This window comes from Prunus dulcis, chromosome 2 (assembly GCF_902201215.1).
Source record: "Prunus dulcis chromosome 2, ALMONDv2, whole genome shotgun sequence".
Taxonomy (NCBI): domain Eukaryota; kingdom Viridiplantae; phylum Streptophyta; class Magnoliopsida; order Rosales; family Rosaceae; genus Prunus; species Prunus dulcis.
In genome coordinates, this window is record NC_047651.1 from 5,190,872 (window position 1) to 5,333,751 (window position 142,880).

Consider the following 142,880-nt stretch of genomic DNA (forward strand, 5'->3'; position numbering starts at 1 on the left):
TCGTAGTGTTTGTCAGCTCGCTATATAATCAACTTAAATGAGTTAAATCCCGCATGCAATGTATTTACTTCAAATTTTTTTATTTATGATAACATAATAGATGATTAACTAAATAAACATCCTCCAAAGTTTCAAGAAATTTGTTCAAGTTTGTCTTACAAATTCCGTGATTTTTATTTAAATTTTATCAATATCGATAATATCATGATATTTCCATCAAAATTTCAATGTTTTTAGACTTTCGATATTTCCAAAACCATAGATATTTTAGATCTTGAGTCCAATTACAATTTTGGGTCCGCAAAATCGTCTCGTTTGGAAATCCCCCAAAAGGTATCATTCAACATTAAACTACCAGTTGGGCTCAACATTTAAATGTTGGTTGACAATTAATTCTTTTCGGTCAACTTGTTCGATTATTCTGAAATAAAGTAATTGAATGGGCCGAGTAGAATAGGAAACAAAGGAGTCCTTTTTGGGTATGAATGTGCGCAGCGTGCCAATATCATGGTCAGAAATGGTCGTTAAAAGACACCCAAATGTCACAACCTAATATCTTTTCCTCTGCTTTTGGGTTTAAAAATATTCATTTTGTAGAATTAAAAAAAAATCTATAACATATATGTATACATTTAAAATTCATTAAAATATCCTTCAGTTAATAAATTTTTTGAAAGACATCATTTGAAAAACAAAAACAAAAACAAAAATAGTTGACAAGATGATTTAAGACATAGAATTTGAATTTAAGTACTAAAACTAACATGTTGAAGAGTTTTTGAAGTCCATTTTTATTCCCTTCTTCCTAGTTTGGCTTAAAACCAAATGGAAAACAGAAATCCTGCCATTTATTACAAGGAATATTACGTTAGATATTATAAGGACTTTGAATTGGTATGCAGATCTATAATATCAACCAAATATCAAACACCTGCATATATGATTTTTACTGCACAGAGATTAATGCATACACAGTAAAATTCCATGATTTTTACTGTATCAAAAACAGATATTATTTCCTAAATTGTATTAAAATATTCATTATTGTAAACCTGGAATTAATATCTATGTACATCAGCTTAAATTTGCCATCCAAACTCTGAAGTATAAGTGTATGACGGAAGCATTCTTTGAGGATAAACTTTCTTATTTAGGGTTAGAATTTTTTAAAATTAAGTCTATTAAATCCTTTTTTTTTTAATTTTAAAAAATAAATCTTTTTTTTATTTTTTATTTTTATAGAATAAGCGACAATTTTATTAAAAATCCATGTTTTCTTGAAGAAAGTAGTCGATTATCGGTTGTTAGAAAATGGAAGAATACGTTATAGAACATATATATATAAAGTTTTTTTTCTTCTAAACTCTAGCATGGGACGTAAACCGTATTACCATAATACCATGGGTGTAAAAAGAGTTGAGTTTTTATTTGTGGTGGCAATCAATGCATCGAGTTTTAAAGGAGCTTATGCTAGATTTTTAAGGGATTGAGACAAAACAAGAGGGGCTAACGTGGGTGTGAGAGTGCTTGATGATCATGTCGAGTGTAGGGTTGACGTAGACGATGGGGGGGTGGCAGGGATAGGGCTCCATGAGCCAGATGATGACGAAAATGTTGTAGGTGACGCCATGAAACAAATGGGGATGGTATCGTCAGCCTGGAAGAGGTTGACGAAACAACCATCATTGTGGGTAAACATCGCCGTTTTGGGGTCGAGGGAGGGGTAGGTGGTGGTGAGAGAGATGAGGTGATTGTGGATGTGCCATTTGGTATCCTAGGCGTAAGGGAGGGAAGAGGGGCAGCACTGCGAAAGGACTGAGCTCAGGAATTGCTGAATAAGTTGTGGGTTCGCTGGGGTTTGACCAGCCGGTGAAACCATCGCTATTCGGGTCGGGAAAATGGAGATTTCAGAGAGAGAGAGAGAGAGAGAGAGAGAGAGAGAGAGAGAGAGAGAGAGAGAGAGAGAGAGAGAATATTGATTGTTGAATTGAAATTAGGGGATTGGTTTGTTCGTTATGTTTGCTTCGAGGAGAAGGGCGTGTGAGCGTGCCGTGTTGAGTTGAGACTGGCGTGTGAGTTGACCAAGCGATTCTGACCTTTTTTTAAATAAAAAAATTTAAATACTATCGGGGCGGGGGGTTCGAACTTTGATGCAAAGTGACCTAATTTTTACTTTTTGAGAAGCAATTTTTTGAGTGTCCATGGTTAACAAGGTTGAAGCAGACTCTCAAAGTGACAGTATTTATACTAAATTCTCAAGGATCAATGGGATAGATTTATACTTGTTTCAATAAGTTGATGTCTAAAGAATATACATACACATACAAGTCAGCAAGTTGCAAAACAAAGCATGCCTTACAGGTTACCAGGTTGGTCTTAATTTTTCATTTTCAATTTAGCTCGGAAGCTTAGCAAAATCCTGCAAGTTTTGGTGGCGGCATTCTTTGGCATCTGTTTCCATAGTAGCACATTAGCAAAAAAAAAAAAAAAAAGAAGCAAAAAAGCAAAAAAGCGAAAACCAGTTTTGTAATTCAAGTCCAGCACTGTCAAAGCATTTTCCAAACTCCAACACCTATTACAAATGGTTTAGCCTCTTTTCATCCTGCATGACAACAGAAGCAGTCAGATCATTTCGAAGTATATATGCTGACCCCTGTGTTGGAATTTTAAAAGGTTTTAAAAATTTAACCGTTTTATTTATTTAATTATTTTGACTGTTTTATTTTATTTATTGTGGGGGTTATAAATATTTAATATTTAGGTTTTATTTCTGGTTGGTGAATGCCTTAATTTTTTGGTTAGTGAACTTTTATGGTTGGTGAAGGTTACATGTTTTTGGATGCCTATAAAAGGCCACTCCTCCTTCAAATTTGATATACACACAATAACACACAATACATTATCAGAATATCACATAATACACATTCTAATTCTCTCCTTGTCTACTTTTACATATATTCTCTACTTTATATTATTATTATTTTGGGCAATGGTTATGTGACTTGGATACCTATATCTGTATGTGAACGTGTTCATAGTGGATCTTGAGTTTGTGTACAAGGGGTCGTATCTTGAAGTCTTGTAGACCGTCAGTACCTGTACGTAGGGAGGCTACAAAGGCTTTAGATTGTTATAAAAAATAATAGTTTTCCTTTTTCCGTAAAGCCAAATACAAAATATTTATATTATAAATAACATATAAACAAATTGGAAAGTTTTGAAGGTATACTGAAATTGAAGAAAACAAAATAATAGGTAAGTAAAAGAAAATAAATAATAAGTAAGAAGGTGAGTTTGGTACGGTGAAGCACGTCAAAGACGTTGTCCTAAAGCCTTTGTAGCCTCCCTACGTGCAGGTACTGACGGTCTACAAGACTCCAAGATACGACCCCTTATACACAAACTCAAGATCCGCTATGAGCACGTTCACAGACAGATATAGGTATCCAAGTCACATAACCATTGCCCAAAATAATAATAATATAAAGTAGAGAATATATGTAAAAGTAGACAAGGAGAGAATTAGAATGTGTATGTGATATTCTGATAATGTATTGTGTGTTATTGTGTGTTTTGTGTGTATATCAAATGTGAAGGAGGAATGGCCTTTTATAGGCATCCAAAAACATGTAACCTTCACCAACCATAAAAGTTCACCAACCAAAAAATTAAGGCATTCACCAAGCAGAAATAAAACCTAAATATTAAATATTTATAACCCCCACAATAAATAAAATAAAACAGCCAAAATAATTAAATAAATAAAACGGTTAAATTTTTAAAACCTTTTAAAGTTCCAACACCCTGCACATTTTTGAGTTATTAAAAGCAATATTAGATACATATCCTAATAACTTAACATGGAGAGACACCATAATTGATAATAAATGGAAATAGTAGAAATTACATGCGACGAAGATAAGAAAAGTAGAGAGATTCAAGGATAGAAAAGAAGTAAAGAGGGAGGATCAGCGAAATTGGAGTAGCCTCTCACCAGTTTTATGTATATGAAAATGCTATGCCAAAAGGAATGGGGCCTTTACAAAGATAAGTTGGGAGCCCCACATAGTCCGGGGTTTGATTACTCAAGATACCTAGTAACTATCTTGCTATTTGCTAGACTTTCCTGCCTCCCAATGATTGTAGGGTTTGTCTCGCGGCCCCAGACAAACTAGCAATCATAACCAAACATAACCCAATAAAAGGTAGAATGGAGAGAAGAACATGGTAGATGTGCTCTAATGCCAACTTAAAATGTGCTTGGTTGCTCTCATGCCAATCCAGAAGTCAGATTAGATGAAGATAAGTAAATTTGAAAGAATGGAGGAGAGAAAAAGAAGAAAAGAGAGTGAGGCTCGGTCAAATTAGGGTTGCCTCTCTTCAAAAATAAAATAGCATACTCCTATATATATATATATTCTACAAGGCTAAAACAGAAAAAGAGAGGCAAAACAAAGACTGTTCCTAGTAATAATAACAAAATGAGAGAGAAAAACTAACAATGAAATTCATGATAAGAAGTTTTAGTAAAGAAAAAGTGGCCAAAATTTTCTTAATGCTTACCTTCAACATAGCAGGACTCATAAGAAACTTGGCTCCTGCTATCATTTCCCTTTTGGCATCCTCAACATTTAGTACAGTTCCTACCTGCAGGGCACATAGCACATTCAGAATAACTAATTTTTAACGGATTCAATTTATGAGGACTTGTACTTCACCCTTCTTGTAATATGGAATTAGAATGTTGAATGCCAATCAAAAACACCTGTATATAAAATTTATTTCAGGTTGGTCACTTAGAGAAATTTGAAAGAGAAGCTATTACGGGTTTTCTAGTAATCCAAGATTTCCTAGCTTGGACATTTATTCTACAAGGTATTTCATATAGCATCCAAGGAATTGACAGTGTATGGCTCTTCTTTCACATTGAACCAATATTTATGTTAAAAATTGCAGACACAGCATATCTGGAAATATTACTTATAAGCTTTAATGCATTCTGTGTCAAACACCATGACTTAGAGCCCACAAGAAAATGAAAAAAAATGTCAAGATATTGAGGAGGAAAAAGATGATTACTCCTAGGACTCTTGTAGGATGGTCATGTACTAGCTGCTGTAGAACATGTGCAGGAAGGGGAAAAAAAGAGCATAAGATCTCAATCTAAGTGATCATTTTTAATAGGAAACAGGAAAGTTCGAAAGTTTCAACAACCTCAAACACACAATCTCCAGCTACACATGAAGAAATATAAAAATATTAGAAACACATCACTGGTGATCCAAAATGAAAGTAAACTACTGCACTGTAGATCTCCTAAAAAATGCAAACATGCACCAAAAATTTCTTGTACAAGGATTGCGCTTCCTTGGCAGTTAGTCACTTTTTTTGGGGTAAAATGTGGTACTTATTGTCAGCTTAGCAAGAGAAATAGAGGAAAAGGAAAAGCAATTGAAAATAAATGGGGGTTATCTCCTTAGACTGAGAAAGACAACCATTATATATCAACCAATATATTGATGCTTGCAAAAATAGGAAAATGCAGCAGATATTTCTTGCCACCATATGAAGTTGTAACCCAACTTCCAAAATGCAAGGCACCTTAGGCTTGGCAAGAATTTAAATACCACGAGGGACACCTGATTCAAATACTTGGGGATATGCCACGGTGGGCTAGTAATATCTTTCAGAAATTCCAAACCGATGCAACTGATTCAATTATTACACAAATATGATCAAATTATAAAAATCTAACTGAGAGTAAAACATCAAGTCAGTTTACTATGAATATTAATTGTTGTTTAAAAGCTTTAGGTTTTTCTTTTCATATTTAACAACAGAGATTGTAAGGAAAGAAGTTTCTACTTCCTGTACGAAATTTAAGGGAAAAAAAGAGTTATGAATGGAGAGCTCACAACTAAAATGCCACCATGAAGTGCAGCACATGCAGCTTCAATTGCCATCTCTGCACTACACAAAAGGGAAACAGACGGTAAGCCCAAAAACCTGGGGCAAATCATCTGCTTAAATTTACAACCCAAAAAAAAAAAAAAAAAAAACTTTCTAACATTGTTATAAAATTCAATCTTAACTCTATCACCCTGTTTAACTTTTGACAAATGAAGATAAGCACTACTATCCTTATAGATCAATAAGAAATATTATTCAAACGAAATGCAGTACAACCAGCCAGGGTCACAATACATCAAGAAGCAGATTTCCCTGCACAAAAAGCATGACAGAAACTCAAAAACAAGTCAATTTCAAGCTAAAAAGGAGCTGAGCACCCCTAAGCCTAATGAAGATTCCTATTCTCAGTACTATACGATATAAATTACAAAGAAACTCTCCTATTTGTTTTCTTGGCCATTTCCATACAAAATTCTCTTTTCAAGTATTTTGATGACATTTAGGAAGAATAGAAAATATTTGACCTACAGACCTGCATCCCAAATTGAATAGACATGATCCAGCATGCACGAGACAGATGCTTTGTTTTTCCAAGAAGTAAATCTCAGACAGAAGAGCGAAATCTTTATAGGGCAATCTTCAAAAAATTAAAAGCACCCTAAGATATTCCTGGAAAAAGTGTTTTTATTGCAGAAAAATTAAAATCTGATCTTCGCAAGTGGTTGTATTTCCCGAAAAGAGTATTTCACTCTAGCCTTTATTTGACTTCGGACCAATCACTGAAGCAAAGCAGTCCGCCCAAAGGAATAATAATTGACTATCTAACTAGTTTCAAATTGTACAGAGACAATACAGCTTTCCTGGCTTGAATTATGGGATATTATATTATACCAATAATGAGGAGAACCAAAATGGATATTTCACAAAATATTATTTTGAAAAATCTTTAATAAACATTTCAAACACACACGGATACTCTAACAGAACAAGGTTCATAAATGTAGAGAAGGAGGATCCCTAAACAAGGGAATTTCTGAACTTGAAATAAACATGAAATTCTTTTGTCAACTGAACAGCAAAATATTTTCTTGAGCAAAACATAATTCATATTACAATAACAAAATGAGATTTCTTTCCAAACATGAACGATAAGGCATTAATTCAAGCCCTTAATAAAAAGGAGTTGATGTCCCCAAATCTTTTCATCAAACTCAAAATTTCTATGCTCAGGATGGCTGAAGAACCCAGAGTAGAACATCTAAGCCCTACTTCGGAGGCTTCTAACATCTCAGCCACCTCGGATGATCTGCCACCAACAAAAAAAGATGGCGTAGAAAATCTTGACCGAAAAATGAAAGAGAAAATTGTCATCGATGATTCTGATGACGATGATACTCAACAACCACCGCCACCACCAGTCATCAGCTCATCGTCGTCGCCATCACCAAGTTCTCGGCTCCGACTTGATCTGAAGCTTTGCAACAACGAATCTGCTCATGGGTTAGGGTCGTCGTCGTCGAGGCTTGAACTCAGCCTGTTCAACCCTTCGAACCTGGGTTCTTCCAATCCGGGCTCATCAAACCCGGTCTCAGAGTACTCTCAACCCAACGAGACCACAGACGAGAACCCACGTGGCAGTGATGACAAAAGATCCCAACCTAGGGTTTTCACATGCAACTTTTGCAAGAGGGAGTTCTCTACTTCTCAAGCATTGGGAGGGCATCAAAACGCTCACAAACAAGAGCGCGCCTTGGCCAAAAGGCGGCAAGGAGGACTTGAAAATATGGGAGGTGTCTTGGGACATTCACCATTTCCTTATTACAACCCATATTCCAGTCTCTCATCACCCTCTCTCTATGGATCTTTCAATAGATCTCTTGGGGTTAGGATGGATTCCATGATTCACAAGCCTTCTTATCCATGGTCCTCAACCCTCGGCTTCGGGCGGTTCGGCCCTAGCTCTGAGGCATGGTCATCTAGGGCAGGTAGCCTCTTGAACTTCCAATCCACTATTGATAGGCTCAACCTAGACGGCCTTCATGATAATGCTCCCAATGGAATATCAGGGCTTCCAGGACCTAGTAGCGCTTCAAGGTTTGATAAGGAAATCGGTGTTGTTGGCAACTTTGGTGGTTCGAGTTCGAATTCTGAAATCAACAGGCCAATCCTTGGTGATCTCCGCCGAGAGCCTCCAACATCCGATACTGATGCTGCTGGCCTAGATCTGTCTCTTAAGCTTTAGATTTATTGTTGTTTTTCATCCACAGATCTTTTGTATTGTTATGAAAATGTTGAATAAAAATAGTCAATGTGTTTGTACATGTATTTGATTGGGTTTTAATGTGTCTTTTTTGTTTTTCAAATTAATTCATCAATTCAGGAAGATGCAGGCATATGATGCAATGCAAAGCAATCCACACTGTTTTAATTAGCAGAACTGAATGTAAATTCGATGATGGGAATATGGAAAAGTCATCAGTAAAGCGAATGACAAATTAACTTATGAAAAGTTTTCTTGTCCATTAGCATGTTAAACACGTCCTACATAACAATGACAAAAAGAAAAGGAGATAAAACTGTCCCTTTGTTTTGTTGTCCTATCCTGAAAGAATCCCATCAGAGAACGAGTTAATCGTGTACAAATAGGCATAGTGAAACACAAAGGCTAATGCTATACAAAAACTTTCACAATAGAACCCGGCCAAAGGGGTTAAACCAAAAAACAAATCATAAAAGAAGTAAGAATCCCGGAGTAATAATGAGTATATCTGATATTCTATATATAAATCTGGTGCAAAAATGAGTTTTCATATCATACTTATTGAACTACACATTTTTATTATAATCAATATTTTAAAAGGCGAGGCGTTTTTAGTTCGCTATGATAGACGTAAGCCTTTCGAATATTAATTTATTTTAATAAAAAAATTTATAAATAATAATACAGATAAATTATACTACTAATTCTTATTGAGCCAGAATATTCAAATAGAAGTACTAAATATCATTCAAGCATAATAATCAATCTTAGAAGTAGGGCTTAGACATTCTACTCTAGGTTCTTCAGCAAATCCTGAGCATAGAAATTTTGAGCTTGATGAAAAGATTTGGGGACATCAACTCCTTTTTTTTTTTTCAAGAGTTTGAATTAATGCCTTATCGTTCATGTTTGGAAAGAAAATCTCATTTTGTTATTGTAATATGCACTATAATCCCCATATTGGAAGAGATCTTAATTTCGATTCCTCTCCTTCCTATTAATCAAAAAAATAAAAATAAAAAACCAAATATATATGATTAAGCCTTGACAAGATGATTTTTCATTAGTATAATTAAGACATAGAATTTGAATTTAATTATTAATTTATCATTTTCATTAAAACTAACATGTTGAAGAGTTTTTAAAGTCCACTCTTTTTCCCTTCTTCCTAGTTTGGCTTAGCACCAAATGGAAAGCACAAATCCTGCCACTTATTGCAAAGAATATTACGGTAGATATTACAAGGACTTTGAATTGGTTTGCAAATATCAACCAAATATCAAACACTTGCAGATATGATTTTTACAACACAGTGATTAATGCATACACAGTGAAAACTAGTTGTTACTTGAGTAATGTAATATCAAAAACAGATATTATTTCCTAAATTGTATTAAAATATTCATTATTGTAAACCTGGAATTAATACGTATGTACATCAACTTAATTTTGCCATCCAACTCTGAAGTACAAGTGTATAATGGAGCATTCTTTGAGGATCAACTTTCTTATTTAGAGTTAGAATTTTTTAAAATTGAGTGTATTAAATCCTGATTATTTTTTTTAAATTTTAAAAAATGCATCTTTATTTATTTATTTATAGAATAAGCGATAATTTTTAATGAAAATCCATGCATAGAGCGGATAGGGGGCTATTAAAATACCGTCCCGCCCAAAATTATGTCCTTTCTCGCACAACACGGGAAAACGTGAGACTTAAACGGAGCACTGGATATGGCGAGTACGAGTCTGAGCATCATACGGCCTTTGGCTTCTCCCCTTGGCCTTCAAATATCACCGCCACAGCTACCGCCTCGGCCAAACCGCCTTCGGGTTTGTTGCTTCTCTCGTGGGATTTCTACTGAGAAAACCTTGACGCAGATTGAGAGTTCAGGTGTCATCGCCTGCCTTCGTGCCAATAGGTGACTACAAATTTTGTATTTTTTGTATGAAATTTACATCCTTTTATAAGAAAATTTCCATTTTTATGGGTTTTTGTTTTCTTATTTTGCTTTTAATTTATCTGGGTACGTGGGACACAAGATAATATCGCTCATTTTCTCCAGAACTAGTTTCAAACTACCAAATAAACTCCAAAACCAGCATGATTTGCCATAAAGATTGACATAATTAAGGCTTAAGATACAGTTAGATGAGACTTTCTCCTCAATGTTCCAGAGAAGTTCATTACTTGGATTATAGCATTAGCCCTTGTGTTTACTATGCCTAGTTTTTGTATATGACTAACGGGGCAAATTGATTTTTGTGTCTTTGCTTTGTTGATGACTTTTGCATATTCTCATCTCATCCGCGAATTTTCATTCAGTTCTGCTAATTAAAACAGTGCGGACATCAGTGGTTGATTCTAAGTCAAATAAAGACTAGAGTGAAATACCCTTTTCGGGTAATACAACCACTTGCAAAGATCAAAGTTTAATTTTTCTGCAATACAAACACTTTTTCCAGGAATATTTTAGGATGCTTTCAATTTTTTTAACACTTTCCTATAAAGATTTCACTCTTCTGTCTGAGATATACTTATTAGAAAAACGAAGCATCCGTCCTGTGCATGCTGGATCATGTCTGTTCTATTTGGGATGCAGGTCTGTAGGTCAAGTATTTTCTGTTCGTCCTAAATGTCATCAAAATACTTGAGCAGAGAATTTCATATTGAAAGGGCCAAGAAACAAATAGGAGAGTTTCTTTGTAATTTATATCGTGTAGTACCGAGAATAGGAATCTTCATAAGGCTTAGGGGTGCTCAGCTCCTTTTTAGCTTGAAATTTACTTATTTTTTAGTTTCTGTTATGCTTCTTGTGCAGGAAAACCTGCTTGTTGATGTATTGTGACCCTGGCTTCTTGTATTGCATTTTGTTTGAATAATATTTCTTATTGATCTAAAAGGATGCTTATCTTCACTTGTCAAAAGTTAAACAGGGTGATAGAGTTATTAAGATTGAATTTTTGAACAATGTTACAAGGTTTTTTGTATTTTTGGTAAATATGGCAGACGATTTGCCCCAAGTTTTTGGGCTTACTGTCTGTTTCCCTTTTGTGTAGTGCAGAGCTGGCAATTGAAGCTGCGTGTGCTGCACTTCATGGTGGCATTTCAGTTGTGAGCTCTCCATTCATAACTCTTTTTTTCCTTAAATTTCGTACAGGAAGTAGAAACTTCTTTCCCTACAAGCTCTGTTGTTAAATATGAAAGGAAAAACCTAAAGCTTTTAAACAACAATTCACATTTATACTTGCATCGGTTTGGAATTTCTGAAGGATATTACTAGCCCACCGTGGCATGTCCCCAAGTACTTGAATCAGGTGTCCCTGGGGGTATTTAAATTCTTGCCAAGCCTAAGGTGCCTTGCATTTTGGAAAGTTGGGTTACAACTTCATATGTGGGAGGAAATATCTGCTGCATTTTCCTGTTTTTGCAAGTGTTAGGGTTTTCTTATACAGCAGTGAGGGTAGTTTTGTAAGCATCGATATGTTGGTTGATATATAATGGTTGTCTCTCATTCTAAGGAGATATCCCGCTTTTATTTTCAATTGCTCTTCCTTTTCTTCTATTTCTGTTGCTTTTTTCTTTTTCTTTTTTCTGTCGAAATTCTTTTTCTGTTGCTAAGCTGACACTAAGTACCACATTTTACCCAAAAAAAGGTGACTAACTGCGAAGGAAGCGCAATCGTTGTACAACAAATTTTTGATGCATGTTTGCATTTTTTAGGAGATCTACAGTGTAGTAGTATACTTTCATTTTGATCACCAGTTATGGGTTTCTAATACTTTTACATTTCTTCATATGTAGCTGGAGATTGTGATGTCGACCCCAGGTGTGTTTGAGGTTGTTTAAACTTTCAAACTATCCTGTTTCCTATTAAAAATTGTCGCTTAGATTGAGAGCTTATGCTCTTTTTTCCCCTTCCTGCACAGGTTCTACAGCAGCTAGTACATGACCATCCTACAAGAGTCCTAGGGGTAATCATCTTTTTCCTCCTCAATATCTTGACTTCTTTCTTGTGTGCTCTAAGTCATGGTGTTTGACACAGAATGCATTAAAGCTTATAAGTAATATTTGCAGATATGCTGTGTCTGCATTATTTAACATAAATGGTTCAATGTGGAAGAAGAGCCATACACTGTCCATTCCTTGGATGCTATATGAAATACCTGGTAGCATAAATGTTCAAGATGGGAAATATTGGATTACTAGAAAACCCTTAATAGCTTCTCTTTTCAAATTTCTCGAGGTGACCAATGTGGTTGTATAACCTGAAATAAATTTTATATAAAGATGTTTTTTATTGGCGTTCAACATTCTAATTCCATATTACAAGAAGGGTGAGGTACAGGTCCGTATAAATTGAAACCATTAGAAATTAGTTCTTCTGAATGTGCTTTGTGCCCTGTAGGTAGGAACTGTACTAAATGTTGAGGATGCCAAAAGGGCAATGATAGCAGGAGCCAAGTTTCTTATGAGTCCTGCTATGGTTAAGGTAAGCATTGAGAAATGTTTGGCCACTTTTTCTTTACTAAAACTTATTATCTATTTGTCATGAATTTCATTATTAGTTTCTCTCTCTCATTTTGTTATTACTAGGAACAGTCTTTTGTTTTGCCTCTCTTTTTCTGTTTTGGCCTTGTAGAAATATATATAGGAGTATGATATTGTATTCTGAGGATCAACCCTAATTGGACGTAGCCTCACTCTCTTTTCTTCTTTTTCTCTCCTCCAATCTCTCAATGTTTCTTACCTTCATCTAATCTAACTTCTAACTTGGCATGAGGGCAACAAAGCACATTTTAAGTTGGCATTAAAGCACATCTACCATGTTCTTCTCTCCATTCTACCTTTTATTGGGTTATGTTTGGTTATGATTGCTAGTTTGTCTGGGGCCCCGAAACAAACCCTTCAATCATTGGGAGGCAGGAAAGTCTAGCAAATAGCAAGATAGATACTAGGTATCTTGAGGAATCAAAACCCCAGACTATGTGGGGCTCCCAACTTTTCTTTGTAAAGGTCCCATTCCTTTTGGCATAGCAATTTCATATACATAAACTGGTGAGAGGCAACTCCAATGTGGCTGATCCTCCGTCTTTACTTCTCTTTTATCCTCCAATCTCTCTACTTTTCTTATCTTCCTCACATGTAACTTCTACAATTTCCATTATTATCAATTATGGTTTCTTTCCATAAGGTATTAGGATATGTATCTAATATTGCTTGCTTTTAATAACTCAAAAATGTGCATCAGGACATTTTGGATGATTTTCAATATAGTGGAGTTTTATACATACCTGGTGTTATGACCCCAACAGAGGTAAAAGCATTTGTTATACTTAAATTCTAACTCCTTGTAATCTCCGAGGCTTTACTTGATTTTCACTTAAACCTGTTTGACTTATTAGAATGTTTATTTCCTTGATATCTACTATTGTCATTGTATGGCAAATCTAGATGCATTTTTATATCATCGTTTTCTGATTGGGGTTGCAAAAGGCTGATCACCTTTTCCTCAAATTAATTTTCTATTTGCAGATATTGTCTGCATATGATGCTGGTGCCAAAATTGTCAAGGTGATTCTTGTCATTCATCTTTTTTATATTTTTTTAAACGCATTCATCTTTTTCTTGTAGAAGTTCATCAAGGTAGACGTGTCATCTTCACTGGCTTTCTGTACACTTATAAGGCTACGTTATTAAATTTATTATCCTGTTTTTACCAGGCCTTTATAATTTTTATTTAGGTATGTGAGCATGGCATGATGGTTTCTGGTTATCATTCACTTAATAATTATGAGTCATACTTAGATTAAAAGTAGGAAAGTTTTAAATATCTAATTTGCTTTATGGAGCTTAAATGAAAAGTAGGAAAGTTATAAATATCTTCTGCATAACTTGTAGTCATTCTCTATTGAGTTAGCAGTTTGGACCTAGTTTTTATTTTTTAAACCATGAACTTTCATTGGTTATTGGTGTATTTTACTGGTGCATAGTTGCTTTTACCCAACATATTTCATTATGTATACATTTCAAGTTGCATCTGCATGTAGTTTTAAACCTAAAGTGATTAGATTGTTGTTAACTGATTATTGGCTGGTTCAATTCAATTTCTTATGCCTGTTTGTTCGGGTCCAGGCATGACTAAGGGGTTCTTACTCCGTCTTATTTGGTAATCAGGTTTATCCTGTTTCTGCATTAGGTGGCTCACAATATATATCAGCTATCAAGAAGCCTTTTCCCCATATCTCAATGGTTGCTTCTCAAGGCATAACAACAGGTTGGTAATTGACTCTCCTGTTCCCTTTAAAGCTCCAGTGCTGCCCTCACTTTGTGTTACTACTGGGAAGATATTTAGTTTACTCCTATTTTTCAGGTTTAGTTCAACATGTTTTTGAAGAAAGATATGATTCTTTGGCTTTAAGCATCAGAGCATGTACATCTGACTTATGTGGATTCTTTGTTCTTCTAATTGATACAGATTCAGTTGGGGATTATATTGCTCAGGGAGCATCGTCGGTTGTTTTATCAGATGCCATATTTGATAAAGAAGCAATGGGTCAAAAAAATTTCGCTAAAATCTATCAACTTGCAAATGCTGCAGCTTTGCATGGCAATGAAGCTGTAGACCGGTTAGATATTGTCCTCTGTTTCATAGTGATGTTTTTTTCACTTATGTAGGATGTTTATTCATTACATTGCTAATGTTACTATGATATTGTTTTCCCTGTTTATCTTTGACTAAAAATTTACTGCTACAATTTAGTTTTGAAACTTCTCAAGTAGATAAAACCCATGTGGCTTTGTTCTGGGTAAATGCTGACAACTGTTGTTGGCAGACCACATCTTTTACATTGACATTTCAGTAGGCAAACCCGGGCTCCCTTGTTGGAGGTGTTTGGAATTTGGATTCCAGTGGGTGTGTCCTTGGAGCTACTTTTTGTTGTTGGCAAAGGGTTTGTTAGGAGCCAAAAGCAGCTGATTACTCTTGGAGGTGTGCTGTTTTGCCTATTACGTTGTGTGTTTGGTTTGTATGGAATACAGTGGTTCTTTAGGGCAACAAGGAATAATTGAAGTTTCTCTGGGATAAGATTAAATGTTTAGCTTCTTCTTGGACTTCTTTGCCAAACATTTTTAATGACCTTCCTTTCTTATTATGTGTTGAGTACATTATGTGTTTTGTTTGAGGTTAAAGAACTAATTTTGATGAACTTATCATCCATCTTTAGGAACTTTCTTCTATTTTTGTTGATAAAGTTTGCCTTTATCATATTAAAAAGTTTGAAATACTTCAAAGTGGATTAGTCTTGGATGGTCAATTACAATTCGGGGATTAGTCTTAGATGGTAAATTACAATTTGGGGCCCATTTACACTTTGATTCCCACACTTCTGGTTTTGCCTATCTTATTATCCCTGTAGTTAATTAACAGTCTCAAACCCAAATCGAGATTTCCATCAATTTAACAGTCTCAAATCCAAATTGGACTTGATTGCAAGCCTTAATAAACTACAGGGATACGACTGAATTGAAAGTATGGGGAGTAAAAGATCTTCTACTAACTTGAAGTATGGATTGTTGTCTTTAAAAATAGTACTGAAAGCTGACACTTACTAATTAGAAAAATCAGTAATCAGTCTTGTCTTAATCCTCCAATAGGTATGTGGCATTGGGGGAATATTCTCTTTTTCAGTATATCAAAATCCATATTATCTCATCATTTGACTTCTCTCTGATTCCCCACTCTGATCCCTTTCTCTCATTTACATCCTTATGTATCTTTAGATTTTAGTCAAGTACTGAATTGAATAAAAAATAGAAAATTAAAAGGTTTGAAATCTATGCAGGGGTCAGCAATATACTTCCAATTGATCTATATTTCTCCTGAGTTCACTGTTTTTCTTAGCGCTCTAACTGCTTCTGTTGTCATGCAGGATGAAAAAGTTGAGGCTGAACCATTTGTAATAGGTGTAGTAAAATCTTATACCAATGTAGTTTGGAAAATGCTTTGGCAGTGCTGGACATGTACTAGCAAACTGGTAAAGTCAGGTTTTCACTTTTTTGCTTTTTTTTTTTTTCTCCATTTTATACGTTGGCTTTCATGTAACCTATTATGCACCCTTAGATCAATGAAGAATTTAGTCTAAGTTTATTTTGAATGTGTATTTCAAGCAACTGAAACCGTCATGGTAGTTTGTTGAACTATTAAGCATCATGAACCTGTTCATGTATTTGTTATTACATTATCAATATTAATCTGACATCACTTGCACTGGATTTTCACTCAATTCGCCTCACCTTTTTTAAATTGAGTGCCATGTTCAAACACAGGTTTATTACATGATATTCTCAGTTGGGAAACTGAAAAGTTGACCTTTCAGCAAGGAGTAAGAAGAAAGTGAGCCTGCACAATCCCGTATTTGGTCAGTTTCTCATCTTTATATGCATTTAATCTAACTCTGGGTTCCAATATATGGGGGTTACCTTGGTTGCAATTTCCTAATATTCAAATGGAGTTTAATATTAGCTGCTTTGGAATTCAAATACGAGGAGATTGTTTGAAGTTTTCATTTCGTAGTTATGTCTGTCTTTTGCTCTTTTACATATTTGTTTCAATGCTTCTCTTTGGCTGGATGACAAAATTTTGTAGAGATGCTCTGAAGTTTCAGCCAGGAGTGAGGATCATTTGACAAGGAAGAAAATTGAAGAAATCTTTGCTTTGAGGTCTAGTAATTAACAAGCTTTAACACATGCAGGCAGGCGCCATAATGGATGGTCTCCAGGACACAAAGAGTTATTGGAGTGTAGTTTTGTTTGCCGTATTTTAGTTCTATAAGAAAGAGTATTTTTCTGTACCAAAGTAGACATTTTCACAATGTGTTATTTTAAATGACTCTAATGTATATACTCTAGACATCAACTTGCTGTATGTTTTTGTTGAAACAAGTATAATTTTATCCTATTGATCCTTGAGAATTTAGTATAAATCCTGTCACTTTGAGAGTCTGCTTCAACTGGGTTGTGACAATTTTGTTACCATTATTATTTTTGTTTGGTCGAACAATCTTGTTATCTTGTAGACATAGGTTTAGCTAAATTGACTAAAGTGAATGTGTTCTTTACTCCGCATCCGAGTTCGAATTCTCTTTAACAATTTAGATTAAATTAAAGTATAATGTCACTTGTATTTAAAAATTAAAAAGTAAAAAAGTAAAAACAAACAAGTAAAGATCGCTTGGGCGTCCAGAGATATTTTTGAGCGTTCGGAGACTTTGCGCACCATTTCTGGAAGGGGAAGTCAGCAACACGCTCACACGCCAGTCTCAACTCAACACGGCACGCTCACAATCCCTTTTCCGCGAAGGAAACATAACAAACAAACAAATCCCCCAATTTCAAATCAACAATCAAAATCCTCTCTCTGTCTCTCTTTCTCAATCTGAAATCTCCATTTTCCCGACCCGAATAGCGATGGTTCCGCCGCCCGGTCCAACCCCAGCGAACCCGCAACTGATTCAGCAGTTCCTGAGCTCAGTCCTCTCGCAGCGCGGCCCCTCGTCCCTCCCTTACTCCGAAGACACCAAATGGCACATTCGCAACCACCTTGTCTCTCTCACCACCGCCTACCCCTCCCTCGACCCCAAAACGGCGACGTTCACCCACAACGACGGTCGTTCCGTCAACCTCCTCCAAGCCGAGGGCACCGTCCCCATGTCGTTTCAAGGCGTCACATACAACATCCCCGTCATCATCTGGCTCATGGAGTCCTACCCCCGCCAGCCGCCCGTCGTCTACGTCAACCCCACGCGTGACATGATCATCAAGCGCCCTCACGCCCACGTTACTCCCTCTGGTTTGGTCTCAATCCCTTACCTCCACAATTGGGTCTACCCGAGCTCCAATCTTGTCGAGCTCGCCAAGAATCTCAGCGCTGTCTTTGGTCAAGACCCGCCTCTGTTCTCTCAGCGCAGGCCCAATCCCAATCCAAACCCTAACCCTAACCCTAATCTGGGTCATTCCTCCTCGGCGATTTCGAATTCGGGTTATTCCAGCTATTCGGGCTATTCGGGATCTTCAGGCTCGGTTACTCCTGCCCGCCCCGCGATCCCCCCGAGGGCGTACCCGCCGTCTCCGTATGGAAGCGGCGGGTCGTTTTCTCGGGTTCAGACCGAGGATCCGAACGAGGTTTTCAAGCGAAACGCGATCAGTAAGCTTGTGGAGATCGTGCATGGCGATGTGGCCGGGTTGAGGAAGACGAGGGAGGCAGAAATGGAAGGCTTGTTCAATGCGCAGGCCGAGCTGAGGCAGCGGTCTGAGCAGCTTAGCAAAGGTTTGAAGGAGATGGGGGACGAGAAGGAGGGTTTGGAGCAGCAATTGCAGATGGTGTTGATGAATTCAGACGTTTTGGAGGGGTGGCTGAGAGAGAATGAGGGGAAAGCTAGGGGCAGGTTGAATGGTGTCGATGTGGACGATGCATTCGAATGCATAGACGTGCTTTCGAAGCAAATGTTGGATTGTACGGCCTCTGATTTGGCTATAGAAGATGTTGTGTATTCCTTAGATAAGGCATTGCAAGATGGGGCAATACCCGTTGATGAGTACTTGAAGAATGTGAGGTCTTTGTCGCGCAAGCAGTTCTATGATCGCGCTACGGCAGCAAAAGTCAGGGCTGTCCAAATGCAATCACAGGTTGCAAATATGGCGTCTAGGCTTTCACATTATGTTGCCTCATAGTATATTCCTGGTTGTGAGTGTTGGTGGATCGACTGGCTGCATATTCGGGCTCCATTTCTCCGCCGCATCAGTGAATCAGTGGATCAGTATAATAGAAATGATATAGTTTCTGGTTATATTCCTGTAAAAAAAATATGTCAATGGTTTATTTTCTATTTTTTCTGTATTGTTTTTTCACAATTTTTCTTTAGAGACGGTTTCTCTGGGAAATGTGTTGTTCAATAAGTATGATATGAAAACTCATTTTTGCTCCAGATTTATATAAGAATATCAGATATAGTCATTACTCCTGGATTCTTACTTCTTTTATGATTTGTTTTTTGGCTTAACCCTTTGCCCAGGTTCAATTGTGAAAGTTTTTGTATAGCATTAGCCTGTGTGTTTACTGTGCCTAGTTTTTGTATATGATTAACTGGTTCTTTAATGGGATTCTTTCAGGACAGGGCAACAAGACAAAGCGACAGTTTATCTCCTTTTCTTTTTGTCATTATTATGTAGGACGTGTTTAGCATGCTAATGGACAAGAAAACTTTTCATAAGTTAATTTGTCATTCAATATGTGCAAAGTTGAGAATATTATGTCTTTGCTTTACTGATGACTTTTGCATATTCCCATCAGCTAGTTTGCATTCAATTCTGCTAATTAAAGCAGTGTGGACTGCTTTGCATTGCATCAGTGGTTGTTCCTAAATGAAATAAAGGCAAGAGTGAAATACCCTTTTCCGGAAATACAACCACTTGCAACTTTTCCAGGAATACCGTAGGGTGCTTTTAAAATTTTGAAGATTTGCCTATAAAGATTTCATTCTTCTGTCTGAGATTTACTTATTGGAAAAGCAAAGCATCTGTCCCATGCCTAATGAATCATGTCTATTCTATTTCCAATGCAGGTTTGAGGCTTAGGGGGTGCTGAGCTCCTTTCTAGCTTGTAATTTACTTGGTTTTGAGTTTCTGTTATGCTTCTTGTGCAGGGAAGCCTTGTTGATTTATTGTGTAACCTTGGCTGCTTGTACTGCATTTTGTTTGAATAATATTTCTTATTGCTCTAAAAACATAATATTGCTAATCTTCACTTGTCAAAAGTTAAAACTGAACATGGTGATAGAGTTATTAAGATTGAATTTTATAACAATGCTACAAGGTTTTTTGTATTTTTGGCAAATTTAGCAGATGATTTACCCAGGTTTTTGGGCTTACTCTCTGTGTCCCTTTTGTGTAGTACAGAGCTGGCAATTGAAGCTGCATGTGCAAGATCCCTGGTGGTTGATACTTCAACTTCTTGCCAAGCCTAAGGTGCCTTGCATTTTGGAAAGTTGGGTTACAACTTCATATGGGAAGGAAGAAGTATCTGCTGCATTTTCCAGTTTTTGACAAGTGTTAGGGTTTTCTCATACAGCAGCTGGGGTAGTTTTGTAAGCATAAATATGTTGGTTGATATATAATGGTTGTCTCTCATTCTAAGAGATAACCCTGATTTATTTTCAATTGCTCTTCCTTTTCTTCTGTCTGTTGTAACCTGACGATATGTGTCACATTTTACAAAAAGAGTGCCAACTGCCAAGGAAGCGCAACCCTTGTACTGCATGTTTGCATTGTTAATGACATCTACAGTGAGTAGTATACTTTCATTTTGGGTCACCAGTGATGGGTTTCAAATATTTTATATTTCTTCATATGTAGCTGAAGATTGTGATGTCGACCCCAGGTGTGTTTGAGGTTGTTTAAACATTAAAACTTTCCCGTTTCCTGTTAAAAATGGTCACTAAGGTTGAGAACTTATGTTATTTTTAACCCTTCCTACACATGTTCTATGACGGATGGTACACGACCATCCTACAAGAGTCTTAGGGGTAATCGTCTTTTTCCTCCTCGATATCTTGACATGTTTTTTGTATTTTCTTGTGGGCTCTAATTCATGGTGTTTGGCAGAGAATGTAGATTAAGTAATATTTGCAGATATGCTGTGTCTGCATTGTATAACATAAATATTGGTTCAATGTGGAAGAATAGCCATACAATGTCCATTCCTTGGATGTTATATGGAATGCCTTCTAGCTTATGTTTAAGATGGGAAACCTGGATTTACTAGAAAACCATTAATAGCGTCTCTTTGCAAATTTCTGTCACATCTGTTCTGGTACAAATCATAGTAGATGCATATGTAAGTGTCCAAACTGGTTGTGGTACTGGTCCGTATATAAATTGAAACCGTTAAAATTTACTTTCTCTGAGTGTGCTAAGTGCTGTGCAGGTAGGAACTGTCCTCACTGATTTTTCACCCTCAACAAGCCGATTCTATAGCTGTCCATCACCTTAGAACAATCTCCAAACAATCTGCAGACAAGCCAAGACCTTTAGTAAGCACCGCGCAGCCTGTTTACTGTAATTTTTTTCTGCTACATAATCTGTAGTCATTCTCTATTGAGTTAGCACTTTGGACGTAGTTTTTGTTTCTTAAGCCATAAACTTTCATTGGTTGTTCGTGTATTATACTGGTGCATAATGTTGCTTTGTTTTACCTAACATAATTCATTATGTATGCGTTTCTAGTTGCATGTGTATGTAATTTAAACTGGAAGTGATTAGATTGTTAACTGATTATTGGCTGGTTCAGTTAAATTTCTTATGCATGTTTGTTCCATTCCAGGCATGACTGGTGGGTTCTAAAGTTGTTTATTGGTTAGTTTATCCTTTTTCTGCATTAGATGGAGCACAATATGTATCAGCTATCAAGAAGCCTTTTCCCCATATCTCAATGGTTGCTTCTCAAGGCGTAACATTCGGTTGGTAATTGACTCTCCTGTTCCCTTTAAAACTCCATTCTACTCCATCACTTTGTGTTAGTATTGGGAAGATATTTAGTTTATTGTAAAGTGAGAAATACATACGGTGCAGAGGGGGTGAAAAGCATATGGTGCTAGCTGATCTATGTAAGTTGGGTAGTTCCATCGGCCCGGTGGGTTGCTCTTCTCTTCTATGTGATAAGCAGATATTGCTAAGGGTTGCATGAAGGAAAAGTTCTTTGGGCTTGCATCGTGATAACTGTTTTTTGGGTCTACAAACTTAAACCATATAGAAAACCTTTGTAGTTATATTTAACTAATTTTATTTCAGTAGTGGAAGTTTGCTCCTATTTATCTGATCTAGTTCATCATGTTCTTGAAGAAAGATATGATTTATTGGCTTTGAGCATCAGACCACATTACTTATGTTGATACTTTGTTCTTCTAATTGATACGGATTCTGTTGGGAAATATATTGCTCAGGGAGCATCATCAGTTGTTTTATATGATGCCATATTTGATAAAGAAGCAATTGGTCAAAAAAAATAATATATATATATATATATATATATATATATATATATATATACTTGCACATGCCGCAGCTTTCCATGGCAATGAAGCTGTAGTCCGGTTAGATGTTGTACTCTATTTCATAATGATGTTTTTTTCACTTATGTAGGATGTTTATTCATAACATTGTTATTGTTACTATAATATTGTTTTCCCTGTTTATCTTCAACTGAAAATTTACTGCTACAATTAATTTTGAAACTTCTAGAGTAGACAAAACCTATGTGTCTTTGTTCTGGGTAAATGCTGGCAGACCACATCTTTTACATTGACATTTCAATAGGCAAACCCGGGCTCTCTTGTTGGAGGTGTTCGGAATTTGGATTCGAGCTGGTGTGTCCTAGGAGCTACTTTTTGTCGTTGACAAAGGGCTATTTGTTAGGAGCCAGAAAAAGCTGGTTACTCTTGGAGGTGGACGGTTTTGGCTATTACGTTGCGTGTTAGATTTGGATGGACTACGGTGGTTATTTAGGGAAACAAGGAAAAATTGAAGTTACTCGTCTGGACTAGGATTAAGCTTTTAGCTTCTTCTTGGACTTCTTTGCTGAAGAATTTTAATGGCCTAACTTTCTTTTTGTGTATTGAGTATATTAAGTGTTCTGTAAAGCCAAATCGAGATTTCCATCTATATTAACAGTCTCATATCCAAATTGGACTTAGTTGCAAGCCTCAATTAACTACAGGGATATGACTGAATTGAATTGAAATTATGGGGACCAAAATGGAGAATGGCCCAAAGTACATGTTGCATATGACCTCCAGTAATGCTCCTCCCACTCCCCTTTTTCACACGCACGCATAAAAGTTGCACCTATGCATTTAACTGTATATCTGCAAGATTCTCTGCTAACTTGGAGTATGGATTTTTGTCTAAAACATCGAAGTTTAAACTTACTAATTAGAAAAATCAGTAATCATTCTTATCTTAATCATCCTATAGGTATTTGGCGTCGGCTTAATATTCCTCTTTTTCAGTCTATCAAAATCCATTTTATCTCTTCATCAAAAATAAAAAATAAAAAAAATCCATATTATCTGATAATTTTACTTCTCTCTGATCCCCCACTCTGTTCCCTGATTCTCAGTTACATCCTTATGTATGAGAAAGAACCATTATTGCTCCTGCAGAGTTGAACAGCCAACAAGCCTTTTCTTGTACATAGCATAAATACAGACTAACTGACTGGGCTACATTATTTCATTAACATTTTTAAATGAACTTGCTGACTCTTCAGCATCATTGTTGGATTGTGTTGATGACCATGTTGTCTCTGAATTGTCTTCATCATCCACCACTGGTTTATCTTGTGGATATAGGAAAGGCTTTGGAGGCATTTGAAGGGATTCAATCTCTCCTTCAAGCATCTCTACTACTTTGCGCATCGAATTAGGACGCTCGGTAGGCTTCATTTGTATACACCATAATGCAGCTATAAGCATCTTCTTTGTTATTTTCATTTCCTCAGTGGCATCTTCTATTTCTATGCCCTTTCCTTCAAAGAATTGGTCATAAACCCATGAAGGAAAGTATATTTGGCTTGAATGAGCTGCAACCGCATTCAGGTTCTTTCTTTTGCCTGCTATTTCCATCAATAGCATTCCGAAACTATAGATGTCAGCTTTCCTGTGTTTTTGTAAAACAATTCTGGAGCTATGTATCCAATGGTTCCTCTTGCTGCAGTCAAAGTTATACTGCTCTCATCTAATGGACATAATCTTGCGAGCCCAAAGAAATCTTTGGAACGAAATTCTCGTTAAGAAGAATGTTGTGAGGCTTGATATCAAAATGAAAAATTTGCATCTCACATCCTTGATGAAGATAGTCAATACCACGAGCAACTCCAAGTGAAATTTCTAATGATTTCTTGTAGTTTAAGGATGAGGGTTCTTCTTTAGAAAATATGTGTTTATCAAGAGACCCATTTGACATGAACTCGTATACAAGAGCACGCTTTGATCCCTCAACACAATAGCCAATTAGTTGCACCACATTTACATAATGAATCCTTCCAATTGTAGCAACTTCATTGATAAAATCTTGCCCATTACCTTTGGACTTACCCAGCATTTTAACTGCTACAAGACGGCCACTTCAAAGCTTTCCTCTATATACAGAGCCATAACCTCCTTCACCCAATTTGTGCTTCAATCCTTTGGTCATTTTCTTGACATTCGAGTAGGAGTACCTTATTGGCATGAGGTTGTTTTGACTTTGTAAGAATTCTTCTATAGGGCCATACATTGACAAGTGCCGCCTTTTCAACTTATAGATAAGAAGCACAATCACACATGGAACTCCGACTGCAGTTCTTGTCGCAAGCAACAATATTGCTGCAAAACAAAAACAATGAAAATTTTAGCACTGCTGCGTCCACCTGCGTCCACCATTTCTAATTCAAACTTGGTTCTATAATCACTTTTTCTCTACAGCTAAAGATCACTTATTTGACATGAGAGTATAATAAAAAAGAAGACAATACATTACTCACCAAGGGGTGGAATGTAGAAATAGAAAATACCTGCAAGAACATAGAACAAAAACAGATTGAGTTTAGACTGTGAGCTATTAAACGTTTTTTTCGAAAAGATCACTGAAGAAATGAGAAGAATCGAAATGATAGGAGTACGTACTACGTAAAAAGCCAAAAATTATTTCCGCGATGCCTGCATTATCCAACAGAAATAATACGTACTGAATTTTAGAATCTTGACATGTTTCAAACTGAAGTATAGTAGTAAACTAGCAGAAAAGCCCGCGCGATGCTGCGGGTTTTGAAATTGTGTAGACAAAGTTAGATTGTTTATATATACAATGAGATTTAATTTATAACATTATGTTTAACTAAAAGAGTGTAAGTTGCACAAAAGCATATGTAAGAAGTCTGTAAAAGAACCAATTTGACAAAATCAACCCCAGAAACTAAATTTACAATAATTCACTGCTCAGTCAGAAGTCCAAACCAAGATTACCATGAACTGATTTCAGCTCATGTTAAAGCTGAGCATCCAATACAATTAACTCAATTGAAGACAAAACCAATCAAAATCAGAAAAAGCATTCAATAGCTCAAACCGAGATAAAGACCGAACCTTGAGATAGAGAACGCCACCTCCCAAATTGGGTTTGTCCCGATCGCCTTCGGTGAACTCGAGCCGAGCCTGGTTACCAGAAAAGCAAGCTCCTTCCCATTCAATTGATGTATTGTCGGGAGTCACCGACCCGATAAAAGAAGGCAACAAATCCACAGCACTGTGGAAATTGTTGAGCACCGGCCACGATATCTGACGTGGCAGAACCGGAAGCACATCCTTGATCCTGAGGGGCACCTTGAAAGCGTCCCCAAATCCTAATACTAACCCTAGAAAGCACAACAGCAGCAGTAATAGCCATGGAGTGCGAGAGAAGAGAGACATTGATGGATGGATAGGATGGGTTTTTCCTGGAGCAACTCCAATTGATCAGAAAGAGTTGCAGGAAAATCGACGGCCTCCAACGCATCTCCAGCAACGAACACCATTCTCCCATGGCTGCCCCCAAACCAGCTGGTTGGAAACAAACTGAAGCCAGGGCTCTGTCTCTGCGAACCAAACCCTCTCAACGAAGGAGGAGGGGCAAAAACGGAAACAAAAGAAGCTGTTTAGTCAAGGGCAGTTTCGCCAATTTACTGTGCAGCAAGGAAAAAAAAAAGGAAATAGCCCTAAATGCCACCAATTTTATAATTGTAACTGAAAATACCACCCATTTTCAATTTTTGTACAACTATCACCTATAAATATAAAATTATTGTACCCTTATTGCTATTTCCCAAAAATAAAACCCTCATCAGGTCCAGCCCTTCCGTCATCTAGGGTTTAGATTGCCAATTCCCCAATCAAAACACCACCCCAATCCTGATTCAAATTACACCAATATTTCTGTAATTCGGCGGTAAAATCATCATGGGGAAGAACGACTTCCTAACCCCAAAGGCAATTGCCAATCGGATCAAGGCCAAAGGACTTCAGAAGCTTCGATGGTACTGCCAGATGTGCCAGAAGCAATGTCGTGACGAAAACGGCTTCAAATGCCACTGCATGAGCGAAAGCCACCAGCGACAGATGCAGATCTTCGGCGAAAACTCTAATCGCATAGTCGATGGCTACTCCGAGGAGTTCGAGCAAAGTTTTCTCGATTTGATGAAACGAAGCCACCGGTTCAGCCGTGGTCTACAACGAGTACATCAACGACCGCCACCATGTTCATATGAATTCGACTGAGTGGGCCACGATAACCGAGTTCGTGAAGCACTTGGGGAGGACGGGTAAGTGTAAGGTTGAGGAGACGCCAAAGGGTTGGTTCATTACTTATATCGATAAAGATTCGGAAACCCTTTTCAAGGAGAGGTTGAAGAACTTTGTATTTTAACTTTGTATATTATATGGAAATTCACACCGCATATAGCATCTGAATATGCAGATTCATTCATCATTGCGGACATTGTTTAGAGCTGAACACATGTGGGAGCTCTCCCACTTTTGGGCACTGATGCATGAAGCAATGGATTATTTTTTTCCTTCAGGAAATTTTACTACCATTTAAGAGGTTTTATTTCTTCTCAATAGTCATTCCTGGGTAAACAAATATTTCTTGTGTGCTTTTATGGTAGGTAGTTTGGGGTTTCTTTGGTATGAATAATATGATTTCTTTTTTGGGTATATGAGACTTCTTTGACTCACTCTGTTGCCTGCATTCTTTTTCAGTTGGTTGTGGGGTTGAGTCTTCACCCAGTTGATGTCTGAAAGTAGATGCTTGGTAATGGAAAAGTTGAAAGGCATATTAATGTGGGATGAGATACTAGGTACAGCAATAGAGGTGTTAGGATAGTTGTGTTTTGTCCTCGTCGCAACTGCTGCCTCTCAAGATTGATTTTGCAAAGTTGGTATGAAAAATTCTTTATGTCAAATCATACCTGCCTATTATGTATGCCCTGGTTCTTTTGACACCAGTCTAGAGCCTCTGTAAATGGTTTTCTGTTTGTGGAAACCAACGGTTCTCATTGCACATGTATTCCATGGTTATGTTTCCAATATTTTTATGCACTGTTACACGGTTCTTTTTGCAATACATATTTTCTGTGGATGAACAAGTTGGGGATTGGCACTTGTACATCCTTTTCCATTATTATGCATTAGGGTTGAGAGAAATAGCTGTATTTACAATGGAAAGATGCACAAAGAGGCTAGTAGCTATGAGTTATTAAGTAGGAAATAGCTTAAAATGCCACCTTTTTTTATAATTTTAATTAAAAATACCATCCCTTCCCAATTTTTTTACAACTACCGCCTATAAATACATTTTTATTGTGGTTTTTCAGAAATTAGGTTCTCTCTCAATTCTCTTGCCTCTATCTCTCTCTTCGGCCCTTCTCTCTCCAGATCAATCAGAATTCGGATCAACCCCTCATTGTCCATCTCTGAAAATAATTGAACAGAGAAAATCCAATGATGCAGAAGTCGAGTCACTGCGAGAGGAATACCATCAAAGGGTTGCAACACTTGAAAGGAAGGTAGGTCTTCTCATAAAGTCTTGTTTATAATCGTGCTTGGATTGATCTAGGGGTTATATGTGCCCGTTATGTTTTTGATGAAATTGGTACTTGCCTATTTTTAATTCAGCTCCTGATAATTGGAGGGGCTATGCCAACTTATGATTGCAGGTGTATGCTCTTACAAAGGAAAGGGACACGCTTCGGCGGGAGCAGAATAAGAAAAGTGATGCAGCTGCTCTTCTGAAGGAAAAGGATGAAATAATTAATCAAGTTATGGCTGAAGGTCTCTTTCTGTCCCTGTCTGTCTCTGTTTCTCTTGAGAAGCTCAATATGTTCTACATATTTTGTGCCTCATAGTGAATTTCAACGTAGCCAATGTTCTATTGTGGATGCAAGGAGGGTTTCTTTATGCAATCATATCAATAATTATGGAAATTCCTTCATTTTTGCATTTTTATGTACCAGGTGAAGAGCTTTCAAAAAAGCAGGCTGCTCAAGAAGGACAGATTAGGAAATTAAGGGCTCAGGTATGCTAGCCGGTTTATTCATTGTCTGATTTTGTCATTCTTTAATCCTTTCACTGCTAGGTATTCTTATATTTTTTTTTTCTCTGAATACTAGATCAGAGAGTTTGAAGAAGAGAAGAAAGGGTTGATTACTAAACTTCAGGTAATTCATTTATGTTAGAATCTTTAAAATTGTGGTTCTCTGATTTCGTTTGATAAAGACAAAGTACACATGCTGGAAGAATTGGTTGAGTTTCCCTGCATGCTGAAATGGAGGGGGGCAGTGGCCTGTAATGCACATGCAATCTGGAGAGTTACTACTCGTGACAGGGTTTGGGTGTTTTTTATGGTTATTGGTTGTCTAGTTTTGCCAAGAGGATCTCATAGTGCTTGCTTGTTTGGGCGAATTGAGTCAGTGGTAGTCCCACTGGAGCAGCTTAAGTCCTCTGATTTTACTGATCAACAAGAATACTATGCCTGCAAAATGAAATAAAGGAGCTTTTCTGGTAATGAACTTTATTTTTGGACACACACATGCGCAATGAACTTTACTGTCTTTGATGGCATTTTGTGTTATTTGTTTGATAGGAAGGCGATGCTGCTGTTGCCGTTTCTGAGGAGGTGAAGAAGAACAACCATGTAGTAAGAAAGTTGGAGAAGCGTCAACAGATTTGCGCCCTTGACCAACATTTGGAAGAGCAATTTGGTGGTGGTCGTCTATTGGCTTGTATCTCATCACGACCTGGACAGTGGCTGTGCTGATGGGTATGTGACTTTATTTGCCTATGTCTGTTTCTAGTCAGCAGATTTGTCATAGGCATATTAGTGTAGTTACCGTATTGCAAGGGCTGAAATCTGGATGATATCAGCTTCTTTTTATTGTTGTTTTAAAGTGAGGTATGTATGGGTCTTATGAAATTTTTACAGAAATATATTGGAGGGCAAATAATTTTATTTTAGTTTTTTATTCCCAAATGATACCCAAAACATGTAAGCTTCACACTATGTTAATTTCTGCAGGATGGGAAAACATTGGACAATGAGTTGGAGGTTGTTGAGGGAATGAAGCTAGATAGGGGCTACATATCCCCTTATTTCATCACCAACCAGAACAATCAGAAATGTGTAAGTTTTAGTTTGACTCAGTGATAACTATGTCTTGAAACTGTTAGAGGGCTGCTTGTTAAAGTTAGCAGCACCTCAAGTCCCTTTTTGCTTGATGATGATTATCTTCAAACTTGTGTATGTGCTGATAGGAATTGGAAAATCCTCTAATCATAATCCATGAGAAGAAAATCTCAAGTATTAATGATGTGGTTAAAGTATTGGAGTTGGTTTTGCAGGTTAGCATTTCTCTGGTTAGGTTCACTAGTTTCTTCGTTTTTACTATGAATTGGTTGACAAACTTTTGCTCCTTTTCAGAAGCAAAGGTATTTGCATTTTGTTATATATTTCAGAACCGAAGTTATAAAAGAAAATGGTTTTCCTCTTTGCTAATTGAGAATCATGTGCAGTTATGATTTCAGATCTGTAGATAACCTGTTGTTGCTGATATTGCTACACGGGAGGAGAACAGAACAACTTGGAAAATGTGCAAGAAGGGAGAGCTAACTCATACAACGAAGAACAAATTGATGAAGTTAAGATCAAAATTAGTAGAATTTGTGAGCTCTCCATTATTTATAATTATAGGTAGGAAGTATGTATGTAATAGAGCAAAGATTGGTTGACTATGTAATAACAATTGAATTGTCAAGTTTTATGAAAGAAATAATTTTTGCTTCTTGGGATAGTACTGTTAGGGTTCGGTGGCGATTTATTTTCCATGTCTAAATTGTAGTCTGTAATGGATGTGTGTGTATTGTATGTAGATTGACTTAATATTGCTGTCCTATTGCATGTGTATTGTACTAATATTGCCTGTGTATTGTATACATATTGTATGCATATTGCCATCGTATTGCATGTATATTGTAATGCTATTGCTATCGTATTGCCATTATATTGCCCTAATATTGCCTCTCTAGTGTATGTATATTGACTACGGCTCATCAATGGGTTTACGGTTTGGGCCATATTGCATTCAAAAATAAGACGAGGAGGAGAAAGAAACAACATGCGTTTCAAAAATAGGCAGTCAGGTGCATCATAATTGCATCGTAAGACATTGTAAGAAATTATTTTAAAAAATAATAACAACTAAAAAATAATTTACAAAAAAAGGAAGGTATGAATAAAGAGACAGAGCGAATAAGGGGAGAAAGAGGCAGAACGAAGCTAGAGAGAGACAGAGAGAGAGCTGCGCTACAGAAAGAGAGCAAAGAGAGAGTTGCACTAGAGAGAGAGAGAGAGAGAGAGAGAGAGAGAGCCAAGAGAGAGAGAGAGAGCTGCGATAGACACATACCAAAGAGAGAGAGAGAGATGTGCCAGAGAGAGAGAACCGAGTGAGCTAAGAGAGAACAAAATTTCTGAACATGTGAAAAATCAGCAATAAGTGGACAATAATTATATTTTTATAGGTGATATTGTAATACTATTGCTATCGTATTGTGGTTATATTGCTTTAATATTGCCTCATAGTGTACATGTATTGGCCTAATATTGCTATTATATCGTATGTCAATGGCCATTTGGTCTAATAACAGAGTCTCCACTTCGTTGAAAAGTAATCCTGAATTCAAATCTCATGGACACGACAATTGTTATCCATCCTTATATTAGCATGAATTGATGTTGACCTTTGAAATGATAGTTGGAGTTGCACATCGATTCATATTCAAAAGGAAAGTAATTCTCTCCCTCAATGAATCTTCGTTCAAAAGAAGGCAGCTATCAAATATTGGGTACAAAAATGCAAGGTCCACAGTAAATTAATTGGCAAATATATAGGTTTGATTTTTGTTTAACCCCAAAACCTCCCTAGGCTACAGCCCACTGTAGCCTTTGTCCTAGTTCCGCTAGTGTATTCTAGGGTTCTTGTAATGATGTATTGACTTTGTCGAAACTATGTTTTCTTCTTTGCCAATCGGTAAATAAGAATTTCATAGCAGCAGAGCAAGAGAGAACACTATCTTGCATGCTATCAAATTGCTTTTACTCTGATTACAATGACAATTGAACCTATAATTTTTCTAATACATGAAGCATGATGAAGGTATTGAGATGCAACTCTCCAAGAGGCTTCAATCGGCAGCAGAACGAACATGAGCACACGCCCTTACTTTAGCAACTTAATAACTCATAGCTACTAGCCTCTTTGTGCATCTTTCCATTGTAAATACAGCTATTTCTCTCAACCCTAATACATAATAATGGAAAAGGATGTACAAGTGCCAATCCCCAACTTGTTCATCCACAGAAAATATGTATTGCAAAAAGAACCGTGTAACAGTGCATAAAAATATTGGAAACATAACCATGGAATACATGTGCAATGAGAACCGTTGGTTTCCACAAGCAGAAAACCATTCACAGAGGCTCTAGACTGGTGTCAAAAGAACCAGGGCATACATAATAGGCAGGTATGATTTGACATAAAGAATTTTTCATACCAACTTTGCAAAATCAATCTTGAGAGGCAGCAGTTGGACGAGGACACAACACAACTATCCTAACACCTCTATTGCTGTACCTAGTATCTCATCCCACATTAATATGCTTTTCAACTTTTCCATTACCAAGCACCTACTTTCAGACATCAACTGGGTGAAGACTCAACCCCACAACCAACTGAAAAAGAATGCAGGCAATAGAGTGAGTCAAAGAAGTCTCATATACCCAAAAAAGAAATCATATTATTCATACCAAAGAAACCCCAAACTACCTACCATAAAAGCACACAAGAAATATTTGTTTACCCAGGAATGACTATTGAGAAGAAATAAAACCTCTTAAATGGTAGTAAAATTTCCTGAAGGAAAAAAATAATCCATTGCTTCATGCATCAGTGCCCAAAAGTGGGAGAGCTCCCACATGTGTTCAGCTCTAAACAATGTCCGCAATGATGGATGAATCTGCATATTCAGATGATATATGCAGTACGAATTTCCATATAATATACAAAGTTAAAATACAAAGTTCTTCAACCTCTCCTTGAAAAGGGTTTCCGAATCTCTATCGATATAAGTAATGAACCAACCCTTTGGCGTCTCCTCAACCTTACACTTACCCGTCCTCCCCAAGTGCTTCACGAACTCGGTTATCGTGGCCCACTCAGTCGAATTCATATGAACATGGTGGCGGTCGTTGATGTACTCGTTGTAGACCACGGTGGCGGCGATACGGCTGAACCGGTGGCTTCGTTTCATCAAATCGAGAAAACTTTGCTCGAACTCCTCGGAGTAGCCATCGACTATGCGATTAGAGTTTTCGCCGAAGATCTGCATCTGTCGCTGGTGGCTTTCGCTCATGCAGTGGCATTTGAAGCCGTTCTCGTCTCGACATTGCTTCTGGCACATCTGGCAGTACCATCGAAGCTTCTGAAGTCCCTTGGCCTTGATCCGATTGGCAATTGCCTTTGGGGTTAGGAAGTCGTTCTTCCCCATGATGATTTTACCGCCGAATTACAGAAATATTGGTGTAATTTGAATCAGGATTGGGGTGGTGTTTTGATTGGGGAATTGGCAATCTAAACCCTAGATGACGGAAGGGCTGGACCTGATGAGGGTTTTATTTTTGGGAAATAGCAATAAGGGTACAATAATTTTATATTTATAGGTGATAGTTGTACAAAAATTGAAAATGGGTGGTATTTTCAGTTACAATTATAAAATTAGTGGCATTTAGGGCTATTTCCCAAAAAAAAAACAAAACAGCAGAAAAATGAGGGGCATTTCCGTCATTACACTGTGTTTAGCTACAGTGTTTAGTTGCATTGGGTTTTAGTATATAAAAATATAGAATAGAATATAGAATTTGGAAATTTGTTAATCACAATGTACTGAATTTTAGAATCTTGACCAGTTCATTGTGGATGTCTATGTAGGAAAGGTTCGTGCCCTTTGTACCCGGCCAGGATGTCCTACCCTAACCATAAGCTCAACGCGGCACAACTCCCTCAAATCTGAGGCATTAACATGACCAACCATAACAAAAGAATGCCCTTGGGAATGGGGCAGAGCAGAACTGGGACTACTAATAACATCAGTACAAGGAGCAGTCTCCACATACAGAGGTGAGTTCACCGGGGTTTTACCGGTAATGAAAATTATAGGCTTTGACAGTTCAATTTGATCTGAATTTTGAAAAGAGAAGCTCCATGAAATTTCACGCTTATGAAGTTGCCTAACCTCAAAGCTATAGGGATCCTGGCGATGGTAGTTATAGCCCGTCGAAGAATCCCGAGGGATTGAGGAGCAGTTATCAACATTGGCATCCACAACTCGGATGGTGTAGTTATAATTGATTGCCTGGACATAGTATTTCCCCGAAAACAAGTATAACACTGTTATATTATTCTCACAAGACAGTTCATACATTTTGTCACAGCACTTCTCTGGATCATGTTTCAGTCGAAAAAGGTAGCTTATGTTTTGGATTTCACCACACGATGAAGGTTCACACCTATGATGATGATCTTCCTTGGCACTGAAAGTTCCACAGTACAAGCCAAGAACTGTTACAAGGACAATGAGTCGTGATGGAACTGATACTCTTCCTGCAGCCATTGCAAGACAAGATTAGGAGAAAAAGAGAGTGGGAGGTTTCCAGCACAACTGCAGCTTCCTTTGTTTCAGACAAGGATCCTTTGATTATATTACAGCACTTTGATTATTTTATACTAGCATACTTTGATATTATGATATTTTTGATTCATCGACTTTGCTAAGTCGGTTTGCTCATTCTCCATTATTCTAGATTTTTCTATATTATTCAAGACACAAGTGTGCATTAATTTTAACAGATATAAAGAAATTTTGTGGGCAGGAATTTATTCGTCAACATGAAATTTTTTTTAATGTATTGTTACCTTCATTTTCCAGAGTAGAGTTGATTTGTCAACAGGGAAATGAGATTTTATATGTCTTAACTTGTGGAATAATGTTGCCAGTGGAAAAAAGAAAAAGAAAAAAAGAGTCATTATTGGGAGTATGATTAGATGTTCAAGGTGCAGAGAAAAGTTGAGTATTTCGTCAGAGATGACAAATCCTGTTGTTCATGGTAGGCTTCAAAGTTAATATTGGAGCATGCCAAAATGAGTGCTCAGAAAAACGCTGTGGAGACTTTGGTCCACCTATCAAATTCCCTTTTCGACTCGAAGACAAGCAGCCTGATCACTGTGGCTACCCTGGATTTGATTTATCCTGCAATGAAAGCACAATACAGTGCTTTCAGTGAAGTTCAACGGCACTCATATCAACTCCAAATCCCAGCTGTTCATCTTCTCTAGCAGACAAAAACAATCTCACGTGAAAAGTTTGATGGGTTAGGGTGAGATTTTTTATAGGATTTGGTATTTATACCTCCCACTAAAAAGTCACACAATTTCCACATTAAAAAAAAATCCATCTAAATTAGCAGGTTTTTGAATACCAAAAGACTTTTTGTTACTTGTTTAAAATCTTGATTGAATACCACTAGATTTGGACACCCTCTTTAAAATATCCTAATAGTCCTAATTGAATACCAAAAGACTTGTTTAGATTATTTAAAAGTCTTAATTGAATACACAAGACTTATTTATCCCAAAACAGTCTTTTAAAATCTTAATTGAATACAACCCCCTCAAATTTTAGTCAAGCATTGAATTGAATAAAAAAGAAAATTTAAAAGGTCCGAAATCTTTCCAAATGATCTATATTTCTCCTGATCTCACTGTTTGTCTTGCCTCTCTGACTGCCTTTGTTGTCATGCAGGGCAAAAAAGTTGAGGCGAAACCAATTGTAATAGGTGAAGTAAATTTTTGTACCAATGAAGCACGAAAAATGCTTTTTGACAGTGCTGGACATAAACTAGCAAACTGGTAAAGTCAGGTTTTCACTTTTTCACTTGTTTTTTTTTTTTTTCTTCTTCTTGTTACGTGTTGGCTTCCACGTAACAAATTATGCACCCTTAGATGGATAAAGAAATTAGTTTGAGTTTATTTTGAATTTGTACTTTAAGCAATTGAAATGTATTTGTTATTGTTGACATTGTCAAATACTTAACCAATATCACCTGCACTTGATTTTTACTCCATTCGCCTTGAGTGTCATGCTCAAGCTCAAACACGTTGATTACATGATATTCTCAGTTGGGAAACTGAAAAGTTGAACTTTCAGTGCTCAATAGGCCAGAGCTCAATAGGCCCTTCATAGTTTGGGCCCACTGCTATGGAAGCGAGAGAGAAACAAACCCAAGAAAAAATCAGGACAGAGAATCTTAGCTCCTATCTGGTTTGGATGCAGCCTGAACATCCATATTTGTAGGGAGATCACAACTTTAAGCAGATGGTTCAAGATAATTCTTTTCGAACCCGGCTCAGTAAGATAGAGCAAACAAGAATCGCTTGCCATGTTGCCTTTATTTGCTGGAACACATGGAAAACTCGCTGCAAGGCAGTAATTGAAGGTCGATTGACATCCCCAATCGAAGTCATCTATGCAACTTCCTATGCTGTTTCTGAGTTCATGGCAGCAAAACCTGCTTCTTTGGATGCTAGACTCCGTTCTATCTCAACAAACCAGGTGAATCGAACTTGGTCTCCCCCAACGGCTCCTAAGGTTAAAATTAATATGGATGCAGCTTGGTCTGCTAGTTCAAAATGTGGAGGCATTGGTTTGGTTTCCCAGGACCACTTGATGTCGTTCCATGTGGCTAAGGCATGTCCTTGCAGGGTGTGCTCCTTTGCTATTGTAACATCAGTTCCAAAATGTTCATTATGAGACGGAATGGAGAGATTGATGCTAATAAACTTGGCCATCCAAAGTTCATTGATGCTACTTGGTCTTGGTGTCCAAGAACTGCTAATAAAGTAGCAGTGAAAATTGTGAAAATTGTGTGTACGAGGATGAGCCCTGTGAGTCTGTGACTTAGGTCTTTCAACCTCCATCCTCACTGGTGCATGTTTTGAAAAAGGATGGCCTTCCTTGTCCCCATCCCCAGTGGAGTTGCTGCACTCTTCAAGGAGGATGTTTGGTGTCTTTAATGTTGGGCGACGTCTTTGTTTGGTTTCTTTGCAGTTTGCTGTGTTAGCTTATGTTTGTCGCTTGTTAGTCCTAGTTTTGTTTTGGGACTTCCCGTGTCTTTGTATGTTTTTCGTGGGCTCTGCCCTTTAAATGAAAGTTCATGTTCGACCCAAAAAAAGGGGAAGAAAATTTTTCGTTAAGCTCTAGTAATTAGCAAGCTTAACATATAAAAGCAGGCTTCAAATTTATTGGTCTCCAGGACACAAAATGAGTTATAGGAGTTACACTTGTCAACCATTGAGTGATTTTTTTTATTTATAATTTTGTTTATTTTGCTAAGAATTGAGTTCACTTGTTGTGTGTGTGTATATATATATACATAGAGCTTCATCTCTACAAAAAAATAATTTGAATCCGATATCATTTGACCATATCGAAATTTTTGTACAATCAGTCTACACTCTCCAGCATACAATCAGTTAAACATCAAAACAAAAAGCATGACTTGGTCCATCAATTAAAGGCAGAAATTAAAAATCAAAGTGCATGAAACATACATGTCATAGAATTCATTAATTGAAGTGCTGAACAAGAGGACGGTTTAACAGAGCACCTCCTGCAGCGTCCTTCAGAAACTTTGTCTTGATTTTCTTGAGTGTGGCTACAGCTTCTTTCATACTTATCCTCTCTTCTGGTGATTCTGCACAGCAAGCGAGAGCTAATCTCATAATGGATGATAAGCAATCCCTCTTGCTCACAAAATCATCATCATCCTGCTCTGTCCCAAGTAAATTATCATCCACAACTCCATCTTTTATTGCATCTGGTAATAGTGATTTTGTAATCCATTGCTTGAAATTCATCTCCCCAACAAACATCTCATCTGTTGGCTTCCTTCTTGTGAATGTTTCCATCACTACAATTCCAAAACTGTAAACATCCCCTCTTGTTGAAACTATTCCTTCCATTCCATACTCTGCAATACGAATTATATTTAAATTATACTTGTGTGTGTGAAATATATTATTTTCATTTTTTTTTTTACAAGCGATAGTCTAAACTACAGGGAATGAGGATTTCTCTTTCACACACACACAACTATGATGCTATGAAAGTTCAAACCTGAGATCTCTAGTCTGCAAGTCAATGTCATTTTCCACTAGGCTAGACCTCGCGGGCATATTATATTCATTTGTATGATGAAAAGAAAATTATAATTTAAGTTCTTCATAATCAAGGACAACATTATAAAATTGAAAAATATTAAACTAGTAAGTACATCACCTGGAGCCATATAACCAACTGTGGCTAAGGTGATGGTTTGGGTCATAGAATCTCCTCCGCCCAAGAGTTTTGCGATTCCAAAATCGGCAACGTGTGCAACCATATCATCATCTAGTAGGATATTGCTGGGCTTCAAATCGCAATGTACAATAGGTATTGGATAACCATGGTGTAGGTATTCCAATGCCAATGAAACATCTACCATTATATTCATCCTCTGTAAGATACTCAAAGAAGAGTTTTCAGTATACAACCACTTCTCAAGGCTCCCATTAGGCATGTAGTTCAGTACCAGGGCTTTGAAATCAGTTTGACTGCAACAACTGATGACTTTTATAAGATTTCGATGACGAATCTTGCTTAGCATTTCACATTCCCTATCAAAACTCTTGAAACCCCCTTCTAGTTGTAACTTGAAAACCTTTACAGCAACATCTATCCCATCTGAAAGTGTCCCTTTATACACTGAGCCAAAACCCCCACTTCCAAGTAAGTTTCTTTCATTAAATCCGTTTGTCGCCCTAAGAAGTTCAAGGTGTGAAACTCTTCTCCAAAGAAGTTGAGGTGACAAGGTAGCCTCTATTACAACTGGCACGCTCCTTTTCTTGTGTAGTATCAACATCGATATGGAGACCGCTAGGAGTATTGCTGATATGATCCCTGGAATAATATATTTCAAGATGAACAAACCAACTTTCCGGGAATGGGGTTTGTGTTTTGTACTGCTTTTGCATGGTGAAATATTCAGTCGGGGTGCGCCACACAGTGCATCATTCGAGAGAAATGATTGAGCAGAGAAGTTTTCGAAAGGTCCACCAGTTGGAACTTCTCCTTGGAGTCTGTTGGAAGACAAATTCAGATACTTGAGGTGTAAGAGTCTTTCTAGAGACTTTGGAATCACTCCAGAAAGATTGTTTTTGGATAAGTCCAAGATTTCCAGGCTCACTAAGTCGCCAAATGAACTAGGAATAGGGCCTTGGAAATTATTATTTGCCAACGAGAGATTAACCAAATCTTTCAAACCCTTGATGTTGCTTGGTATACGACCTGATAAATTGTTATTTGAGAAATCCATATCTGTCACAACTTTTAATTTTCCAGTATCACCTGATAGAGATCCGGTAAGAGAATTGGATGACAGGTTTATGTGTAATATAAATGCTACTTCCCACAAGGTTGATGGTATTGTGGAATTTAACAGATTTGACTCTAATGATAGACTTCTTAGAGATGTGGCTAGATTACCCAAACAGGGAGGTATAGAACCAAATAGTTGATTGACACCCAAAAATAAGTCGACCAGGTTTTCGAGTTGACAAATTTCGTGTGGGATATATCCTTGCAACTTGTTTTCATCCAAATACAAACCTTGCAGATTACGTAGTCTTCCCAGTGAAGCTGGAATTGGTCCACTCAAATGATTGTAACCCAGGTCCAAGGCTGCCAAGCTGCTCAAGTTACTAATTTCACTAGGAATTTCACCCCTCATGTTGCAAAGGGCTAAACGAAGATCTTGCAATGATGTAGACAGATTCTCAAAGAAAACAGGAACTGTGACATTTAACGGATTACCTGTCAAGTACATTGCCGCCAAATTTCTAAGATTAGCCAAGCAAGAGAGAATGTTTGCTTCCGGAGTAGAAATATCAATTGTCAAAGTATTCATCTCTAAGCCAAGGACTTGAAGGTTTGTTAATGCACATAGTGTGCTAGGAATGAACCCAGTAAATGAGTTTCTACCCACGTCTAGATGGGTGAGCTTAGAGGCATTGGAGAGGTTGGGGATTGCTCCGCTGACTTGATTTTCTGGTAAAACAAACTTTTCTAAGTTGGGAACCCCAACGCCTATGTTTGCTGGGAGGCTACCTGATAGCTGATTTAGACCAAGCGATATTGTTCTTATCATGGACATATTGAAGATTGTGGATGGGATCAGGCCATTTAGATTGTTACCATAGACTACAAAAACCTCTAAACTTTGAAGACCACCAATCTCTGGTGGTATAGCACCTGCCACAATTCAGCATCATTGCATGATAAATCATCATAAGAATCACATAATAAGATAACAGATTTTAAAAGAAGGAACAAAATTGTTTCTAAATGTCTCAAAAGAAACAAAAAAAAAGAAAAGCTGACATGATAATACTACATGTACCTGTCAAGTTGTTGAGCTCAAGATGAAGCTGTGTGATTTGGGTTAAGTTCCCAATATTTTTGGGTATGCTTCCACTGAATTTGTTAGAGCTCAACGCTAATACTTGCATCTCTCGGCATTGCCATAATTTGGAGGGAAGTGGACCACTAAATTTGTTGTCAGTCAAATCAAGAAGTTGAATACGAGGAAGATGCTGACATACATTGTCTGGAATACTACCATTCAAATTGTTTAGATGTAAAGCCAAACTAGTCAAAGAAGACATATTGAATAGAGCCACAGGAATAGTCCCTTTTAGGGTATTAAACTGCACGAACAAGTTCTCCAACTTATCTAAACTGCCCATCTCGTTTGGAATTTCTACAAAAACCAACACCTATATATTAAATTCATGGTTCATCAGCCATCCTAAACTATATATATACATATAGCCAACTCCATATTGTAGTTCAATAATCTGAACTGCCTATCTTTTAGATATTATTTCAAAGATCATCTCTTTAAAAAATCATTTGAATATGAAATCATTTGACCACTCAATTAACTGTTGTCATTTTAGTATTTTCTTGAAGGTCCATGGTCGTCTATTTTGTTAGTCAAAATTGATGTGTTAATTATTTTTAATTTGTCTAATATTTTGCAAGGATGATTTATGAATGAAACTTGAAAAATAAACAGTTCAGATCATTGAAATAAAATTCGTTGTGTACCGCACAAGGCGTCCCTTGAGGGATCCCTCAATATTATGTACCTTTGAAATTGTTGTTGTCCAGGTATATCTCCACCAGCGTTGTTAAGTTCCCTATTTCTCTCGGTATTTTACCTGTCAAATAGGTGCATGGCGAAGATTTAAAAAAAAAAAGGAACTAGAAGAGTAAGATATATGATCACTGGATCAAATTAATAATCGAATCAGACCCTCAAAATTGTTATAGGCAAGGTATATCCCCTTCAACTTTGTTAACTTCACGATTTCTCTTGGTATGCTACCTGTTAAATGTGGATGTGTGCCAGAGAATGAATAAGGGGGAAAAACACTAGCAGATATCAGCTATCTTGTATGTGGTTACATAATTATATCATATTAAGTAATGATCACCAAGAATTCCACCTGATAGCTGGTTGTTGCTAAGATCAAGTACTTGCAGTGCAGATAAGTTGTAGATAGCATTGGGTATGGGACCTGAAAACTGATTACCATACAAACCAAGGGTTTGAAGTTTGGATAAGTGCCCAAACCATGCTGGAATGATTCCCATAAAATTGTTGAATCCAAAGCTAATCAACTTCAATCGGCGCAAAGCAGCCAATTCTTGGGGCAAGTTGCCATGGAAACTATTATTTTGGAGGGTTAGGCTAACAAGAAATGAGAGGTTGGCTAGGTGGGGAGGAATGATGCCTGTGAGACCCATGAAGGAGAGATTCAAGGCTGTGACTCTAAGGTGGTGTACACCGCAAGTAACGCCAACCCAGTTGCAAATATTGGAGGTTTTAGTGGCAGACCAGTTGGTAGTCAAGATGTTTTGAGGGTCACTAGTGATATGAGCCTTAAGAGCAATAAGAGCAGATTGGTCTGTGGTTATGTTGGTTTTTGTTGCTAGTGCTACGGTTAAGTTGACCATATATATAACAGAGTATACCAGCAACAATGTTCTCGACAAGAGGAACCCAGATCTCTCCATATTCTGAAATTCTTGAGACTGCAAACCAGGAAGAGAAAAGTGAGTTCAAGACGGATCCAAGTTGAAAGGTTCGAATGTCTTTTATATGATGAAAAAAAAAAACACACACACACACACACTCAATTGCCGGTTCGAATGTCTTTTGGTTAATATTATTATTTTTTTTTTGGTTTTTTTGGTTTTTTTTTTTTTTTGGTGTTTGGTGTTTGGTTGTTACACAAGAGAAAGTTGATTTTTTTTGCTTTTCAAAATTATGGGTTAGTGGCGACAGATTTAATAAGCAGGTGGAAGGATGCTTTTAAAATCTACTTCCTTGAGAAGCATATAAAGTCTTTAATGAAATCCTTAGGCCATCTCCAACAATAGAAGGCTAAACATAACTCACGCATAAAATATAGCCCATTATTTATAGTTTTTAAAGAAACAGTGTTGGGCTATATTTTTACCATCTCCAATTGTGGAGGGCAAAATCATAGCCCCTTCAATATTTTATTTGTTTTTAGTATATTCTTTAACCATATTGGTTAATTTAATTAACAAATAAACATCAATTGAAAAACAATAACCAAAAAATTAATTTAAAAAATAAATAACTAAGGGTTTTTTGTAGCAATGGTCCCTCAACTATACTCGGAGTTGCATTTTGATTACTCAACTCCAAAAATAGTTATAGAGGTCACTCAGTTAAGTGTTGTGTTGCACCATTAGTCCCTACTGTTAGAGAGACTTGACGGAAGGGACTAATGGTGCAGCACAACACCTAATTGAGTGACTTTGTAACCATTTTTTGGAGTTGAGTGACCAAAATGTAACTCCGAGTATAGTTGAGGGACCATTGCTACAAATAACCCTTATTTATTTATTTTTTGTTATTTCGTTTTTATAAATATTTGGAATGAATTTTCAAGTTTACCCATAGATTTAACGGAAAAATAGACAAACTTGACGAAAGGGACTAGCAATGCAATACCATACATAATTGGGGGACCTCTGCAGCTATTTTTGAAGTTGAGTGACCAAAATGTAACTACGGGTATAGTTCAAGGACCATTTCTACAAAAAAAAAACCCTTAAGTTAAAAACAACTACTAAAAACTTAAAAAGATGAAAAGAACTTGAAAAATTAGATAGAAGGATGAAAAGAATGTGGGAACTTATGTAGAAATGAGGTTGGTATTTATAGAAAAAAAATTCGAAAATTTTTGAATTTTTTGAATAATAATTAAAAAAACCAATATTTAGGATTTTTTTTGGAAAATGGATTTTAAAAAAAGGCTAGCTGATGTCAGCATCTTGAAAGATACAATAAAGCAAGAAGTCGTTGCAAGTTTTTGAAGAAAAAAATTATAAAAGATACAGCCCATCCAAGAATCTTGCCAAGTTTGGCTCATCATTTGGCCTCTTTGGCCTGCTGACTGAGTTTGGCCAAGTGACATGACATATGTAGCCTACTTACTAGAGATGAGTTTTAGATTTGAAAGGGCTAAATTCGAGAATTTAGTGATATGCATATACTACTTTTATTTTAGTGATAAGAATATTGGATTGTTTGGATTATTTGAAAATTGAATTGACTAGCTAGGGCGTAAAGATTAGAGTTTGTTTTGTATCTTCTTGTGCTCAGTGTAGTTTAAGATATTTTGTTTTAAAGATAAGTACACACGTACTGTAGTTAGTTCTCTTTTTCTCAACAAAAAAAAAAAAAAAATTAACACTTTCAACATTATATTTTATGTGGTCATTATACACACTATAAGCACTTCTAATTAGGGGTGGACATTTAAATCGGTGAATCGGAAGTCCGAGCCGAACCGCACCGAATCAAATTGGAAAAAAATCGAGTTGACCAAAAAGTCAACAACCAGTCAAAAATCGAATCGGATCGGTTTGGACTGGTTTTGGATCCAGTTCCATGCCTTCAAAAATCAGCGGGGCCGAACCAAACCGGTCAAATTGAAAACTATATAATTTCAATATATATATATATTTTTTAATTTCACAAAAAAAAAAAAAAAACTAATATTGTTTTCAAGTTCAATTTCAAAATATCTCTCTTTTCCAACTTTAATATTTATTTTTATATGAAATTGAATAATTTGTTAATTTTCAAGTAATAATAATATTTTCAGTTGAGAATTGTATTAAAAATTAATCTGGTTCAAAACCGAACAGGTTCAACCCAAACCGGACAGTTTTTGAATTTTTTTATATTAAAATTGAACCAAACTAAATCGAATGAATAGTACTAAATCGGTTCTAATTTAAGGCAAAAATCGGTCCAACCCGAACCGTGCCCACCCCTACTTCTAATACAAATTACCAAATAGTTTGACTACTCACCACACTTTTTGACATACAATTTATCCAATGATTAACTGTTTTATTTCACAATTGATTATTCTCGTAGCAAAGTAGAAGCAGCTTATTTTTAAAGCACATCAATATCAAAGTAACCCTAATTTAAGTGATAATGACGTAAATTAGGTAATCAAGCAAGTAGTAAGCAAATCTATAAGGTAACGTTAAGTAAAACAAAGGAACCGAATAAATGAAAGAGAAATACTTACATAACCTTTAGAGTTATAAACAACACCCCAGAAAGCAACGCGCAAACTTGGGAAAGAAACTTAAAACTAAGAGCTCCCTCTGAAGTGGAAAACAAAAGGCACTCTTGAATGCAAGGGGGATGAGCCAAGGCTCTGAATTTAAAGGAAATTCACCGCACAAAATCACAAAGCTAAAACTATTAAGAGACAAGATGCCAGCTGTCATACTTTTATTGGTTTTCATACTGATGTTGATGTTGACGGTGGCATCACTGTGGACAGGTTTTCTCCAAAATATCAGACCAGAGTGAATGCAGACAGCTGTAAAACTTCTCGTCCCACCACAATTATTTGATGGGCACAAATTACATGACAATGTCTTCGTTGGCGAACAGATCTTCGTCCATCTAGCATTGTGATAACGCTATAGTCAATGCTTTCACCATCTAAGTCAAGATTGGAAGGCTTTCTTCTTTTTAAGTCTTCGTTTTGTTTTTTCCCAAATTTCAAGTCTTCTTTTGACGGAGGAACCACCTCACAGCTTTCAGCTTTTGAGATAAACCAGGATTAGATTTCAAGGTGGATTGCCAACTAGTTGAATGAAAAGGAGCTTTTATTTCTAGATCAGTTGTTCTATGTTCAAATTCTCATAGCATTTTAGTAGTTTGTGTTTGTGATAATTCTTTTTTTTTTTTTTAACTTTTTAAAGTGTTAGATTTATTTTATTTTTCCAAATAAATGGACCTAAAAAGTTTAAATTTGGAGAACATATGATTTTATCTACAAACTAACATAAAAATATCTATGTAGAAATTTATAATTTATTTTAAACATTTTAAGGTATTTTTTTCTAATATTTCATACCATTGGAAGTGCAATGCAAATTGCATGTGCATCTAATTTTGTATCTCCACGGATGTGATGCATTTTTATAACCATTTACACATGTAATAACCAAAACCTTAATTAATATTTAACTATTAAACTATTAAGAAGAAAGGACACATTTGCCTTTAGAATATTCTAATAAGGAAAAGTTGACTTTTTGACCGAGAAAGAATTTGACTATTCCACTTGCATCGTTGCGTAGAGTGCGACGAAACGAGTCCGTAGACACGGAGTGAACTCGAATCGGAGTTGTAACGAAGAAAATACGGTCAAAATACTTAAAAGGGCAAAATGGTAATTTTCTAAATCAGGATTTAAAAAAAAAAAAAAATCTGACTCTCTCTCTTCCCTCACTCTTCTTCCTCAGACAACAACGCCCCCCCCCCCGCTTGTTTTTTTTTTCTCTAACCCGTCACCTTCTCTCCTCCATAACCACTGCCACATTCCACTCCGACTGACAAGACCAGACCCAATCGAACCACCGCTGCTTCCTCTTCCTTTCCCGACCGGTCCCTGCCCTTGGAACCCCTGTTTTTTGCCAGAAAACGCTCGAGATCATGCCAAAGTTGATAGAACTTCCAAGCTTTCATTCTCCTTCATCCGGCCACCAAATCGGACGAGTGAGGTATGGTTTTCTAGCTATTTTCCATGCTCTAGCTGCTGGTTGGGTAGGATTCCAGAAATTCCAAGCGTAGACCGTTCAATTTTTCAATCTAGGTTTCAGCCGGTTTTGAGAGGGTGATTCCGGCAACTTCCGGCCACTTTTTGGGGTAGGTCCAAGAACAAAAGTGGTTCCAAAATGTGTGTTTTACCTAAGTTAGGAGTTTGGGCCTGCGGTTTGGAGTTTTTTCCGGCCGCCAGGAATTTCTTAAGCCACCCACCCGCTGCCGGCGCGTGGGCAGTTTGGTGGGGACCACACTCAGTCCTAAAATGATCCTCGTGTTGTCACGAGCGCGTAAGAATTCGCGGATCTTAATTTGGATAACGTATGAACCCTGAACGGATTTCGCATCTTGTGTGATTTCCAAGTTCAATGGGTTCGAACCTTTGTTCATGCGTTTGTGACCAAACCAACCGGCCGTTTGAGACCAGACTCTTGGAACTTGTGTTCTAGGTTTAACGGAACGTTAATGTGGGCATAGGAGTAACTTTAATTAGATGCATGCACTTCTAGGAGTAAGGGGTCAGGGTTTTATTTAAATATTTATATCGGGCAGTTTTATTAATATATATTATTATGATAATTGAATCAAGCACCCAGGCACCAGTTGACCTACAGGAGAGACCTTCAAAAGGTCCAGCGAGCATGATTTGTTGAAGTTAAATATCTTTATTTATATACTGCCTAGTTGAAAATGCTAAAAAGATGTGGAAAGTAAAGATTGAGATATATATCAGATAAAATGGCAGCAGAGTTCTAGATTTAACAAAAATTCAGTTATTCATCAGACCTTTCAGAAATTTTATATTTTCTTAAGCCACCTTAGGTACCCAATTATAGAAACAGGTTCCCTTAGGTACACCTAGGTGGTAGTTTTAAACTGATTTCAATGCTTTTAAGAGTTTAAAAATGATATGAGTATGATTGACATATATATATATATATATATATGAGTGCATTGATTTCAGTATGTATATGATTAAAAGAATGAATTAGTTTTGTATAATTGTTTTTACAGTGGGGTTAGTATGTTCTTATGCTATTTTTGTTTAAAATTTGTTTTTGGGTCCACTCACCTTTTAAATGTTTTGCTCCCCCAGGCCATAGACGTGCATCTGAAATCCACCACAGGGCAGTCTCCGCTTCCTGCATCTCGTCAGCTTAGAGTAGGGTCCTTGACCTCCAAATGTCCTTCTTGTAAATTACTCTGTATAGATGCTCTGATATTGCCCATGGGCTCAAACTTTACTGTTGATTGTATATATATGCATGCTGGAAGTTGGGTTGTGTATATATGCTTGTCTTGACAGGTGTAATTTTGGGAATTGAACAAAGTATAGGGGAGACTCTACCGAATTTTCGGTAGAAGTCAAGGCTAAAATGAAATTAAGTTTGTAACCAGAAGGGCAACCAGGTCATTTGTACTCGGCACCTGCCAGGTATCGATCACAAACAGGGTTCAGCTCGGATTTCAAAGGAGAATTTGGGTCGGGTTCTGTCAACTTGGTATTAGAGCATTAGGTTTAACTTCCTGTAGACTCCGCACTTTGTGCTTTCTCGTTTTACTAAACAATTGTTTCTTGTAACAGTAAGCATGGGCCGTAAATGTGGTGGCTTCCGTAGAGGGACCAGAGAGTCGTCCCGAGTCAGGGGACAGAATCCCCTTCCCGAGCAAGAGGAATTTCCCATTCCTGCACCGGTACCGGAATCGGTAGAGCAGTCTTTTGTTGGAGGCCCATCAGGGGCCGCACCTCCCATGCCCACTATGCCGGGAGATCTAAATTTTCAGCAAACTTTGGAGTTGTCGACCCAGGCTCTATCCATGACTGGACAATCCAGAGATCCTTCCCTAGGATATGATAACCAAGCTAAGAGGATTGGGGCCATAGATTTTGACGGTGATGGTGACCCAGCAGTGGCTGAAAAGTGGATAGAGAGGATGGAGTGGATCATGGAGGTGATGGCCATTCCACAGAACTGTAGGGTAACTTTGGCCACTTTCTTTTTTATCAGGAATGCAAGACATTGGTGGGAGTGTTAAAAGGAGATATCGGGATCCGTCAGCCATTACATGGCAATTATTTCGAGTTGCATTTGACAGTCAGTACTCTAGCAGGGATTACAAAAACTGGTAAAATACCTGTGATCACGTCAGGTGACACCTGAGCTTGCTGCTGGGACATATTGTACACTCTGCCTGTGGCACTGGAACGTCCACCCCGTCCCCTCTGCTGACTACCACCTCGGCTAGCAACACTGGTCTGGGCCCCACCACTGGACGAGACCCCTACGAACTGTGATCTGCCCTGAGTGCCTATCCCCTGAGGCAATGCGACTGTAGCCTCTCCACCCTGAAGCAATACTGGGCACTCCCTCAAAAAATGTCCAGACTGGCCACAATGGAAACATCCAGTAGTACCCTGTCGGCAAATCCCAGTATGATACCTACCACACTCACCACACTGCGGATTCTTCCTCTTGGTTCTAGCTGTACTACCTTCGGAGCGGTTCCCAGAACTGCCACTCTGGTTGGAACCTCCACTAGAACTGACTCCAGGTCGAAAACCTCTATAACTGAGGCCACTAGATGACCCAGAGCTGTAGCTGCCTCTCTTGGATGACCTCTGACTGGGACCACCCATATCAAACTAACTCCTTCGAGGTTCACCCCGTGCTCTGACCATCATCTGGCTGCTCTCTATCAGCGAAGCAGACATCACCAAATCCCCAAAATTAGTCAACCGCTGGCTAATCACAATATCTCTAATAGAGGCCTTCAACCCTCTAGTAAACAACTAACATTTCTTATTCTCATCCTCGATTAGTGGTATAGAAAGTTCATTGAACTTTTTCTCATACTCAAGTACAGTCATTGTCCATATATATATATATATATATATATATATATATATATGTCAATCATACTCATATCATTTTTAAACTCTTAAAAGCATTGAAATCAGTTTGTATATGATTAAAAGAATGAATTAGTTTTGTATAATTATTTTTATAGTGGGGTTAGTATGCTCTTATGCTATTTTTGTTTAAAACTTTATTTTTGGGTCCACTCACCTTTTAAATATTTTGCGCCCCCAGGCCGTAGACGTGCATTTGAAAGCCACCACAGGGCAGTTTCCGCATCCTGCATCTGGTCAGCTTAGTGTAGGGTCTTTGACCTCTAAATGTTCTTCTTGTAAATTACTCTGTATATATGCTCTGATATTGCCCCTGGGCTCAAACTTTACTGTTGATTGTATATATATGCATGCTGGAAGTTGGGTTGTGTATATATGCTTGTCTTGACATGTGTAATTTTGGGGATTGAACAAATTACAGGGAAGACTCTGCCAAATTTTCGATAGAAGTCAAGGCTAAAATGAAATTAAGTTTGTAACCAGAAAGGCAACCAGGTCATTTGTATTCGGCACCTGCCAGGTGTCGATCACAAACAGGGTTTGGCTCGGATTCCAAAGGAGAATTTGGGTCGGGTCCTGTCAACTTGGTATCAGAGCATTAGGTTTAACTTCCTATAGACTCCACACTTTGTGCTTTCTCGTTTTACTGAGCAATTGTTTCTTGTGACAGTAAGCATGGGCCCTAAACGTGTTGGCTTCCGTAGAGGGACCAGAGAGTCGTCCCGAGTCAGGGGACAGAATCCCCCTCCCGAGCAAGAGGAATTTCCCATTCCTGCACCGGTACCGGAACCGGTAGAGCAGTCTTTTGTTGGAGGCCCATCAGGGGCCGCACCTCCCATGCCCACTATGCCGGGAGATCCAAATTTTCAGCAGACTTTGGAGTTGTTGACCCAGGCTCTATCCAGGACTAGGCAATCCAGAGATCCCTCCCTAGGATATGCTGACCAAGCTAAGAGGATTGGGGCCATAGATTTTGACGGTGATGGCCACCCAGCAGTGGCTGAATAGTGGATAGAGAGGATGGAGTGGATCATGGAGGTGATGGCAGTTCCACAGAACCGTAGGGTAACTCTGGCCACTTTCTTTTTGATCAGAAATGCTAGACATTGGTGGGAGTCTGTTAAAAGGAGATATCGGGATCCGTCAGCCATCACATGGCAATTATTTCGAGCTGCATTTGACAGTCAGTACTACCCACAGGCCTACCAGAATTTGAAAATGGAGGAATTTCTACACCTGGAATAGGGGACAATAACCGTACTTGAGTATGAGAAAAAGTTCAATGAACTTTCTAAGTACTGTGTTCCACTAGTCGAGGATGAAAATAAGAAATGTCAGTTGTTTACTAGAGGGTTGAAGGCCTCCATTAGAGATATTGTGATTAGCCAGCGGTTGACTAATTTTGGGGATTTGGTGTCTGCTTCGCTGATAGAGAGCAGACAGATGATGGTCAGAGCGCAGGGTGAACCTCGGAGGAGACAGTTTGATATAGGTGGTCCTAATCAGGGGTCATCCAAGAGAGGCAGCTATAGCTCTGGGTCATCTAGTGGCCGCATTTATGGAGTTTTTCCACCTGGAGTCAGTTCTAGTAGAGATTCCAACTAGAGTGGCAGTTCTGGGAACCGCTCCGGGGGTAGTGCAGCTAGAACCAAAAGGAGGAATCCGCAGTGTGCTGAGTGTGGTAGGTATCATACTGGGACTTGCCGACAGGGTACTACTGTATGTTTCCATTGTGGTTAGTCTGGACATTTTTTGAGGGAGTGACCGGTATTGCTTCAGGGTGGAAAGGCTTCAATACTTCAGGGTGAACAGGTTGCCTTAGGTACACCTAGGTGGTAGTTTTAAACTGATTTCAATGCTTTTAAGAGTTTGAAAATGATATGAGTATGATTGACATATATATATATATATATATAAGTGCATTGATTTCAGTATGTATATGATTAAAAGAATGAATTAGTTTTGTATAACTGTTTTTACAGTAGGTTTAGTATGTTCTTATGCTATTTTTGTTTAAAACTTTATTTTTGGGTCCACTCACCTTTTAAATGTTTTGCTCCCCCAGGCCATAGACGTGCATCTGAAAGCCACCACAAGGTAGTTTCCGCTTCCTGCATCTCGTCAGCTTAGTACAGGGTCCTTGACCTCCAAATGTTCTTCTTGTAAATTACTCTATATAGATGCTCTGATATTGCCCATGGGCTCAAACTTTACTGTTGATTGTATATATATGCATGCTGGAAGTTGGGTTGTGTATATATGCTTGTCTTGACAGGTGTAATTTTGGGGATTGAACAAATTACAGGGGAGACTCTGCCGAATTTTCGGTAGAAGTCAAGGCTAAAATGAAATGAAGTTTGTAACCAGAAGGGCAACCAGGTCATTTGTAGTCAGCACCTGCCAGGTGTTGATCACGAACAGGGTTTGGCTCGGATTCCAAAAGGGGAATTTGGGTCGAGTCTTGTCAACACATGTCCATTGCAGGTGATTCAGGCGACAAAGTGTGTATATTTAGCATACACTTGGCTTTACACCTCCCACCCCTCTCCCCGCGGGGTTGATGCACTGAGACCTCCTTCCTGACCTCTTGGTATGAATCCTGTAAAAATTCATGAGTAAGAAAATCAAGCAATGAATTAGACTCACCCTTAAAATATTCAATTTGAAAATCAAAAGCAGATAAAAATTCCTTGCCATTTAGGAAATATTTTTTTAGATGCTAAATTTTTAACATTTTTGAACAAAATGTGCTTAGTGGCCTTGAATTCACCCTAATAATGAGTCTTATTTAGAAGCACTAGTGGAACCAAGTTAAAGGCTACCATGGGCTCTAGCCCAATAGTCTTTTTTGAAAATTAAAATATGGTAAATGTATTTTAATGTGAATTTATATTAATTTGCTTGCCCAAGTAAGAAATAATCCCTTAGTAAACATTCATGACTTTAATTCTCTACCTTTTCTTATTTTTTCCCATTGTTTTCTTATTTTTTTGGGTCAATATTAACGACACTCTTTTCAATTAGGTAGTCCAAAAGGTGAGCGTGGTGCGGTTCATATGAAGAATGCGTTTATAGCAGTTTCTATTATTGTCTACATTGAAAAAGAATTTACCGACAATATCAATTCATACACAATAACAAAAGATTTCAATTCTCTCAAGGATCATTGGCACAACTTAAATATGTACAATTTCAATTATGTTGTTGAATATATTTTTATTTTGATACTATGTGTGTTTTTGGGTGTATTTCATATGTATTTATTTTATGTTGAAGCTTATTGGAAATTAGTTAATGGAGCCATGAACTAGAGTGGTTTATATGCTTTAATATATATATATATATATATATATATTATTTCTAGAAAAACTATAAAGTACAAGAAAATTATCATTAAATTTTAAGCCAATAACTTTAGCTAGCCCACCTGTTGAAAAATCCATAGTTCCGCCCTTGTTTAGAAGGTCACTTTTCATTCAGAACTTTTGTTATTTTTTTCCCTTCCCGCACAGATTCTACAACATTGGGTACATGACCATCCTACAAGAGTCTAGGGTAATCATCTTTTTCCTCCTTGAATTATCTTGACATGTTTTTTGTATTTTCTTAGGGGCTCTAATTCATGGTGTTTGACAGGGAATGTGCTAAATCTGTTAAGACCAATTTTTGGTATATTGGCAATTTTCTATTACAAAAATATAGAGTAGGTCTTTAAGTGTAACCTACCGTTTTCAAGTGACGTTCTGCTATTCTGGATCAGTGTGGCTTAGAGACAATGTCAATGTATGTTTTGCATCCATGCATTCATATTTGCATATTTGCAAGATCATCAAAAGTGGCTGTCAGATGTATAAGACTAATATATGATTTCAGCCTTACATAATCCAGCGCCAGACATCAGTGAGTTTTTAACGATGGTTTTATATTCTTTAGTTTGGTGCTTATTTAAGCAAAAGGGTTCTTTTGTCTTTATAGCGGGATTTTTAATTAAGTGGCTTTATTTGTTTTAAAGAAATAATTTATTTGTTAAAAAGCCCATTTTTGCAAAAAGCCTTTTTTTGGTCTCTGGCCTAGTTTTAAGCGTGTAATACAAGAAAGGAACTTAGCCGTTTTTGTTTTGTGTGTCTGCAACGTTGAAAAGAAAAAGAACGAACAAAATATTTGCAGAGAGGTTTTTTTGAAGAGTTTATATTGAAAACTCATGTGGCTTGTTCCTTGTTAGCCTCCATGAGTGATTAAATCATCATCTTTTCATATATGTGTGAGTTCATGAGCATTATGCATGTTGGTGATCAGCAATCGTGCCTTGAGGTGTGAGCAGCCGAGACCAGAGTTGTGCCATCTCTTGTTGACGAAGGAAGACAAGATCGCTGGTTGGGTTGAGTAGCAAAGGCAAGTAGGCAAGTCTGCCTTGTGAGCGTTAGTCTTGTGAGTTGAGACTTGTAAGACCTTTTTGTATTCTTTCTCATAGTGATTTGTTTTCCGGCATAGTGCCCGCAGTTGTTTTCCTCATCTTGAGGTTTTTTACTGTGTCAATATATCGTGTGTCTCTTGTGCAATTGTTTGCGTTTTCATTTGAATTTATTCTGCTGCGTATTCTGGAATTTTTGCTTACAGGATTGTTACAATATTTCAATCCTGCTGTGGTGTTTGAGTATTAAGAAACAGATTAGTTGGCCATTCTAGGGAATTTCAAAATCTTATAAGTAATATTTGCATATATGCTTTGTCTGCATTGTGTAACATAAATATTGGTTCAATGTGGAAGAACAGTGATATATTGATATTTTATCTATTTATTATACCTATTTTGTTTGTTGCATTGCTATGATTTGGAGTTAAATTGTTGGTTTTAATTAGTTTTGTGAGTATTTTGAAGGGATTAAACCTAGGAGCAATTTGAAGCTTAAATGGAGAAGAATTGAATGATATAGCTCGTTTTTCAATTACCAGTCATGCAGTTCGGTTTCGCAAATTGGAATGGCAATTATGTGGCTCCTGTTTGTCGATTGCTAAGTTGACGTGGCTGAACGAAATCAAATAGAGAATTTCATTATATGGGTGATTTTGGGGCGCAAGTGACGTAGATGAGCTTTCTAAGTGTCTTTGGGAGACTTAATTAGTTTAATTAATTTTTATTTCTTGATCTCCCTTGTTGAATAAGGAAGTCCTAATAAAGTTAGGATTTCTTATGTATTAGTTTCCAACAAGAATAGGAAGTTGGGGAGCATATAAATAGGAGGTTTCAATGTTGACTTCGAGGGAGAGAGAAGTCAGATACCACAAAAACACCGAGATAATTTTTAGAGAGACGGAGACGACAACCTTGAGCTAAAGTTGCTGTAGAGCAGAGATCAAATCTTTCTATGACATTATTTATCATGATTTTTATTAGAGTAGTCATGAACTAATTCCTTTTGCTAGAGCTGTGATGTAGCCTAGTTAGGAATACTCAATTTCTATAATCAATGTTGATTCCAAGTATTTTTGCCATGTTTAGTATCTATTACTATGCTTAATGCTTTGAATGTTTGGCCATGATCCAGGAGAATCTTGCAAACAAAATAATTAAATAATCATATACTATTATATCATTATTTAATTATTTTAAAACCATAAATAATTTGTGGTTTAAAACAATTGGTTTTAAAACACCAACTTTGTATGGCTCATGTACGTAGGTGTTTTAAAATCCTTCAACTCTTGTGATTTAAAACACTTGCTATTTTCAGTTTGCTAGTTTAGGATAATGAACTTGTATATAAACCTCCTTTGATGAATGAAATAGACAAGTAGAACTGAAAGCAGTTCCTTAGCTTCTTCCTTTTGTTTATCTAATTGTCTTAAAATTCCTCTTATTTCCTGATTCCTATAAACTAGGAATTTATAGTTTTATCGACTAGAAGTTTTGGATCAGGCCAACATTTTAATTGTTTTGATGCTAAATTGACGACAAGGATGTCCAATTTAGACTCTTGCTTCTTGTAATAGATGTCATGGGTTACATGATTAGATATGCTTGTTTGTCATGACTTATGTTGACAGGACCCGACCCAATTTCCACTTTGGAATTCGAGCCAAGTCCTGTGCGTGTCCGACACCTGGCAATGTCGGGCACAAATGACCTTTTTTCTCTTCTTGTCTCAAATTCTTTTTAACTTCCCTTAGACTTCTGCCGAAATTTCGGCAGAGTCTCCCCTGTATTTTGACTAATCCCAAAAATTTTCACCTGTTAAACAACCCATAAATTCACACCAACTGCCAAAATATTCCAAATAACAGATCTCCACTCCAGTTTTCCAACTTCAACTATATATATCAGAGCATTTTCTAAGTTTCAGGGTTTCAACTACAAAACTTTACCTTACGTGGTGATGCGGAGGATTTGAATGGCTCGGTGGTGGATCCCGCATATTTCTATGGCCTGGGGGCGAAAACCAGGTTGAAAATGTGAGTGGACCAAATATAAGATTTATGAAAACAGTTAAAAATCATAATAACCCCCATAGTAAAAATAACTGATAAGTAAGGCTAGAGTTCACCTGTGTTTAATATAAGGTATTCATCCGAATATATATATAATCGTATGCATGTAGCTTCGTAAAATAGAACAATTATATGAAGATATAAAATGCGCAAATATCAAAGAAACTGGTTTGAAATAGCTGAAAACCATAACTGAATAAAAGAGCTTAAAATCCTTGAAAAATACCACCTATTTGTCCCCCTGTCATATCCGTCAATTCCCCTGGCAGGTCTCGGGCGCCACGCAGTCTACCCGAGCCGCAAACTGGTAGAATCAGGGGACTATGATCAGCCTGATCTGCCGGCAGATTCCTCGAGGACACCAAGTCAGCTCGAGTCGCTCTGGCAGGATGCAGGGGACCGTAGTCAGCCTAATCCGCAATCCTGGCAAGTCTCGGGGACACAGAGTCAGCCGAGCCGCAATCCTGGCAGGTCTCGGGACACCAAGTCTGCCGAGCCGCAAATCCTGGCACTCACGGTCCGAGCATCCCCGTAACTCGTGAGGTAAAGTCAAGTGCACTGACTGAACTATAATCAGACTGGATGTCCGTAGACATCGGTCCGACTCTGGGTAATCACCGTAAAGAAAATGGGTACAAGGTGGGTTTAAAATAGATTCCTTTAGAAAATCCGATTAAAACTGAAATCTCAAATTGTGCTGCTGTCTCATCTGATTTCAACCTCAAACTCTGTTTCTATGACTTTTAAATAAGAAGCACATATTTATAAAACTGTTACTGTACTGATCAAGTTCAGAACCGTAATAAAACTTACTCAAGATCAAATAAAAAAACTTATTCAAATAAATTCATTTCTAAAAACTTATTTATATAAAATCAATATAAACTCATTTATAAAACTTATTTATATAACAGCACATCAATCATTCATGAAATCTGATTTATGAAAGAAGGTCCACTCACAGATGGTCCGAGCTACTTCGATCCCTCGAAGATCTGTTTTATAATTCTGTCGGGCTCCTGATGCCTGATTATCCCGAAAGATTAAGTTAGTAAACTGCTGAATAAAAAGAATTTCAACTAAACACCCTGCCCCCGGCTCCTAGAAATCCGCGCATCTCAATCCAACTACTCCTATGCCCACAATAGCCTTTTTCAATGCTTGGAACAGTTTTGGGAGGTTCGACGTTCAGCTTAAGCGATAAGCCTGTCAGGTCGGCCGACCCGAGACCCGTTGGGTCCACGGTGTTCGATGGTCAATCTGATCATCCCTGAAGGTTTCTCATACAGCGGGAACCATGTTCTGCGAATTTGGTCCGAATCGGACGGTCGGATTGACCAAAATCGCGTTATCGCTTAAAACCCTAACCCTAGCCCCAGGGTTCGCGATTCCGGAGTATCCGGGACTACGATTCGTAATCCGTTGAATCCTACACGATCCTGACATCGTGTAGACCGACATACCCAAAATTCAGCGCGATCCGACGATTACACAACACTGCACCCACGGATCGCGCGATATGGAAAATCTGTTCGGGGCTCAAACGGACTCCGAATCGAGATCCGCGAAATCCCAAGCGCTCGTGACGACACGAGGGTCACAAATCTACACAGAATTACATCAGTACCCTCGCCCACGGGCTCCAGTACGCGCGGACAGCTTTGGGTGTCCAAAGCGATTTCGGGTGGCCGAAAAATCTCGAAACCAAGACTCCAAACTCCTACCCTAGGTAAAACACCCCATTTGGAGTCACTTTTGTTCTTGGGCCACCCCCAAAAAGTTACCGGAAACAGTAGTTTCGAAGGGCCGAAGTTCGGCCGAATTTTCAAGTTCAAAATCGAACCCCTTAGAGCTAAAATCGATCGAAGCCCATATACCCATCAGCTAGAGTACGAAAAAGAGCTGAGAAACCATACCTTACTCGATCGATTTGGTGGAGAAACGAAGGAGAATTTCAAGCTGGAAGTTTGGGTAGCTTCGGACGAACCTCCGTCGGAAAACACGATTTTCCGGACAGCTCAGGGCGACCCCAGGGTTGAGGTCGGTTGGAGAAGGTAGGGGACTCGATGGCGGTTCCAACGCCACCGGTCCCGTGGCCATTGGAGCTCGGAGGCGGCGCCAGCACCTTCTGGAAGTCGGTGGCCCGTTTCGCGCAGAGTCTGGGTTTATATAGATGCAACTTCGAAATATTTACGGTTATGCCACTGAGACTCTTTTGACCATAACTTTTTCGTTACAACTCCGATTTGGGCCCACTTCGTGTCTACGGACTCCTTTCGCCGTGCTCTACACAATGGCTCAAGCGGAATTCCCAAATTCTTTCTCGATCAAAAAGTCAAATTTTCCCAATTAAAAAAAATGCAAGGGCAATTTGGTCTTTTCGCTAAAAGATATTTTCTTTACTTTTTAGATATTTTCTTTCTTTTTAGATATTTTGTTTTGGGTTCTTACATATGTGGTTGTTTTGCATGTTTTCCTAGGAACTTAATGGGTTCTTATTATCTTAATTTCACTACTAGGGATAGAGTGAGTTGGTAAACAGGATACTTTTGGTATAACCAGGGATGGAGTATCGAATAAAGTAGAAGAAATTGACTGTCAACATGGAGATTAATTAGGATTAACATGTTAAGAGAATTGGGTAGAATTGGCTATAGTGAAATTGGAAGCTCTAGTGCTCTCATAACTTGAATCTCACAATCTCATTTTTTATATGCTTGCTTTTATTTATTGTTTTTAGTTTAATAATCAAATCTCATCATTCAATTGTTCAAATAAAGTCTTGGGTTAATCATAATTGGTACTTAGCAAATTAAATCACTCTTGGGAACGATACTTTACTTAACCCTAAACTACTTGTGTGATTCGTACTGTCCATTCCTTTGATGTTATATGGAATGTCTTGTAAAATTCTGGGTTCGAGTCCTAGCATCTGTGTAGTGTGTGTGAGTTTAGTGTATTATCACCCCTTTCAATAGGAAAGGTCCTATAAAAAAAAAATGGAAACTTTGGATTTACTAAAAAACTGTTAATAGTGTTGTGCCCCAAAAATCCAAATGCCATGTGTGGATGGCCACCGAGATTTGTCGTGTTAATGCTTTTGCGAGCATGCCACTGTTGGCAATGAGAACTCCAACAAACTGATATTATAGATGAAAGATTGTGCACAAAATAAATGACTAATAACTGAGCGATTATGAATGTTTCGGGAGGGAAGGGGACATACCTAATAAACTTCTTTTCTATGCCTTGAGTGCTAAGGACTTCAATGTTTTTCTAGTACAATATGTTGACAAATACATGGAAGGTGAAATAGGCAAAAAGTAAATACAAGGAGAGGAAAATCATACCAAGCAATTGAGTTAGTAGAGCATATATTACAAACAGAAACAATGAAATTCAAATCAGGGAATTAAACTGAGTATGTGTGTTTGAGAAAATGATAGAATTTCAATCAGGAGTTGTTAACCGGGAATTCAAAGGAGAGGAAGGGCTATTCAAGCTTGATGAAATCTACTGAGCAATTTGCAAGTGTTGAGTCAAGACATTGAGTTTGGGTTTTGATTGTTGGTTGAGTCGTCCTCGTTGTTGATAACTTCTCCTTTTATTTATAGAGAAAATGAGGTGGATTGAGTGTTCGAATGAGTAGCCAATGAGAAAATCTCATTTTCCATTGATTTTGGTGAGTAGGTTGGTGGAAAAAACAAAAACAAAAACAAAACAAAACAAAAAAGGCAAAACTAGAAAAATTGCTTTGGTGTTGTTTACTAGGTGAAGCTCCCTAGGTAATTCAAAATATCTTCCAAGCAAAACTTGTTTCCCTCCATCAACAAGCATACTTTAATATTTATTTTTTGAGAGAGCTCGACCCAGGCGTTCATGGTGACTCATGTACCTCCATTAACTTAACAAAAGTTGGCCAGCATGTCATTTAGCTTCTTTTTAGAACCTGTTTTGATGTGTGACGACCTGAGTAGGCTATATTTATAAAATGCTACTATACCACAATTTCCTTGTGGATAATTTGTTGTGTTGTAATACTATAGTTTTATAATACATGTTGGTGCCCGCAGCATTACTGATAGAAAAAATACAATCATCCCGTAATTCAGTATTTATAATAAAATATCCTCAAGTGCTTAATTTTTGGTAGACACTTTTTTTGGTTTTATTTTTGCCAAAAGCACTAATTTTGAAGTCAGTTTATTTCATTCTATAGTAATAATACACTAGCCCCTTGAGGGGTCGTTTGGTACACAGACTTGGCTTGGACTGGCTTGAACTAAATTTAGTACCATATTTATTTCATTTAATTCTAGTCTTAGATGGGATTGCTAATACCGGGCCCACCAAAAACACCTCATTAAGAGGGGACTACTAAGCCCATGTAGAAAGGGAGGATTAGATAGTCCTATGTTCACCAATGTATAAGATGCATATATTATATTGTAATACTAATAACATATATTACTATTATTATTATTATTATTATTATTATTATTATTATTATTATTATTACATACACATATACTATAATGTACATATATACATGTATATACACATATACATGTATATATATATAAATAAACACATATATACATATATAATATATATAAATACATATAGATATATACACATATATTATTATTATTATAATATACTCATATACACATACATATTAATATTATAATAATAGCATACATGTATACATATGTATATATGTAATATATATTATATTATATATTAATGTACATATATACACGTATATACACACATATATATATATATAAACACATATATACATATATAATATATAAATACATATAGATATATACATGTATATTGTTATTATAATATACTCATATACACATACATATTAATATTATAATAATAGCATACATGTATATATATATATATATGTACATATATGTGTATATATATTATACCCATGTATGTATTATAATATACATATACACACGTATATACACATATACATTATATATTTATACTATATGTATGTATATATATATATTATAATATACATATATGCATGTATATACATGTATATTATTATTATAACATACCCATATATATTATCTATTATAATATACATATATATATGTATATGTATTATACCCATATATATATTATAATATATAGATACACCTATATACACATATATTATAAACATGTATATACGTATATTATAATATATAATATATATATACATATATTATACATATATTATATATACATATGTATTTTATAATATATATAATGTATATGTATATATACATATATATATAATATACATATATACACGTATATACACGTATATTATTATTATTATTATAACATACTCATATATATTATATATTATAATATACATACATATATATAAATATATGTATATGTATTATACCCATGTATATTATAATATACATATATACACCTATATACACTTATATATATATGTATGTATGTACGTTTATATTATTTAAAATATATAATATTATAATAATATACTTATATACATGTATATACATATATATATATATATATATTATATGTATGTATATATATTATATATATTATAAAATGCACATATATATATTATATGTATGTATATATATTATATATATTATAAAATGCATATATACATATATATATATATAGATATTTTTGAAAAAATAAAAAAAATTATAGTCCTAGTCCAAGCATACACCAAACGCAGGATAAGTGTTATCCAACTTAGACCAAGCCAAGCCAAGCCAAGCCAGTCCCTAAGCATAGTCCATGCCAAGACAGTCCTGTGTACTAAACGAGCCTGAGCGTGTGCCTGCCAATTTTGAAAAACTGAGTTTTATAACTTTTTGTTTTAAAAATATATCCAAAATGCTTTTGGAGGTGGGTAAGTGGCAACCGTAGAACATGTTTGTTTTTTGTTTTTTTATTTTTTATAATTAATTTATATTTATTTCAATTAAGCATTTTTTTTTTAATAACCCCAATTAAGCATGTTCTTTGTGAAATGTATTATTTTATCCTCAAGTCACAGAAGCCCTTTTCCCAGAGACACTCATCTCATGAGACGTAGAGAGGCACAAAGAGATGAGCTCACAGCTCTTGCACTTCACAGCTCTGCTCCCCATAACCAACTCCATAACACCCCCACCACTAACCTCTAGAGCTCGCCCTCCAATCTCAGCCCCACAATTCCAAGCCTTTCACACCCTTTCCCAAAGAACCCACATTCCTTCTCATGTCTACACGCACCCTGCAGCCATTCTCCTTGAGCTCTGCACTTCCATAAAAGAGCTCAACCAAATCATCCCTCTCATTATCAAGAACGGCCTCTACAATGAGCACTTGTTCCAGACCAAGCTCGTCAGCTTGTTCTGCAATTATGGCAGCCCAAGTGAGGCTTTTCGGGTTTTCGAGACCGTCGAGGATAAACTTGAGGTTTTTTACCACACTCTGCTAAAAGGGTATGCCAAGAACTCGTCTTTAGGTGACGCCATGTCTTTCTTTTGCCGAATGAAGTCTGATGGTGTTAGACCAGTTGTGTATAATTTTACCTATTTGTTGAAAGTTTGTGGGGATAATGCTGATCTTAGGAGGGGGAAGGAGATTCATGCGCATCTAATAAGTAGTGGGTTTGCCACGAATTTGTTTGCGATGACAGCGGTTGTGAATATGTATGCTAAGTGTAGGCAGATTAATGAGGCATATAAGATGTTCGATAGAATGCCTGAGAGGGACTTGGTTTCTTGGAATACGATTATTGCTGGTTATGCACAAAATGGGTTGGCCAAGATAGCTTTGGAGTTGGTTATAAGAATGCAGGAGGAAGGCCAGAAGCCTGATTCGATTACTTTGGTCACTCTATTACCTGCTGTTGCAGATTATGGGTCTTTGATAATTGGAAAGTCAATTCATGCGTATGTTCTAAGAGCCAGTTTTGAATCACTTGTAAACATTTCTACGGCTCTTCTAGACATGTATTCGAAATGTGGATCAGTAGGGACTGCTCGGTTGATTTTCAATAGGATGAAACAAAAGACTGCCGTTTCGTGGAATTCCATGATAGACGGGTATGTACAAAATGAAGATGCAGAGGAGGCAATGGAGATTTTCCAGAAGATGTTGGATGAAGGCTTTCAACCAACCAACGTTACTATAATGGAAGCTTTACATGCTTGTGCTGATTTGGGGGATCTTGAACGGGGAAAGTTCGTACATAAATTAGTGGATCAGCTGAAACTTGGATCTGATGTGTCAGTAATGAACTCTTTGATGTCCATGTATTCCAAGTGTAAGAGAGTTGATATTGCTGCAAAGATATTTAAAAACTTGCTAGGTAAAACCCTTGTCACATGGAATACCATGATATTAGGTTATGCACAGAATGGACGCGTCAGTGAGGCTTTAAGTCACTTTTGTCAGATGCAATCTCAAAATATGAAACCAGATTCATTTACCATGGTGAGTGTTATTCCTGCTCTTGCGGAGTTATCAGTTACACGACAGGCTAAGTGGATTCATGGACTTGTTATAAGAACATGTTTTGACAAAAACATTTTTGTGATGACTGCTCTTGTTGACATGTATGCAAAATGTGGAGCTGTGCATACTGCCAGAAAACTTTTTGACATGATGGATGAGCGGCATGTGACAACATGGAACTCTATGATCGATGGATATGGAACAAATGGGTTGGGAAAAGCTGCTGTAGATCTGTTCAATGAAATGGAAAAAGGAACAATAAAGCCAAATGATATTACATTCCTGTGTGTGATCTCTGCTTGCAGTCACTCAGGTTTAGTAGAAGAGGGTCTCCAATACTTTGCAAGCATGAAAGAAGATTATGGCTTGGAGCCTGCAATGGATCACTACGGGGCCATGGTTGATCTTCTTGGTCGAGCTGGCCGGCTAAGTGAGGCTTGGGATTTTATTCAAAAGATGCCTATGGAGCCTGGTATTACTGTCTTCGGTGCAATGTTGGGGGCTTGCAGAACTCATAAAAATGTTGAGTTGGGTGAAAGGGCAGCAGACAAGATATTTGAGTTAAATCCTGTTGAAGGTGGGTACCATGTTTTGCTTGCTAACATATATTCCACAGCTTCATTGTGGGACAAAGTTGCTAAAGTGCGAAAAATGATGGAGAAGAAAGGGCTTCAGAAAACTCCAGGCTGCAGTTTAGTGGATTTAAGGAATGAGGTTCACACTTTCTACTCTGGAAGCACAAGCCATCCCCAATCCAAGAGGATTTATACTTTTCTGGAGACTCTGGGAGATGAGATCAAGGCTGCCGGTTATGTGCCCGACACCAATTCAATTCATGATGTGGAAGCTGATGTTAAGGAGCAGTTACTCAATAGCCACAGTGAGAAGCTGGCTATTGCATTTGGACTCTTGAATACTACTCCTGGTACAACCATACACATTCGGAAGAATCTACGAGTTTGTGGTGATTGCCATAACGCAACCAAGTACATATCCCTTGTAACTGGACGGGAGATCATAGTGCGTGATATGCATCGGTTCCATCATTTCAAGAATGGAACCTGTTCTTGTGGTGATTATTGGTGACCGTATCTTTCTCCATTTTTTATTTTTGGCAGTTGTATAATTGCCACTGTTGTATTCTTTTCAGGGATGGGGACTTAGGTGTAGATTCACAAGGTTTTGGTTATTTTTGATGTTTAGAAGGTCATGAAATCATGCAACAAAAAAAAAAAAAAAAAGAGCTTTCATTACAGAAACATTGGAGATGTGGTGTGCAACGGCATTTAACAGTCACATGACTCATGTATATTTCAGTTGCTCGATACTTATGCCATGAGATTATTATACTTGGATCATTCCAAATGTCATCCTTTGTGGTCTTCATTTTCCTTTCGTCTCAGTGAAATTTTGAAATACTTCTATAAGATACACCAAGGAGGAACATGATGATACTGAAGCAGGCGAAAGTAAAGTTTGCAAATCTCCTTCAATATGGATGTTAAAAAAGCCAAACCGTTGTGCACAAGAAAGACCAAATTTCAGGCTAGCTGCCTCCGCTTCAAGAACCATACAAAAACCCAAAGGTATTGCATTGCGCCTGCTAATTTGACTATACCTTGCTGATTTTGAATAACAAAACCCGCCACAGCTTTGCCCGACTGAAGAACGAAACCATCAAAATTGAGCTTCCAAAACAGATGATCAGGTGGTTGCTACTTAATAAAAGAGGAAGTAGACTGTAACATCTTATGTTGTACACATAAATTTTGTTTAAAAACATCTCATAAATTGACGGTTGCCGAAAACTGCATATCGTCACTTCAGAAGAGATCTGGGAACTATCCTGGGTATGTCAATTGTTACGGATACTGGGAAATACCTAAGGCTCTAAATTTTGTGAAGGAAAGGTGGCTGCGAAAGATTGGAGGATGGAAGCAAGGTTTATTATCACAAGCCGGAAGGGACATTCTGATCAAATCAGTAGCACAGGCAGTTCCAACATACCCCATGGGAATTTTTAAGTTTCCCAAATCTTTCTGTCAAAAGTTGGAACAAGAGATTGCTAAGTTCTGGTGGGGTCAAAAACAGGATGAGACAAAAGTGTATTGGATCAGTTGGGCTACTTTGGGGCTTCCGAAGAAACAGGGAGGCATGGGATTTAGAGACTTTAATGATTTCAATTTGGCCTTGCTAGCCAGACAATGTTGGAGATTAATCACGGAGCGAAATTCCCAATGGGCTCAACTCTGGAAGGCTCGTTATTTCCAGAAATGCAGTTTTTTGGAGGCAAAGAAATGCGGTTGTGCTTCTTGGGCTTGGGCAAGCTTGCTGGAGGCAAGAAAGATCATTCTTCAGGGAGCTCGATGGCAAATTCTAAATTGTAGACAAGCAAAGGTTTGGATGGAATGTTGGATTCCCTCCCTTCACAATGGTAAACTCCACCCCCACTTACAGACCTCGCTCGACCCTAACACTAGGGTGGAAACTTTAATTGATTAGGATTCCATAACTTGACCCCGATTCAAGCTTCAATTACTAATGAGGATAAGCTTGCTATCCGACTTATCCCTATAGGGAATGGAAGGAAGGACGACAGATTAGTCTGGCCTGGGGAAAAAAAGGCAAATTTTCAGTGCGGTCCAGGTACCATTCCATCCATGCCCTACAGGTTGAGACCACGGCCAGAAACGCCTCCACCTCATCACGGATTGACCCCTTGGTGTGGAAAAATATTTGGAAAGCTGAGGTTCCTCCAAAGATAAAGAATTTTCTATGGCGTGCGACTCATGGTAGACTACCTACGACGTTCGCTCTCCACAAACGCAAAATTGCTGGCGCCCGGTTATGTCCTATATGCCAAGCTCATGAGGAATTTGTTGAACATTTGCTCCTCTCATGCCCGTGGGTCGAATTGGTTTGGTTCGGTGGCCCTCTTAATTATAAAATTGACAAGCAGGGAATTACCACCTTTAACGAACGTTTGCTGAAATGTACCACGGATGGGCTCCAAACTAAGGAGGAAAAAGAGCACATATCATGCATTATTGTTGTTACATGCCGGATTATTTGGAAAACAAGGAATCGTTTTGTTTTGTTTTTTTATCAATGCATACCTCAACCTCTCTTGGCCATTAAAACCATTCTTTATCAAGTGGAGGAGCTGACTGCATTGAATAACAGAAGGAATGTGAGGAGGCCTTGTGATGGACCCTCTCCAAATCCTGCCTCTTGGACCGCACCAGAAGCCCATGTTATTAAAGTTAACTTTGATGCTACTTGGTCGGCATTTTCTGGCAAAGCGGGAGCAGGTCTTATAGCACGAAATACAAATGGTGAGTTCGTGGGAGCGAAATGTCTATCTTTCCATGCGGAATCTACAATCATGGCTAAAGCAACTGCTGGTTTTGAAGGTTGCAAATGGGCATCTGAGCTGGGCTTATCAGAGGTTTATTTTGAATCTGACTCCAAAGAACTGATCGAGAATGTGAAAGGAAACATAAAGCGTGGAAGATGGAGTCTCGACCCACTTCTGTCTATAATTCGTGAATGCAATTCCAATTTCTCAAACTATAACTGGGCATGTACCAGTAGGAAAAACAATGAAGCGGTAGATCATCTTGTGCTGCAGGCACTATCGAGGTCGAGTCCGGAAGTCTGGGTATCCAGGCCCCCCCCTCTCTTGTGCATGTCTTAAATCGTGACGGTCTTCCCTGCCCTCATCCAGCCTCCATATAGCATGCACTGTTCAAGATGGCCATGACTCTCTGTTATTGTCGTACCACTCCCATACCGTGGGGCTCTTTTTTGTAGCAGTTTGTAAGGGTATATTGAGTTTATTTGTTTTGCATGTACTTTTGTTCTGTCGCATAGCTCTGCTTCTCTTTATTTGAGTTGTAATCTTTTTGAATTGCTCTCCTTTAATGAAAGTTCTTATTGACCCCCAAAAAAACAAAAACAAAAAAAAACATCTAATAAGTTGCTCAACTCTCAAACCGCACGTGTCACAAACATTTTCAAAGCTGAAAATTGAAATAAATAAAGCAAAATCTTCCAAAAATCTTTATGTTTCCTTCTCAAAATCATCATAGATATCTCATCATTTGTAATTGTCTAGATTCCATTGTTGAGAGCATAGAAAGTGTAAATTGGAAAAGTATTTCAAAAAGTAAAAGGATGGGCAATCTAGGTAGATTAGTGATCTATTTTGAGTGTTCAGAGTATTGATGTGAGCTAACTAATTAATCAAGGAGATTTATTTCTTCGATTAATTAGGGGATTTACTTTCTTATTTTATATAATTGACATATCATTGTATAATTAGGAGATATTCTCCTAATTGTTTACTGTATCTATTTCCTTGTAAAGTACTCATGTAAACTTCTATATATATATATATATATATATTTTCTTATGAAGAAAAATATAATTAACCTAAAATATTCAAAACATATTCATATTTTAGCATGGTATCGATCTTAGACTGTCTCTAAACCCTCAAATTTAAACCCAAACCGTAAATCAAATTCCTCAAATACAAATTTTGCACATCTCAAATCAAATCCTCTTATCAAACTCCTTAAATACATAACTTTCAAATCAACTTCATAAATCAAATTCATACATCAAAGTCCTCAAATCAAATTCCTCAAAATCCTCAAAATCAATTCCTTAACCACAAACACATACTCATATCAAATCTTACTTTCGCTGCGATGTCAGAACCCCCTACAATTCATTCCTTCCTTGCAGACTCACTGACGCATGCGGTCACTCCTACTGAACCAGCTACCCGAGCTCGTGCTTCTACGTCCACCACCAAAGGTTCTGCTTTTCATAAGTCCTCTCTAAAGCCCACATGGATTATTGACTCGAGTGCTACGAATCACATGAAATTTGATCCTAGCCAACTTATTAGTTGCAAATCAACCACTCCATTGGTGGTATCTAATGCTAACAGTACCACTTCAACTATGGTTAGGGATGGCTCTATATCTCTCTCTGAATCTATACATTTGGAATCTGCATTGCTTGTTCTCTCCTTGGACCATAACTTGTTGTATGTTGCATAACTTACTACTACTTTGGTGTATTGTAACATTTTGGCTGAATCATTATGTTTTTCAGGACATCGTCACGGGGAAGACGATTGGTTGTGGTACTAGGTGAGGCAAACTCTACTACTTGGACTGGGCACCAGATAATAAGACCAAGGTTGGTCAAGCTTTCACAACTAGTAGAGCTAGTTCTGAGAGGCAGAGAGCAAAGTTTGGTTATGGCATAAACATCTTGGGCATGCCTCGTTTGGTTATCTAAAGAAGTTGTTTCCATCAATATTTTTCAGTTTTGATGTTTCCAACTTCCAGTGTGATACATGTGAATTGGCTAAGAGTCATTGTGTTCCATTCCCTTTAAGTACAAATAAAAGTTTGGTTCCCTTCTTCCTTATTCATTCTGATGTTTGAGGGCCTGCTCAAATTGCTACTCCAGCTGAAGCTCGATAGTTTGTCACTTTCATTGATGATTGTACTCGAATGACCGGGGTTTCCCTTCTCAAAACCAAAGGGGAAGTTAGTTTAACATTTCAACTGTTCCATAAAATGGTGGCGACTTAGTTTCATGCCTAAGTACAGGTTTTCCGTTCTGACAATGGCGGAGAATTTCTTCATCATGATCTCAAACAATACTTATACGATTATGGCATCATACATCAATGCTCATGTCCATATACTCCCCAACCAAATGGGGTGACTGAGCGAAAGAACCAACATTTATTACAAGTCGTTCATGCATCTTTATATGGTGTCAACATGCCTCGCTCTTTTTTGGGACGAGGCCGTCCTCTCTGCTACTAACCTTATAAATAGGATTCCCTCCAGTATCTTGAATTTCCAAACTCCTCTTCAAACACTTCACCACCATCTCCAAATACCTCCCACCCAAACCTTAAACTAAGGATTTTCGACTATATTGTATTCGTACACTTACATTATCACCAATGCAACAAATTGTATCCCCATGCAGAAAAATGTGTTTTCATTAGATATGCCCCTCATCAGAAAGGCTACCGATGTTATCACCCTCCAAGTCAGAAGGTATATACCTCCATAGATGTAGTGTTCCGAGAACACAACATATGTTTTTCAGAAGCATAGGAGGAGAATCTATAGCCAAACACCCCGACTTTTTTGGACTTTTTCACAATGGAAGAGATTCAGCATCAAAGTGACCGATCTCCCCTCCAAAAAGACCGATTGCCCCCTTTATTCCTTCATAGGTAAAGCCACTGTGTCCAAAAGACTGGTCACTTTGTCCCTTTTTACCGATCATTGAGCCTATTTTGCCAGTGGAAAACGACTAGTTGACTCCACGCTGCCAAAATCAAGAGGAGAAAGTTGAACTATTTTATGAGATTTTGCCCTCTTCGGACTCGCCTTCAGCTCTAGTACCACACCAATCACCTTATGATGAAGTTATTCATGTAACATCCCCCTTGAAACTGATAGCGCTAGTGAAATATATTATGATGATTTGATTTCAAAAGGCATAAAGAATACAGATACCCTTATATATTAGCTTCCAGAAAGGAAGAACCGTGTTAAACCTCAAGTACAGTATGAAGCAGATCTTAAAGCTAAAGGGAAATACCCCATCAATAATTACATATCTCTAAGTAGATTAGTAGAGTCACATGTACAATTTGTGAAGCAGTTGGCCAATATATATGTCCCAAATAGTTTGAATGAAGCACTAGAAGACTCAAAATGGAAAACATTCATGAATGAAGAAATGCAAGCCCTCCAGAAGAATGCCACATAGGAGCTCGTGCCTTTACCATACAGAAAGAAGATGGTGGGATGCATGTGGATCTATACTGTAAAACTCAAAGCAGATGTATCCATTGGAAGATATAAAGCTAGATTGGTGGCGAAAGGGTACACGCAGAGATATGTGGTGGATTATCAAGAAGCCTTTGCCCTAGTAACCAAGAGCAACACTATCAGAGTCCTACTGTCTCTAGCATTAAATCTAGATTGGCCACTACATCAGTTCGATGTTAAAAATGCCTTTTTACATGGAGACTTGGAAGAATAGATGGATTTACCACCAGGATGTAATATAGCTCCTGACAAGAAAAATCACGTTTGCACGCTCAAAAAATCATTATATGGGTTAAAACAATCTCCCCGGACATGGTTTGGCAGACTTACTAAGTCCATAAAGAATTTTGGATACACTCAAAGTAATTCAGACCATACCCTGTTCTTGAAGCGTGATGGAGGAAAAATCACTGCATTAATTTTTTATGTGGATGACATGGTCATAACTGGGAAGGATACATGAGAGCAACAAAAGCTACAAAAGTACTTGTCTCATGACTTTTAGATGAAAGATTTAAGATCTTTGAAATACTTCGTCGGAATTGAAGTAGCAAGGTCAAAAATTGGTATATTTCTGTCTCAGAGGAAGTATGTGATGGATCTACTCACTAAAACAAGAATGCTTGGATGCAAGCTTGCTGACGCACCTATTAGATGAATCATAAGTTGTGTGAAGACATGGACCGGGTACCTACCAATAAGGAACAATATTAGCACCTTATTGGAATATTGATCTATTTGGCACACACAAGACCAGATATTGCATACGCCGTAAGTATTGTTAGTCAATTTATGCATTCTCCCAGTGTTTCTCATAGGAATGCAGTTGATCGAATCTTAAGGTACTTATGGCATGTTTGGTATGGCTCACTAAATGGGACTGTGCTATATTGGACTTGAAGCCCATGTTTGGTTAGCAAGAGGACTAACTTAAATGGGATAGTAGAGCCCAACAGTAAAAAAAAGGCCTCACTCGTTCTCCTTATACATAGAAGCTCAAAATGGGTTTGCAAAATAAGCCTTCGCTATATTGAACACGCCTCTCTCCGTTCACGACTCCTTCTCTGCGACTCCGTCTTTGTAACTCCACCTCTCCTTCATTCAACATCGACTCATCTTCTTTGAATCTTCACGCAGGTAAGTTTTTTCTGGTCTTTCCCTTTGGATACCTCTCTTATTCCTTCTTCCATCTCTTTGATTTTTGCAAATCTCCTCAACAATTTTGACTGTGCTATGAGAATCTCTCCTTCCTTTTCTCTGTTATTTTCTTCTTCTCTTCTCTAATTTTCGTAGAATCTATAGTGACATATATATACATGATGTTAATTGGCAATTAATTTGCAATTGGGTATTTCAGAAAACCTAGAAATTCAGAAGTAGAGTAGACTTTTGGCATGAATCTTGAGTTTATTGAACTTACTGTTTCAGTTTTTATGGATTTCATTACTATCTAATGGATTTCATTACTTACTGGTTCATGTGGGATGATGCATCCTTGTGGTTTAGTGCTAAAAGATTACACAAAGGAAGATTTGTAGTTTTGGAGTTTACCAATTTTCTTTTTTCTTGGTTGGTGATTTGGTGATTCATTTTCTTTTTTCTTTTTCTTTGGCCATGTCAAAGCAAAGTCAATAAAAAAAAAAAATGGATGCAATAAAAAATAAAAAATGGATGCGATGGTGTCCTGGCTAGCAGCAAGCAGATTCAAAGTTATTAATTTTTGTTTCTCCTAGCTAATATCTCTATTAAATCTCCTACCTCCCCTTCCACTATGTCAATTGTCACTCAGTATTTGCGCCATTCATTTCATTTCATACTCTCTGTTTTTTGTGTTCATTTAGTCTTTGTGCCATTCATATTGTCTGCTGCACTGCATAGTGTTGTAACAGCTATTTGACATTCAAATTAGGAACAAAAAAAAGAAGTTCATTTGTCAAGTAATTTCCCGCGATTAAATTTTATTCCGTATAAATTAATTTTGGCATATTATATGTTGTCTGTCTTGAATTCAATGTGATAGTTTGAAGGTCAATGACTCAAATTATACATAGTTTAATCAATTAACATGGTGATGGTGTTGACATGACAACGATGTTTAAGGTTTAACAGTGAGTGCAGCACATGCAATGTTTATCAAGGCCATGGTAGATCTAACAAAACAACACATATGACCCCTTTTTTCCACTTTAATTATTATTGGGCATCAAATTCAAATATTTGAAGTGTATCTGTCATTTGACAGAGCAATTTGCATCTTGCATGGGCATCAAATTCAAATATTTGAAGTGTATCTGTCATTTGACAGAGCAATTTGCATCTTGCATGAATATAACTTGGTTTTGATCTCTCAAATAAGGAAATGCAATGAATAATATGGTGTTAATCAGCAGCAACATCTTTTGGCAAAAAGTGAAATAATTCTAGAACTTTTTTCTTCATATTTGTTGTGGTATTAGGCACACATTGGTTGATAATTTTTGGTCTATGGGATGAATTTTCTATACTTTGTGAATGGTATTAATTATGGCTTTGCATTAATTACACTGTTTCTATTTGCATATATGAAACTTTTTGTTTTTAATTTGGGGTTATTTTACTTTCAGTAGGATTGGTTAAGTGGAATAATTCTTTTCTTTTTTGATTAATAGATATGGATCAAAGACGAATATTGTTGATATTATTGTTGGAGATGTGGCATTTAGAGACCATGTGTGCTTGCACGATTCTTGTGCTTATGATGCTAAAAAATATGAGAAGAAATCGAGGACTTTTAGAAAGACGTTCCCTCAATAACCGTTCGTTTGTTAGACATGAGAATCGATTACGTTATTTGAACAGTATATTAGGCAATGATAGAGAATGTGTGAGTGAACTAAGAATGGATTTAAAGACATTTGGTTTATTATGTGATTTGCTTCGCACGGATGGAAGGTTAAAGAATGACGGTTTGGTGACTGTGGAGGAGCAAGTATGTATGTTCTTGCATATGCTTGCTCATCATGTTAAGAATCGTACTATTAGAAATAGATTTGTTCGATCAGGAGAGACTATTAGTAGGTACTTCAATTCCGTGTTACAAGGCATTTTAAGATTACAAGGTAGCCTATTGAGAGTACCGGAACCTGTAGGTGATAACTGCACAGATCATAGATGGAAATGGTTTAAGGTATGTTTATTATACTTTGGCTTTTTTTTCTATGATCTGTGCAGCATATAAACTTAATGAAAGTTTACCCTTTTTTTTTTTTTTTCCTAATAGAATTGCTTGGGAGCACTAGATGGAACATACATTAAAGTGCGAGTAGCTGAAACCGAAAAACCGAGATATCGGACTAGAAAGGGAGAAATTGCAACAAATGTGTTGGCCGTTTGCTCACGTGATATGCAATTCATATTTGTGTTGCCGGGTTGGGAGGGATCCGCATCCGACTCTAGAGTCCTTCGAGATGCCATAACTAGGCCTAATGGATTAAGAGTTCCTACCGGTAAGGCCATTAGCTAGTGTCCACTTTATAAATAATTAATAAGTTTATACAATTACCACACAATAATAGGAATTGACTTCTTTTATTTTTAATTTTTGGTTATTAGGTTATTATTACCTTGTAGATGGTGGGTACACAAATGGTGAGGGATTTCTCGCACCATATAGAGGAACACGGTATCATCTATCGGAATGGAGAGAAGGAAATACACCTGTAAATCATCAAGAATATTTTAATATGAAGCATGCTAAAGCAAGAAACGTAATAGAACGTTGCTTTGGGTTGCTAAAAGCTAGATGGGGCATACTAAGGAGTCCATCTTTTTATCCAATAAAGACACAATGTCGAATAATTACGGCTTGTTGTCTTTTACATAATCTCATTAGGAGGGAGATGTCTAGAGATCCACTAGAGTATGAAATAAATGAAATTGAAGAGACGGAAAATGTGATAGAAGGTGATATGGTTGGCACCATTGGAGCATCGGATGAATGGACTACTTGGAGGAATGACTTGGCGTTCCAAATGTATAATGAGTGGCAAGGAAATGCGAATAACTAGCCAACTCTTGTTATTTATGTTTGAGTTCTTAAGGTGTTTTCTTTTTTATGTGATTGTAATTTGTATTTGAGGCATGATAATTTGGCCTTAACAATGTATTGATTGTGGTATTAAAGAAAATTTATCAATTGGTTTGCTGATTTTATTTTTCATTTTGTTTTTAAGGTTATGTGATGTACTAAAGAAGAATCATGCCTTGAAATAAAGTTATGTTTTCTTTGCAAATTCCAATGATTGATTATGGTATTATTTTATTTGTGTTGATTATTCTTAGGGATGGAAAGTGAAGGTAACAGTCAAAACTTTGAACAAGGAAAGAAAGGAACTAGGCGGTCATGGTCCAAGTTTGAAGAAGATTCGTTTTTGACCGTGCTAGATGATTTTGTGGCTGCAGGCCAACGCTGTGAGACTGGTAGTTTCAAATCAGGTACTATGGTCCAAATGGAGAAGGCTTTGAATATTAAATGTCCTGATTCGGGGCTAAAGGCATGCCCTCATATTGAATCCAAATTGAAGAAGTGGAAAAAACAATATAGCATAGTCTATGACATGATAAACACAAGTGGATTTGCTTGGAATGATATAAAAAAGTGTGTTGAGGTTGACAGTAATGATGCATGGGAAACTTATGTGCAGGTACATGATTATATATTTTTGCTATTTTGCTTACATTATGATGTCAAGTGGGTTTGATGAGTGTGGATTTTAAACTTTCTTTTGTTATTATTATTTCTTTAACATATTGAAAATAAGCTAAGTGGTGCCTTGTTTTATCATAGCACCACAAGGAAGCAGCCGAATGGAGGAGCAAACCATTTCCTTTGTTTGATAGACTTTCTAATATCTTCGGAAAGGATCGTGCTAATGGACAAAGAGCTGAAGCCCCCGCTGACATGATGGAAGAGCAAAGCAATAATGATGTTAATGCTAGTGATAATTGTGTCCAGGAAGATGCATCTCCTATGTCTTTAAACATAGAAGGAAGCCAATCTATGAACAGTCAAAATAAGAGGAAAAGAGCTACAAGCTCAAGTGATGAAGAGAAGATTGTGACTGTATTGGAGAAATTGTTTGAAGCTTCTGGGAAAAGGATGCAAATGGTGACTGAGGCTATAATAAAAGGTAATGAAGATCGATCTGATATTGCCAAAGAACTCAAGAGAATGGGATTTTCTCCTTTAGATCAAATTACAGCACTAAAACTCATTTTGGAGAAGCCACAAAACATATCTATATTCATGTCTTTGGATGATGATATCAAGAAAGTGTTTGTTGAGCAGTTGCTTAGTGACAATGCTTGAGGACATGGCCTAGCTAAGTTTGATGCATCTATCTTTTTGGAAACACCACAAATGATGGATTGATAAGATTGGCTTCATTTTGGAAACACCACAAATTGTATAATATTTTGCTAGCATTAAAGCCATATGGTTCATGGTTGTGGGGCTTATTAGTTTCATTTTGAAATTGTGGATGTTTATTTGTATGTATTAATGGTAGAATTGTGTGTAGCGAACTAAACCTCTAATTTCTGAGTCATGTAGATGACTTTGGCATATATGAAAATTTCTAACTTTTGCACATATGAAATGTACATGTGAATTTGGTTTGGAGGAAAAGAAATGTATATTGTCAATTTGGTAATTCTAATAACAAAAAAACTTACATTTAATTATTTAACAATTATTATTTTTAAATATAAAATAATTATTTTTGAGTCCCACACAGTACCAAACATAGGTCTTCACTATTTTTACAATCCAGCTTCTTAGTCCGACGCAGCACCAAACGTAGGTCAATACTTAATCCAGCTTAGTCCAATCCGAGCTAATCCAAGATAGTCCCAGGATTTAGTCCAGTCCATGACAGTCCGCCGTACCAAACGACCCCTTAAAGTCAGCCCCTGGAAAGGGACTAATGTTCTCCAAGAATGGAAATCTTGAAGTTATTGGATATATAGATGCTGACTGTGCTAGTTCCATTACAGACATATGCTCTATATCGGGTTACTTTACATTTGTTGGAGATAACCTTGTCACTTGGCGTCGTAAAAAACAAAATGTGGTTTCCAGGTCTAGTGTAGAAGCAAAATATAGAGGAATGGCTCAAGGAGTCTGTGAATTATTATGAATCAGAAGACTCTTGACAGAATTGGGTTTCAAACTAGAAAAGCCAATGAAGTTACACTGTGACAACAAGTCAACTATCGATATTGCTCATAATCTAGTTCAACATGATTAAACCAAACATGTTGAGGTAGATAGACATTTCATTGATGAAATAATTGAGAACAAGATCATCTATCTTCCCTTCGTAAAATCAAAAGATCAATTGGTGGATGTCTTAGCAAAAGCTATTTGTGAAAGAGTGTTTTATGACTCACTTACCAAGTTGGGCATTGGTGACATATATGCACCAACTTAAGGAGGAGTGTTTACGTGAGCTATCCTAATTAATCAAGGAGATTTATTTCCTTGATTAATTGGAGGATTTACTTTCTTATTTTATATAGTTGACATATCCTTGTATAATTAGGAGATGTTCTCCTAATTGTTTATTGTATCTATTTCCTTTTAAAGTATTCATGTAAGCTCCTCTATATACCTCTTTATGGAGATGAATACAATTAACCTAAATATAAGTTTAAATTTATTATGAGAAAAAGCCTCTCGGCTCAATTTCATTGGCACATGTCTATCCCTGCACAATTTGCCATATTAGACCTCTCCCGACGAAATTTCGTCGACAGAGGTACTTTCGTCGGGAGTGGTCTGGCAAATATTTGCCAGCACAGACCTGGGTCGACGAACTTTTTTCGCAATAAGTGTTTTGGCTTTTTATTTTAATTTTAAAAATACAAATTAGTTTCTTTACTCTTCTTTTTTGGCCAACTTTTTAGATCTATGTAATTAATTAATATAAATATTTGAAAAATATAGCTGTAGAGCTATCCTCGATGTATACAATACTTTAACTGCATAGCCGTGCGGCTATACGCTATAAATACAATTTTTTAAGGGTATAGCCGCTCGGCTATACGCTTCTATTTAAACAATATAACCGAGCGGCTGTACCATTTAAACAACAAAATCTAGATTTCTATTTTTAAATTGCTTTAAGTAGTAGTTATGTTTTAATTATTATTTACTTACTGAATAATTAATATTTAAATATTTTATTAAAGAAAAAACTTTAAAAAATTAATTACTATTATTGAATTAATATAATTAATGAAGTTAAATAAAATATTTAATACTAATTATTCATTAAATAATTAATAATTAAAGTAATTCAATAAGGCTAAGATATTATTTAATTACTAAAAAGAAAAGTTGAAAAAAAAAAATTATTGACCTAAAGATACTAAGTCCATATTTATTTTGAGAAAAAACCTCTCTCGACGAAATTCATCGTCACATGTCTATCCAGTGCAATTTGCCGGATTAGACCTATCCCGACGGAATGTTGTTAGCATAGGTACTTGAAATGTATAGCAGGCTAGCTATATTCTTTAAGTAGAATATTTTAGCAGTATAGCCAGGCGGCTATATTCTATCCCCGCGCAATTTCGTCGACAGAGCAACTTTCGTCGGGAGAGGTCTTATCCGGCAAAGATTTTACGACGCAGGCTTGGGCCGACGATATTTTGTAAGGAGAGGTGTTTTTGCTTTTTATTTTAATTTTAAAAATATAAAATTAGTTTCTTTACTTTTGTTTTGTGGCCAACTTCTTTAATTTAATATATATAATTAATTAATATAAATATAATATTTGAAAAGTATAGCAGCCCGGCTATACTTTTTAAATAGAATATTTTAAAGGTATACCCTACAATAAAATACTTTAACAGTATAGCCATGCGGCGACACTCTATATATACAATATTTTAAAGGTATAGCCGATCGGCTATACTCTAAATAGAATATTTTAACACTGATGGACACGTGTCAAGTGTTGAGAAGGGTGATGAACATACAACTTCAATTAAAGTGGTAACCCAAGATGTATACTCACAACCCTTCTTAATGTTTGACATGTGTCTATAGGCATAACCATTGTTAACTTTTTTACTTTGATTTATATAACCATGATTACACGTATAGACACGTGTCAAGTGTTGAGAAAGGTGGTGAGCATACACCTTGGGTTAAAGTGGTGAGCAAAAATGCTCACTTTTGTAAGCAAATATTTTTGCTCGCCACTTTAACTCAAGTTGTATGCTAACCACCCTTCTTAATACTTGACATGTGTCCACAGGCATAACCATGGTTAATTTTTTTACTTTGATTAATATAACCATGATTACACTTATGGACACGTGTCAAGTGTTGAGAAGGGTGGTGAGCATACACATGAGGTTAAAGTGGTGAGCAAAAATGCTCACATTTTTTTAACGTGCTAGGGTATTGTTTCCTTAAGTCAATGGGATATTTTTGATTTTTTTGGGAAAAGCCTATACATATAAATGGAACTTTAATTTGAGGAAAAACACACGTTTGCTCACTTACGATGTCCCCCCTCAACTCACCTAGTCCTGGGTCTTTTGCTCTTCAAACGTAAGCTCCAAGCCTTCACGCACGTTTGAAGAAATATGACTATAATGAGCACAAATACTAAACATCAAATACTCTTTCTTTGTTCATGTTGCTGACCCACATTAAGCTACGATTAGATGCAATTGATCATCATCAAGATACTGTTTCAAACAATAACAAAGAAAAAATCTACATGTTGTATCAAAATTAGAAAGGAAAAATTAGAGAGAGAACTAAACGAATAATTTTAATAAAGAAAATGAAGTGGGATACCTCACCTCTACTCATTAAGAAGGACATGCTAATTTTTTTTTCTTAACAACAAAGAGACGATATAACTCTGTAAGTCGTTCAGGGAATAATGAAGTAAGCTCTTGTTCTACTTCATGCATTGTCTACAAAAAGTGTTTCAACTCCTTTCATCTATCATTCTTAAGAAGGATTCTTTCAAGCACAAATTTGCATTGGAGCTACACAATCTTCCCCCGAGGCTTCTTTGAACATTATTTCGAAAACTACGATGTACTTCATTATCATTTATACTTAAGTGCTCAAGATCCAAATCGCACCGTTCAAAGTACCCCCAATTCAGCAAATATATGAATAATATTCCTATAAAAGGGGTGCATGTTAACAATGTTACAAATGTATATAGGGAAGGTAAATTTGTATCTAAGAGGGGAAGAAAAAAAAATACAATAAATTTGCATACCCAACCCCGATTGATCCACTGCTATAATATATTCAAATTGTAAGGAAAAAAAAAAAAAAAGATTCCCTTCGTTCTATATTTCTCACTGTTAGAGTTTTGAACTTTTGAACTTAGGGTTTGGAGTGGAGTACTATTTATAATGCGTAAACCTCTTATTTTGATTGGTAAATAAGATATGTGAATTTGCCAATATGCGAAATCCTAAGGTGTATGCTCACCACCCTTCTTAATACTTGACATGTGTTCATAGGAATAACCATGGTTAACTATTTACTTTGATTTATATAACTATGGTTACACTTATGGACACGTGTCAAGTGTTGAGAAAGGTTGTGAGCATACACCTTGGGTTAAAGTGGTTAGCAAAAATGCTCCCATTTTGTAACGTGCTAGGATATTGTTTCCTTAAGTAAATGAGATAACGTTTTTGTTCTTTTGGGAAAGTCCTATGCATATAAATGGAACTTTAATTTGAGGAAATACACACATTCGCTCACTTACGCAGTCCTCCCTCAGCTCACCCTAGCCTCGGGCCTTTTGCTCTTCTAACGTAAGCTCCAAGGCTTCACGCTCGTTTGAAGAAAAATATGACTATAATGAGTAGAAATACTAAACATCAAATTTTATTTCTTTTTTTATGTTGCTGATCCACGTTAAGCTACGATTAGATGCAATTGATCATCATCAAGATACTGTTTCAAACAATAATAAAGAAAATATATATATGTTGGATCAAAAATAGAAAGGAAAAAATAGAGAGAACTAAAGAAATAACTTTAATAATAAAAAAATTAAGTGGCACACCTTACCTCTACCCACTAAGAAGGACATGCTAATCTTTTTCTCAACAACAAAAAAACGATATAACTCTGTAAGTCGTTCAGGGAATAATGAAGTAAGCGCTTGTTCCCCTTCATGCATTGTCTACCAAAAGTGTTTCAACTCATTTATTCTATCCTCCTTACCAAGGATTCTTTCAATTACAAATTTGCATTGGAGCTTACACAATCTTCCCCCAATACTTCTTTGAATATAATTTTGAAAACTACGCACCTCTATCATCCTTACCAAGGATTGTTTCAATCACAAATTTGCATTGGAGCTTACACAATCTTCCCCCAAGATTTCTTTGAATATAATTTTGAAAACTACGCACCACTTCAGTACATTGATACTTATGTGCTCAAGATCCAAATCACACCGTTCAAAGTACCCCCCCAATTCAGCAACTATATGAACAATATTCCTATAAAAGGGGCACACGTTAATGATGTTAAAAATATATATAAGGAAGGTAAATTTGTATTTAAAAGAGAAAGAAAAATAAATACAATAAATTTGCATACACAACCTTAATTGATCCACTGCCATAATATATTTGAACTATAAGGAAAAAAAAAAGTTCATTTCGTTTTATATTTCTCTCATTGTTAGTGTTTTGAACTTTTGATCTTAAGGTTTAGAGTGGAGTACTATTTCTAATGCATAAACCTCCTATTTTGATTGGTAAATTGGATAGGTGAATTTACCAATAAGCAAAATCCTAAGGTGTATGCTCACCATCCTTCTTAATATTTGATATGTGTCAAAAGGCATAACCATGGTTAACTATTCACTTTCATTTATATAACTATGGTCACACTTATGGACATGTGTCAAGTGTTGAGAAGGGTGGTGAACATACACCTTGGATTAAAATGGTGAGCAAAAATGCTCCCATTTTGTAACGTGTTAGGATATTATTTCCTTAAGTAAATAGGATATTGTTTTTGTTTTTTTTCAAAAAGTCCTACACATATAAATAGAATTTTAATTTGAGGAAATACACATATTCGCTCACTTACATAGTCCCCCCTTAGCTCACCCTAGCCCTGGGCCTTTTGCTTTTCTATCGTAAGCTCTAAGGCTTCACGCTCATTTGAAGAAAATGATTATAATGAGCACAAATACTAAACATCAAATACTATTTCTTTGTTTATGTTGCTGACCCACATTAAGCTACGATTAGATGCAATTGATCATCATCAAGATACTGTTTTAAACAATAACAAATATATATACATACATATATATATATATATATATATATATGTTGGATCAAAATTAGGAAAAAATAGAGAGAGAAATAAACAAATAATTTTAATTAAAAAAATGAAGTGGGACATCTTACCTCTACTCATTAAAAAAGACATGCTAATCTTTTTCTTAACAACAAAGAAACGATATAACTTTGTATTCTATCATCCTTAACAAGGATTCTTTCAAGTACAAATTTGCATTGGAGCTTACACAATCTTCCCCCGGGACTTCTTTGAACATAATTTTGAAAACTACGCTTTACTTCATTATCAATGATACTTATGTGCTGCAGATCCAAATCTCACCCTTCAAAGTACCCCCCATTCAGCAAATATATAAATAATATTCCTATAAAAGGGGTACATGTTAACGATGTTAGAAATATATATAAGGAAGATAAATCTGTATCTAAGAGGGAAAGAAAAATAAATACAATAAATTTGCGATAAATCTGTATTCAAGAGGGAAAGAATAATAAATACAATAAATTTGCATACCCAACCCCTATTGATCCACTGCCATAATATATTTGAACTATAAGGGAAAAAAAAAAAGTTCCATTCATTCTATATTTCTCTCGCTGTTAGGGTTTTAAACTTTTGATCATAAAGTTTGGAGTGGAATACTATTTAGAATGCGTAAACCTCCTATTTTGATTGGTAAATAAGATAGGTGAATTTGCCAATAAGCAAAATCCTAAGGTATATGCTCACCACCATTTTTAATACTTGACATGTATCCATAGATATAACTATGGTTAACTATTTACTTTGATTTATATAACTATGGTTATACTTATGTACACGTGTCAACTGTTGAAGAGTGGTGAGCATGCACCTTGAGTTAAAGTGGTGAGAAAAAATGCTCCCATTTTGTAATGTGCTAGAATATTGTTTTTGTTTTTCTTGGGAAAGTCCTATACATATAAGTGGGACTTTAATTTGAGGAAATACAAACAACTCGTTTGAAGAAATATGACTATAATGAGCACCAATGCTAAATATCAAATGCTCTTTCTTGATTTATGTTGCCGCCCCACGTTAAACTACGATTAGATGCAATTGATAATCATCAAGACATTGTTTCAAACAATAACAAAGAAAAAAAAAATATATGCTGGATGAAAATTAGAAAGGAAAAAAATAGAGAGAGAACTAAAGAAATAATTTTAATAAAAAAAACATGAAGTGGGATACCTCACCTCTACACATTAAGAAGGACATGCTAATCTTTTTCTTAACAACAAATAAACGATATAATTCTGTAAGTCGTTCAGGGAATAATGAAGTAAGCTTTTGTTCCACTTCATACATTGTCTACAAAAAGTGTTTCAACTCCTTTCTTCTATCATCCTTAACAAGGATTCTTTCAAGCACAAATTCAATAAATATATGAATAATATTCCTATAAAAGGGATACATGTTAATGATGTTAGAAATATATATAAGGAAGGTAAATTTGTATCTAAGAAGGAAAGAAAAACAAATACAACAAATTTGCATACCCAACCTCAATTGATCCACTGCTATAATATATTTAAACTATAAGGAAAAAAAAAAGTTACCTTCGTTCTATATTTCTCTCACTGTTAGGGTTTTAAACTTTTGATCTTAGGGTTTGGAGTGGAATACTTTTTATAATGCGTAAATGTAAGAACCCAAACCAAAATATCTAAAAATTAAGATTTCTTTATTCTAGCCAAAAGACGATTTTGCCCTCGCATTTTTTTTAAGGGGGAAAATTTGACATTTTGATCGGGAAAGAATTCGGGAATTCCGCTTGCGCCGTTGCGTAGAGCACGGCGAGACGAGTCCGTAGACACGGAGTAGACCCAAATCGGAGTTTTAACGAAGAAAATACGATCAAAACATCGCGAAGGGCAAAATGGTAATTTGGCCAAAAGTCAGATTTTTATCCCTGTTTCTCTCTCTCCCCGCGTCATTCTCTCTCCTCTCTCCCGATTACACAGCACCCGTGACCTCCTCCCCTTCCAGCCGACCTAGCCGCCACCACACCGCGACCCGATCTCCGGCACCGGTCCCATCCGAACCGCAGCTCGCCCGCCGACATTTCCCGACCAACCCCAGCCGTGCGCACGCCGGAGCCTGGCCGGAATCGGCCATTGTTGCTGTCGGTCGTGTTCGAACTTTCAGTTCGAATATCTTCCTCATTTCTTCACCAAATCTTTCGAGTGAGGCACCAGGAGTCCGGCTAATCCACAGGAGGGACCTTCGAGAGGTCCAGCTAGCTCGGACCAGCAGTGAGTGGACTTTTCTTTCTTAAAAGGATTTTATAATTATATTTTATATTTGAACTTGAATAAGTGATTTAGCATGAATTTTATTATGCAATACTTTTATTTTTATACAAATTAACTAAGCAAAAGATTTGAGATTCTTGAGCTAAAACAGCAGCTTAGCTCAGAGTTAGCAGAATTTAGAGGATAGCAGATTTTATCAGAAACAGTGATTTTAGACCACCATGTACCCACCTTACAGTTGGTGATTACCTAGAGTTGGACCGATGTCGACGGACATCCGGTCCGATCTCAGTTAGTTAGTGCACTTGACTTGCCTCACGAGTTCCGGGGACCGTGAGTGCCAGGATTTGCGGCTCGGCAGACTTGGTGTCCCGAGACCTGCCAGAATTGCGGCTCGGCTGACTCTGTGTCCCCGAGACCTGCCAGGATTGCGAATCAGGCTGACTACGGTCCCCTGCATCCTGCCTGAGCGACTTGAGTGACTTGGTGTCACCGAGGACCTGCCGGCGGATCAGGCTGATCATAGTCCCCTGATTTCGCCAGTTTGCGGCTCGGGTAGCCTGTGTGACGCCCGAGACCTGCCAGGGAATTGACGGCTATCAGGGGTACAATTAGGTGGCAGTTTTAAAGGATTTTAAAAACTTTTAATGCAGTTATTACTTACTCCATTTTTATTAGTAAGTTCACTTGAGTTATACTGATATATCTTTGTTTAGTATATGATTATAATCATGTTAACTATATTTCTTTGAATATCTCAAGTTGATTATGATCAGATTTTAGTTCTATATCTCTATGTTTTTCAAACGGGGGTTAGTATGTTCTCAAATGATTTTCACGAACATTATTTTTGTCCACTCACACTTTTAAATTTGTTTTCGCCCCCAGGCCGTAGAAGAACGAGGGAAACCACCCGGGCCATCTTCCTAGCTTCCGACCCACCACCAAAGTGTAGGAACTCGTTGTAACTTAATGTAAATTCTGTAAATTTGTTTAGAAATTGCTCTGATATCTTGTTGAACATAAGGAACTGAGGTTGGAAACTGTTTGTTGAATTAGTCTGGCTGTTGGTAGGATTTCTGAGATTGTTTGGCAGGTGGAAGACTTTGGGTATGGTAAAAATACAGGGGAGACTCTGCCGAATTTTCGGCAGAAGTCGGAAGGAAATTAATTAAGGAAAAAGGTAAAAAGGTCATTTGTGTCCGACAATTGCCAGGTGTCGGACACGCACAGGAGTCGGCTCGATTTTCAAAGCGAAAATTGGGTCGGGTCCTGTCAGTAAACCTCCTAATTTGATTGGTAAATAAAATAGGTGAATTTGCCAATAATCAAAATCCTAAGGTATATGCTCACCGCCTTCTTAATAATTGACATGTGTCCATAGGCATAACCGTGGTTTATTGTTTACTTTGATTTATATAACTATGGTTACATTTACGGACACGTCTGAAGTGTTGAGAAGGGTGGAGAGCATACACCTTGGGTTAAAGTGATAAGCAAAAATACTTCCATTTCGTAACGTGCTAGGATATTGTTTTTGTTTTTCTTGGGAAAGTCCTATACATATTAATGGAACTTTATTTTGCGGAAATACGAACAGCGTATTTGAAGAAATATGACTATAATAAGCTCCAATACTAACATCAAATACTCTTTCTGTGTTTATGTTGTTGCCCCACATTAAGCTACGATTAGATGCAATTGATCATCATCAAGATACTATTTCAAACAATAACAAAGACAAAAAATAAGTTGGATCAAAATTAGAAAGGAAAAAATAGAGAGAGAACTAAAGAAATCATTTTAATTTAAAAAAAAGCATAAAGTGGGATACCTCACATCTACTCATTAAGAAGGACATGCTAATCTTTTTCTTAATTACAAAGAAACGATATAACTCTGTAAGTCGTTCAGGGAATAATGAAGTAGGCTCTTGTTCCACTTCATGCATTGTCTACAAAAAGTGTTTCAACTCCTTTTCTTCTATCATCCTTACCAAGGATTCTTTGAAGCACAAATTTGCATTGGAGCTTACACAATCTTCCTCCGGGACTTCTTTGAACATAATCTCGAAAAATATGCTGCACTTCATTATCAATGATACTTAGTGCTCAAGATCCAAATCGCATCATTCAAAATATTCCCGCAATTCAACAAATATATGAATAATATTCCTATAAAAGAGGTACATGTTAACAATGTTAGAAATATATATAAGGAAGGTAAATTTGTATCTAAGAGGTAAAGAAAAACAAATACAATAAATTTGCATACCCAACCCTGATTGATCCACATTCATAATATATTTGAACTATAAGGAAAAAAAAAAGTTAAAATTTTAAGATATATTTGCCGAATAATTCTGCGATAATTATCAACAATAGAATTGCCATTCCACACTTGGCGATGAGTCTGTAAATACTCAGTTAATGACCACATATTCCTTTGTTTTGTATTTGGCTGCTGCATATCCTTTCGTTCTTTATTTCTTTCATTATTACGGTTTTGAAATTTTGTCCTTGGGTTTGGAGTAGAGTACTATTTATAATGCGTAAACCTTCTATTTTGATTGGTAAATAAGATATGTGACTTTGCCAATAAGCAAAATCCTAAGGTGTATGCTCACCACCCTTCTTAACACTTGACATGTGTCCATAGGCATAACCATAGTTAACTTTTTACTTTGATTTATATAACCATGGTTACACTTATGAACACGTGTCAAGTCTTGAGAAGGGTGGTGAGCATACACCTTGAGTTAAAGTGATGTGCAAAAATGCTCATTTTTGTAACGTGCTATTATATTATTTCCTTAAGTAAGTGGGATATTGTTTTTGTTTTTCTTGGAAAAGTCCTATACATATAAGGCTGATGTATTCAATTAGGATTATAAAGCATTTAGAAAGATTTTAAAAATCTGGGTGCATTCAATTTGGATTTATACAAACTATAAAAGAGATTTTACAAGTATGGGTGTATTCAATTCCGACTTGTATGAACTTTTAAAAAGTCTATTCAAATATGAGTGTATTCAATTTGGATTATAAAAAAGTTGAATCAAATCTATCTGTATTCAAAAGATCATATATTTGGAAGGATTTCATTAAGTGATAAATTTTGGAAGGTTTTAAGGTGAGAGCTATAAATAACAAAGACCATAATAAATCCAACCTCCCCCCCAAGTATTTCATCGGATAGCGAGAAAACATCCTTCATCTTCTAACTCCACTACGAATGACATGTAAGTTAGAAGGACGTCCCAGCTTTTAAGTTCAGATGAGATCAAGTTTAAAGGACTACTCAATTAATTCAAAACAAGAAGAAAATCAAAGCCAAACTGATTATGACCATTGCCCATGGATAATAAAAATGGATCAATTATAAAATAAACCACTGAATTATGAGGCAAATTTCCATTTAGCACCCAATTATCTTTAGTCCCTTATCTTTTGGAAGATGAAGTTGAATTTTTTTCCAACGCCTGCTTATCTTTTGGAGGGCGAAGTTGAATTTTTGTATGCATATCTCATTTTCTCACCTTCTTTGCTAAATACTATTTATGTGGCTGTCAATATTATCAAGATTACTAGTTGGCTATTAATGACTAATTAGTTGTAGGTGTGACTAATTAGTTGGCTCTTAGCATTCATTTAAAAAAAAAATGTTAAAGAAATTATAGAAGTCTGGAATAAAAGCCATACAAATCTTAAGAAAGCTTATTAAAAAATTATATAGAAGTCTTCTGAAAGTCCATCAAGTTCTATATGAATTCTAAAGTTCTATCAAGTTTTATGAAATTTGGCACTTAAACAAAAATATTTTAAACGCTCTCGAATCATAATTGAATACACTATAGAATATGGAAAGTCATGAATAGGAGGAGTTAGGAATAAGAAAGAATGAATGGGTTTGAGATCAACTATTGTCTCCTAATCAAATCTGATTCTTGATTCTTTCAAGTATTTTATTACGGATTTTAGTTGAACCCACATAAATTATTGTTTTATTCCTTATATATTTGTAAACGTATAAAAATTCATGAATTGAAATGATTGCAGTACTCATATACCCACTCGAAAAGTAAGAAATGAGAATAACTATATAATTTTATAAAAGAAAAAAAACATGATAACTATATAATAGCTCTAAGTACCATCTAATAAACGCAAGACATGTAGAATATTTCCACTATTTCCAGTGCATCTAATAAACGAGCTTGAGTGAGCCCAGCCCAACAGTAAGAACTAATTGGTAATTATCGGACGAGCTTAATGCCAAACTCGTCATTTACAACACCGAAATGTGAGCTCGTGGGTATAAAAGCGCCAACTACAATCCCTTGCGAAGGCGATTTTGGGGTTTTAGGGTTTTTGCAATACGCACTCTTTCTCTTTCGCCTGTAACTCTTCCAATTTACAAACCAAAGCCATGACTGCTCAGACCCAGGAAGAGCTCCTTGCTGCCCATCTCGAACAGCAAGCCATCGATGTAAGTCTTAACTCTCTCTCTCTAAAGATTAATGGTTTTGTGGTGCCTCTGTGTGTATTTGAGTGGAGAGTCGGATAATTTGTACATCTACTTGTTGTAAATGCCAGTGCTTTGCTTTACTTTCTTTACCACTGGAAGACATCATTTGCTGAATTTCTGGATGGATTTGTTAGTTAACTTGAAAACTTCAATTGGGTATTGAATGAAAATGTTATCTCACTTATTTTGTCTTGTTTCTATATATTTATATGTTCAATCATATTTTACTTAGTTAACATATAACCTCTAAATTTTATGACCAAAGATCTCTTGATTTGGTAAATTACCTGACCCAAATTGATTTTAGTGAAGTATATATAGTTGAACAGATGCCAAAGAATGAAAGTACATGTAATGAAACACGTCTACATCAAAATTATTCTACCTAAATGTTTTTTCTTTTTCAATGATGCCAATGGATATCAAAATTTGGATATGTTTCGTTATTACTTTCTCTTGTTTTATTACCTTTCTGATAATAGGCTGGGATGTCTTTAACTAAATACCTTTTGTTGGCAGCCTGATCAGCCAACAGTTGAAGAGGAAGATGACGAGGATGACGATGACGAAGATGACGATGATGACAAGGACGATGATGAAGCCGAGGGTAAGTTTATTGTCAAGTTTTTTCTTATCATCCCCCCTCCCTCACTCTCCGGCCTCTCTATCCCTTATTAAAAGGATACATATGCATTTATTAATCTTCTGGGCACTAGTTATGTGGACATGTAATAATATAGGTTGGAATGTAAGCCGTGCTTTTAGTTTTAATATTCAAAATGTATTATTTATACATGAACTCTCTAACATTTAGATTGTTAAAATTTGTCATCTCTCACATCACTGCAAGTCTGCAACATATGAGCCATCTAGTTGGGTTGTTTGATTTTACATTAAAATTTTAGTATGGGTTACTCTAGCTTATAATTTTCATCTAAGGCCACAATGCTCTAGTCATACATGTGGGCTTAGAAAAATGAAATTTTAGAGTGAGGCTAATGGTTTGAACAAATGAACTTCCAGTGGTATTTGATCATACAAAATGTACGAAGTTTGTTGATTTACAGTTTGAGTCATGATGCACCTACCTAAGCCATATAGACATTCTCATCAAGGACACAACCTCACCTGGTTTATTCTTGTTTAACATGTTAACTTTCTAATTATATTCTCATTGTTTCCCCTTGTGATCAGGACAACAAGATGGAGAGGCAAGTGGGAGGTCAAAGCAAAGCAGAAGTGAAAAGAAAAGCCGCAAAGCAATGTTGAAGCTTGGAATGAAGCCCATTCCAGGTGTTAGCCGGGTTACAGTCAAAAAGAGCAAGAATGTTTGTGCATTTCCTACTCTGATATTTTTTTATTTGATTCCCTTTTAAAATTTTCATTCAGATTAGTGTATGGCTTTTTTGTTGACATAATATCTTGTGGCTTTAAATAACCAGATCTTGTTTGTGATATCCAAACCGGATGTTTTCAAGAGTCCAACTTCAGATACATATGTTATCTTTGGTGAGGCAAAGATTGAGGACTTGAGCTCGCAACTACAGACTCAGGCTGCTGAGCAGTTTAAGGCTCCTGATCTCAGTCATGTGATCTCCAAACCTGAGACCTCGACCCTTGCTCAGGATGATGAAGATGTAGATGAGACTGGAGTGGAGCCCAAGGACATTGAGTTGGTGATGACACAGGCAGGAGTATCAAGATCAAAGGCTGTAAAGGCACTGAAGGCTGCAGATGGAGACATAGTTTCTGCAATTATGGAGCTTACCAACTGAGTTTTAGATATGTTTTCTCATTTGATGGTTTTGTTTTTTTGTTTTTTTGTTTTTATGGTTTGTCCAGATCTTTTGTGCTTGAAGTTGGTCTGGATTATTTCCATTTTAGTTATGTGTTTCTCAACCTTGTTGTATCAGTGACAAACTGAGAATTGCATAAAACTGAGCCATGCCCATTTGAAGTTTAGTAGCTGTACTTTTTACCGATTTGTGGTCAAGTTGTCAAGTTCACAACCATAATTTCATCATGGTATGGCGCAAGTGACAGTCCCAAAGTAAACACATGAACTTCATTCCATGAAACCATAGCGCAAGCCCTATTTGTGCCTTTTTCTTGCTTCCAAAATCTCGACTGGTTTTGGAAATTTCATGCCTATTTGGAACTCGTTTTTGGCAAGTAGATCGAACGTTGTGAAATCGATAATCTGGTGAAAGTGCACATCTTATGAGTTCGAAAATGGACGGTACTTGGTATTGTTAAATGTAAATATCAGGCTCCCTGGGTAAGCGTTTTAGGTTTGCCTGTGGCTCCAAAGTACGGAATTTTGGTTTTTTTTTATCATCTAACCGGGGCTGGAAGTCTGTCCATGATTAGGGTTTACGGGGTGCAATTGGTAATTGGATGTAATTTGGAGTTGGGGTCAACAGGGTTGAGTACAAATCTTGTATTGGTAAGATACAAATTCAGCTTGTGCAAATACGACAGAGTATGCTGGGGCTATGGGACATCAAGAACGAGAAAAAAAGAAAATTAGATTTTATTGTCACAAGCTATGACATTAGATTTTTTCAATATATGAAAATATAAGTTGATTATATCAAGGGATTGCAACTGTGGGATGACAATTCCTGGTACCTAGTTTCTAACCTGAATTTTTTGGTTACAGTAATCAACCATAATTTAAATTTAACAAAATTTTCTTTTGTTTGGAAACAGAGAAATGTTTAACACCCAAAAAGAGGGAAATAAGCCCACAAAGACTAGACAAAATTTCAGTTTGTCTAGGGCAAGTAACTCCAAGAAGAGGAAGGGACATTTCCACCAAAGCTTTCCCTTTTTCATGTTGAAGCACCATACTTGTGCCACCTCTCCTAGCTCCTGCGTTTTAAGCCCCATCAACGTTCAATTTCAAAGAGCCTCAATCTGGTTGCCTAGCCTCCATCTGGCCTCTGCCTCCACGAAGGTTACGTAGGTGATGTGGCTATACAGCCTCCCTGAATCCTCCTGCTATCTGCACAGCACGATCGAAAGGCACGTGGGGTTCATCAGGGATTTCAGCATGCACCAGCTTATTATTCATGCCATTCCGTATCTTCCAGACGACATATACCTAAAATTTTGTACCTACATGTAGTTTTATGATAATGTACTAGTCATGCTAGGAAGACCACATTATTAGACCACCTTATAAGCCATCTCTCTCTAATAGAGGTGGAGGAGTTCACCAATATAATAAAGGCCCCTCTCTATTAGATCGGTGGTTAACAAGGTGGTCTATAAACAGTCTCCCTAGTATTTCCCTAATGTAATTATTATTGTTTATGATAATAAGGTTCTGCCATGGAGGCTTATTTTCCTGTTCTATTGTCAGAAGAATGAGATGGAGATCAGTTCACAATCTCATCCACACAGGCTTGCGTAACTACCAGATGCATATAGTAGTCTATTCAACGAATCTCTTGCTCAGAATCGACGCACTATATCTTTAGACCAAAGGAACAAAATGAAACAAAGAAGAAAAGAAAAAACACAGCTGAGAACTGAGATCAATTAATAAAATGAGAATGTATCAAAAGTTTCATTACATCTGCATAAATTTGGTTTTTCAGAAGCTTCCAACAACAACAAAAAAGAAAAGGAAAAAAAAAAATTGATTTTCTGGAGCTTGTGCTGCATAAAAGAATTTCCAACCAACCCATTCCTTATGACCTGCAAATCACAGTTTGACACTTACAAAAATAATCCATCAAAAGTACAAAGAAAAGTTCGTGCACATATGTCATAGTATGGAGGAATGACTCTTTTTATGGAAGGAGACATGTAATTTCTTTTCCAAAATAAGCGATCATCACTTTTGGCCATGACTACTCCCTCTACAAGTTTCAGAATAATGAAAGCAATTGGTGAAATCATATGCGAAAACCATGGGCCTTCTAATTCTAAGAGTAAGGACACTAATACAGGGAAAAGCAAGAAAAGTAACTTCAGTCTCAAAAAGCATCCTAGTTTGTTGGTAGAATTAGACCTGTATACCAATACGTACAAGTACAATGATAATGTATCCAAGCATTTTAACTTCGGCAGAGCCTGGCTAAATGAATTCAGATTGGGTATGCATTTAATGTTAGTTAAGAACCTCATGAGATAATGCAAGGCTGATGATTTAATATAGGTAAGACGACAGAAGAGGCATTCTTAAAGAAAACATCGTTAAGAAGGGATGTTAAAATATTATTCACCATATTCAAACATGCACATACTGCCCCTGTATTCGGTAATGTACAACCATGACCTACCCGGCTGTGATCACTAGTGCAGGCAACAAAAATATCCCCTCTTAGAGATGACCCTTATCTTAAAATTTACCAGCACTGGAGCCTTTGAACGTATGTGATCCATAGTATATCCCCCACCATCTTCTTACCAAAGGATCTCAAGCATTTCTCAATGAGGCGCAGTTGTTCTTCTGCTGTCCTCATTTTGAAAACATTACAGCAAACAGCAACATCATTTACTGGCTGCAACAAAGTCTTTTCAGTCCAGAAAAAATCCATCAAAGCAGAGGACACACAAAATCCCTTTACAGAATCAAGATTATCCTAAAAGTACCAACACCATTAGAAAACCAAAGTTATGTACAAGGACTGTACCCATTAGAAAAATCAAGATTATCCTAAAAAACTATCCTACTGAACTTCAAGCGAGATTAATATGAGGTATATTTTTAACTTAATGAACTCTTTCATCTGCCCAACTTGTTGCAAAAACATTAGAACAAACACCACAATTTTCTGCTTCAAATGCTGTTTCAAATCCAGAAACATCCATTGCAGCAAACTCATCCACTGGAAAACCAGAATTTGAATCCATTTCAATTTCTCAGTAACAAAAACCGTTCAAGAATCAAAAGAAGCCCCGACGTCTAGCTAAAAAGAAAGCAACATTAGAACAAGACAAACAAAAATGGAAGTGATAGAGAAGCCAAAATTTATCACCAACATATAATGCCTTTGATTCTAGTGGAATGGACTCTTTGATATTGTTCCCTTTATAGATACAATTATAAATGTCCACTTGGAAATATAAAATTACTAGTAAAAGAACAATGGGCGGTCGAAACTAACTGATTATGTTTAGAACAGTGTTCTCCTTCGCTTCTCAACAGATGCAACAAGGACTTCATGATACTAACAGAAGGTATAGCTAATAGCAATCACAGTCCAAACATGCTCTTAAACCAATTAAATGCATGAAGATGGAGTTTCGCTTTTTATTATTTATGTGCCTGATATTAGGGAAAAAGTTGTATAATGTGAATGAATACGTATAACGAATCAGAAAACGAGAGTCAACCAAACAAATCTAAATGATTACATATAAAAAAAAAGAACTCTAAATCCAGAGCAAAGAGACAATAGTTCAATACAAAATTACACAGGTCCACTTACTATTGCACTAAGGAATCTCTATCGTCTCTTCCTTAGAACTATGGTATATCTCCAGTAGGTCTGGGACTTCATTCAAATACTTAAGAACATAATAATCCAAAAATCTCCTCTCACTTTGTGTGATCAACCAACACAGCCTCTTGTTGTCCCTATTAATCAGCTCCTTAGAAACCAAAATCTTGAAAACATTATACCTTGGTAGAACTGTTTTCTCAAAACCACGCATAAGAAGCATGGGATTGGCAATCATAGTCTCCGGTTCCAACTTCACAGTGTTCAGATAGAAATCCATGACTCTCCCAAGTTTCTCCTCCGAACAAGCTAAATAAAATGGCTGGCGCTTAAAAACTGACAGAACAACATCTTCAGACCACCCGTAACTCTTAAAAAATTCAATTTTCCTTTTCCATGTTGACTCTTTCATAGAGATCATAACTCGAACAGCCCGGACAAACATCCCACCAGTCGGGTCAATGCCCAAATCTTTTATTGTTCTAACTGCATAAGCCATTCTGTCAACATTTTGCATTACAATCCTTGGCTGAAACAATATCATTTTTGTTATAACATCTAAGGGAACACCTTCACTCTGCAAAAGGGCCACATTGGGTTGAATTGTACCCACACTATCCATGTTTAACAGCCACGAAGCGCGCTTGGCCGCCGCCAACATATCATTGGTTGAAAGCAATTTCTTGAGAAATTGAACTGCTGGTTTTATGTGAGAATCCAAACTCCGAGTCAAAATGACTGGATTCAATAAAACGAGCTCTGGCAGATTCTGACCCACAAAGCCATTTTCAATGAGAAAGTTGAATTTGGGCTCCAGATTGTTGAGTACCTTGTAAAGGAGGATTGTGGGGCGCTTGGTGATCAATTTGGCGATTTGGGCATCATCAAATCCGTTAGATTTCAAGAATTTGAGCATAGAATCTATCCGATGGGTTTGCTTCTTATCAATCTGGAGCTTCTTGGAGGTTGAGATTGCAGATTCTAAAGGAAGCCCGCATGACTTCACCAGGTACTCAACTGTAAAAGATGAACATAATGCAGATGTAGGCGTTGGTAATGTTGCAAGAAGGCATTTTTGTACTAAAGAATACAGATTTCTGAGGACAGTGTTAGCCATTTTCGAAGCCGATGTTCACACTGTGACACAAATTTCCCGTTGTAGCCAGACCGGAAAGATTGGGATCGAATAGGTAACTAGGGTTTTGGCTGGGCTTTTCGGTTTTTCCTTTCTCGGTAGAGGGGAAACTTATTTGGACCCGACAACAGTTAAACTATGTACACCCTACATTAGGGCAAACGTGCTTCCTAGAGAAGCACTGCTTCTTAGAAAAGCACTGTCGTTTTTTTATCATGTGGTTTATCAATTTACCATTTTTGTTCCGTAGTTTCAATACACATTCCAATTCAAATCCCTCTCAATTCCATTATGTTTTTTTACCATTCGTCACTCACGGGAGAGGTATTATGATCCATTTGAGCTAAACTTTTTTTCAAATTCATTCAAATTTTAACCCAAAGATAAATTTTTTCACAAATTTCTAAGCTCAAAAATCAGGCATAAAGTGAATGCAAATAATTCGAGCTTATGTTTTATCACTGGATGGTTCGAATGGATTAAAATATTCCTCGTGAGCATGATGTTAAAACTTTACAAAATTAAGAAGAATTAAATAAAAATAAAAAAATATTTTTAAATTGCTTCGAATTGAAAATGAAAATAGTAAAATTCAAACTATGCTAGCAAAACAAGAAGAAGATAAAATTGAAACTATGAACCAGTGTTACAAAAGATAAAATACATCGACCAAAAATAACAGTTTGCCTCTTCTTCTTTTTCCTTGTATTTTTTTAATTTTAAACGTCTCCAAATCTCCTTTTCCCTAAAGCTTCCATTTTGCTTGTTTTTGCTCCTTGTATTCTCAGTTAATCAACTCCTGAATCAATTTAACACAACCATTTCCTGAAACATCCACACCCCCCAGCGCCCTGTGTCCCCTTTTCTTTTTGCCCGTGAACCTCATTCTCTGGATTGATAGAGCTTGCTAGAACCCCTTTTGTTTTACTTTGATTTTCTTTTGAAACTTTGATCTAGCTGATTTGGTACCAAAAGAGCGAGAAAGGAAGAGGAAGGTGGAAATGGAGAGGCGAGGGCCTGGTCGTCTTCAACCTCGAAACGTTTCTTCTCGAGAATCAACGGTTTCTCGCACGAACAGGTTCGCTTCGAAACCCAACTCGACTCCCAAGTCCTCGAGCAGAGTTGCAAGTGGCGGTGAAAAAGCACAAAACGACGGCGTGGATGACCCTTCCGACCTTCCCGCCATTGTGGGTACTTGCCCTTTGATGTGCCCAGGTCAGCTTCCATTAACGCTTCCTAATTGTCTTCTTTTGGCTGATAGATAGCTATTGTTATGAAGATGTCGATGCCCTTTTTTATGCGTGTGATGTAATATCTATGTAGAAAGAGAGAGAACTCAGCGAGAGCGGCTTCGAGATTTAGCAGTGTTTGAGAGGCTAAATGGAAATCCAGCTCAATCATCTCCAGACCTTGCCGTTAAAAAGGTAAGACTCTACCTTAATTATCTTCTCCTAATTCTGTTTGGTAATTCTTTAATAATTATGGGTATTGGACAATGAAAATTTCCATTTAAGATGAAATAGAAATCAATTCTACCTGAAAAATTCAATACATCCTGAAAAATTAGTTTTTGCGATGTCATCACTAGTTTTCTGTTCAGGTTAGTTCATACCGGTTTTAATATGACATTGGAATGTACCTCAAATGTGTCTGCTGGATGAACTTCCTTCATTTTAAATTGGGTTATTACCAAAAGTGGTGTATTGCAGTTTGATGTTTTCTAATGCTCCATTTACTTACTTACTTTCTTTTCTTTTCTTTGTTTTTTTTACAAAAAGGAATTAAATAAAGTAAAAAACACAAGGGATAGAGAAATGAGTGTTGTTGCTTCACCACCTGTATTATATAAAAGTTGAAATTAGTCACTTTCTTAGATTTCTAGAACCTCACAAATTAGTATTAATCAAGTTGATTTGATATCAAGGAAATTATTGGAATATAAATTTGAGAACTGCATATTAAATATGTATATTTTAGTTTCAGAGAACAATGTATTTTGGGTGGGGAAGTTATTATTTGGTTAGGGTAGGTCAGGATTTGATTCCCTCCATTTTAACCAAAAAAAAAGGATAACAATATGTTGAATTATCACCGTAGCTAAACTTGGAATACCATGTGAATTTAAGCACATCCAAATTAGAATTATTATGTGGCCAAGCTCAAAATCATGAAGTAGAATATCAAGTGAATGCCTACATGATGGCAAACCCATGCAACCAAATGCACGTTAGTTATCATCTGAATGCAAGAAGTTGAGAGAAGGGAATTGGATTTTAACAAAAATTACAATGATTGGAAGAATAATAGGAATCTTATTTTTTCATGCATGGTAGATAGAAAGAATTGATTTCACAGGATAGCGAATTTCCAACTGTTACTTGGAACTTTAATGCTATAAGCCTTCACATGTAATGCAAATAGAAGCTAATACATGCTTTCTTCCACTAGTTTTTCAGAACTATATCCACCAAACAAGTTGAAGCATCAGATGTCCGGCCGCTCCCTGTGTTGGAAGACACTTTAAATTATCTTTTAAACTTTTTTGATTCTAGAGAATATCCCTTTGAAGTGGTTCATGACTTCCTCTTTGATCGAACAAGGTCGATAAGGCAAGATCTTAGTATGCAGAATATTGTCAACAATAAAGTAATCCGCATGTATGAGAAAATGGTATGAGTTTCATGCAAAGCCTATATCTCCATATTCTGAAGCTTTGTCTTCATAGTATGCCCTATGCAGTTAATTTTTCATTTCATAGACTTTTTTTTGTTTGTTGATTGTTTCCATATGTTGTGCAATCAAGTCATTACTTGTTGAGTTTCTCCTCTACAATTCATGTTATCATATCGTAAATAGAAAAGAGTTAGCCACTGTCTTGCTGAAAACTGTAATCTTATTTATCAACACAAAAAGCTTTTTGTTCTTAATGCTATTAACCTGATAAAGAACAGTATTTCTACATGTCAACCAACATTTCTGCAGCTAGTGAGATTGTGTGTTGACAGCGGCCTGGTGCTTAAGTCAAAGCACAAAATTGTTGTGTATTGTTTTGGTGTTTATTCTAGTGGGCTTATAACATAGTGGTGCTAGTATGAAGTACACATCTCAAGTTTGACCTTATCCTCATCAGTTTTCAAGAAAACATAGATTTAACGAGGAGAATATGGGAACTGCTATTACTGAATTTTGTTATAGGAATCAACCGCTATTGTATTAATTATGGGAATACAAATATTATAGTAATAATTGGAATACGTGTATTGTATAAATTATAGGAATGCAAGTATAGTAGCTGCTATTACTGAATTTTGTTTTTGGAATCAACCGCTATTGTATTAATTATGGGAATACAAATATTATAGTAATAATTGGAATACATGTATTGTATAAATTATAGGAATGCAAGTATTCTTGGTATGAAACACTTGTTTCGTTATGTGACACGTATTTGTAGTTTAAGGATTTTTCCTTCATCATTACAGAAAGTAAAAGTTGAAGTGTTCACATGTAAAGGGAACAAATGGGAGAAATCATTGCAGAATGTTGTTAATTAGTAGGCCATAAAAGGTCCTCATTTGATGCTCTTGCCATGCTATATTCAGTGATTAGTAGCTGTGTAATTCATTAAACTAAACCTTCAAATGTGGAAGGAACTTAATTAATTGGTAGTACATAAACTGTTATGGATTTAGATCTCTTAACGTTAGAAATACCGAACGCTTTGTTAATTACAAGTTTTTATGGTGCAGGTCAAATTTCATGTGATATCTCTTCACAAGCTTCGGCGTTGTAGCAGTCAAAATATTTCTTCAATGAATTACCTTAACAAGGAGCAGCTTGCAAAGACTCTGACATCACTATTTAATCTGTATGATGCAAATCGAGATTCCAATTCTACATATGAAAATGAAGCTGAGTTTTGTTCGTTTTATGTGCTACTTCATCTTGGTTCTAACAGCCAACCAATGGTTAATCTCTATTGCATTTTCATGTTTTTTTCATTTTCTTTATTCGTTGTTGCTGTTTTGCATTGAGTTTTATATATGTGAAATATAAATTGTTCTGGTCCCAGGGGGAGTCACTTTCTTGGTGGTTTCGTAACGTTCCTTCCACGTTGATGAAATCTAAGGAAATTTGCTTTTCTCGAAAGATTTTACGGTAATTTCCACTTCCCTTTATTTTATGTGCTTTGCTTAATTATTGGAAATTGTTTTTTTTAACATCTATATGAAATGTTTTTATTCGTATTCTTGTTCCGAAAACTGAAAGATGGTCAGCTTCTGCAACAGATTTTTCCGGATAGGCAACTATAATTGTTTCCTAAGCACTATAGCAGCTGAGGCATCTTATCTTCAATACTGCATTCTTGAACCTTATGTCAATGAGGTAAATGAATTTCTACAGTCTTAACCTATGACTTACAGTCCAGGTTCTTGTCATATGGATCTCAATAGAACAGTATGTTCATTTTGGCTGGTCCTGCATGGACTGTTTTTTAGTCTTGTTGAATGATAAATTCCCTGGCTCTGTGTTGCTGAGATGATAAGTTCTTATTGACAAATGAAATTGTTGCTGTAGTTCTTGTTTTCTCTGTTTGTGTGGGTGAGAATGAGAGAGAGAGAGGTATCCTGTTTACTTCTGTTCTTATATGGTTATTATATTCCTTGGAGCTTGGATTTTCATCATCTTAAGTTCCAAATCTTGTTCAATTCTTTACAGTTTAATCCACATCAATGCTTGTGATGACAAAAATCAAATCTTGTTTTGTGGTTGTTAACTTTAAAAGGTTCGAGCGCTAGCTGTGTCATGTATAAACAATGGTGGATACAAGCTTCATCCATACCCGCTGGCAAACTTATCCAAGCTCTTGATGATGACGGTAGATTATCAATAACTCAAACGTGCTAAAATTTGTTATTTTGATATTTACTGTTTGCTAAGATTTTCAAACCTGTATGTTTTTTTTCAGGAATCAGATTTGGAATCATTTTGCAAAGCTTGTGGTCTTGAGATTTGTACAAATGAAGAAGGATATAATTTGCTACCTACTAAGCAAACCACCTTTTGTCATCCTAAGGATGGGTTTCAAAGCTATATATTTGTGGGTTTGGAACAATTTGAGAGGTAACTTGGTGGCACAAGTCCTCCAGTGACAAAATCCTACACCATCATAGGCTCCTAGCTAGTGACAGTTTCGTGACCAAAGATCTTTAGGGATGAAAACATTAATAGTTCGGTTGCCACTAGGCTTGAAAGACTATAACATGAGAGAATGAAAAAACGAAAGTGTGAAAACTTTAGCAATGAGTTATTTTCTTACTGTTCTTAAACATAAATTCAAGAACTCTTCAGCAAAGGAATTGCAGATAATTTAATTCATAAAACAATTTTAAACAATTATCAGTAGTGTTTAAAGTTAACAGTGGATTATCAATTATGGAAATAACCTCTATTAAAATATTCGAATCCAATGCCGAGAAATAAAAAGAAATCCCAACTAATATTTTGATTAAATTACAATTCGAAATAGGCAGTGAGATATTGTTCACAGATTTGTTTGATAAGCCAGATTTTCTATTTTTAGAACTCATGTTCAAGTACATCATTTCAATACACTCAGATTTTGTCTGCATTATGGTTTATTGAATTTCTAGAACATCTCCTGGGGCTCTTGGGGCTCTTGGGGAAACTGGCAAAAAAAAAAAAGAAAGAAAAAAAGCAAATGTGTACCCTTAATGAGACCAATGGTTTCTCTCTCTCTCTCTCTCTCTCTCTCTCTCTCTCTCTCTCTCTCTCACATTTTGAATGCTTTAGGGTGAGAATTAGGCATTGATTGTGAGGCTAAATTTTAATTTTTTTAGTTTTTGTTGTTTAAAACATATGTTTCAGCATTTGCCCCTTAAGCATGGTGTTTGAATTGGGTTTGCATGTAAGGGGCTTGATGTTTTTCTTGTCATGTATTTTGTTACTTTTGTCGTTGACATGTGTACTTGTTTAATTTCAGGTAATAAATGCACAAATCTTGTCCAAGGCAAGGATATAGCCCTCTTATCATCTTTTATCCGGTAGACTTGGTAAGAGGGCCTCACGTCCCAGAGTCCCTTGATGAGTATAAGAAATAAGTTTCCGCTAAACCAAAGTATAAAAGATCTTTTTGGTGCAGCAACCAAAGGTTGCCAATAGTATGGTGCTCATTTTCGTGCTTACACTAATGAAAATGAACAATGACCTGGACGGAGAGGGCAAAGTACAAAATAAGCCTATTGAAAGTGTGGTTTCTGTAAGGTTATTCGCATTTAACAAGAATTCATGCTATTTAAGTCAAAGATGTGAATATTACATCAGAATCATAATTAGAAATGAAGTATCTATTGTTTATCATCTCAATGCTTTTATTTAAAGGGTGGATTGGTTGACAAATTTCGATTATCAGTTTGCATGTGCATTACTGACCTCTCAAGTGGGAGAATTTTTGTTGCAGTGGTACTCTCAAGCCAAAAAGAAAGTAAAGTGGTGTTGAAGATTTTTCTGGAGAGCAACTTCTGCTTCTTGTAAGAAGCATTGTAACGTGTATATTTTTTCACATTTCATCTATCACCCATGCAAGGACATGTAGATGTTCGTATTGCACAGGGTGGATGAAGGCTTATACGACGTTTAGGGCTGCATGTATTTAATGTTCAAGTGAGATTGACGACGCATCTTGTTGAAGATAAGAAGCCAATCCTTAGGTGACAAATTTGTAAGAACTTTTATGGGGTTGCAGCAAGAACTTATGTTTTCAGGTACAGAAGCAAATTGTCCAACCCTTAATTTACAGCATGGTGGCGAGTTCCCCTTATTCTAAGAGAAGAAAGAAGAGGTTCAAGTCTCCTGCCAAGAGGAAGGAGGTCTTGAAGAGGTTTCAGCCTTGGAGACATTGATGATGTGCACGCTTCTGTTTATGCTCAAATGACTGTTTTGATGATGTACAAATGTTGTGTTTTTTTGTTGAAATGAACCTTTATGAGAGGCCTTTGATGTATTGCTATTTTAATGATGTGCAAATGTTGGAAAGACTGTTTCCAAGTCCGTGGGTTTAGGACAAGGCTTGTTAGATGGCTCTTAATTTGTATCAAGTACTAGTATTGATTTTGATCAATGTTTCCAGATTGAAAGTGATGTTATAAACTATTGGTGGGAAATTGAGGTTTTATCTGCCTTCTATGGTGGAGAAACACTCTCATGCAATGGAGATATCATTGCTATCCTCGGCCAGTAATGCAACAGAACGTTGGCTAATTTTTTTCACATTTCATTGTGTTATTGGGCAGAGATAGCAAAACAGTGCTATGCTCGTTACAAGAAAGTTTTTGGCCTATGGTGAGCAAACTAAATTGGGGTTGATTCACATGGGCTAAGGCCTTTTGCTAAAGATGAAGTCCACCATTCCACATCACCAACTAAGAGTCGTGGGAAATTGTACATCTGAAATGAATTGTTGTTCACCCCATGAGGAGAAAGTGGGACCAAGCACTCGAACAATGTTCTGGGCTCCCTTCTTGCTGGATCAAGTTTATAGAGAGTTAACTTAAAGCTCAAGTAACATGCCCTTAAATGATCCAACTTTTGTTTTGTGATAGCTGTGACACTACTGAAACTTGGATAAGAATTTAGGCTTCTTAGTTAAAATACCCTCTGAAACTTGGGTCAAATCTCATTGCATCCTAAAACTAAAAGTGACCTATATACCCCATATTGAGGTCCAACAAATTCAAGGCTAGGCCCAAATATATTCTCAGCCCAATGCGATAGCTTACTGAGAAGAAACCCGATTTGGACACATGAAAGTTTGTCAGACACGCTTGCACGAGTCACGATCCACGTGCCACGCCAAGCGAATATGTAACCTATCACGCTAAGAGTTGTAGCAAGCCTATAAAATGCATCGGCTCTATGAACCCATACTAATTATCCCGCCAAGCGCCGTTTTGACTCGACCATAGCCCTTTACAATACGATGAAATTCGAGCACGAGCACACCAATATATGTGCCATGCCAAGCGAAAAACCATTGATTTTACACGTAGCCACGCTACAAGCTTAAGTGGGCTCAATTCATTCAAATGCATAGGGCTTACTGAGTGGGTTGTGGTATGGATAGTTACGAGCATTTATGAGGCCCATTGATGAGCGAAGAAGTGGAAGTTTTGGGCTACTTGGGAGCCCCAAAACTCGAGCCTATTTCTTGAGCCTAAATATGTGGATAAGCATAAAAGATATATAAAAAAAAGTAGCCCATTACCTTAGAAAATTGGCCCATCACCTTAGTAAAAATAGTACACACTTTAGAAAAGTTGGCCCATTCCCTTAGAGAAAGGTCCAAGTGACCTAGAAATATCTGAAAGTCTCCAGCACATGGCTAGAGACAAAACCATGACAAAAGCCAAGAGTTACTTACATATGCAGGCTGCTGGGAGTCTCTAGCACATGGCCAAGAAACAAACTCAAGGTAGACCATGAGAAAAACCAAAGGATATTAGTGTGCACAGGTTGCTAGGAGAAAAGCACCATTCATACTAACGTCACTACCCATTTCTTTCTCCTACCAACTCTTGCCATGAAATAGGGGAGGAAAGAAGGAGATGTGGTAGCTAAAGATATATAGGAGATGGCCACTATAACAACTGTGGGAAGGCTCTAAAGCTCCCAAATATCATGTCTCTCTGTTTGGACTAACGAGGATTTCACAAAATGAGGTTGAATTGAAGGAAGAGAAGAGAAATGGAGTAGAAGACTTGGCAAAATTGGAGAGAACCAACTAGAGTTTCTTGGGAAGCATCACCTCTTATCCCTAGAACCCTTTAATTTCGAGCCATATTCCTTCATCTCTTCCCATCTTCTCTTCTAGCATGCATTCCAGAGCCTGATGAAGCTTTTGTCAAGCTACCTAAAAATTGTTCAAACTACCCACTTCTCCTCCCTTATCTCTTCCTTTATTTCTCTCCTCAACAAATTCTCTCGAAATTCATTCTCCATTTACTTTGAACTCCTGTTTTTCATAGGAAATCCAAGCCCTCTCTCTCTTTGATGCTAATGCTTAGCTTCCATGCCACAAGTTTCTCAAGCCAAGCCATATATTTATCTGTAAGCAACTGTTGGTTTCATTGGTGAAGGAGACCAAGGTGTTTCCTAAGGCTCCGCAACCCTTTTGAAGCACTCTTGGGGCCTGATTCTTGAACTCAGGCATACGGATGGCAATAATACCCGTCGGGTCTCCGCCCCTAACGAGGGGAGTTTTCGGGGGGAAATCGGGACCGGGTACGGGGATCCCTAAATTTGCAAAATCCTCGGTCGAAAATGGGCTGGGGATGGTATTGTTATCCCCATCCTCGAATTCGACCCGATAAGTAATATATATATTTATAATTAATATATTAATATAATATAATAAACGAAGTTACCCTAGCATCGCTCCTTATTCCTGATACATTGCGTAGGGTTGGCACGCACAACGGCATAGTCAGATGAGCTTATCTGATACATTGTTTAACCAAACTTGGCAATAGCATAGTGGATTGGTCTAATATGGTGAGGATCATGAACAAACCATGAATGAAGATGAGGGGTTGGCCATGTGCTGCTGCTTCTATTGGTTGTTAGGAAAACCAAAATCCACAAACAGACCATGAATGATGAGGATATAAAAGTGGAAGGTTAAAACTCATAAGTGTTTACAAAAAAACTAAGTTTTTGTACGCCATCAAATAGGTCATATATGAAAACCAGGGATTGGGGCGGGTATGGGAGGCACTTCCTGAAGGCGAAGGGGACGGGAAGTCCCTGAAAAGCTTAAACTGGGGATTGGAGCGGGGACGGGGACGGGGACGGGGATGGGGAGCGGGGATGGGGATGGTATTATCATACCAGGCCCATAACCGGCCCGTTGCCATCCATACTTAAGCACATGGGCAGCTCTAACCTTTTGCTCTTTACAGTAGCCCAGACGCATCTGTAGCTGCCAGAACGAAAAAGCCCCCAAACCCCTTTTGACTGTGGTCTCTCGTTTCAATTTGCCCCATGTTGTCAACATCGTTCCTAACTTGATATGGCAGGGACAATAGGGTATTCTCATCCCACCAACTTGAGATGGTGAAGTGGCAATTTGTGGAACCCACCTCTATTTAGAGGCCTTAACTATCACGAATACACCCATTTTATGACATTTGAATCCCTAAAAATTGGAAAAAAAAAAAAAAAAAAGAGCATAAAATCAAAAGTTAAAGATGAGGCATGAACCCATTCGAGGAGAAAAGATTGACATCGAAGCAACACATTGCTATCGGTTTATGATAATATGAACTGAAATACATCCATATCTCAAAGGCGAAACAATGGTTGCTGGTATTTTGTTTTGTGTGATCCTGAAATGTCTTCGCGTGAGAAGGTACTGATGGCTTGGTTGTTGAGGAAAATGAGAGAATTAGAGCATAAAGTTGCGCATGGGCAATCAAGAGAGAGAAAGGTATGGATTGGGCTTGTGGTTTCATGGATTGTACTTACTGTTATTGTTGTTGGAAATGTAGTTTAGGCATATATAATGGTTTGTACTCATGGGTTTGTCTGTATTTGGGTGATTTGTAATTGTTTAGCAAGTAATTTTAGTTTAGGGCTGATACAATGGTCCTACTGGAATTCCTTTTACTGGTTTGAAAAGGGAGTACTTCAAAATTGATTGCCATATAATATCTGAACATAATGAAGCAATCTTAAAAGTGAAAGAATCCACCCCAAATTTCCCAAAATTCGAGACGAATACTATGGAAATTTCCGATATCACCCCGATGTCGGGCCCACTTCTAAAACTATACCCCTTTTTTCCCAAAAAGGAATAAAGGTACGAGACTTTCTACAGAAATTTCGGCAGAGTCTCCTCTTAAATTGTACATTGCCCAAATTTTCAACCTGCATAAAACACATTTTATATCCACAACTGGCAGCACGCACAATATAATTTCATGCAATTCACATAAACGGCCTTCAGCCTTCCAATAATTCGCAATATTTAGCAACAAACTCTAAACAATGCAAATATAAACTCAAAAACATTTATGAACGTCAAATGCGATTTCCATCCTCTAAATTCCGAAATATTAAACGTACAAAATTTAAACCTCCTAACAAGACGGCATCTCGTTTTCACCTAAATTTCAGAACCAATGACAAGGTCCGAACCAACTTCAATAGAACAACAGGACTAACATTTAGTCTGCGGCTGCACCTAGTAACCTTAGGCTGCCTACGTACCCTCACTGAGGGATCAAGCCACACGTAGTTCTTCCTTAATATCCAATTCCACACATAGGCAATACCTTTATTCATTTCTCTGTATTTCACATTATCTCCCCATATGCCTGTACTACCAGCGCCATGTATGGGGTCTGTCATCACCCCAGATAACCTACGCCACGTGCGATCTTACCATATTATCACATAATCTTCCCATACTCCGGTACAACCAACGCCACACATGGGGTTTGTCTCAACACCGGATAACCTACGCCACGCGAGACCTGAATATCATATCACAATATCTCCCCATACGCCGGTACAACCAACGCCACGTATGGGGTCTGTCGACACGCCGGATAACTTACGCCACGTGCGACCTCAACATATTATCACATAATCTCCCGATACGCCGGTACAACCAATGCCACGTATGGGGTCTGTCTCAACGCCGGATAACCTACGCCAGGCGAGACCTGAACACCATACCATAATATCTCCCCATACGCCGGTACAACCAATGCCACGTATGGGGTCTATCGACGCGCCGGATAACCTACGCCACGTGCGACCTAACTTTCACAGGGTGGTACTTGTAGTGTAACCAAAATCCGGGGAGGTGCCTAAGGTAGTGCATATAGCACTTCAAACTGACATTCTAGACTCTTTTTATACCTTTACAAACATATACCAATATATATATTAATTTCTAATATTGTGTAAACCTCAACAATAGTCTAGCACCCGATAATCCCCCAATTTAAAATGATAAATTAATATCATAGTCCCACATAATCAACATAATTCATCTAACACTCAAGATCTGTCTCTACAGTCACTTAAATCCTCCTGGGAAGGTGAGACTACTCCGGAAGACTTGCGGTCAACCAAGGGTCAAACTACCCACACTTGGTTAAAAGGGCCCACGAGGCTCACGACCTCCAAATTCCGATCCGAAGGTTCCTATGGGTTCTACAAGGTATAGGACACTCGTCCTGCAAGTTTAGTCCAGATTGGATGGTCAGATCGCTCACGATCGCACGATCTGACGGTTAATATAAAACATAAACTTTAAACTATTAAATCGGAACATCCGGGGCTCCGATTCATGATCCGTGAATTCCTACACGATCCTAGAAATACCTAGATTAACATATATTAAATTCAAGACCATCCAACAGTCCTAACCTATTGAACCAGCATTGCCCGAAAATCTCAAAACCACGGCTCCAAACTCCTACCCTAGGTATAACACCCTATTTTGAGCCACTTTTGTTCCTGGACCTACCCCAAAAACTGACCGGAGGTGGCCGGAATCGCAATCCCAAAACTTTCCAAATTTCAATTCGTAAATCAAATTACCTACGCTAAGAATCGATCCAATCCTGCCCAACAGGCAGCTATATTATGAAGAATTGATGAATTTCCATACCTTGATTGCCAAAAATGGCAGCCGGAGGAGGGAGATCGGAGCCAGCAAAGTTCGAGCGAAAACCGGACAAAAATTGCCTTTTTCATGCGATTGGAGCGGCGGCCGATGTCGGGGAAGGGCCGGGTCGTGACGCTGAGGCCGAGCTGGTCCTTTTGGCACTGGTCCCGTCTGCAGCCGCGGCCGGTGGCCGGAGATTCAAGGAGAGAGAGAGAGAGAGAGAGAGAGAGAGAGACCGTTGGGGAGAGAGAGAGAGAGAGAGAGAGAGAGAGAGAGAGAGAGAGAGAGAGAGAGACCGTTGGGGAGAGAGAGAGAGAGAGAGAGAGAGAATCTGATTTTTTTAAATAAAAAATCCCACTTTCAAATGTTTACGGTTGTGCCACTGAGTTTCTTTTGACCACATCTCTCTCGTTACAACTCTGATTCGAGCCCACCACGTGTCTACGGACTAATATCAGTACGACCTACCCAAAAATACCAGTCACTACCCCAAACTCTTTTTGAGTAAGAAAATGACCAAAATACCCCTAACTCAGGGGTAAATTTGTAATTTCACTTAAATAATTTAAACAAGGGAGAAATTTGGAGTCGGGGTGTTACAAAAAGGCCAAAATAGTTTACATTACTTCAAAAGTCCTTATCCCTTACATATCTATCTACGGCCAAAATTAGTTTAAAATAAATGGCTAAAAGTAGTTCAAAATACATTGCCAAAAGACTCCCCAAATAGACAATGTATTGGCAAAAGACTTCCAAAATTACAAACATTTCAATTCCCCTTTCTACCAAAATAACACACATTTCAAGTCAGTTTTCTACCGAAATAACAAATATTTGAATCCACAAGGCCATATATACTTAGAATCTTCAAAACTATTTACTGCCACTTCAATATATCCATACTTAGAATCCAAAACACTTGACTACCACTTCAATATATCCATACTTAGAATCCAAAACACTTGACTACCACTTCAATATCTCCATAATTTAAGCCTTCCGATTTGCTGGAAACTTGAACCTCTTTGTTGGTGATGGTGTTGGTTGGTTAGATAATTGTGGTTGTGAAGGCTAAAATGATGGTGGTTGTGAAAGGCCTTCACTAAAGGTTGAGATGATTGCAAACTCTGAGATTTTTGGTTCCCCTTTCTTCAAACTTGAAAATTCATAACAATAAATCTGATAAGTCTATATTTTATATATATTTTATGCCTCTTTTACTTATTTATTTGTTAATTTTCTTGGTTTAAATTGGTTGTTTTAATTGGTTTTGTGAGTTTTGTGAGATTTGTGAAGGAATTATGGAAATAGGAGAAAGTGTGCTAAAAAGGACAATAAGATGAAGATTTCGTGCAAATCAAATAAAGAAGCCAAATCATTCCTTTTGTCGCAAGGAGAAAGTGTAATTATACTTTAGATAGGTAGGATTTCTAGGAGTATTATAAATAGGGAGTTTCGGCCATTGATCAAGGGATCCTCCACCATCAAATTCCTACACATTCATACTCATAGCCGAAACACCCAAAAAAGAATACAAAGAGAGCTTGGGCAACCTTGGTATTTTACTTGGAGCATTCAGTGCGTTCCTTGTCTTCATCAACCATCATGATTCTCAATAAGTCCTTCATGGACTAATTTCTTTCACTAGGGCTACGATGTAGCCTAGCTATGAATACTCAAATTCTTTGATATAGTTAATTTTATTTATCTATACATGTTGTGTGCTTATTACCGTTCTTAATGCTTCAATTAATTGGCCACTAATTACATGATTGGAAGAATTAGGTAGAGACTGGAAGGAGATTGCTAATAAAAAGCTGCTTGTAACAAGTACCATAAATTATATAGCCGACTCAGAATATTAGGTTATGGTTTGTGTAGTCTTTAATGTTTTTCATAAATCTTAATGGGTTCATAGCCATCTAAATCCATAACTAGGAAAAGAGTGGGTTGACGGTAAGGAACACAACTAATATAACTCAGAAGAGAGTATTGGTGAGATAAGGGAAAACGATTATCAATATGTTAGGTAATTAGGATTAAAAGGCTAGAAGGATTTGGGTGGGATTAGCTAGGTGAAATCTGTAATAACCCAAACCAAAATATCTAAAAAGAAATAAAATATCTAAAAAGTAGAATTAATATCTTCTAGCAAAAATACGATTTTGCCCTCACATTATTTAATAGGGAAAAAGGTGACTTTTTGATTGAGAAATAATTTAGGAATTTCGCTTGCCCTGTTGCGTAGAGCACGGCGAAACGAGTCCGTAGACACGGAGTAGACCAGAATCGGAGTTGTAACGAAAGAGATATGGTCAAAAGAGTCTCAGTGGCATAACCGTAAATATTTTGAAGTTACATTTATAAAACCCAGCAGTTCCCTCTCTCTGCGCGAAAACGGGCCACCGCCTTCCAGAGATTGCTGGAGCCGCCAACGAGCACCAATGGCCGCGGGACCGGTGGCATTGGAACCGCCATCGAGTCCCCTACCTTTTCCGACCAACCTCCACCCATGGGCCGCCCAGAGCTGGTCGGAAAGTCATGATTTCCGATGGATGTTCACCCGAGTTTCACCGATCTTCTAGCTCGATTTTCTCCTTCGTTTCTTCACCAAATCAATCAAGCAAGGTATGGTTTCTCAGCTATTTTTCGTGTTCTAGCTGATGGATGTATGGTTTTGATCGATTTTAGCTCTAAAGCGATCAATTTTCGACTTGAATTCTGGCCGAAACTTCGGCCGCCGAGATCTACTGTTTCTGGTCACTTTTTGGGGTATGTCTAAGAACAAAAGTGACTCCAAATGGGGTGTTTTACCTAGGGTAGGAGTTTGGAGTCTTGGTTCCGAGATTTTTCGACCACCCGAAATCGCTTAAGACACCCAAATCTGTCCGTGCGTGCTGGGGCCCATGGGCGAGGGTAGTGAAGTAATTCTATACAGTTTTGAGATCCTCGTGTCGTCATGAGTGCGTAGGATTTCGCGGATTTCGATTCGAAGTCTGTTTGAGCCCCGAACGGATTTTTCATATCGCGCGATCCTTGGGTGCAGTGTCGTCCAATTGTCGGATCGCACCGAATTTTGGATATGTCGGTCTACATGATTTCAGGATCGTGTAGGATTCGACGGATTATGAATCGGAGTCCCGGATACTCCGGAATCGCGAACCCTGGGGCTAGGGTTTGGATTTTAAGCGATAACATGATTTTGGCCAATCCGACCGTCCGTTTCGGACCAAATTCGTGAAACATGGTTCCTTCTCTGTAAGGAACCTTCAGAGAAGCCCAGACTGGCCATCGGAGACCGTGGACCCACGGGGTCCCGGATCGGCCGATCTGGCAGCTTATCGCTTAGTGAGGCTTCGGGTCTCTTAAGACCATTCTAACTATCTAAAAAGCTAAGGTGGGCATAGGAGTAACTTGAAATGAGTGCACGTATTTTTAGGAGCGGGGGGCAAGGTGTTTAATTTAAATTCTTTTTATTCAGCAGTCTATTGATTTATTATTCATGGATAATCAGGCACCAGAGGTCCAGTCGACCGCAGGAGGGACCTTCGAAGGGTCCAATTAGCTCGGACCACCAGTGAGTGGACTTTCTTTCATAAATGATTTTATCTAAATGAGTTATATAAATGATTTATATAACTGAGTTTACTTAATGATTTTATCGTGATTTTATATAAATAAGTTTTTATAAATGAGTTTATCTGAATAAGTTTTATTATGTTTCCGAGCATGACTAGTACAGAAATAGTTCCATAGTTTTGTGCTGCTTACTTACACATGCTAAAGAGTTATAGAAAACAGAGTTTGAGGCTTATGGCAGATGAAATAGCAGCACAATTTGAGATTTTAGTTATTAATCAGATATTTTTCTAAAGGAATTTATTTCAAAACCACCACGTACCCATTTTTATTTGGTGATTACCCTTAGACGGACCGATGTCTACAGACATCCAGTCTGTTTACAGTTCAGTCAGTGCACTTGACTTTGCCTCATGAGTTTCGGGGACGCTCGGACTGTGAGTGCCAGGATTTGCGGCTCGGCAGACTTGGTGTCCCCGAGACCTGCCAGGATTGCGGATCAGGCTGACTACGGTCCCCTGCATCCTGCCAGAGCGACTCAAGCTGACTTGGTGTCATCGAGGAATCTGCCGGCAGATCAGGCTGATCATAGTCCCCTGATTTCGCCAGTTTGCGGCTCGGGTAGACTGCGTGGCGCCCGAGACCTGCCAGGGGAATTGACGGATATGACAGGGGTACAAATAGGTGGTATTTTTCACAGGATTTTGAGTTTTCTTTTATCTAATTATGACCATCAGTTATTTTATACCAGCTTCTCTGATTTTTCAGGCATTGATATCTTTGTATTTGATCAGTTATGCAAGTATATTCATCAGCATACTTATTCATGTTTATTAAATTCCTTATATTGAAATATAGTTAAATTATCGATTTATATCCTTAGTTATTTCAAAACGGGGGTTATTATGTTTATAAACTAGTTTGAGAACATTCTTGTTGTCCACTCACATTTTCATCTTGTTTTTCGCCCCCGGGCCGTAGAAGTGCGCATGATCCACCACCTGGTCATTCTGAGCTTCCGCCCCACCAAGTAAGGTAGAAGTACGTGAAAAAGTCCTTGAAACCTTGTAAACTTTAGAAATGCTCTGATATCTAGTTTTAGTGGAAAACTGAAGCTGACAAATATTTGGCTATCATATTCTGGCAGTTGGTGTGGATATATATATATATGATTGTTTAACAGGTGGAAAAATTTGGGTTTGGTTAAAATACAGGGGAGACTCTGCCGAATTTTCGGCAGAAGTCTAAGGGAAAATTTAAAAAGAATTGAAACAAGAAGGGTAAAAAGGTCCTTTGTGCCCGACATTCACCAGGTGTCGGACACGCACAAGACTTGGCTCGAATTCTAAAGTGGAAAAATGGGTCGGGTCCTGTCAAAATCAGTGTCCTAGTGCTTCATTATCTTTGTTTTCATCTTTTACATTATTTACTTAATCTCAATTTATTTTACTTGCTTAATTACATTTGCTTCATCTTAATCCTCTTATCATTTAATTCAAATATAATTAGGAATAAATCACTCTAGTATTTAATAGGTTGACTTGATCCCTGTTGGAACGACACTTTATTTACCACTATATTAATTTGAGCGATATTATCCACTTGCAATTAATCACATCAATATTTCATGAATCTGCTAGGTGTTGACATCATCCACTTTTAGAGGTATAATTTTATTCCACTTACAGGTTCTTTTTCCCTTCTCTGTGTTGAAGTGGTATGTTCTACTTGCTTTCCTTTTTGTTCTTTGGTTTGAAGTGCTCGCTTGTTTCTGCTTGGTCTTTTTTTTTTCCTCGACACCTGACAATTAAGAAAACCACATAAGAAAATTGTAAAGTGTTGAGGCCCAAAAAGTCACGAGAAGCCCGAAGACCTTTAAAGCCCAATGTAACATATAATGTTGGTCATGCGTTAATCCAATCTATATTTTGGGAATTAATTCATTAAATAAATATAGAAATAATGTGTATGCCATGCCAAGCCAATAATACAATTTTCATATGTCAATCACCTACCAAGCTCACATGAACCCAAGTTATGTGGTTTATGGGATTGCACGGGGGATTATGGTATGGAAGGTTACAAAGGTTCACAAGGCCCTCGGAAGCTCTTGGATAATGGAGACTTTGGGCTAGCTACTTTGGAGCACCAAAGTCCAAGCCTATTACTTGGAGTTCTCCAATGTGGGTGAGCAAATGAGATATTCTTCAAGCACTCCATTTTACCCATAGGAAATAGCCATTTTCCAGTGCCTACCTTTACCTGTTGGAAATAGGAATGTCCCAATGCTCCCTTTTACCTATTGGAAACAGACTAGCTCCAACACTTTCTTTTACCTATTGGAAACCAAAGAGAGCCTTCATCTTTTATAAATTGGGAGGCATTGCCTAGGCAAAACAACCCATCTTGGTTGCTATAAGCTTCTCAGCAACCATGAGAACTCACCCTTTCTTCAGTTGCTGCAAGCATTTCAATAGCCACCACAGTTATTCATGAGCCATCAACCACCATCTCTTGGTTGCTCAAGCACCTCAGCAACCATCAGACCACCTTGCTTCCGCATTTTGGCTGCTGCAAGCATTCCAGCGGCCATCCCAGCCATTCCTCAGCTATCACAACCATTTCTTCTACATTCTCACCAATTTAGTGGGTCATATTTGGGTCATGCTTGAAACGGGCTCAAGCCAAGCCCAGCCCATATCGGACCTTATTTTTTTATTCCGGCCTACCCCAAACTTTCTTGCCGTGCCAAGCACGGTCCACTAATATTCATGCTCGTGCCATGTTGGGCCTCCTTTAAACGAGTTGGGCTCGTGCCGTGCTGGGCTAACACGTCTCATTTGACACCTTGCTAATTTGAAGGTAATCATTCTCTTCAGTCCATGAAAAGTCTATGTTGTGGCGCTCAACTTTTGCAACTGCTCCGCCTTTAGTCCTTGTAATAATTTCCAATTAATTTTCAAATTTGGCATTATCCACCAATTTAGTTACACGCCTTCTTCCCAAGCAAATTGTTTAGTTGGTAGGCATGATCAATAATACCTCAATCACTTTTTCTTTTATAAAAAATAAAAAATAAAAAATAAATCTAATGAAATTCAATTCGGCAAAAAAAAAAAACAAACAAACAAAAAACCCTAAATCATTTTTGCAGGTTTTAGCCTTGAAGATTAATTAAAACATTATTATTATTATTATTATTATTATTATTATTAGATGGCGTAATTAAAAGATTATGAGTTCTCAAGGTAACAAACATATCCGAAAACACACTAGAAGAATATTAGGTTAGGCAATCAATAATCACTATTATTGTACCCCATCACTACATTAGTTGCAATTGTTTTAGGACTCTTAAGAAAAGTACTTAATTTTTAGTGTTCATATATTGCTAATTAATGCGATCCAAATGCATACAGCACAAAGTCATGATTCTGCCTAGTAGTGAAAATAAATACATAATTACATACAGACAGGATCATTTGATTTTCAATCCCATATTCTTACTTCAAGGGTCCAAGAAACCAAGCTAATGCGACTTCTGAAACATCACAATGTCGTCTGCTCTTTTACTAAAATGTTATCTCTTATTATTTTTTAGGATAAAATTATTAATATCGAACATTCCCAAATGGTCTTGGCTCCCTGATTGGTTAGTTATTGCAACCATAGTCTAAAATATCGATAATATTGACAAAATATTGAAGATATTATCATTTTCTCGAGTCACGGATATTTCGGAACGTATCCATACACATATCGTATAAATATTGATAATATCGACGATAATATCCAAAAATATCGATATTGATAATTTCGCTCACACTTCAGCAATATTTTGTCAAAATAACGCTATAATATTGAAAATATTGACGTAATGGAAAAAATGAAAAAAAAAAAACACAAAGCACACACACAAAGGGGATTCGAACTCCTGCCATTTCACTCTTCCAACGCCTTAGCCACCATGTTGCTTATGTTTTTGTGACAATACACAAAGGGGAACTCTATGTGGTATTAAGTCACTCATGTATCTTACCATGCGATGTATAAAGTGTAAAATATTGCAGTAAATCATTATATATAAATGATTATGGTGCGTTTAATTTTCTCTCATTAATTACTACAATATTTTCTACACTTACAGTGTTTGTCAGCTCATTATATAATCAAATTAAATCAGTTAAACCCATCATGCAATGCATTTCCTTTTAATTTTTTGTGATAAACTAATAAATAATTGGCTAAATAAACATCCTCCAAAGTTTCAATAAAAATTTCCAAGTTTTGCTTGCAATTTCTGTTGTTTTTATTCAATTTTTATCAATATTGACAATATCCTAATATTTCCATCGAAATTTCCGTGTTTCTAGACTACCGATATTTCTGATACCATTGATATTTTAAAACTTGCCCGAAACTCACCTGTTTATTAAGCTGGTCATAACGGGTTAACCCGAAATTTACCCAATTATTAATCGTGCTGGTTCAGGTCGTGTATTTTCTGTGCGAGTTTCGAGTCATGTAATGGGTCATATCGAAAATTGTCACCCCTACATTAATCTCAACATTTCTCTCCTCTTTAACAGTTTGCATGAAGCTATCAACATGCATTGTTAGGTTAACCCTAAACTTGTCCATATATCTCTTCACGAACCAAAGACCTCTACAATTCCTGTTTTCCCTTCATATCCTGCTGTTGGAAATATGAATGCTAAATTGCTACAAAATAAATAAAATAAATACTGCACATAAAACAGATTTTTACAAAAGGAGAATTGAATTAGATGAACTTTAATTGAGTGAGGCAAGTGTTGGACACTCTGACCTTAAGATGAATTATGCCCCACACTGATGCTTATGGTTCACTAGCGTTTGACTCCCCTCTTTATGAAAGAAGCACTGCTATTAACAAGGAATTTTGAACCAAATTATGCGGGAACCTCTCTTTATGAAAACTCTAATGCTCTCTATATATGAAGTATGTATGTATAGAATTAATTGAATGAATAAAAGTGAAGGAGGATTGCTCTATTTATAGATGATGAAATACCTTTTCCAAAAAGGTATCCCAATTTGAAAAGGCAAACAATGCATCCCTAGATCTCTGATTGGGTTCCAGAGACATGAAGAGTTGTCACCCCCCTATTGAAGATATGCCATTATAATAACTCAAAGATCATGTCTTTAACCTAATGAATTTTATTAATTTTCATTCAAACGGAAAATTAATATTAAATAAATAATACTAAATTCCTCACAATCCCCACATGAATGGAAATTAACTTCAACAATATGCAAATGATGATGCAGACTTAGAGAGAGTTCCAATTAGAAGAATATAGCATATGGATATGTAGCTTTTGGCTTTGAACCTTCCGTAGTGAAGTACTATCGGATTCATTTGGCTAATCAGTGAACGTGATGTCTTGAACTGTTCAGCTATTCGTGAAAACCCAGACAGTAATACTCACACAATACCCTTCTAAACATATTTGGTTCGATCAGTTGTGCTCGTTTTGGCCTTGAGCAACTTCTAGTTTCATAAGTGTTTTAGAGAATTTAGCTCTAAAAATTCTCATGGAAACGGCCACATTTCACACTCATATAGGTGAGTTCCTATTCGTAAAATTCTCTCTTATCTTACTTGGATAATCAAGGTGTAGGAATCATTAAAAGCATAGCTTAACCTAAACACATGTCATACAATGTCGTATCATCATAGGATATGGGTAGGAGAGTATATCTCCGCAATGTTATTTTTGAGTTATCATAATTTAGTTGTCCCTTTTGAACCTAGATCTTGGGATCTTCAGTCAACTAGGTTGGGTTTCCACTATGAACACTCATTTGACATGGGCTTTTCCCCTCGATGATCTATAAACTTGCTCTTTGTTCAAACCTTTAGTAAACGGATCCGCCAAATTATCTCTTGACTTTATGTAGTCAATGGTAATTATACCACTGGAGAGCAGTTGCTTAACGGTGTTGCGTCTTCAACGTATATGTCGAGACTTGCCGTTGTACATATTGTTTTGTACCCTTGCAATTATAGATTGACTATCACAATGTATACATATAGCATGCACATGTTTTGGCCAACATGGAATATCTTCTAAGAAATTACGTAGCCATTCGGCTTCCTCACCAGCTTTATCTAATGCTATGAACTCAGATTCCATAATAGATATGACTATAACAGTTTGCTTCGTAGATCTCGATGATATAGGTGCACCTCCAATTGTAAAGACATATCCACTTGTAGAATTCGAGTCTTTAGTATCAGATATCCAATTAGCATCACTATATCCTTCAAGTATAGTTGGATATCTTGTATAATGAGACTACTTAATCTATTAATATCACAACATTTTTTATGTATCTTAAATATCTTAGAACTCTTACTATAGCTTTCCAATGATCCCTTCTAGGATTACTAGTATGTCTACTTAATCTATTAATAGAGTAAGCTATATCAGGCCTTGTGCAATTTGTAAGATACATGAGACTGCCAATGATACGAGCATATTCTATTTGTGATACACCGTGACCTATATTCTTCGCAAGATCAAGACTTGGATCATAAGGTGTTCTTACTGGACTAGTATCATACTTGCTAAAATTTTCAAGTATTTTCTCAATATAATGTGATTGGGATAAAACTAGTCCATAAGATGTTCTAGAAATTTTAATCCCTAAAATCACATCTGCTACTCCCAAATCTTTCATGTCAAAATTATTGGTCAACATTTTCTTGGTAAATTTAATCATTCTGATATTACTACCAATAATTAACATATCATCAACATAAAGACAAACAATGACAAAACCATCTTGGGTGCTTTTCGTATAAACACATTTATCACACTCATTGATCTTGAAACCATTTGACATTAGTGCATTGTCAGATTTCAGATACCATTGTTTTGGCGCTTGCTTTAACCCGTACAAAGACTTAACAAGCTTACAAACTTTCTTTTCTTTTCCAGGAACAATAAACCCTTCAAGTTGTTCCATATAAATTTCGTCACCTAAATCACCATTTAGAAAGGCCATTTTCACATCCATTTGATGTATATCAAGATTATGCAACGCTGCGATTGCAATTAACATTCTTATTGATGTTATTCTCGTAACTGGTGAATATGTGTCAAAGTAATCCAATCCTTCTCTTTGCTTATAACCTTTAACAACAAGCCTTGCCTTATATTTGTCAATTGATCCATTAGCTTTCATCTTCTTCTTAAAAATCCATTTACAACCCAACAGGAGGAAGATCCACAAGTTCCCAAGTGTGATTCTGCATGATGGATTCAACTTCGGCATTAACAGCCTCTTTCCATAAAGGAGCTTCAGGAGAAGTCATGGCTTCTTTGTAAGTTTGAGGCTCATTTTCTAACAAATAAGTTAGAAACTCAAGACCAAAGGATTTGGTTGTCTTAGCTCTCTCACTACGCCTGGGTTCATGTTCAGGTTTAGGTTCTGGTTCTGCAGTCTCTTGGTCTATATTTTCTTGATGACTTTCTTGGCTATCGCTATTAACAGTATCATAGGTTCTTTGAAGTGTGTTTCTTTCTTGTGCATCCTTATAAGGAAATACATTTTCAAAGAAAGATGCATTCCTGATTCAATAATCGTATTCACATGTACATCTAATATATAAGATTTGTGTACAAGGAAACGATATGCACTACTGTTAATGGCATAACTGATAAAGATACAGTCAATAGTTTTGGGTCCTATCTTAACCTTTTTAGGGTTTGGAACCGCAACTTTTGCTAGACACCCCCATACTTTCAAGTATTTATATGAAGGCTTGTGACCTTTCCATAACTCATAAGGTGTCTCGTCTAACTTTTTATGAGGTAATTTGTTGAGAATGTAATTAGCAGAAAGTAAAGCTCCCCCCCCCCCAAAATTCTGGGGTGCTCCAGAACTTACTACAAAGCATTCATCATTTCTTTTAAAGTACAGTTTTTGCGTTCATCAATACCATTTTGCTGAGGTGAGTATGGAGCAGTAGTTTGGTAAACAATTCCGTGTTGGGAACAAAACTCACCAAAAGGTGATTCATATTCACCACCTCTATCACTTCTTAATATCTTTATTTTCCTGCTTAGTTGATTCTCAACTTTACTTTTATAATGTTTGAACATTTCTATGGCCTCATCTTTGCTTCTTAGCAAATATACTTGACAATATCTTGTACAATCATCAAAAAAAGTAATAAAATACTTTTTACCACTTCTAGTTTGTACAAATTTCAAGTCACCAATATCATTGTGAATTAATTCTAGAGGTTCTGTACGTCTTTCTATAGACTGGAATGATGATCTAGTTAGTTTTGCTTCAACACAAGTTTCAATTTATTATGGAAATCAATATGGAACTTAGGTATTAGTTCCATGTTAATTAATTGATGCAATTTGTCATAATTAACATGCCCTAATCTTCCATGCCATAAATCAGATGACTCAAGCATATAAGCAGAACTAACTTTATTATTATTAACTTTGTGTACAACAGTCATTACATTCATCTTGAAGAGTCCATCAGTAAGGTACCCTTTCCTCACATACATTCCATGCTTAGTAAGTACAAACTTATCAGACTTAAAGACTAACTTGAACCCATTCTTGCTAAGCAGTGATCCAGAAACCAAGTTCTTCCGGATCTCAGGGACGTGAAGTACATTATTGAGAGTGACTTCCTTTCTAGATGTCATCTTTAGAACTATTTTCCCTTGGCCATGAATTTTGGAGGTGAAGGAGTTTCCCATGAATAAAGGCTCTCCTTGATCATTTGCTTCATATGTAGAAAACATCTTCCTTTCAGAACATATGTGGCATGTAGCTCCAGTATCCACCCACCATTCCTTGGTGTTACCCACCAAGTTAACTTCAGACACGACTGCAGAAAGATTAATATTTGACAAATCAGTTGAAAGCTTGTCTTCTTCAGTCATGTGTACCTCAGTCTTACCCTTTTTCTTTTGGTTGCCTTGTCCATTTCTACTTCGGCAATCCACATCTCGATGCCCTTACTTGTTGCAATTGAAACACTTTCCCTTAAACTCCTTGGACTTCTTAGAGTTCCCTTGACTTGAGCCTTCGCTCTTGACTCTTTTTTCACTATGTTAGCCTTGGCTTCCATTATGGATCCAGACTTTTTGTCAGCACGACGATTTTCCTCTTTGATCCTTAGCCTGACTATCAAATCCTCAAGTCCCATCTCCTTACGCTCATGCTTAAGGTAGTTTTTGAAATCCTTCCAAGAGGGTGGTAATTTTTCAATGACAGCAACCACTTGGAAAGACGCACTTAGTTCCATCTTTTTTGCATGTATCTCATGCAGAATGAGTTGGAGTTCTTGGACTTGACTTGTGACAGTCTTGGAGTCTACCATCTTGTAGTCAAGAAACCGACCGGCAATAAATTTCTTCATTCTTGCATCTTCGGTCCAATATTTCTTGTCTAGTGACTCCCATAAAGCCTTGACCGTCTTAATTGGACTATACACATTGTATAGTGCATCACTTGAACCATTTAGGATGTAGTTTCTGCAAAGGAAGTCGGACTGGTTCCATGCATCAGAAGCAGCCACTGTTTCTGTTGTATCACCAGGTGCAGGAGGATCTACTTTCAGGATATAAGCCAAATTCAATGTGGTGATGTAGAACAACATCTTCTGTTGCCATCTCTTAAAATCCATCCCATTAAATTTTTCAGGCTTCTTTACATGATAATGGGATGAAGGCAACACAACAGCAGGTGCACTGGTCTTTACAGATTGACCCACTTTCTGTATCTCATTCGACATTTTCCTTAATTGAATGAACAATCTCAATGTCAATAAACAAATATTTTGGCAGTCTTTAATTAGATAAATAATGGTACGCAACAGTGCATTACAACAAAATGATAACTAATAATACAAAACCTATATAAAATTATAGCAAATACAATTTGACAATTATGTAAAATGCTATATCCAAAAGTACAATAAAAATTAATGTATGCAAACCAATATAATTTAAATTAATAAATAGAAAAAATAAATAATGAACGATACAAACAACTGGGACTGAAATTCTATTTGCAAGTATCCCTGTCTAACAACAATCAGACGTGTGTGGCAATTTAAATAGTGTAGGTTCCAATCAAAACAGTAAACCTAATAGTGTCAGATCAATGCAACTTTAAATTATAGATAAGACACAAGGAAAAGAAAGCCAACTAAAAAGGGAAAACAATTAAAAGATGATTACTGTTTGTTTGCAGCATTAATTTCAATGGCAATTAAAGGAAATCAACTAAGTATGTTAGATGTTTGACTTTAATCTTAAAGCAGTAAACTATTTTATGCATCAAATTCAAACCGTTTGCACCTTTTCATTTAAATGCACAAACACAGATTATGTATATAGCAATTAACACAGATAATGTATATAGCAATAACACAGATTAATTCGTCTTAAGATTGTTGGAAATATGAGTGCTAAATTGCTATAAAATAAACAAAATAAATACTGCACATAAAACAGATTTTTACAAAAGGATAATTGAATTAGAAAAACCTTATATAATTAAGTCGAGGCAAGTGTTGGACACTCTGACCTTAAGACGAATTACGCCCTACACTGGTGCTTATGGTTCACTAGCGTTCGACTCCCCTCCTTATGAAAGAAGCACTGCAATTCACAAGGAACTTTGAACCAAATTATGCAGGAACCTCTCTTTATGAAAACTCTAATGCTCTCTATATATGGAAGTATGTATTTATAGAATTAATTGAAAGAATAAAACTGCAGGAGGATTGCTCTATTTATAGATAATGAAATACCCTTTCCAAAAAGGTATCCCAATCTGAAAAGGCAAACAATGCATCCTTAGGTCTCTGATTGGGTTCCAGACACATGAAGAGTTGTTATCCCCCAATTGAAGATGTGCCATTATAATAACCCAGAGGTCATGTCTTTAACCCAATGGATTTTATTAATTTCCATTCAAATAGAAAATTAATAATAAATAAATAATAATAAATTCCTCACACCTGCCACATGTATGAACTCCCTTTGACTTGCATTGAGTCTTCATTATACATCTTAGATGCATAAATTCTCCAACTGCAGTTGTTGAAACACTTTGCACTGACTAGCCTTTTCTCATTCTTTGTAAAATTGATTAATGGTGCCCCATGCTTAATTGAATGTGAACACACTGCCTCTCTAAACTCAAATGCATTATTGAATTTTAGCTATTTCTCAAAAGGTGAGACATCCATGTGCACAGCTGCATTAAACTTAAGGGAAATTCTTCTCAGAGTAATTTCAAAGTTGAAATCATCTGAGTGCACACTATTAAGACCATTGGATCCTTCTATTGCATCTTCAATACCAACACCATCCACGTCTCTAGGATCAACCTCAGTGAAAGCCTCATGCTCACTTGGTCTTTCTTATTCATGGTGTCCTATTTCAGCTGCTGCAACCAATGGATCATAAACATCATCGCCTATCCCAATGTTCTCATTCTCATCCTCATCTAGACTATAATCCTTGTCAACAAAGTCAGTGTCATCCTCATCAACATCTTCTGTTGCAATATATTCACCTTCAACTTCACCATCTTCACCTTCAACTTCACCACATTCACCTTCATTATCACCATCTTCATGTATGTTGTCCTCAACTCCATTATCTTCATCACCATCATTGTAGTTTTCTTTTGCTGCAGAAAACTGCTCCTTATTTCTCAAACCTACATCCCCCTCATTAGAAGCATGGACACCACCATTAAGAGTGTGATCATTAATTGTCCTTCTGAATGAAATATTGCTAACACACATGCTCTTCCTCTATCGCTTTAATCACCTTTGGTTTGCCTTCATTTAACCTATATAACATCTTCATCTTCAATGCGCAATTTTTTAGACTCACGTGTTCTAGGTACATGTCTATTTCTCTAGTTCCTAGAATGTACTTGCCCATTTGTACCACTTCTTCATTAGTTTGCAATAGTTGTAACCCATTGAAATAGTCCTTGTCAGGTTCCTTGTAATAGTGCAGTGTGCAGCCATCATAACCCAATGTCTCCACCATTCCATCTATCTCAAATAAAGATAATGCCTCCTTATCAACATAATCAAACCAGGTCACATAGCCATCCTTATAGCAATCTTCAAACCATTTCCCACCATGATGCATTCGAATTGTAAAGAGTTCATCTTCATATGCAAACATATAAAAACATTTGAAACTCAACACACCAACCCTAAATATGTGACATTTTAGACTAAATGCCAACAATCACAAAATGGAACCCAAAAAAATTATCAATTAGGGCCACAATACAACCAAAAAACATATAGGGGACCATTGATAAAATCAAATAGTCAACCAACCTAGGACAAAACTCTCTTCTTTGTATTTTCTCTCCTCCTCCACTCTCCCTATCAGCTATCCATTTTCCTCTGTTTTTAATATTTTTTCAAAAGTTGTTTGAATAAATGTTTGTGTGAAGGAAAATGTGTGGAACTGCTTATGCAAGGGATTATTTTGCAACATACACATAGGGAGAGGGTGGGGTTGGGCGTGGGTTGTGGGTGGGGATGGGGTCGTCGGGTTGTGGACAAGAACAAAAAATAGAGGGAGAGGGAGAGAACACGGAGGAGAGAGGGGGAGCAGAGGGGGAGAGAAAATAGAGGGAGAGAGGGAAAGGGAAAGAAAAAGAGGCTAGAGGGAGGAGAAAAAGGACAATGAGGGAGAGAAAGGGGGCATAAGGTGGAGAGAGAGAGGGCAGAGAAGGGGAGATATGGAGTGGGAGAAGTGGGAAGTTGCAGAAAAATAAATTTTTTTTTTATTTTTTATGTGGGCTCTACTTATCTTCTACTCCAGACACTTAATATAATTTCTAACTGCAGGCAAGGTCTAAAATATCGATGGTATCGAAACAGTCCTGATCTTTTGGACTACAGGGATCCAAGAGATTTGTGATCACTTACTATTGTATGTAAATTCAACGGTTCACTCACTCTTGCACTCCTTTTAAATTTTTTTTTTGAACCATTGGATTAATATCCAACGGTGGGTGACCACAATCTCTTGGACTCCTGTGGTCCAAGAGATTGGGACTGAGTATCGAAAATATCGATAGTTCAAAAAAATGGAAATTTCAATAGAAATATCGGGATATTGTCGATATTGATAAAAATTGAATAAAAACCACGGAAATTGTAAGAAAAACTTGGAAATTTTTATTGAAACTTTGGAGGATGTTTCTTTAGTCAATTATCTATTAGTTTATCACAAATTTTTTGAAGGAAATGCATTGTTTAACTAATTTAAGTTGATTATATAGTGAGCTGACAAACACTGTGAGTGTAGAAAATATGTAATAATTAATTAAAGAAAATTAAACACACCATAATCATTTATATATAAGGATTTATTACAATATTTTACACTTTATATGTTGTATGGTAATATACATAATTGACTTACCACATAGAGTTCCCCTTTGCGTATTATCACAAAAACATAAGCAACATGGTGATTAAGGCGTTGAAAGAGTGAAATGGCAGGGGTTCGAATCCCTTTTGCGTGTGTGCTTTGTGTTTTTTTTCCATTACATCAATATTTCGATATTATAGAGATATTTTGACAAAATATTACTAAAGTGTGAGCCAAATTATCGACATTGATATTTTCTGATATTATCGATTTTAGATGATATGTACATGGATACGTTCCAAAATATTCGTGACTTGAAAAAATGATAATATCCTCGATATTTCGTTGATATTATCGATATTTTAGACTATGACTACAGAAACCATTTGTGATATAAGACCATAATGTTAAGGACTATTAATGTAATAAAAATAAAATAAAATAAAAAACCTAAAGTACCATTTGACAATTTCATAAACTTAAAAGACCATTTGTAATAAAAAGCCATGAGAATATACAGGAAATTGGGACAATGTTTCACTTGATTATCAAATGCCACGTGGATAAAAGCCCATCCTGCTGTTCAAAATTTATGAACTCAACTCATCTTTATCTTTGGACCCAAAAAAAAAAAAAAAAACTCATATTTTTCTTTAATTTTTGTCTTTTCGTTGAGAAACAAAGCTTTCTGTTTCTGAGCAGAACCTCCACACTCCCTCCTCTTCCAGTTAAGATGATAGCCTAGGGTAAGCCACCCTAGTTCACTCCCTCCATCTCATTGAATTTGTTGTTGTTATTTTTCTGTAGTTTATGGCAACACCCGTTTCATGTTGCAAGACATTATTTCAACCATTGGTTGGGTTTTATCTTGATAGAATTTCGAAGTTCTCAACTTCTTAGCTCTACTGGTTTTTTTCTGTGTTAATTTTGGTTTGGTACCTAACATCATTCCTATTTCTACTTTCTAATTCTTGGGTGGATACCTTGAATTTTTTTCCTGATTTTCTTTTTGGGTTTTATATGCTTGCAGCAATGAATCTCAATTTTTTAAGGGTTATTTCTATTCGTACTTTTTAGGTTTATGCTTTGTCTTTCTTCATGTTTGGTTAATCTTTCAAATTCTTTGGCATATTTGAGTATATAAGCACAATAAACCCTTTCTATGGGAGGGTTTATGCTGTGCTTTTTATTCTTTTATCTCTGGTTATGTTGGGATGAAGTAATAGTTTGTCTGGAGGGTAATACGAATGTCTCTGTGTTGTTCTGCCTCTTGCAGAATCTCTGCATATTTAGTTAAACAACTGCAGCAGAATCCGTGTCGTTGGTAGACTCGGACTCTGACGATTCTTCTTCGGTCCCAGAACCCATTTCAGAAAGAACTCCCAGTTCCTCCCGCATGTCAGTTTCAATCAACTCCTTAGATATCGGGCTAGCTGATCCCCACTCCTCCTTAGAGCATCTGAGTATGGCTTCGTGAATGCTTTTGGTTTTCTCGCGCGCGCTTTGACATCGTTCTCCCCCTTAGCCCCAAATTTTGACGGAGTACAACGTTTAAAGCCCCTGCCTGAATTATTGCCTGGCCACAATTTCTTAAGAAATTTGGAGTCAGAACCCGGTTCGAGATTTTTCATCTGACAAACCCAGTTGTTCTCTTCTCTCAGCCTCCTATCCAGTTTAAGTCGTCACCAGGTGCAACGAAGGTGATACTGTCACTGAGTCAGCCATACTTTATGATTCCCCATGTTCTTCAAGACCCTTTACCAAACTATTTGTTATCCTTCTTTTAGTTCAATCAAGAGTGATAATTTTTTCTGCGGGGAAAATTTTTATTGTCTTAGTTGTGTTTACAAGTGTAAGTAATTCCTGTAACGTATGTTGCTGGGATTCCTTTATTCTCTTTTTAATAGAGGTTTGACTGTTATATGTTGTAGTTTAAGTTCATTGCGTGATAATCATTTCATTTTCTGTTCTTGAACTACCCCTGCTCGAGGTGATGCATATTGATAATGCTATTGGTTTTATGCAGGACTTTGTTCTGGAATCATTTATTTGGGATAAGGTGCTTGAGCTGAGCACCTTGATAACCTTGGATATATAATGCTTCATTTGTTTCTATCAGAGCCCATCTGGAATGACAACGGAGATGACAATTCTGCCAAGATGAGAGTATCTCTCTTGAGTAATTTGGAATCTGTTATTTGGTCGGTCATGGCATCTGGAGGTCGATCAGAGGCTCGTCTGTGGCTTTGTAACACGATAGCTGGCATAAGTTCCATCAGTCGTCACCATCAGTGCGAGTTACTTACAAACTTGCTGAGATCTAAGCCACTGAAGAGGGGCTTCGCATCTCAGCTCCTAGAAATGATATTTGAGAATAGGCCACACAAGGCAGGGTCCATTATTGCCAAGAGAAGTTACATACTTAAGAAATTCTTTGAAGGCAAGTCAATTTTACATTTCATACATTCAGTTCATGTTTGAGTTAATTGTCCTCTTTTTCATTAACTTTAGTTTCTTGTATGTATTATTTTTACTATTGAATATCATCATTTTCCGTTTACTTTCTGTATCTCCAATAATGTTGATATTTATTCCTGTGTAATATTTAGTATGGATAAAGACTGCTGTGTTTATACCTGTTGGAAGATTGATAAATATGTTGATGTAGGATGGTGGGCTGGCCAACCTCCAATGATGTGGATGTTTTAGGAATTCTGATAATGACATCATTGTTGAAAATGCAGGAAATCCAACACGAATATCTCAATGGTTTTCTAGAACTGGCGGTGGATTGGGCCATGGACCTGGTGCTAAGGCATTGTCGCAATTTTCTTTTGTTAATCGAGATATTTGTTGGGAGGAGCTTGAGTGGAAGGGAAAACATGGGCAATCACCAGCAGTGGTTGCTACAAAGCCCCATTACTTTCTTGATTTGGATGTCCAGGAAACTGTGGAGAATTTCCTTGAAAATGTCCCTGAATTTTGGTTGTCCAATGAGCTTTCTGAGTCACTTAAAGATGGTGAAATTTTGTTCGTTGATAGAAAATTTTTTGTCGAATTTTTTGTTGATTTGATGTATAAAGAGGATTCAAGAGATGTATGGGAAGTCACAAGTGAGTATCTGAAGGAGGAATGTTTTTCTTCGTTGTGCAAACGCCTTCTTATTACTCTTGATGAGTGGGACTTATGTGATTTTCTTAACATGCTTCATAAGAATCTCAACCCTAGAATGGAGCTCAAGGATCCTATGGACTCAAGTTATTTGTTTGAGGTTATACTTTCTAAGTGCGGTGATTTTAGGTGCTTCGATCAGATATTACTGTTAAATGCAGTTTTTAATCATGGACGCCAGCTTTTACGACTTCTACGAGATGAAGAGGCCCACGAGGAAAAGGAAAAACTTGAAGACATTGTTTCGAAGATTTGCGGAATCCCAAACAATGACAGTAGCTTGGCCTCAATTATCAAAGATTGCTTTAAAATGAAGAATATAGAAGCATTTAAATTGCTGGGGCTTCAGTCATGGGTTATCTATTACAGTTTAGCAGAAAAATGCCAGACTCCCGAGTCTTGGGAATTATTATTTATGCATAATGAAATAAGTTTCCGAAAATCAGATAGATATTTATTTCTAGATAATCATGGAGTGTTGGAAGGTGGTGTTTCTGATTTGGATCATAGAGCATCCAAAACAGTTAAGCACAGGAAAAAACATAGTAGAAGGAAAAGAAAAAGGGACATCAATCATGATGACAGCGACAATGAGTTGCTGGATTTGGGAACCACAAAAAATAGGCTGGATTTGCAATCTAATGTTGGAAGTTGGTTGCTCTCAATTGATGAGTATTCTGCATCATGGAACAGTGTAAGTTTCTCCTAGACTCTACTTATGTGCTCTATAAATCATTTTGACCTCATTACATTTTACCGCAATTGCCTTTTACCCATGCACTTGTTTGAACTCTTCTACTATGGATGCTACTATTTCTTTTAATGTTGTCATACCCAAATAGAATCTTTTGGTAAGCTCTTTTCTGGAGTAAACATGCGTAGTGTAGAACCAAGCTTACAGTAGGCCATGATCTGTATAATTGTACTTGAAAACATGTCAAGGAAATAAATTCATTGAACTCCACGGTGTGTTTAGGAGGATCTGGAACTTGATATCAATTGCTTAGTCAACTGGTTTAATTTCCGTCATTCATGATTTCATATTGTAGATCAGTGACTTTGTCTTTTCACCGATGGTTGAGATCAAACCTTTGCATAATTTGATATAAGCTGAGTGGGTAAAGTGTTGCACTAATATAGTACTTGTTATATTAGTTCATTTTATATTTTTATTTTGTCCATAACAAAATTCACCCCTGAACTGTGATCCAAATTTGTATTCAGTATCCAATCTTCGAAATCATCCAATATCAAACCCATCGATAATCGTTTAATTGTCAAGCTTCTGCCACTTTGACTGTCTACTCAAATGTTATGCCCATACATGGCAGTGTGGCACCCACACTCTAGATGATGTGCAGATCTGAGCTATAGAAACTTTCAGTTTTTTGGTAAAACCTTCCCGCCCAAACATTGCATGCTTGGCCCGTGTGACCTTTGATAAGGCCCATTGCCAAGAGAGAGTAAATTAGAGTGACCACTACCAGTGTACAACATTTGGGCGGAAAAGTTTTTGTGGAAACCTGAAAATGCCTTAGCTCGTGTCTCAGATGATGTCCACGTCATCTAGAACTTCAGTCCCACACTAGCAGAACGCACACAAGGTTTGACCTGACAGTCAAAGTGACAGTAGGTTGACCTTCAAAAAGTTTCCGAACTTTGGGTTTGACATTGAAAGATTTTGAAAATTGGGTACTAAATGGAAATTTGCCTCATAATTCAGTGGTTTATTTTATAATTGATCCATTTTTATTATCCATGGGCAATGGTCGTAATCAGTTTAGCTTTGATTTTCCTATTTTCTTTTCTGTTTCTTGTTTTGAATTAATTGAGCAGTCCTTTAAACTTGATCTCGTTTGAACTTAAAAATTGGGACGTCCTTCTAACTTACATGTCATTTGTAGTGGAGTTAGAGGATGAAGGATGTTTTCTTGCTATCCTAATCTTTTTTCTGTTTTGTAGGAGGATTTACCCGAATATCTTTCCAAGTATTGCTTATCTACATGGATGAAGTGGGTGTTTGCACAATGGGGTCAGTAAGCTTCATTGGGCACATAGAATTGTTCATTTTACTCTTCAAAGCCTGGACAGCTATCAATGTAAGGATTTGAGATTCAATTCAATATCTTTCTGTTTGGGTTGTTTTCCCACATCCTTTCATTTTGGAAACGTGCTCCCAAATTTTTTTTTTCCTGTTTTGGAGTAAATTAAAATAAACTTGTGTTTAAGTGGGTGGGAAACATTATCTTCCGTGTCAGTAAATAAAAAAGACATGGTTTGCATGCTTGGATGGCATATTTCAACCATATTTTCAACCCACAGACCAGACAGCAAGAAGCACACCCTTCTTCCTTTGTTTCATTAAATGTGTTGAAAGAATAGCCTTCTCTCTCTCTCTCTCTCTTTGATGCAATAATCTTATGGTTGGGGATTTGAGGGCGGTGTTAATAAAACGAAGATACCATGAAGAGCAAGAGAAAAGTTGTGATTTTTTTCCTTTTAGAGTAAATGCCAATGCCATGGAGCTGATGAGCTAGTGGGGCAGTACCAGTTTGAGGATTGGAGTTTTGCTTTGGTTGTGTTTTTAGATTTGTTTCTTGCATTGGTGATTTGGGATTCATTACTGAGTGTGTTGAATTCAGTGTAGAGATTGAATTCGACGGAAGAGGTGGGTGATGTTTGGATTTCTTTATTCCCGAAGTAATATAGTGTCAAAACGTTTGATTAGATCATCACAAACTTTCTTTTCATGGTGGTAAACATTTCTGGATTCAGTATGTTTGCACTCCAACCAACAGTTGAGATAGGGGACCCTCAGTATTTTTACATATTGTGCATCCCTAATACTTCTTTTGTCATCAGTATGCTCTATAGGGTTATTGATTTATAATGTTAGTAACAGGAGGTTCTCATGCATAATTCATGTAGAAGAGTATTTAATAGATGTTAGTAACAAAAGGTTCTCTTTGACACTAATTCATAGTTTAACGTTGACATTGTTCAAGTTAAAATTCAGGGACTAAATTGAGATTCTAGTAATTGAGGGTTGTTAATGCAATTTAGTCCTTTTTTTCCCTTTAATTTTATGGGACTTAACAATTTCTCTCTCCTTTGTAGATTTGTGCCTTTTCGTCTTCCATTCTTCTTCTTTTGGCAAAATGTATCTCATATTCCTACATTTTAATTTTTTATTATATACTCTAGGGAATGGGTTATATGGCATTCACTGTGAAGCTAATTTAAATTTTAAAACATATGTTTGCAATAATTGCCCCTTAAGCATGGTGCTTGATGGCTTTGCATTAAGAGGCTTTATATTTGTTTCTTATTGTGTATATTGCTACCTTTCTCTGACATGTATACTTGTATAATTTCAGGTGATAAATGAACATCGAAATATTCTGTTCTACAGTCCCTTGATGCTTATAAGAATGAATTTAGCACTGATCCTAAGTATATAAAATCATTCTATTTGGTGCTGCCATCACCAATACTATGATGCTCATTTTTGTGCAAGATTCTTATTGAAAGTGCTATCCCGAACAAGCATAATGTCCTCTTGAATTCTTAACGGTGAAACAACCTCCGGCCAATGCCGTCTTGTCTTCAAGTCGTAGTTAACAGTCTGTAGTTAATGGTACCCGAGTCAATGGCCAACGTCATCATCTCCATGTGGTTTCCACAAGGTTATGCGCATTTAACAAGAAATACTGGTACTGGAGTAAAAGATGCAAAACATATGTCAGGACCATCTTTAGAAATGAAGTATTCGTGGTTTATCGTCTTAATGGTTTTATCGAAACTCTGGATTCTTTTTTCACTGATGAGAATTTTTCGCATGACATATTTGGATTATCAGTGTATGCGCTTTGAGCTACTGCCTTCGCAATTCTGGCTGAAGTCGTACTATCCGAGGATATTCGCTTGTCAGGTTATGACATATTTGGATTATCAGTGTATGCGCTTTGAGCTACTGCCTTCGCAATTCTGGCTGAAGTCGTACCATCCGAAGATATTTGCTTGTCAGGTTGGTCTTTATGCTTCTTAAAGACAATAGCCTGGTGTGAGTGCAAGTTGTGTTTCGCAGAAGAAATATATATATTTTGAAAAGGTGTTTCGTAGAAGAAATATTGTAATATGTTTCCATATCTCATATACCAGCCATACCATGACATGTATATGTTGGTATTGTACCTGGTGGATGAAGGCTTGTATAACATTTAGGGCTGCTTGTATTCATGTTCATCTGACTTTGACAAAACTTCAGATTGAAGACAAGAATCCAATCCTTATGGCGACAAACTTGAAAGAAGTTTCTACCGGCTTGTGGCAAGAAGTTATTCTTTCTGAGATTGAAGCAATACTGTCGACCTCTTAATTTACAGCACGGCTAGTTCCCATTCTTCTAAGAGAAGAAAGGAGAAAGTTGGTTAGCATCGTTCTTCAGATGGTAGCAAGGATGCAAAATTTAAGTCAACCTGTTATGAGAGGTTCGATGACTTTCTTTTCAAGTATTCATGATATTGGTGACTATAGTGACAGGCTTGTTTGAAGTTTGCATGCTTGCTATTATCTAAAGGGCAGTGTTTCCAAGCTCTCTCTTTTCTTATTTTAGTAGATCATAGACTTGTCCTTGCGCAGATCAGGAGATGGACAACCTGCCCATTTTTTTTCCCCCCAGAAAGTATAACTTTTTCTTAAATTAAAAAAAAAAATTTCAATCACGTAGAAACTCTTTTAGATGGAGATGGGCTCTTATCTGGAAGAAACCGTTTTGTCAAAGTTTAAAACGAGTGTATGATACAGTTTGCCCCCAATATGGTGTACAAGACTTCATCCACCAGTTGCACTATTCTCTTATGCATATACCCCAGTGGGTAGTGCGTGGGATATGTGAACTAAAGACGTGTATGATGTAAACACGAGATCTGATATATTTTACTGTTGTAAGCATGTAACATGCGTAATAATATTGATGTGTGTTCAGAGTATTGCTATTTCCACATATTTGTCCTTTAGATAGAAATGTTAATGATACGTGTTGGGTTTGGTTCGGTAACTGAACCGAAATGAAGGAATCGATGAACCTACCGACATGCATTGGTATAGGTGGGGTTGTTAAGTGAAACCATATGTCAATCTCTGTTGCGTCGACACAGATAAGGTGATACAGAGACACGGTGAAAAGGCAAATCTCAAGAAAAATAGGACACGGGGGTGTGGACAAGGTAATTGAAAATAATAATTGATAATAATACTTATCTATATTTAAAAAAGAACAAAATAGTGATGTTCATGCTCCAATTTCACAATACTATATACAAAACTTGGACTTAATGTCCGAGTGTCCAACACTTGGACTTAGTGGAGTGTCCGTGCAACATAGATGCCAACAATGGGTAGGAGAGCCCCTAAACAAAATAAAGGCCCGCAAAAATGAGGTGGACCATATTAGAAACCTTAGGTCTATCTAAAACCCATAACAGCCGCACAACTCTTCCATATTAGCCGAACAAGTGACGTTGCTACCGCCAACAATAGCGCCACCATGTCCCTCCCAATATCAACCTTAAAAGTAAAAGATGTTAGAAGTGGAGAAGAGAAGTCATGTGACATGATTTCGCTCAAGATGTGAGAAATGGGTTGGAGAGGGAGACAGAGAAGAAGAGGTCGGTTTTGGTAACCAATGATATTAAGTATCTAGAACCACAACCGATGTGGATATCAATATGTTCGTCACAACAACCGAAATCAATCATTGAGAAGAGGAGTGGTTCGGTTTTCTGACGGGTTCTTGCTAGAGAATTAGTTCATTGAAAGATATCAAATGAAAAATCTTATATGAAAGTTTTAATTACATGTCATACAAGATTTCACTATTGCAATAGCGTAAGATTAATCCTTAAACCTAAGGCACCATCATTGCCTTATCGAATTGCTTTGTCATTCCAACTGAATGGATTATCCAAAGACATTCTCTTTAGCTTGGATAACCATGACATGTTGCTAGACGTCACTCACAGTTTGTTGAAGTTTTTAGAACATTTTGTAACTCGGCCCTCATCATATTGAGAATTTAAAAGGATTTTTAATTAACAATTGATAAGAAAGAGTTCAAGTATCACCCACTACCTTCCTAATTAGAATCCAATAGATCGTACACCAAAAATCTTGTAATTTAGGTAGTTATAAAAGATGACTAAATCAACAGTTAGATCAATTAGTTTGATTAATTTATTACAGATAAAATTAATTAAAAAGTTAATTAATTATATTAATTCATAGAAAATGAAATGGCCCTTAAAATTCCGATTTGGGAATGGAGGCCCAATGGGCTTAGAGAAATTGGGTCTCTAATATAGTCAACGAGGTCAACTTGGACCAAGTGGCCCAAGTGACCTAATACCCACCCAAAAACCGGTCATGCTAGAGGAAGAGAGAGAAAAGGCTTCTAAAGTAGGATTAAGATGGTCCTACACTTATGCATAACACATCCAAACAAACAAAGCAAGGAATCTACCGTCATACACTTGTTTGAAACACATTCACACAAGCATCGAGGGGAATTTGCTAGTTATATACTTGTGGGAAACACCTTCCCACAAGCAAAGTAGGGATCTGATGGTCATACACTTGTGTGAAACACATGCACACAAACAGAGCAAGTATGTTGGTCATATACTTGTGTGAGACACATCACATATTCTCTAAACATATTGTAACCACTGCTAGGAAAGGGTAACTCATAATTTGGGTTAAAAGTTACTAGATTAAAATGAGTATACAGGTGTAATCATATAATCCAAATCAAGCCATTATATTTATAATTAAGGCTTTAGTGAATTCATGGTTGTATCTTAGTGCGTAAATGATGAAGATGCCCCCAAGATCAACTTGGGGTTCCAACCGACAAGTTCATCCTCTAACTTTCATAATTGAGTCGTAAACATTAACAACAACAAAACACAATGGTTGAGGGCGTTTCACCAAAAGTTACTATTAGAGATCACATGGGTCCTACATCAAAACAACAACTCCTGAAACTGACTTGGGTTTCTCAACATTAGATTTCCAATTTGTAAGTTCCAATATGCCAAAAACAATCTCAGAAGCACATCCTATTAACTCGGCCACGATCCAACGATCAGATCTTCGTAGGGGGCTCCTATGGACCTTGGATTCTAGATCCGTAAGTTCCTACCCGATCCTAGAAACACCCATACCAACATAGTAAGTGTTGGAGATCATACAATGGTTGGATCTTTGTAGATTTCACAAGCTAACGATGATCAATTAACGTAAATTGAGAATCATAGGTTTGCGATGTTGGACCTTGTGTTCTTGATCGTAACTTTTTTCGTTTGAACTTTGACTCGAGATCTGTTTGCGCCTATATGATGGTGCTATTGAGCTCTAGGCAATGGAAGCAAAGATTAAAACTTTGAGCTTAAAAACAAAATTTAACCCAAGTATCTTTAGGCCTAAATGAATAGAAGCACTTAGGCACCTCTACAAACTACTAGAGAGAGAGTAGAGAATTCTTTATACCTTTGAAGCACTACCTTCAGCAAAGCTCAAGTTTGATCACCCATGGAGGGCCTTGACCAAATAGTTCTCTAAAAGAGAGCCACCCAAATGTTTGGCCTCTAAATTCATACACACCAAAGAAAGAGGATGGATGAGGAGATGAAGAACCACAATGAGGTGGAGGTGGAGGTGCTAGTATTGTGGTGGCCGGCCATGGTGGAGGGGAGGGAGGAGCATGGTGTTGCCTCTTTAACCTCTCATCATCCAAAAACCCTAAGATGACTCAATCCTATAACTATGTTTTTATTAGCAAGGGCATTTTAAGTTGGGTCACCCATGACCCATATGAACATGGTGGCCGAATTTCCCTTGTTATTGGGCTTCTCCATTTAAGTTGTCATGCACATCTTATTTTATAAGTCCAATGGGCCTTGAACCTCTCAAACTAAGTTTACAAGTCCCGAGACCAATACAAATCTCGAGCTGTGATTATTTAATTAATCTCTATTAACTAATTAATCCTTGCTCATCATCTCCTAATTAATTTTCCATCTCTTACCTTTATGGATGTGCGATCCGTTAGTTTCTAATTGGTGAGTCAATGGGTGATTTGAACTCTTCCTTAATTGATTGTGAATTAAAACCCTTTTTTAATTATCCTCAGCGCTTCCACAAACCATGAGTGACCTCTAGCAACACGTCACGGTTACCCAAGTAAATATGGAATCATATGGAGAGACCTATTCGATTGGAATTACAATGTAATATGGTCATTCTCTAACTCAATGCTCTTGGTCACATCAATATAGCACTGAAAACATGTCAAGCCGCTAATATCAACTCCAAGCTTATATGACTCATACAAGTATGATTGGAATGACCATTCTTAATCATACCTAGTGCTTTAGTTGAAGACTCCTGAATCATATCGTTAGAGCATTCTCCTTCTTTACTTAAGGTAAAGATCCCTTATTGCACAGTCACCTGCCTCCATGGATTGATCATGAACCCCAACAATACTATAAAGTTATGCCCTAGAGAGAACTTAACTATTTAGTATGATCTAAGATCCACAACGCTTCCACAAGACAATTGTGGTGCCTCAAGTTGAGGACTAATTTACATTATTACAACTATGGAGATCTTGTTTGACATGTAAGTAAAACTTTCATACAAGATCTCTCGGTTGATCTCGTTCAGTGAATTGACTCTCTAGTGAGCACCTATATACTTATCTTAGTGTCTTTACACAAATGACTTGAGGCCAGTCATCTTCCTAAGTGAGCAGGTACAATGTATACAAATCTTTGCTGATTGTCAATCCCCGTGTTTAGGTTAAGTGGCTAGGCTAGTTTTGTTATTGTAGCGTGGTGTTTTCTTCGTTCTCCTCTTAGCTGATCTCAAGGACTATGTTTTCATATGAGGTTTCTTTGTCAGTGTTGAGATGATACGACGTGCTTGGGGGCTTTTTTATTTTATTTTCTTCCCTCGCCTGTTTGTAGGGTTAGTCTCTTTTTTGTGTTGTTCCTTGCAGATTTCTCTTCTTTCATCGCCAATTTCTATTGGAGGTGGCTGGATATGGTGTGCTTAGTGGATGTTTTCTTTCTTCTTAGCGTATTGTGTTCTTTGTCGGATGCTCTCGATGTCTTGTGGCTATGCAAAGGGCTATGATTTCATACCAGGACTCTTTTGGCAGTTGGATTGTGTTGTAGTGTTCTCGTCAGAGGTCTATGCGTCGGAGGTCTATGTGTCAGTTTGTTGTTTTATTTTATCTTGCCCTAGCATTGGTTTTGCGTGACTGGTTCAGATTATCTTGTTAGTCAATGACATGTGTGGTACTATTTCCTATAACGGGGTTTGTCCCTCAGGAAGGTTTTAACGAGGCCACTGTTTCGTGTTGTTCTACGTATGCTACTTTGATTCTATGAATGAATTCCATTTCTCCCAAAACAAAAAAAAAATTCTCTTAGAATACATTTAATTGAGTGTCATGTGGAGATTAGAAGGAAGCATATCCTAATAGAGAAAATCAAAGTAGAGGTTCTAGATCCGAAGTAAAAAAAGAAGTGAATAATCATATACCTTACCCACCATAACTCACTTTGCCTTTCTACTTTTTCTTTTCAACTTGGTGAAGTGGGATTTGAATTTAAAATCCCTTTAAAAAAAAAATCAAATAAAGAAGAGCTAGTTGGTAACCTAACTACGTCATGATCTCTCTACCAAAACAAATATTAGTGTTGAAATTTATGTTCTTGGAAACATGCATTTTCAGTGAAAGCAATATGAAAGAAATTTTACTAGTTTAAATCTAGAAAGTTGCAATGAAAATTTTCAGTGAAGGCAAAATATAAAACTGTCTCTTTGCCTTTGTATTTCTCATCACCACTCTTTATAATTTTAGAGGTGAAAAATAGGTTTTATTAGTAAACTGCCTGAATGGATATAATAAGGGTGCTTAAAAGATAATAGTTGGTGGTGCAGATGTGGGTTATGCGAGTTAGTCAGGGTAGTATGCAACAAGATGTCTCAAAGTTTCATTTATTTATTAAAATTCTAATGTGTTTTGACCATTATGCCGTCAATAATATATATTTTGAAATTGAATGGATCTTTTGTTTAGAGACAAATGAAGGAATTTGTCTTTATGCCACGACATAGAGCTTGACCCCCATGAGCTCGTAAAAGCAAATAGTTCGAAAACTAGAGTTAAAACAAAAAACTTATGCATCTTTGAACTCAAGGGTCATTTTCATTGATATAAATTTCATCAAAATCGGAGATTATTTGTTTTAAACCGATCGAGCTAAGTGGGCCCATCGGGCCTGGAGGCTTTTCGAGGCCCCTATTGAGTGCCAAAAACGCCCTAAAACGTTCATTGGACCCTTTGAGACTATTTTTGCGATCAATTTTAATAATTTATTATCTTTATCTAGGTGCCACAACTCCGCTACCATCAACAATGAACCTACTAAGGGTTGAGTTAGCTTCAGACCTTTATGAGTGGGTTTTATTTTAAATTTCATGTAACCGTCTCTTTTTAATAATATTTCGTATTATATTGATGATTTTCAAATTAACTGGATTTTATTATCGTTTCGGTGTAACAAAGGATTTATTTGACAATTGTTTACATTTACGTTTGATTATGGTTCTCTATGGAACCTTCATACAATATACTTTTTATTGTTGAGCTTAGATTCTTAAACTTTGAAACGACCTTGACTTTTGTTTAACCTTGTAAAATTTGTATATGCATATCTAGTTTGAGATAAGAAAGTGGTTTTGAAACCACCTTATGAGTACCCTCCTCAAGTTTAGCAGTTATAGTGATACTTAGGTCTTTGGACCCATTAGGTGCACAGAGGCTTTGGGACGTGTATGTTTATCCCCTTGGGAGCCATTTACGTGCGTACGACCAATTAGATCAATTAGCATATCCCCCCATCCTACATGTGTATCAAGATTACTCTGCATGTGTGTGGTTGGATAGCCCATTTGTGTCCCCAATTCTTCATCATGCACGTGCATCGAATTCACTCTCTGTGGTTGGTCTTCTCATTCCCTAGGTAGTAATGTTTTAAGCATGTCTATGAGCTTATGGATCGATAGTTATTATATACCGTGATTATTTCCATACTTTCAATTATGAGGTTGATGATATGACCTTTATCACATAATGTATCAATTGTTTTGTCTATATCTCTTTACGATCTTACTTAACGTTATTATCCTAGTTTGATTAGTTTTCGCTTTGTTCATAAAGGACTGTTTTTCAAAAGCATTTTAAATAGAAAAGGTTTTGAAAAAAAGTTTTTCCAAAAACATTATTTTTTCTCCACTCACTACATTTATCTCACATAGGGTTGGGCTAGGTGTGGTTTGGTTCAGGTTTACCCTAAAATTGTCCACCGAATTGACATCCTCATCAGAAGAGATTTCTTGAACTGACGTCGAACCACCACCTTAAAACATCGACGCCCTCAGTTAATCGAAACGATTGGCTCGGTGTGGATTGGTTGCAGTTTTCAAGCCAAGGTGAGGCAACAGGTGAGGAGACTTGTTTGTGAGCGAGGTGGCAAGGTTTGGTGAAATGAGAGAGACGTGACACAAGAAAAGAAAGGAGGAGAAGTAGAAGAGTGAAAGGGGATAGATAAGAATGAGAGATCAATGGAAGGAAGAGAGAGAGAGAGAGAGAGAGAGAGAGAGAGAGAGAGAGAGAGAGAGAGAGAGAGAGAGAGCATGATGGAGCATAGTGTAAGAGGAGAGGAGATATGTAAAGGTTACCCTAACACGTTTAACACAAAAAGCATTGTTGCGTTGGTGGTTTAGTGCGTGGAATATGGAGGGTAAAGTCAAGGTTGGAATCCCTTTGGCAAAAACTTTTGGATTTTAGGCATTTTAAGAGGCTCGATTCGGTTAAGGTGAAACTGCCAATTTAAAACTCTCATCGATTTAGTCTGATTTGACAATAAAATTAAATAAATACACAAAAATTAGACCAAACCAACCCGATTGATTTGGTTTGGCCGATTTTTCGAGTATTTGGTCCAACTATCCACCCTTAATCTCACTTTTTCTTCAAGACACTTTGATTTTTCTATTTTGCTCAAGCAGGAAATCTGCCTCTTTGCACCGAAGTTCGAATCCCCCTCCTCGTAGATTAGATTAATATAAAGTAATTTAGCCACCCCACCCACTCGCCCCCTTCCAAACACCAACCTCAACGGATCTGGAAAAAAAAAAGAAAGACCCAACCTACAATCTGATCTTCTCCGACAGCCATTCCCTTACCCGCCTTCTTCATTGCCTTGCCCCACCCTCTCCCACCTCTCAACAAATTTCAATTGATTGTTAATAGGCAAGGTAGTGTGGGGGAAAGCAGCCCTGCTCCACCCCCAAACTAGCCCATGGCCCCTACATGAAGGTACTTTGTCTCTCTATCTTTATCTTAATCTCAACCTCTCTCTCTCTCTCTATCTCTTCCCAGAACTTGTCAAAACACTCTAGGAAGTTGGGGGGAAGAAAGTGTTGAGTTGAGAAGATACAATTAGATGAGCAAAATGAGTAGTTTCCTTTTTTGGTTTTAGATTTCTAGTTCAATTCCTATTTGGTTTAGTATTCCTACTTTAATCATATTTTCTTGCACATGTAACCCTAAGACTTATGCACTATAAATAAAGGACTTTAGGGAGTCATATTATTTGCGGCTTGAGTGTGGTTAGAAAGGGTTATTGTGAGTGTGGCAATAAGCCTAATTACGAGTGAGTATGAGAAAAACACTTGACTGCTTGTAATTGTTTTATCTTCTTCTTCTATAGTGAATCTCTAGCAACTTCAGGACTTAGCTTATGTTGAGTGAACCTTGTTAACAAATTCTTCTGTTGTATGTATGTTAACTTCTGTTTTTCTCAATCACGTTTATATTGTTTCGCACTTGTTCTTTGTGGAGATCAATGACCTGATATCCTAACAGAAAGAACGGAAGGTTTGGGGGCAGGCCTGAAGCTATAGAAGGGTTGATCAATTAAGGCAACTAGCATGCCTGATGCAAACATTCATTCCTTTAAGTTGGAATTTACTTTTTTTTTTTTCAACACACCCAACCTAGATGTTGTGATGGATGACATAAATCAGTTTATGGGGTGGAGTAGGTGGCGCTGGTGGTTTTTTGAGAAGGAGAATTCATTCATAAAACCACAAAGGTACAAAGAGCGACATGATACAGTGGCCTCGTTAAAACCTTCCTATGACAAGAATCCTAGGGGAGGAAAGTGTACCACACATGTCATGGACTAACAGGAGAGTCCAATTCAGGTCACTTTGGACCATTACAATAAAAGAACATGTCAAAAACAAAACCTAACACAAAGACCTTCGACGAGAACCGCAACTAGAGACCAACACAGTAGACCTACATGAGAGGACCGCAGAACATCCCAATTGTCAAAAGAAGCCTTCTATGAGCAAAATCATAGTCCTTTGACACCCATACAAACTGTAAGTCATACCATAGCAGAAACTAGGAGAGAACACGGAGGACGAACATAGAAATAACAGTAAAAAGACCCATGAAAAGCACACCATTTTAACTCAGAACCTGACAAAGAAAACCTCATATGACCAAGCATAGTTCTTCGATTGGCGCAGAGTAGAGAAGAGCACCACAGCCCAACAACTACCACCAGTGTCGCTGTTGTCGCCGCCTTTAAAATAAAGACAAAACATCAGCCACCAGGTATCACAACTCTCCCAAGGAGAGACACAATCCAACTTCACTACTGCTGCCGCAGCCGAGACAAAGACAACACCAGTCACCTAGAACACTACAAAAACAACCAAACAAAACAAACAGACAAACAGACCTAGATCCAAACAGATCTAGACTATCTGGGGAGGGGAATGGGAGGAGAAGAAGGGATAAGAGGAAAGGAAAATATGGGAGAAAAAAAACGGGAGATGAGGAGAGGAAGGGGAAGATGGGCGAATGGGAGGAGGGGCATGACAGGACCCGACCCATTTTCCACTTTGGAATTCGAGCCAAGTCCTGTGCGTGTCCGACACCTGGCAAATGTCGGGCACAATTGACTTTTTTACCCTTCTTGCTTCAACTCTTCTTTAAAATTCCCTTAGACTTCTGCCGAAAATTCGGCAGAGTCTCCCCTGTATTTTGACCATTCCTAAAAAGTTTCACCTGTTAAACATTCAACTAATCCACACCAACTGCCAGAATAATTCAAATAACAAAATCCCAACTCCAGTTTTCTTTTCAGTTTCAACAAGATATCAGAGCATTTTCTAAATTTCAAGGTTTTTAGGGATTTTCTATAAATTCTACCTGACTTGAAGCGCTGAGGTTATGAGTGGCCCGGTGGTGGATCCTGCGTACGTCTACAGCCTGGGGGTAAAAACAGTTTGAAGATGTGAGTGGACCAACATAAGAATTCTTGAAAACAGTTTAATAATCAAAGTAACCCCTTCTATAGAAATTGTTAAATAAACTGAATACGCACCTTCCATTTAAAGCTTACTAAACTCAAAGCATTCCATATAAATTATAATCAAACTTGATGAATTTTATTCAAAAGCACTGAAATCAAGGTTGTATAAAACACTGAAATCAAATTTGTATAAAAGCATTGTACTCGAGCCTTGCATAACTGAACAAACTGTATAAATGTATTAATGCCTGGAAAATCAGAAAAGCCGATATAAAACAACTGAAAATCATAATTAAATAAAAGAAACTCAAAATCCTTTGAAAATACCACCTATTTGTATCGCGTCAATTCTTCGGCGGTCCAGGTCAAGGCCACCAAACGCTCCCGGAAATAAGAATGATAAAGGGGATATGATCAACCTATCTTGTTTGACAACATCCCGATGACAAGTCAACTCGAAGTCGCCCAGGATCTGGGAACCGGAAAAAAATAAAATTTCGCAGGTCTCGAGACTGAGATGCCGAAGCTTAATCTGGGGTGTGGGACACCAAGTCTGCCGAGCCGCAAATCCTGGCACTCACGGTTCGAGCGTCCTCGAAACTCATGAGGCAAAGTCAAGTGCACTGACATAAACTGAAATCGGACTAGATGTCCGTAGACATCGGCCCAACTCTGGATAATCACCAAAAATTAATGGGTACGAGGTGGTTTTAAAATAAAATCCTTTAGAAAAATCTGAATAACAATTGAAATCTCAAGTTGTGCTGCTATTTCTTCTGTCATAAGCCTGAAAATCTGTTTTCTATAACTCTTAAGCATGTAAAAGTAAGCAGCACACAACTTATAGAACTATTTCTGTATTAATCATGCTCGGAAACACAATAAAGTTTACTCAAGATCAAATACGGAATTTAGTCATATAAACTCGTTTATAAAAACTCTTTTATATAAAATCATTTATAAAATCTTATTTATGGAAAACCTCTATATAACTCATTTATAAAACTTATTTATATAAAAGCATATCAAATTATTCATGAAATCTAATTTAGGAAAGAAGGTCCACTCACAAATGGTCCGAGCTGGTCCGAGCTAATTTGACTCTTTGAAGGTTCCTCCTGCTAATCGGCTGGACCGCTGATGCCTGATTATCCATGAATAGTAAATCACTAAACCGCTGAATAAAAGAATTAAATTCAACACCCTGCCCCCGGCTCCTAGAAATACGAGTATTCAAATCTAAGTTACTCCTGAGCCCACATTAACTTTTTAGACTCTTAGGTCAGATTTGGAAGACCCGACGCTTACTTAAGCGATAAGCTGTCCGATTGGCCGACCCGGGACCCCGCGGGTCCACGGCC

General features: G+C 37.0%; 12 protein-coding genes, 1 long non-coding RNA gene and 1 pseudogene across 18 annotated transcripts; 9 read left to right on the plus strand and 5 right to left on the minus strand.

Annotated features, from left to right (window-relative positions):
• The first annotated feature begins 7,141 nt into the window (after window positions 1-7,141).
• LOC117617989 lies at window positions 7,142-8,152 on the plus strand. The gene has a single exon (XM_034347628.1). It carries the CDS (start codon window positions 7,142-7,144, stop codon window positions 8,150-8,152), a length of 1,011 nt encoding a protein of 336 aa, XP_034203519.1.
• A 1,726-nt stretch (window positions 8,153-9,878) lies between these two features.
• Window positions 9,879-17,121, plus strand: LOC117619159 (KHG/KDPG aldolase-like). Its single transcript, XM_034349032.1, has 12 exons — window positions 9,879-10,092; window positions 11,231-11,285; window positions 11,976-12,011; window positions 12,101-12,145; window positions 12,580-12,663; window positions 13,423-13,488; window positions 13,707-13,745; window positions 14,349-14,448; window positions 14,650-14,800; window positions 16,103-16,207; window positions 16,500-16,591; window positions 16,819-17,121. The coding sequence occupies exons 1-10, from the start codon at window positions 9,905-9,907 to the stop codon at window positions 16,131-16,133; spliced, it is 795 nt and encodes a 264-aa protein (XP_034204923.1). The 5' UTR covers window positions 9,879-9,904; the 3' UTR covers window positions 16,134-16,207; window positions 16,500-16,591; window positions 16,819-17,121.
• A 241-nt stretch (window positions 17,122-17,362) lies between these two features.
• Window positions 17,363-20,387, plus strand: LOC117619342 (protein ELC-like). The gene has a single exon (XM_034349270.1). It carries the CDS (start codon window positions 17,640-17,642, stop codon window positions 18,900-18,902), a length of 1,263 nt encoding a protein of 420 aa, XP_034205161.1. The 5' UTR covers window positions 17,363-17,639; the 3' UTR covers window positions 18,903-20,387.
• Window positions 20,388-23,275: 2,888 nt separating this feature from the next.
• LOC117617990 lies at window positions 23,276-25,776 on the minus strand (annotated as a pseudogene).
• Window positions 25,777-27,147: 1,371 nt separating this feature from the next.
• On the plus strand, window positions 27,148-30,078 carry LOC117617490 (chaperonin CPN60-1, mitochondrial-like). Its single transcript, XM_034346876.1, has 8 exons — window positions 27,148-27,177; window positions 27,613-27,804; window positions 27,955-28,069; window positions 28,252-28,313; window positions 28,408-28,455; window positions 29,313-29,417; window positions 29,549-29,722; window positions 29,807-30,078. Exons 3-8 carry the CDS (start codon window positions 28,060-28,062, stop codon window positions 29,810-29,812), a joined length of 405 nt encoding a protein of 134 aa, XP_034202767.1. The 5' UTR covers window positions 27,148-27,177; window positions 27,613-27,804; window positions 27,955-28,059; the 3' UTR covers window positions 29,813-30,078.
• A 1,520-nt stretch (window positions 30,079-31,598) lies between these two features.
• On the minus strand, window positions 31,599-32,331 carry LOC117617491. The gene is made up of 2 exons (XR_004584349.1): window positions 32,180-32,331; window positions 31,599-32,021 (listed from the first exon to the last, which is right to left on the minus strand). It is a non-coding gene; the product is annotated as an uncharacterized LOC117617491 (long non-coding RNA).
• A 25-nt stretch (window positions 32,332-32,356) lies between these two features.
• LOC117617991 (KIN17-like protein) lies at window positions 32,357-32,836 on the minus strand. Its single transcript, XM_034347629.1, has one exon. It carries the CDS (start codon window positions 32,834-32,836, stop codon window positions 32,357-32,359), a length of 480 nt encoding a protein of 159 aa, XP_034203520.1.
• Window positions 32,837-36,829: 3,993 nt separating this feature from the next.
• On the minus strand, window positions 36,830-44,179 carry LOC117620395 (receptor kinase-like protein Xa21). Its single transcript, XM_034350581.1, has 7 exons — window positions 44,094-44,179; window positions 40,951-41,539; window positions 40,758-40,829; window positions 40,591-40,662; window positions 39,840-40,199; window positions 37,682-39,691; window positions 36,830-37,373 (listed from the first exon to the last, which is right to left on the minus strand). The coding sequence occupies exons 2-7, from the start codon at window positions 41,519-41,521 to the stop codon at window positions 36,970-36,972; spliced, it is 3,489 nt and encodes a 1,162-aa protein (XP_034206472.1). The 5' UTR covers window positions 41,522-41,539; window positions 44,094-44,179; the 3' UTR covers window positions 36,830-36,969.
• A 16,905-nt stretch (window positions 44,180-61,084) lies between these two features.
• Window positions 61,085-63,881, plus strand: LOC117617211 (pentatricopeptide repeat-containing protein At1g11290, chloroplastic). Its single transcript, XM_034346494.1, has one exon. The coding sequence runs from the start codon at window positions 61,129-61,131 to the stop codon at window positions 63,607-63,609; it is 2,481 nt and encodes an 826-aa protein (XP_034202385.1). The 5' UTR covers window positions 61,085-61,128; the 3' UTR covers window positions 63,610-63,881.
• Window positions 63,882-72,054: 8,173 nt separating this feature from the next.
• LOC117617992 lies at window positions 72,055-73,450 on the plus strand. The gene is made up of 3 exons (XM_034347630.1): window positions 72,055-72,570; window positions 72,664-72,764; window positions 73,147-73,450. Exons 1-3 carry the CDS (start codon window positions 72,055-72,057, stop codon window positions 73,448-73,450), a joined length of 921 nt encoding a protein of 306 aa, XP_034203521.1.
• Window positions 73,451-87,321: 13,871 nt separating this feature from the next.
• Window positions 87,322-89,556, plus strand: LOC117617087 (nascent polypeptide-associated complex subunit alpha-like protein 1). Its single transcript, XM_034346337.1, has 4 exons — window positions 87,322-87,524; window positions 88,083-88,170; window positions 88,758-88,891; window positions 89,006-89,556. The coding sequence occupies exons 1-4, from the start codon at window positions 87,465-87,467 to the stop codon at window positions 89,336-89,338; spliced, it is 615 nt and encodes a 204-aa protein (XP_034202228.1). The 5' UTR covers window positions 87,322-87,464; the 3' UTR covers window positions 89,339-89,556.
• Window positions 89,557-90,192: 636 nt separating this feature from the next.
• On the minus strand, window positions 90,193-94,293 carry LOC117617088. Of its 4 annotated transcripts, none has more exons than XR_004584281.1 (3): window positions 93,008-94,293; window positions 91,799-92,077; window positions 90,193-90,570 (listed from the first exon to the last, which is right to left on the minus strand). XR_004584281.1 is itself a non-coding variant. In XM_034346339.1 (2 exons), exon 1 carries the CDS (start codon window positions 94,134-94,136, stop codon window positions 93,015-93,017), a length of 1,122 nt encoding a protein of 373 aa, XP_034202230.1. In that variant the 5' UTR covers window positions 94,137-94,293; the 3' UTR covers window positions 90,193-90,570; window positions 93,008-93,014. The 4 variants fall into 4 exon arrangements, 2 of the variants coding, with proteins under 2 accessions (XP_034202230.1, XP_034202229.1); XR_004584282.1 differs by lacking the exon at window positions 90,193-90,570 and adding an exon at window positions 90,581-91,268 and having other exon boundaries at window positions 91,856-92,077; XM_034346339.1 differs by lacking the exon at window positions 91,799-92,077.
• A 535-nt stretch (window positions 94,294-94,828) lies between these two features.
• Window positions 94,829-101,315, plus strand: LOC117617089 (SAC3 family protein C). Of its 2 annotated transcripts, XM_034346340.1 has the most exons (9): window positions 94,831-95,369; window positions 95,478-95,578; window positions 96,603-96,824; window positions 97,904-98,122; window positions 98,227-98,312; window positions 98,444-98,540; window positions 98,941-99,033; window positions 99,124-99,278; window positions 100,159-101,315. In XM_034346340.1, the coding sequence occupies exons 1-9, from the start codon at window positions 95,156-95,158 to the stop codon at window positions 100,160-100,162; spliced, it is 1,191 nt and encodes a 396-aa protein (XP_034202231.1). In that variant the 5' UTR covers window positions 94,831-95,155; the 3' UTR covers window positions 100,163-101,315. The 2 variants fall into 2 exon arrangements, with proteins under 2 accessions (XP_034202232.1, XP_034202231.1); XM_034346341.1 differs by lacking the exon at window positions 96,603-96,824 and having other exon boundaries at window positions 94,829-95,369; window positions 100,159-100,294.
• Window positions 101,316-124,525: 23,210 nt separating this feature from the next.
• Window positions 124,526-130,979, plus strand: LOC117619264. Of its 2 annotated transcripts, none has more exons than XM_034349176.1 (5): window positions 124,526-124,626; window positions 125,907-126,320; window positions 126,625-127,745; window positions 129,014-129,150; window positions 130,429-130,979. In XM_034349176.1, exons 2-4 carry the CDS (start codon window positions 125,978-125,980, stop codon window positions 129,089-129,091), a joined length of 1,542 nt encoding a protein of 513 aa, XP_034205067.1. In that variant the 5' UTR covers window positions 124,526-124,626; window positions 125,907-125,977; the 3' UTR covers window positions 129,092-129,150; window positions 130,429-130,979. The 2 variants fall into 2 exon arrangements, with proteins under 2 accessions (XP_034205067.1, XP_034205068.1); XM_034349177.1 differs by lacking the exon at window positions 124,526-124,626 and adding an exon at window positions 124,985-125,580.
• The last annotated feature ends 11,901 nt before the right edge of the window (window positions 130,980-142,880 follow it).

Coding starts and splice junctions, on each gene's coding strand:
- LOC117619159 (XM_034349032.1), top strand. CDS start 9,905: ATGGCGAGTACGAGTCTGAGCATCATACGGCCTTTGGCTTCTCCCCTT. Junction 11,286..11,975: donor TTCATGGTGGCATTTCAGTT/GTGAGCTCTCCA, acceptor CTTCATATGTAG/CTGGAGATTGTGATGTCGAC. Junction 14,801..16,102: donor GGCAATGAAGCTGTAGACCG/GTTAGATATTGT, acceptor GTTGTCATGCAG/GATGAAAAAGTTGAGGCTGA.
- LOC117617992 (XM_034347630.1), top strand. CDS start 72,055: ATGGATCAAAGACGAATATTGTTGATATTATTGTTGGAGATGTGGCAT. Junction 72,571..72,663: donor ATAGATGGAAATGGTTTAAG/GTATGTTTATTA, acceptor TTTTCCTAATAG/AATTGCTTGGGAGCACTAGA. Junction 72,765..73,146: donor GGAGAAATTGCAACAAATGT/GTTGGCCGTTTG, acceptor TGCTAAAGCAAG/AAACGTAATAGAACGTTGCT.
- LOC117617211 (XM_034346494.1), top strand. CDS start 61,129: ATGAGCTCACAGCTCTTGCACTTCACAGCTCTGCTCCCCATAACCAAC.
- LOC117617089 (XM_034346340.1), top strand. CDS start 95,156: ATGGAGAGGCGAGGGCCTGGTCGTCTTCAACCTCGAAACGTTTCTTCT. Junction 95,370..95,477: donor TTGCCCTTTGATGTGCCCAG/GTCAGCTTCCAT, acceptor ATATCTATGTAG/AAAGAGAGAGAACTCAGCGA. Junction 99,034..99,123: donor CCAAGCTCTTGATGATGACG/GTAGATTATCAA, acceptor GTTTTTTTTCAG/GAATCAGATTTGGAATCATT.
- LOC117617989 (XM_034347628.1), top strand. CDS start 7,142: ATGGCTGAAGAACCCAGAGTAGAACATCTAAGCCCTACTTCGGAGGCT.
- LOC117619264 (XM_034349176.1), top strand. CDS start 125,978: ATGCTTCATTTGTTTCTATCAGAGCCCATCTGGAATGACAACGGAGAT. Junction 126,321..126,624: donor ACTTAAGAAATTCTTTGAAG/GCAAGTCAATTT, acceptor TTGAAAATGCAG/GAAATCCAACACGAATATCT. Junction 127,746..129,013: donor ATTCTGCATCATGGAACAGT/GTAAGTTTCTCC, acceptor TCTGTTTTGTAG/GAGGATTTACCCGAATATCT.
- LOC117620395 (XM_034350581.1), bottom strand. CDS start 41,521: ATGGAGAGATCTGGGTTCCTCTTGTCGAGAACATTGTTGCTGGTATAC. Junction 40,663..40,757: donor TGCCTATAACAATTTTGAGG/GTCTGATTCGAT, acceptor CCTATTTGACAG/GTAAAATACCGAGAGAAATA. Junction 39,692..39,839: donor TGAGCTCAACAACTTGACAG/GTACATGTAGTA, acceptor GAATTGTGGCAG/GTGCTATACCACCAGAGATT.
- LOC117617490 (XM_034346876.1), top strand. Junction 28,314..28,407: donor TTAGGAAATTAAGGGCTCAG/GTATGCTAGCCG, acceptor TCTGAATACTAG/ATCAGAGAGTTTGAAGAAGA. Junction 29,418..29,548: donor ACCAGAACAATCAGAAATGT/GTAAGTTTTAGT, acceptor ATGTGCTGATAG/GAATTGGAAAATCCTCTAAT.
- LOC117617087 (XM_034346337.1), top strand. CDS start 87,465: ATGACTGCTCAGACCCAGGAAGAGCTCCTTGCTGCCCATCTCGAACAG. Junction 87,525..88,082: donor TCGAACAGCAAGCCATCGAT/GTAAGTCTTAAC, acceptor TTTTGTTGGCAG/CCTGATCAGCCAACAGTTGA. Junction 88,892..89,005: donor CAGTCAAAAAGAGCAAGAAT/GTTTGTGCATTT, acceptor TTAAATAACCAG/ATCTTGTTTGTGATATCCAA.
- LOC117617088 (XM_034346339.1), bottom strand. CDS start 94,136: ATGGCTAACACTGTCCTCAGAAATCTGTATTCTTTAGTACAAAAATGC.
- LOC117619342 (XM_034349270.1), top strand. CDS start 17,640: ATGGTTCCGCCGCCCGGTCCAACCCCAGCGAACCCGCAACTGATTCAG.
- LOC117617991 (XM_034347629.1), bottom strand. CDS start 32,836: ATGGGGAAGAACGACTTCCTAACCCCAAAGGCAATTGCCAATCGGATC.